The sequence below is a fragment of the Carcharodon carcharias genome, chromosome 1, assembly GCF_017639515.1.
Source record: "Carcharodon carcharias isolate sCarCar2 chromosome 1, sCarCar2.pri, whole genome shotgun sequence".
NCBI classification, from domain to species: domain Eukaryota; kingdom Metazoa; phylum Chordata; class Chondrichthyes; order Lamniformes; family Lamnidae; genus Carcharodon; species Carcharodon carcharias.
The window spans coordinates 43,637,612-43,781,790 of record NC_054467.1 but is presented as its reverse complement, the minus strand read 5'-3'; the positions used below and the strand labels follow the sequence as shown (position 1 = coordinate 43,781,790).

At 46.6% G+C, this 144,179-nt stretch overlaps 3 protein-coding genes across 4 annotated transcripts; 2 read left to right on the top strand and 1 right to left on the bottom strand.

The window, feature by feature from the left end:
• Positions 1-15,154: 15,154 nt before the first annotated feature.
• Positions 15,155-19,537, top strand: LOC121270688 (vegetative cell wall protein gp1-like). The gene is made up of 2 exons (XM_041176067.1): positions 15,155-15,173; positions 18,348-19,537. Exons 1-2 carry the CDS (start codon positions 15,155-15,157, stop codon positions 19,535-19,537), a joined length of 1,209 nt encoding a protein of 402 aa, XP_041032001.1.
• A 9,753-nt stretch (positions 19,538-29,290) lies between these two features.
• exosc9 (exosome component 9) lies at positions 29,291-107,529 on the top strand. 2 transcript variants are annotated; one of them, XM_041199089.1, is made up of 12 exons: positions 29,291-29,423; positions 39,590-39,684; positions 55,384-55,503; positions 67,972-68,074; positions 68,798-68,935; positions 84,468-84,550; positions 87,164-87,296; positions 95,487-95,575; positions 99,051-99,197; positions 104,339-104,517; positions 104,602-104,680; positions 105,912-107,529. In XM_041199089.1, the coding sequence occupies exons 1-12, from the start codon at positions 29,358-29,360 to the stop codon at positions 106,009-106,011; spliced, it is 1,332 nt and encodes a 443-aa protein (XP_041055023.1). In that variant the 5' UTR covers positions 29,291-29,357; the 3' UTR covers positions 106,012-107,529. The 2 variants fall into 2 exon arrangements, with proteins under 2 accessions (XP_041055023.1, XP_041055032.1); XM_041199098.1 differs by lacking the exon at positions 29,291-29,423 and adding an exon at positions 32,976-33,041.
• A 7,270-nt stretch (positions 107,530-114,799) lies between these two features.
• On the bottom strand, positions 114,800-141,012 carry ccna2 (cyclin A2). The gene is made up of 8 exons (XM_041185763.1): positions 140,620-141,012; positions 138,890-139,124; positions 132,397-132,509; positions 129,089-129,312; positions 127,959-128,163; positions 127,390-127,503; positions 117,190-117,323; positions 114,800-116,089 (listed from the first exon to the last, which is right to left on the bottom strand). Exons 1-8 carry the CDS (start codon positions 140,815-140,817, stop codon positions 116,026-116,028), a joined length of 1,287 nt encoding a protein of 428 aa, XP_041041697.1. The 5' UTR covers positions 140,818-141,012; the 3' UTR covers positions 114,800-116,025.
• Positions 141,013-144,179: the final 3,167 nt, after the last annotated feature.

The following is a 144,179-nucleotide window of genomic DNA, read 5'->3' as shown; positions in this document are numbered from 1 at the left end:
AGCCACAGGCCCATCTCCTCCAGCCTCTGCCCATTATCTCAGAGAGCCCCATTTCCAGCTCCTGCATATTATCTCAGACAGCCCCAGTCCCAGCTTCTACCCACTACCTCAGACAGTCCCAGCCCTACATCCTCCCGCCTCAGCCCACTAAGTCAGAGAGCCCCAGCCGCAGCTCCTCCAGCCCCAGCTCCTCCAGCACATGCACACTACCTCAGACAGCCCACGCCCCAGCTCTTCCAGCCCCTGCTCACTAATTCAGGCAGGCCCAGCCCCAGATCCTCCTGCTCCTTGCGTACTAACACAAGCAGCCCCAGTCCCAGCTCCAGCCCACTTCCACAGGCAGACCCAGTCCCATCTCCTGCCCACTACCTCAGGGAGCCCCAGCTCCTCCAGCCCCAGCCCACAACTTCAAACAGCCCCAGTTCCTGCCCACTATCTCAGACTGCCCCAGCTCCTACCCACTACCTCAGACAGCTCCAAACACAGCTCATGCCCACTATCTCAAACAGACCCAGTCCCAGCTCCTGCCCACTACCACAGGCGGCCCCAGCCTCAGTACCAGCTCCAGCCCACTACTACAGGCAGCCCCAGTCCCAGCTCCTGCTCACTAGCACAGGCATCCCCAGCCCCTGGTCAATATCTCTGGCAGCCCCAGTTCCTGCCCACTATCTCAGGTAGCCCCAGCTCCTGCCCACTATATCATCAGGCACCCCAAACTCCTGCCCACTATCTCAGGCAGCCCCCGCTCCTGCCCACTGTCTCAGGCAGCCCCAGCTCCAGCCCATTATCTCAGGCAGCCCCAGATCCAGCCCACTATCTCAGAAAGCCCAAACTCCTGCCCACTATCTCAGGCAGCCCCAGCGCCTGCCCACTATCTCAGGCACCCCCAGCTCCTGCTCACTATCTCAGAAAGCCCAAACTCCTGCCCACTAACTCAGACAGCCCCAGCTCTTGCGCAATATCTCAGACAGCCCCAGCTCCTGCCCACTACCTCAGGCAGCCACAGCTCCTGCCCACTATCTCAGACAGGCCCAGCTCCTGCCCACTATCTCAGACAGCCCCAGCTCCTGCGCAATATCTCAGACAGCCCCAGCTCCGGCCCAATATCTCACACAGCCCCAGCTCCTGCCCACTACCTCAGACAGCGCCAGCCACAGCTCTTCCTGCCCCTGCTCAATAACTCAGGCAGCCCCCGCCCCAGATCCTCCTGCTCCTGCCTACTACCACAGGCAGCCCCAGTCCCAGCTCATGTCCACTATCTCAGACAGACCCAGTCCCAGCACTTGCCCACTACCACAGGCAGCCCCAGTCCAAGCTCCTGCCTACTATCTCAGACAGTCCCAACCCCTGCCTACGATTTCAGACAGCCCCATATTCCATACTACCACAGGTAGCCCCAATCCCAGCTCCTGCCCACTACCACAGGCAGCCCCAGCCCCAGTACCAGCTCCTGCCCACTATATCAGGTAGCCCCAGCACCTGCCCACTATATCAGGTAGCCCCAGCACCTGCCCATTATCTCAGGCAGCCCCAGCTCCTGCCCACTTTCTCAGGCAGTCCAATCTCCTGCCCACTATCTCAGGCAGCCCCAGCTCCTGCCCACTATCTCAGGTAGCCCCAGCTCCTGCCCATTATCTCAGACTGCCCCAGCTACTACCCACTAACTAAGACAGCTCCAGCCACAGCTCATGCCCACTATCTCAAACAGCCCCAGTCCCAGATCCTGCCAACTACCACAGGCAGCCCCAGCCTGAATCCCAGCTCCTGCCCACTACCACAGGCAGCCCCAGTGCCAGCTTCTGCCCCCTACTACAAGCAGCCCCAGGCCCAGCTCCTGCTCACTACCACACGCAGCCCCAGCTCCTGCCCACTATCTCAGGCAGCCCCAGCTACTGCCCACTATCTCAGACAGCCCCAGCTCCTGCCCACTATATCAGGTAGCCCCAGCACCTGCCCACTATATCAGGTAGCCCCAGCACCTGCCCATTATCTCAGGCAGCCCCAGCTCCTGCCCACTATCTCAGGCAGCCCCAGCTCCTGCCCACTATCTCAGGCAGCCCCAGCTACTGCCCACTATCTCAGACAGCCCCAGCTCCTGCCCACTATATCAGGTAGCCCCAGCACCTGCCCACTATATCAGGTAGCCCCAGCACCTGCCCATTATCTCAGGCAGCCCCAGCTCCTGCCCACTATCTCAGGCAGCCCCAGCTCCTGCCCACTATCTCAGGCACACCCAGCTCCTGCCCACTATCTGAGACAGCCCCAGCGCCTGCCCGCTATCTCAGGCACCCCCAGCTCCAGCCCACTATCTCAGGCAGCCCCAGCTCCTGCCCACCATCTCAGGCAGCCCCAGCTCATGCCCACTATCTCAGACATCCCCAACTCCTGCCCACTATCTCAGACGGCCACAGCTCCTGACCAATTTCTCAGACAGCCCCAGCTCCTGCCCACTATCTCAGACAGCCACAGCTCCTGCCCACTAACTCAGACAGCCCCAGCTCATGCCCACTATCTCAGACATCCCCAACTCCTGCCCACTATCTCAGACGGCCACAGCTCCTGACCAATTTCTCAGACAGCCCCAGCTCCTGCCCACTATCTCAGACAGCCCCAGCTCCTGCCCACTATCTCAGACAGCCACAGCTCCTGCCCACTAACTCAGACAGCCCCAGCCCCAGCCCCTCCAGATCCTGCTCACTATCTCAGACAGCCCCATCACCTGCCTACTATCTTATACAGGCCCAGTCCCTGCCCACTACCTCAGACAGCCCCAGCTCCTGCCCACTATATCAGGCAGCCCCAGCACCTGCCCAGTATCTCAGGCAGCCCCAGCTCCTGCCCACTATCTCAGGCACACCCAGCTCCTGCCCACTATCTCAGACAGCTCCAGCTCCTGCCCACTATCTCAGGCAGCCCCAGCGCCTGCCCGCTATCTCAGGCACCCCCAGCTCCAGCCCACTATCTCAGGCACCCCAGCTCCTGCCCACTATCTCAGGCAGCCCCAGCTCATGCCCACTATCTCAGACATCCCCAACTCCTGCCCACTATCTCAGACAGCCACAGCTCCTGACCAATTTCTCAGACAGCCCCAGCTCCTGCCCACTATCTCAGACAGCCACAGCTCCTGCCCACTATCTCAGACAGCCACAGCTCCTGCCCACTAACTCAGACAGCCCCAGCCCCAGCCCCTCCAGATCCTGCCCACTCTCAGACAGCCCCATCACCTGCCTACTATCTTATAGAGGCCCAGTCCCTGCCCACTACCTCAGGCAGCCCCAGCTCATGCCCACTACCTCAGACAGCCCCAGCACCTGCCCACTATATCAGACAGCCCCAGCATCTGCCCACTATCTGAGACAGCCCCAGTTCCTACCCTCTACCTCAGTCAGCCACAGACCCAGCTCCTGCCCACTACCACAGGGAGCCCCAGTCCCGGCTCCTGCCCACTACCACAGACAGCCCCAGCCTCAGTCCCATCTCCTGCCCACTATCTCAGGCAGCCCCAGCTCCTGCCCACTATCTCAGGCAGCTCCAGCTCCTGCCCACTATCTCAGGCAGCCCCAGCTCCTGCCCACTATATCAGGGTGCCCCAGATCCTGCCCACTATCTCAGGCAGCCCCAGCTCCTACCCACTATCTCACGCAGCCCAAGCTCCTGCCCACTATCTCATGCAGCCCCAGCTCCTGTCCACTATCTCAGGTAGCCCCAGCTACTGCCCACTGTCTCAGAGAGCCCCAGCCCCAGATCCTCCAGGCCCTGCCTGCTACCTCAGACAGTCCCTGCCCCAGCTCCCACAGCCACTGCCAACTGCTCCAGAGGGCCCCAGCCCCAGCTACTCCAGCCCCTGCCCACTACTTCAGTCAGCCACAACCCCAGCTCCTCCAGCCCCTGCCCACTACCTCAGAGCCACAGCTCCAGCTCCTCCAGTTCCTGCCCACTATCTCAGAGAGCCCCATTTCCGGCTCCTGCATATTATCTCAGACAGCTCCAGTCCCAGCTCCTCCACACTATCTCAGACAGCCCCAGCTTCTACCCACTACATCAGACATCCCCAGCCCCAGATCATCCGACCCTGCCCATTAAATCAGACAGCCCCCAGACCCAGCTCCTCCAACCCCAACCCACTAGATCAGAGAGCCCCACCCGCAGCCCCTCCAGACCCTGCCTACTACCTCAGAGAGCCCCAGCCGCAGCTCCTCCAGCCCCTGCTCCTCCAGCCCCTGCCACTACCTCAGACAGCCCACGCCCCAGCTCCTCCAGTCCCTGCCCACTATCTCAAAGAGCCCCATTTCCACCTCCTGCATTTTCTTTCAGACAGCCCCAGTCCCAGCTTCTGCCCATTACCTCAGACTGCCAAGCCCCAGATCATCCGGTCCCTGCCGACTACCTCAGACAGCCCCAGCCGCAGGTCCTCCAGCCCCAGCTCCTCCAGCCCCTGCCCATTAACTCAGACAGTCCCAGCCCCAGCTCATTCAACCCCAACTCACTACCTCAGAGAGCCCCAGCCGCAACTCCTCCAGCCCCAGCTCCTCCAGCCGCTGCCACTACCTTTGACAGCCCACGCCCCAGCTCCTCCAGTCCCTGACCACTACTTCAGACAGCCCCAGCCACAGCTCTTCCAGCACCTACCCATTAACTCAGGCAGCCCCAGCCCCAGAACCTCCAGCTCCTGCCCACTACCACAGGCAGCCCCAGTCCTAGCTCCTGCCCACTTCCACAGGCAGCCCCAGTGCCAGCACCTGCCCACTTCCACAGGCAGCCCCACTCCCATCTCCTTCCCACTACCTCAGGGACCCCCAGCTCCTCCAGCACCTGCCCTCTACCTCAGAGATCCCCAGCGCCAGCTCCTCCACCCTTGCTCACTACATCAGAGAGCCCAAGCCCCAGCTCCTCCAATCCCTGTCCACTACCTCAGCCAATGCCAGCCCCAGCTCCTGCCCACCACCTCAGTCAGCCAGAGACCCAGCTCCTGCCCACTACCACAGGCAGCCCCAGTCCCAGCTGCTGCCCACTACCACAGGCAGCCCTAGCCTCAGTCCCAGCTCCTGCCCACTATCTCAGACAGACCCAGTTCCTGCCGACTGCCTCAGACAGCCCCAGCTCCTGCCCACAGCCTCAGACAGCCCCAGCTCCTGCCCACTATCTCAGAGAGCCCAAGCTCCTGCCCACTATCTCAGACAGCCCCAGCTCCTGCCCACTATCTCAGACAGCCCAAGCTCCTGCCCACTATCTCAGACGGCCCCAGCTCCGGCCCACTATCTCAGGCAGCCCCAGCTCCTGCCCACTATCTGAGGCAGCCTCAGCTCCTGCCTACTATCTGATACAGGCCCAGTTCCTGCCCACTGCCTCAGTCAGCTCCAGTTGCAGCTCATCCAGCCCCTGCCCACTGCCTCAGAGAGCCCCAGCCCCAGATCCTCCAGCCCCTGCCCACTACCTCAGAGAGCCCCAGCCCCAGATCCTCCAGGCCCTGCCCACTACCTCAGAGAGCCCCAACCCCAGCTCCTCCTTCCCCTGCCCACTAGCTCAGACAGCCCCAGCCCCTGCCCACCACCTCAGAGAGCCCCAAACCCCAGCTCCTCCTTCCCCTGCCCACTAGCTCAGACAGCCCCAGCCCCTGCCCACCACCTCAGAGAGCCCCAAACCCCAGCTCCTCCAGCCCCTGCCCACTACCTCAGAGAGACCCAGTCCAAGCACCTCCAGCCCCTGCCCACTAGCTCAGACAGCCCCAGCCCCAGCTCCTCCACCCTTGCTCACTACATCAGAGAGCCCAAGCCCCAGCTCCACCAGCCCCTGCACACTACCTCAGACAGCCCCAGTCCCAACTCCTGCCCAGTCCCAGCTCCTGCCCTCTTCCCAAGGCAGTCCCAGTCCCAGCTCCTGCCCACTACCTTAGGGAGCCCCAGCTCCTCCAGACCTTGCCCACTACCTCAGAGAGCCCCAGCCCCAGCTCCTGCCCACTATTTCAGACAGCCACAGCCCCAGCGCCCCCGTCCCTGCCTACTATTTCAGAGAGCCCCAGTCCCAGCTGCTGCCCACTACCTCAGACAGCCACAGTCCCAGCGCATGCCCACTACCTCAGAGAGCCCCAGACCCAGCGCCTCCAGCCCCTACCCACTATCTCAGAGAGCCCTATCCGCAACTCCACAAGCCCCTGCCAACTACGTCAGAGAGCCCCAGCCGCAGCTTCTCCAGCCCCAGCTCCTCCAGCCACTGCCCACTACCTCAGCGAGCCCTAGCCGCAGCTCCTCCAGCCCCTGCCCACTACCTCAGATAGCCGCAGCCCCAGCACCTTCAGTCCCTGTCCACTAGCTCAGACAGACCCAGACCCTGCACACAACCTCAGATAGCCTCAAACCCCAGCTCCTCCAGCCCCTGCACACTACCTCAGAGAGACCCAGTCCCAGCTCCTTCCCACTATCTCAAACATCCCCAGTCCTAGCTAATGCCCACTACCTCAGACAGCCCCAGCCCCAGCTCCTCCAGGCCCTGCCCACTTCCTCAGTGAGCCCAAGACCCAAAACCTCCAGCTCGTGCCCACTATCTCAGACAGCCCCAGCTCTGGCCCACTATCTCAGATAACCCGAGCTCCTGCCCACTACCTCAGACAGCCCCAGTTCCTGCCCACTACCTCAGACAATGCCAGCCCCAGTTCCTGCCCACTACCTCAGTCGGCCAGAGACCCAGCTCTGGCCCACTACCACAGGCAGCCCCATTCCCAGCTGCTGCCCACTACCACAGGCAGCCCTAGCCTCAGTCCCAGCTCCTGCCCACTATCTCAGACAGACCCAGTTCCTGCCGACTGCCTCAGACAGCCCCAGCTCCTGCCCACAGCCTCAGACAGCCCCAGCTCCTGCCCACAGCCTCAGACAGCCCCAGCTCCTGCCCACTATCTCAGAGAGCCCAAGCTCCTGCCCACTATCTCAGACAGCCCCAGCTCCGGCCCACTATCTCAGACAGCCCCAGCTCCTGCCCACAGCCTCAGACAGCCCCAGCTCCTGCCCACTATCTCAGACAGCCCAAGCTCCTGCCCACTATCTCAGACAGCCCCAGCTCCGGCCCACTATCTCACACTGCCCCAGCTCCAGCCCACTGTCTCAGACTGCCCCAGCTCCTGCCCACTACCTGAGACAGCCCCAGCTCCTGCCCACTTTCTCAGACTGCGCCAGCTCCTTCCCACTGTCTTGGACAGCCCCAGCTCCTGCCCACTGTCTCAGAAAGTCCCAGCTCCTGCCCATTATCTCAGACAGGCTCAGCACCTGCCCACTATCTCAGACAGCTCCAGCTCCTGCCCACTATCTCAGGCAGCCCCAGCTCCTGCCCACTAGCTCAGGGTGCCCCAGCTCCTGCCCACTATCTCAGGCAGCTCCAGCTCCTGCCCACTATCCCAAGCAGCGCCCGCTTCTGCCCACTATCTGAGGCAGCCCCAGCTCCTGCCCACTATCTCAGACAGCCCCATCTCCTGCCTACTATCTGATACAGGCCCAGTTCCTGCCCACTACCTCAGACAGCTCCAGTCACATCTCATCCAGCCCCTGCCCACTGCCTCAGAGAGCCCCAGCCCCGGATCCTCCAGGCCCTGCCCACTACCTCAGAGAGCCCCAAACCCCAGCTCCTCCAGCCCCTGCCCACTACCTCAGACAGCCCCAGCCCCAGCTCCTCCACCATTGCTCACTACATCAGAGAGCCCCAGCCCCAGCTCCACCAGAACCTGCACACTACCTCAGACAGCCCCAGTCCCAACTCCTGCCCAGTCCCAGCTCCTGCCCTCTTCCCAAGGCAGTCCCAGTCCCAGCTCCTGCCCTCTTCCCAAGGCAGTCCCAGTCTCAGCTCCTGCCCACTACCTTAGGGAGCCCCAGCTCCTCCAGACTCTGCCCACTATTTCAGAGAGCCCCAGCCCCAGCTCCTGCCCACTATTTCAGACAGCCACAGTCCCAGCCCCTACCCACTATCTCAGAGAGCGCTATCTGCAACTCCACCAGCCCCTGCCAACTACATCAGAGAGCCCCAGCCGCAGCTTCTCCAGCCCCAGCTCCTCCAGCCACTGCCCACTACCTCAGCGAGCCCTAGCCGCAGCTCCTCCAGCCCCTGCCCACTACCTCAGATAGCCCCAGCCCCAGCCCCAGCACCTTCAGCCCCTGTCCACTAGCTCAGACAGACCCAAACCCTGCACACCACCTCAGATAGCCTCAAACCCCAGCTCCTCCAGCCCCTGCACACTACCTCAGAGTGACACAGTCCCAGCTCCTTCCCACTATCTCAAACATCCCCAGTCCTAGCTCCTGCCCACTACCTCAGACAGCCCCAGCCTCAGCTCCTCCAGGCCCTGCCCACTTCCTCAATGAGCCCAAGCCCCAAAACCTCCAGCTCGTGCCCACTATCTCAGACAGCCCCAGCTCCGGCCCACTATCTCAGATAACCCGAGCTCCTGCCCACTACCTCAGACAGCCCCAGTTCCTGCCCACTACCTCAGACAATGCCAGCCCCAGCTCCTGCCCACTACCTCAGTCAGCCACAGCCCCAGCTCCTGCCCACTGTCTCGGAAAGTCCCAGCTCCTGCCCATTATCTCAGAGAGCCTCAGCACCTGCCCACTACCTCAGACAGCTCCAGCTCCTGCCCACTATCTCAGACAGCCCCAGCATCTGCCCACTATCTGAGACAGCCCCAGTTCCTGCCCACTACCTCAGTCAGCCACAGACCCAGTTCCTGCCCACTACCACAGTGAGCCCCAGTTCTGGCTCCTGCCCACTAGCTCAGGCAGCCCCAGCTCCTGCCCACTATATCAGGGTGCCCCAGATCCTGCCCACTATCTCAAGCAGCCCCAGCTCCTGCCCACTATCTCAAGCAGCGCCTGCTTCTGCCCACTATCTCAGGCAGCCCCAGCTCCTGCCCACTATTTCAGGCAGCCTCAGCTCCTGCCTACTCTCTCAGACAGCCCCATCTCCTGCCTACTATCTGATACAGGCCCAGTTCCTGCCCACTGCCTCAGTCAGCTCCAGTCGCAGCTCATCCAGCCCCTGCCCACTGCCTCAGAGAGACCCAGTCCCAGCACCTCCAGCCCCTGCCCACTAGCTCAGACAGTCCCAGCTCCTTCCCGCTATCTCAAACATCCCCAGTCCTAGCCCCTGCACACTACCTCAGACAGCCCCAGCCCCAGTTCCTCCAGGCCCTGCCCACTACCTCAGACAACGCCAGACCCAGCTCCTGCCCACTACCTCAGTCAGCCAGAGACCTAGCTCTGGCCCACTACCACAGGCAGCCCCAGTACCAGCTGCTGCCCACTACCACAGTCAGCCCTAGCCTCAGTCCCAGCTCCTGCCCACAGCCTCAGACAGCCCCAGCTCCTGCCCACTATCTCTGAGAGCCCAAGCTCCTGCCCACTATCTCAGACAGACCCAGTTCCTGCCCACTATCTCACACTGCCCCAGCTCCTGCCCACTATCCAAGACAGCCCCAGCTCCTGCCCACTATTTCACACTGCCCCAGCTCCTGCCCACTGTCTCACACTGCCCCAGCTCCTGCCCACTATCTCACACTGCCCCAGCTCCTGCCCACTATCTCAGACAGCCCCAGCTCCTGCCCACTGTCTCGGAAAGCCCCAGCACCTGCCCATTATCTCAGACAGCCTCAGCACCTGCCCACTATCTCAGACAGCCTCAGCACCTGCCCACTATCTCAGACAGCCTCAGCACCTGCCCACTATCTCAGACTGCGCCAGCTCCTGCCCACTATCTGAGACAGCCCCAGTTCCTGCCCACTACCTCAGTAAGCCACAGACCCAGTTCCTGCCCACTACCACAGACAGCCCCAGCCTCAGTCCCAGCTCTTGCCCACTACCACAGGCAGCCCCAGTACCAGCTCCTACCCACTAGCTCAGGCAGCCCCAGCTCCTGCCCACTATCTCAGGCAGCCCAAGCTCCTGCCCACTATCTCAGACAGCCCCAGTTCCTGCCCACTACCCCAGTAAGCCACAGACCCAGTTCCTGCCCACTACCACAGGGAGCCCCAGTCCCAGCTCCTGCCCACTACCACAGACAGCCCCAGCCTCAGTCCCAGCTCCTGCCCACTACCACAAGCAGCCCCAGTCCAAACTTCTGCCCACTATTTCAGGCAGCCTCAGCTCCTGCCTACTCTCTCAGACAGCCCCATCTCCTGCCTACTATCTGATACAGGCCCAGTTCCTGCCCACTGCCTCAGTCAGCTCCAGTCGCAGCTCATCCAGCCCCTGCCCACTGCCTCGGAGAGACCCAGTCCCAGCACCTCCAGCCCCTGCCCACTAGCTCAGACAGTCCCAGCTCCTTCCCACTATCTCAAACATCCCCAGTCCTAGCCCCTGCACACTACCACAGACAGCCCCAGCCCCAGTTCCTCCAGGCCCTGCCCACTACCTCAGACAACGCCAGCCCCAGCTCCTGCCCACTACCTCAGTCAGCCAGAGACCTAGCTCTGGCCCACTACCACAGGCAGCCCCAGTCCCAGCTGCTGCCCACTACCACAGTCAGCCCTAGCCTCAGTCCCAGCTCCTGCCCACTATCTCAGACAGGCCCAGTTCCTGCCCACTGCCTCAGACAGCCTCAGCTCCTGCCCACAGCCTCAGACAGCTCCAGCTCCTGCCCACTATCTCTGAGAGCCCAAGCTCCTGCCCACTATCTCAGACAGACCCAGTTCCTGCCCACTATCTCACACTGCTCCAGCTCCTGCCCACTATCCAAGACAGCCCCAGCTCCTGCCCACTATCTCTCACTGCCCCAGCTCCTGCCCACTGTCTCACACTGCCCCAGCTCCTGCCCACTATCTCACACTGCCCCAGCTCCTGCCCACTATCTCAGACAGCCCCAGCTCCTGCCCACTGTCTTGGAAAGCCCCAGCACCTGCCCATTATCTCAGACAGCCTCAGCACCTGCCCACTATCTCAGACAGCCTCAGCACCTGCCCACTATCTCAGACTGCGCCAGCTCCTGCCCACTATCTGAGACAGCCCCAGTTCCTGCCCACTACCTCAGTAAGCCACAGACCCAGTTCCTGCCCACTACCACAGGGAGCCCCAGTCCCGGCTCCTGCCCACTACCAGAAGCAGCCCCAGTCCAAACTTCTGCCCACTATCTCAGGCAGCCCCATCTCCTGCCTTCTATCTTATACAGACCCAGCCCCAGCTCCCCCAGCCACTGCCCACTAGCTCAGAGAGACCCAGTCCCAGCTCCTTCCCACTATCTCAGACATCCCCAGTCCCAGCTCCTGCCCACTACCACAGGCAGCCACAGTCCCAACTCTTGCCCACTATCTCAAACAGCCCCAGCCCCAGGTCCTCCAACCCCGGCCCACTACCTCAGAAAGCCCCAGCCCCAGCTCCTCCAGCTCCTGCCCACTATCTTAGACAGACCCTGTCCCAGCCCCTGCCCACTACCACAGCTAGTCTCAGTCCCAGCCCCTGCCCACTGCCTCAGGGAGCCGCAGCTCCTCCAGCCACTGTTCACTGCCTTAAAGAACCCGAGCCCCTGCTATTCCATCCCCTGCCCACTATTTCAGACAGCCTCAGCTCCTGCCTACTACTTATACAGGCCCAGTTCCTGCCCACTACCTGAGACAGCTCCAGTCGCGGGTCATCCAGCCCCTGCCCACTGCCTCAAAGAGCCCCAGCCCCAGATCCTCCAGACCCTGCCCACTACCTCAGACAGTACGAGCCCCAGCTCCTCCAGCCACTGCCCACTACTTCAGTCAGCCACAGCCCCAGCTCCTCCAGCCACTGCCCACTACTTCAGAAGGCCCCAGCCCCAGATCATCCAGCCCCCGCCCACTACTTCAGTCAGCCACAGCCCCAGCTCCTCCAGTGCCTGCCCATTATCTCAGAGAGCCCCATTTCCAGCTCCTGCATATTATCTCAGACAACCCCAGTCCCAGCCCCTGCCCACTACCTCAGACAGCCCCAGCCCCAGATCATCCGGCCCCGGCCCACTACCTCAGACAGTCCCAGCCGCAGGTCCTCTAGCCTCAGCTCCTCCAGCCCCTGCCCGCTAACTCAGACAGTCCCAGCCGCCGCTCCCCAAACCCCAACCCACTACCTCAGAGAGCCCCAGCCACAGCTCCTCCAGCCCCAGCTCCTCCAGCCCCTGCCATTACCGCAGACGGCGCCAGCGCCAGCGCCAGCTCCTCCGCCCCTGGCCACTACCTCAGACAGCCCCAGACCCAGCTCTTCCAGCCCCTGCTCAGACAGCCCCCGCCCCAGCTCCTCCAGCTCCTGCCCACTATCACAGTCAGACACAGTCCCAGCCCCTGCCCACTTCCACAGGCAGGTCCATTCTCAGCCCCTGCCCTCTACCACAGACAGCCGCAGCTCCAGCTCATCCAGCCCCTGCCCACTACCGCAGACAGCCCCAAACCCCAGCTCACCCAGCCCCTGCACACTAGCTCAGACAGCCCCAACCCCAGATCCTCCAGCTCCTGCCCACTATTTCAGACAGCCCCAGCCCCAGCTCCTCCAGCCCCTGCCCACTACCTCAGGGAAACCCAGGCCCAACTCCTGCCCACTATCTCAGACAGCTCCACCTCCTGCCCACTACCTCAGGTAGCTCCAGACCCAGATCCTGCCCACCATCTCAGACAGCCCCAATCCCAGCTCCTGGACACTACCTCAGACAGCCGCAACCCCAGCTCCTCCAGCCGATGTCCACTACCACAGAGAGCCCCAGCCCCAACTCTTCCAGCCCCAGCCCACTACTTCAGATAGACCCAGCCCCGCTCCTCCAGCCCCTGCCCTCTACCACAGGCAGCCCCAACAGCCCCTGCCCACTACCTCAGACAGCCCCAGCCCCTCCAGCCCCTGCCCACTACCGCAGACAGACTCAGCCCCAGCTCCTTCAGCCCCTGCCCACGACTTCAGACAGCCCTAGCCACAGCTCCTCCAGCCCCAGCCCATTACCTCAGAAAGCCCCAGCCCCAGATCCTCCAGGCCCTGCCCACTACCTCAGGGAGCCCCAGCCCCAGCACATCCAACCCCTGCCAACTACCTCAGAGACCCCAGCCCCAGCTCCTCGAACCCCTGCCCACTACCTCAGACAGCCCCAGCTCCTCCAGCCCCTGCCCACTACCTCAGACAGCCCCAGCTCCTCCAGTCCCTGCCCACTACCTCAGACAGCCCCAGCTCCTACAGCCCCTGCCCATTACCTCACAGCTCCAGGCCCACCTCCTCCAGCCCCTGCCTACTACCTCCGACAGCCCCAGCCCCAGCTCTTCCATCCCCTGCCCACTACCTCAGACAGCACCAGTCCCAGATCCTCCTGCTCCTGCCCACTACCACAGGTAGCCCCAGTCCCAGCTCCTGCTCACTAACACAGACAGACACAGTCCCAGCTCCTGTCCACTACCACAGGCAGTCGCAGTCCCACCTCCTGCCCACTACCTCAGGGAGCCCCAGCGCCTCCAACCCCTGCCCACTATCTCAGGGAGCCCCAGCTCCTCCAGCCCCTGCCCACTACCTTAAAGAGTCCCAGCCCCAGCTCCTCCAGCCCCTGCCCACTACCTCAGACAGCCCCAGCTCCTACAGCCCCTGCCCATTACCTCACAGCTCCAGGCCCACCTCCTCCAGCCCCTGCCTACTACCTCCGACAGCCCCAGCCCCAGCTCTTCCATCCCCTGCCCACTACCTCAGACAGCACCAGTCCCAGATCCTCCTGCTCCTGCCCACTACCACAGGTAGCCCCAGTCCCAGCTCCTGCTCACTACCACAGACAGACACAGTCCCAGCTCCTGTCCACTACCACAGGCAGTCGCAGTCCCACCTCCTGCCCACTACCTGAGACAGCCCCAGCTCCTCCAACCCTTGCCCACTATCTCAGACAGCCCCAGCTCCTCCAGCCCCTGCCCACTACCTTAAAGAGTCCCAGCCCCAGCCCCTCTAGCCCATGCCCACTACCTGAGACAGCCCCAGCTCCTCCAGTCATTGCCCACTACCTCAGACAGCCCCAGCTCCTCCAGACCCTGCCCAATACCTCAGAAAACCCCAGCCACAGCTCCTCCAGCCCCAGCTCCTCCAGTCCCAGCTCCTCCAACTCCTCCAGCCCCAGCTACTCCAGACCCAGCTCCTCCAGACCCAGCTCCTCCAGCTCCAGGTTCAGCCCCAGCTCCTCCAGCCCCATTCCCAGTATTGAGTTCCTGAATCAAAGCCATTGAGGTAACTCAGATATAGTAGGTGGTTCCAATATGAAGCCACTCATTGGAGCAACCCACTCTGCTTCCCCATGCCAAAATAACTCTTCCAATACAGAGATACCTGATGTTGTTTTCTACTTTTCAACTATTTCTTATCATTTTCCAAGAATTACCCTGAATCCACACATCGTTTAGCTTAACCAGAAGTCCTTAACATGGAACTTTTCTGGATGATTTTAGCAACTGGAACTACACCATGGGTGGAATTTAATTCCTGTGACAGGAGACCCCTCTCATTGGTTGGAGAACCAGTGGGCACCCAGCATCGCTCTGTGCGACAGGCCTAATGCAATATAAGTGCAACCAGGCACCTAACGGGCCATTATTGGGCCTCCCACGTGATCATTCGAAGACCTTTCTGGTAGGCTGCTGGCAAACTCAATAAGGTTTGAGCCACCGTTAAATTCTGCTGGGATCGTGTAATTGGCTTTAAGTGGTTTACTATTGAGCCTAATTGACATCCCACCACAAACGAGTGGGATTCTCATTTTCCCATCCTGCTTCAAACTAATTTGAGGACAGTTTTCCCAACACCAGCAATTGGAAGCTGGTAACCCCCACCCCGGCCTGATTCTCCAAGGCATCCCTGCCATCATGTCCATTCTGGTGGTTCCATTAAATCCCAGATCATATCATGGAGTTTTCCACAGTTCATGTGACTTATCCCTGAAGAAGCCTGGGAGATTTCAGAGGCAGTCTCCTCATTCTGAAGCTCCGTTAATTCTTGTTCCAAGAAACAAAGCACCTGCACTTGTATGACATCCTCTGGATGCCCCAGAGTAGTTCACAATCCATTAATTAATTTTGCAGTGTAGTCACTGTCGCTTTTATAGTTAAATATGGCAGCTGAGATAAATGACTGGTTAACTTCTGAAATCGTACATAAGCGTGCTTTTGAAATGTGACTAGTTGTCATATTTGAAAACCAGTTAAAATGGGATGAGGATGAGGATGGGATTGGGATTGCTAGGTTTGGGAATATTTCTATTGCTCATTCTAATGCCTTAAAAATAAAATTGCAAATCACAAAGGAGGCTAATTTGGCCCATTGAGTTTATGCCAGCTTTTTCAAAGAGCAAGCCAGTGAGTCCCACTCGCCCTCTCTTTGCCCTATTTTTTTTTCCCAAACAAGTGCTTTATGTAGGGTTAGCATAACTTCCTGGCTTTTATACATCTACTTGTAAATTCCAAGATCCCATTTGCTTTATTAACTCTGTTAAGCTGTCTCGCCACCTACAAAGACTTGTGCACAAATGTCCCAGGTCTGTCTCTCTTCTTCCATCCCCTTTAAAAATGTATCAATTAGTTTGCATTATCCATCCTCTTTCTACCAAAAATCATGTCCATTCTGGTGGTTCCATTATGGTCTCAGATCATATCATGGAGTTTTCCACAGTTCATGTGACTTATCCCTGAAGAAGCCTGGGAGATTTCAGAGGCAGTCTCCTCATTCTGAAGCTCTGTTAATTCTTGTTTCAAGAAATAAAGAACCTGCACTTGTATAACATCCTCTGGATGCCCCAGAGTGGTTTACAATCCATTAATTAATTTTGCAGTGTAGTCACCTCGTGCTTTTGTGTGTTCAATTTCATCTGCCAATGTCCACCCATTCCATCTGCCTGAATATACCTCCTTGAGGTAGACTGCTATCTTCCTCACTATTTATTACACTTGGAAGTTTTGTGCCATCTGCAATTTTTGAAATTGTGCCTCGATCCAAAGTCCTATTCATTAATGTATATCAAAAAGAACAGTGGTCCTCTGAACCTGGGGAGCTCTTCTGTAAAACCCACCTCTGAAAAGTAGGCATTCTCCACAACTGTCTGTTTTCTATCCCTTAATTTATTTTGTATCCATACAATAATTGTCCCTCATAACCCATTGGATTCAATTTTGCTAACAAGCCTACTATGTGATACTTCATGAAACAGCCCCTGCCCATGATCTCAGACAGCCCCAGCTCCAGCTCCTCCAGCCCCTGCCCAGGATCTCAGACAGCCCCAGCCCCAGCTCCTGCCCACTACCTCAGACAGCCCCAGCCCCAGCTCCTCCAACCTCTGCCCACTATCTCAGACAGCCCAAACCCCAGCTCCTCCAGCCCTTGCCTATTACCTGAGACAGCCCCAGCTCCTCCAGCCCCTGGTCACTACCTCAGAAAGCCCCAGCCCCAGCTCCTCCAGCCCCTGGCCACTACCTCAGACAGCCCCAGCCCATCCAGCCCCTGCCCTAGCTCCTCCAACCTCTGCCCACTACCTCAGACAGCCCCAGCCGCTGCCCCAGCTCCTCCAGCCCTTGCCCATTACCTGAGAAAGCCCCAAAACACAACTCCTCCAGCCCCTGCCCACTACCTCAGACAGCCACAGCCCCAGCTCCTCCAGCCCCTGCCCAATACCTCAGACAGCCACTGCCCATCCAGCCCCTGCCCACGACCTCAGACAGCCCCAGCCCCTCCTGCCCAAAACCCAGCTCCTCCAGCCCAAGCCCCTTCAACCCCCTCCAGCCCCAGCACCTCCAGACCGAGCACCCCCAGCCCCAGCTCCCCAGAACCAGCCCCTCCAGCCCCAGCTACTCCATCCCGTCCGGCCCCAAATCCTCCAGCCCCAAACCAAGCTCCTCCAGCTCCAGCCCCAGCTCCTCCAGCCCCTGCCCACTACCTCAGAGAGCCCCAGCTCCAGCCCCTCCAGCAACTGACCACTACCTCAGATAGCCCCAGCCCCTCCAACCTCTGCCCACTACCTCAGACAGCCCCAGCCGCTGCCCCAGCTCCTCCAGCCCTTGCCCATTAAATGAGAAAGCCCCAGCCCCAGCTCCTCCAACCTCTGCCCACTACCTCAGACAGCCCCAGCCAGTCCAGCCCTTGCCCATTCCCTCAGACAGCCCCTGCCCACTACCTCAGAGAGCCCCAACCCCAGCTCCTCTAGCCCAAGCCCCTCCAGCCCCAGCACCTCCAGACCGAGCACCCCCAACCCCAGCTCCCCCAGAACCAGCTCCTCCAGCCCCAGCTACTCCATCCCGTCCAGCCACAAATCCTCCAGCCCCAGACCCTGCAGCCCCAGCCCCAGCCCACTACCTCAGACAGCCCCAGCCCCAGCTCCTCCAGGCCCTGCTCACTAACTCAGACAGCCCCAGCTTGTCCAACCCCTGCCCACTACAGACAGTCCCAGCCCCAACTCTTCCAGCCTCTGCCCACTACCTCAGACAGCCCCAGCAGCCTCTGCCCACTACTTCAGACAGCCCCAGGCCCAGCTCCTCTAGCCCCTGCCCATTACCTCAGACAACCCCAGCCACAGCTGCTCCAGCCCCTGAACACTACCTGAGACAGCCCCAGTCCCAGCTCCTCTAGCCCATGTCCACTACCTCAGACAGCCCCTGCCCACTACTTCAGACAGCCCCAGCTTCTCCAGCCCTTGCCCACCAACTCAGACAGCCCTTGCCCACTATCTCAGACAGCCCCAGTCCCAGCTCCTCCAGCCCCTGCCCATAAGCTCAGACAGCACCACCCCAGCAGCTCCTGCCCAATAACTCAGACAGCCCCTGCAGCAGCCTCTGCCCACTACCTCAGACAGCCCCAGCCATAGCTCCTCCAACCTCTGCCCACTATTGCAGACAGCTGCAGCCCCAGCTCCTCCAGCCCTTGCCCATTACCTCACAGACCCAGCCCCAGCCCCTGCCCACTACATCAGACAGCCCCTGCCCACAACCTCAGACAGCCCCTGCCCCAGCTCCTGCCCACGACCTCAGACAGCAACACCCCAGCCCCTCCAGCCCGTAACCCAGCTCCTCCAGTCTCAGCCCCAGCTCATCCAGCCCCACCTCCTACAGCGCCAAATCCTGCAGCCCCAGCACCAGCTCCCACAGCCCGTCCAGCCCCTAACCCAGCTCCTCCAGTCTCAGCCCCACCTCCTCCAGCGCCAAATCCTGCAGCCCCACCTCCAGCGCCCACAGCCCGTCCAGCCCCAGATCCTGCAGCCCCAGCCCCAGATCCTGCAGCTCCTGCCCACTACCTCAGACAGCCCCAGCCTCAGCTCCTCCAGGCCCTGCCCACTACCTGAGACAGCCCCAGCCCCTCGAGCCCCAAACCCAGTTCCTGCAGCCCCAGCTCCTCCAGCCCCAGCCCCAGATCCTGCAGCCCCATCTCCTCCAGCCCCAGAATCCCCAATCCCAGTAGTCCCAACCCCAGCTCCCCCAGCCCCAAACACAGCTCCTCCAACCCCAAACCCTCCTGCCCCAGCCAGTGCAGCCCCAGCTCCTCCAGCCCCAGCCCCAGATCCTGCAGCCCCATCTCCTCCAGCCCCAGAATCCCCAATCCCAGTAGTCCCAACCCCAGCTCCTCCAACCCCAAACCCTCCTGCCCCAGCCAGTGCAGGCACAGCTCCTCCAGCCCCAGCTCCTGCAGCGCCAACCCCATCTCCTCCTACCCCAAACCCAGCTCCTCCAGCCCCAACCCCAGCTCACCCTGCTCCAGCTCCTCCAGCCCCAAACCCAGCTCCTCCAAACCCAGCTCCTCCAAACCCAGCTCCTCCAAACCCAGCTCCTCCAAACCCAGCTCCTCCAAACCCAGCTCCTCCAAACCCAGCTCCTCCAAACCCAGCTCCTCCAAACCCAGCTCCTCCAAACCCAGCTCCTCCAAACCCAGCTCCTCCAAACCCAGCTCCTCCAAACCCAGCTCCTCCAAACCCAGCTCCTCCAGCCCCAGTTCCCCCAGCCCCAGTTCCCCCAGCCCCAGTCCCTCCAGCCCTAGTCCCTCCAGCCCCAGCCCCAGCCCCAGCTCCTCCTGCCCCAGCCCCAGTTCCTCCAGCCCCAGCTCCTGAAGCCACAGCTCCTCCAGCACCAGACCCAACCCCAACTCACCCTGCTCCAGCTCCTCCAGCCACAAACCCAGCTCCTCCAGCCCCAACCCCAGCTCACCCTGCTCCAGCTCCTCCAGCCACAAACCCAGCTCCAGCCCCTCCTGCCCCAGCCCCTCCTGCTCCAGCCCCTCCAGCCCCAGCTCCTCCAGCACCAGCCCCAACCCCAGCTCACCCTGCTCCAGCTCCTCCAGCCACAAACCCAGCTCCTCCAGCCCCAAACCCAGCTCCTCCAAACCCAGCTCCTCCAGCCCCAGCCCCAGTTCCTCCAGCACCAGCCCCAGCCCCAAACCCAGCCCCAGCCCCTCCTGCCCCACGACCTCCAGCCCCAGCTCCTCCAGCCCCAAACAAAGCTCCTCCAGCCCCAGCCCCTCCTGCCCCAGGCCCTCCAGCCCCACCCCAAGCTCCTCCAGCCCCGTTCCCAGTAGCTGCAGAACAAAAACAGAACAGAAATAGCTGGAAAAACTCAGCAGTTATGGCACTTTAGCTCTTGCTCGCTCTGGGACTAGAAGCTATCACGTGTTTCCAGCTTCCGGTCGCTGCGTGATGATGTCATAGACGCGCCCCTCTGGTATTTTCTAGTAAATCTCGAGGTTGCTGCCGTTTGGAAATGAGGGAAACTCCGCTCTCTAACTGTGAGAAGCAGTTCATCCTCCAGGCTATCGTCGAGAAACAGGTGCGGATCGAGCTCTGAATCAACTTTTAATTCTCTGCGGAATCTGCCGTGACCAGTTTTTATTGATGAAACATGAGCCGGCTCTGTGCTTGTGCCCGGGGATCCCTGAGCCAATGCCAGTGAGGGGAGGGATACACTGTGCCTGTGCATTGGGGGAGGGCTCCCCTCAGTGTGAGCTGAGGCTCTGAACCAGGGTATAAAGTAAGCAGGAACTGGGGTGGTGCAGTGCCTGTGCCACTGCCATCTGTGTGGCAGGACTTTGTGCCCAATTTGAGCAGAAGCTGTGTGTCAATGCCCTGTGCCAGTGCCCAGTGTAAGGGAGGGTGTTGTACCAGTGCCCAATGTGAGGGAGCGGACTATGTACCAATGCCCAATGTGACGTGGGGGTGTTGTAATGTGGTTCTTAACCAGTGCCTAGTGTGATTGGAGGGCTTGGAGTCAGTGCCTGGTGTTAGTGGAGGGCTTTGTAAGCAGTGACTCATTTCAGCAGGGGGCTCAGTTGTAGTGCCCTCTGAGGGGACGGCTCTGAAACTGGGTTAGTATCATCTGTGAATTTGGCCATTTTGTATTGAGTTCCTGAATCTGCAAGTTTTGAAATTGTGCCTCTATCCACAGTCCAATTCATTAATGTATATCAAAAAGAACAGTGGTCCTCTGAACCTTGGGAGCTCTTCTGTAAAACCCACCTCTAGTCTGAAAAGTAGGCATCCTCCACAACTGCCTGTTTTCTATCCCTTAATCTATTTTGTATCCATACAATAATTGTCCCTCATAACCCATTGGATTCAATTTTGCTAACAAGCCTACTATGTGGTACTTCATGAAACAGCCCCTGCCCATAATCTAAGAAAGCTCCAGCCCCTGCCCACTACCTCAGACAGCACCATCTGCAGCCCCTCCAGCCCCTGCCCAATACCTCAGAAGGACCCAGCTCCTCCAGCCCCTGTCCACTATCTCAGAGAGAGCCCCAGCCCCTGCCCAGTAACTCTGACAGCCCCAGCCACAACTCCTCCAGCCTCTGCCCACTACCTCAGACAGCACTACCCCCGGCAGCCCCTGCCCAATACCTGAGACAGCCCTTGCCCCTGCCCAATACCTGAGACAGCCCCAGCTCGTCCAACCCCTGCCCACTAGACAGCCCCAGATTCTCCAGCCCCTGCCCACTACTTCAGACATCCCCAGCCCATGACCACAGACACCCCCAGCTCCAACTCCTCCAACCTCTGCCCGCTACCTCAGACAGCACCAGCCACTGCCCACTACTTCACACAGCCCCAGCACTGCCTGCCCCTGCCCACTACCTCAGACAACCCCAGCCCCAGCTCCTCCAGCCCGTGCCCATTACCTCAGACAGCCCCAGTTGCTCCAGCCCCTGACCACTACCACAGACAGCCCCAGCCCAAGATCCTCCAGCCCCTGCCAACTACCTGAGACAGCCCCAGCAGCCCCTGCCCACTAACTCAGACAGCCCCAGCTTCTCCACCCCTTGTCCACTAACTCAGACAGCCCCTGCCAATATCTCAGACAGCCCCAGTCCCAGCTCCTCCAGCCACTGCGCACAACCTCAGACAGCACCACCCCAGCAGCCCCTGTCCAATAACACAGACGGCCCCAGCAGCAGCTCCTGCCCACTACCTCAGACAACCCCATCCCCAGCTCCTCCAGCCCCAGCACCTCCAGCCCCTGCCCACTACCTCAGACAGCCCCAGCCCCAGCACATCCAGCCCCAGCACCTCCAGCCCCTGCCCACTAGCTCAGACAGCCCCAGCCCCAGCACATCCAGCCCCTGCCCACTACCTCAGACAGCCCCAGCTCCTCCAGCCCGTGCCCACTACTTCAGACAGCCACAGCCCACGACCACAGACAGCCCCAGCCCCAACTCCTCCAGCCTCTGCCCACTACCTCAGACAGCCCCGGGCCCAGCTCCTCCAGCCCCTACCCACTACCTGAGACAGCACCAGCCCCAGCTCCTCTAGCCCATGTCCACTACCTCAGACAGCCCCAGCAGCCCCTGCCTACTACTTCAGACAGACCCAGCCCCAGCTTCTCCAGCCCTTGCCCACTATCTCAGACAGCCGCAGTCCCAGCTCCTCCAACCTCTGCCCACTATCTCAGACAGCCCAAGCCCCAGCTCCTCCAGCCCCTGCCCATTACCTGAGACAGCCCCAGCCCCAGCTCCTCCAGCCCCTGGCCACTACCTCAGACAGCCCCAGCCCCTGCCCACTACCTCAGACAGCCCCAGCCGCAGCTCCTCCAGCCCCTGCCCACTACCTCAGACAGCCCCAGCTCCTCCAACCTCTCCCACTACCTCAGACAGCCCCAGCCGCAACTCCAGCTCCTCCAGCCCTTGCCCATTAACTGAGACAGCCCCAGCCCCAGTTCCTCCAACCTCTGCCCTCTACCTCAGACAGCCCCAGCCACAGCCCCAGCTCCTCCAGCCTTTGCCCATTACCTGAGACAGCCCCAGGCCCAGCTCCTCCAACCTCTGCCCACTACCTCAGACAGCCCCAGCCAGTCCAGCCCTTGCCCATTCCCTCAGACAGCCCCTGCCCACTACCACAGAGAGCTCCAGCCCCAGCTCCTCCAGCCGCTGCCCATTACCTCAGACAGCCCCAGCCACAACTCCTCCAGCCTCTGCCCACAACCTCAGGCAGCACCAGCCCCAGCAGCCCCTGCCCAATACCTGAGACAGCCCTTGCCCCTGCCCAATACCTGAGACAGCCCCAACTCGTCCAACCCCTGCCCACTAGACAGCCCCAGCCCCAGATTCTCCAGCCCCTGCCCACTACTTCAGACATCCCCAGCCCATGACCACAGACACCCCTAGCTCCAACTCCTCCAGCCTCTGCCCGCTACCTCAGACAGCACCAGCCACTGCCCACTACTTCACACAGCCACAGCACCGCCTGCCCCTGCCCACTACCTCAGACAACCCCAGCCCCAGCTCCTCCAGCCCGTGCCCATTACCTCAGACAGCCCCAGTTGCTCCAGCCCCTGACCACTACCACAGACAGCCCCAGCCCAAGATCCTCCAGCCCCTGCCAACTACCTGAGACAGCCCCAGCAGCCCCTGCCCACTAACTCAGACAGCCCCAGCTTCTCCACCCCTTGCCCACTAACTCAGACAGCCCCTGCCAATATCTCAGACAGCCCCAGTCCCAGCTCCTCCAGCCACTGCGCACAACCTCAGACAGCACCACCCCAGCAGCCCCTGCCCAATAACACAGACAGCCCCAGCAGCAGCTCCTGCCCACTACCTCAGACAACCCTATCCCCAGCTCCTCCAGCCCCAGCACCTCCAGCCCCTGCCCACTACCTCAGACAGCCCCAGCCCCAGCCCCAGCACATCCAGCCCCAGCTCCTCCAGCACCAGCCCAGAAGCTCAGACAGCCCCAGCTCCTCTAGCCAGTGCCGACTACCTGAGACAGCCCCAGCTCCTCCAGTGATCGCCCACTACCTCAGACAACCCAAGCCCCAGCTTCTCCAGCCCCTGACCACTACCTCAGACAGCACAAGCCCCAGCCCCTCCAGCCCATGCCCACTATCTCAGACAGCCCCAGCTCCTGCCCACTACCTCAGACAGCCCCAGCCCCAGCTTCTTCAGCCCCTGCCCACTACCTGTCAGCCCCAGCCCATCCAGCCCCTGCCCACTACCTCAGACAGCCCCTGCCCACTACCTCAGACAGCCCCAGCCCACTACCTCAGACAGCCCCAGCCCACTACCTCAGACAGCCCCAGCCCACTACCTCAGACTGCCCCAGCTCCTCCAGCTCCTGCCCACGACCTCAGGCAGCCCCAGCCCCTCCAGCCCCAAACCCAGCTCCTCCAGACTCAGCCCCACCTCCTCCCGTCCCAGATCCTGCAGCCCCAGCTCCTCCAGCCCTTGCGCACTACCTCAGACAACACCACCCCAGCAACCCCTGCCCAATAACTCAGACAGCTCCTGCCCACTACCTCAGACAACCCCTTCCCCACCTTCTCCAGCCCCTGCCCACTACCTCAGACAGCCCCAGCTCCTCCAGCCCCAGCCCCAACTCCTCCAGCCTCTGCCCACTACCTCAGACAGCCCCGGGCCCAGCTCCTCCAGACCCTGCCCACTACCTGAGACAGCACCAGCCCCAGCTCCTCTAGCCCATGTCCACTACCTCAGACAGCCCCAGCAGCCCCTGCCTACTACTTCAGACAGACCCAGCCCCAGCTTCTGCAGCCCTTGCCCACTATCTCAGACAGCCGCAGCCCCAGCTCCTCCAACCTCTGCCCACTATCTCAGACAGCCGCAGCCCCAGCTCCTCCAACCTCTGCCCACTATCTCAGACAGCCCAAGCCCCAGCTCCTCCAGCCCCTGCCCATTACCTGAGACAGCCCCAGCCCCTCCAGCCCCTGGCCACTACCTCAGACAGCCCCAGCCCGTCCAGCCCCTGCCCACTACCTCAGACAGCCCCAGCTCCTCCAGCCCCTGCCCACTACCTCAGACAGCCCCAGCCGCAACTCCAGCTCCTCCAGCCCTTGCCCATTACCTGAGACAGCCCCAGCCCCAGCTCCTCCAACTCTGCCCTCTACCTCAGACAGCCCCAGCCACAGCCCCAACTCCTCCAGCCCTTGCCCATTACCTGAGACAGCCCCTGCCCCAGCTCGTCCAACCCCTGCCCACTACAGACAGCCCCAGCCCCAGCTCCTACAGCCCCAGATCCTCCAGCCCCTGCCCACTACTTCAGACAGCCACAGCCCAAGACCACAGACAGCCCCAGCCCCAACTCCTCCAGCCTCTGCCCACTACCTCAGACAGCCCCGGGCCCAGCTCCTCCAGCCCCTGCCCACTACCTGAGACAGCACCAGCCCCAGCTCCTCTAGCCCATGTCCACTACCTCAGACAGCCCCAGCAGCCCCTGCCTACTACTTCAGACAGCCCCAGCCCCAGCTTCTCCAGCCCTTGCCCACTATCTCAGACAGCCCCAGTCCCAGCTCCTCCAGCCGCAGCGCACAGCCTCAGACAGCACCACCCCAGCAGCCCCTGCCCAATAACTCAGACAGCCCCTGCCCACTACCTCAGACAGCCCCAGCTCCTCCAACCTCTGCCCACTATTGCAGACGGCCACAGCCCCAGCTCTTCCAGCCCTTGCCCATTGCCTCAGACAGCCCCAGCCCATCCAGCCCCTGCCCACTACCTCAGACAGCCCATGCCCACAACCTCAGACAACCCCGGCCCCAGCTCCTGCCCACGACCTCAGACAGCAGCAGCCCCTGCCCAATAATTCAGACAGCCCCAGCCCCTCCAGCCCCTAACCCAGCTCCTCCAGTGAGCCCCAGCTCATCCAGCCCCACCTCCTCCAGCGCCAAATCCTGCAGCCCCAGCTCCAGCTCCAACAGCCCGTCCAGCCCCAGCTCCTGCAGCCCCTGCCCACTACCTCAGACAGCCCCAGCCTCAGCTCCTCCAGCCCCTGCCCACTACCTCAGACAGCCCCTGCTCCTCCAGCCCCAGCGCCAGAAGCCCCAACCCCAGCTCCCCCGGCCCAGCTCCTCCAACCCCAAACACAGTTCCTCCATCCCCAAACCCTCCTGCCCCAGCCCCTGCAGGCACAGCTCCTGCAGCCCCTGTTCCTCCAGCCCCAGCTCCTCCAGCCCCAAACCCAGTTCCTCCAGCTCCAGCCCCAAACCCAGCTCCAGCTGTTCCAGCCCCAACCCAAGCTCCTCCAGCCCCGTTCCCAATAGCTGCAGAACAGAAATAGCTGAAAAAACTCAGCAGGTATGGCACTTTAGCTCTTGCCTACTCTGGGACTAGAAGCTATCACGTGTTTCCAGCTTCCGGTCGCTGCGTGATGATGTCATAGACGCGCCCCTCTGATATTTTCTAGTAAATCTCGAGGTTGCTGCCGTTTGGAAATGAGGGAAACTCCGCTCTCTAACTGTGAGAAGCAGTTCATCCTCCAGGCTATCGTCGAGAAACAGGTGCGGATCGAGCTCTGAATCAACTTTTAATTCTCTGCGGAATCTGCCGTGACCAGTTTTTATTGATGAAACATGAGCCGGCTCTGTGCTTGTGCCCGGGGATCCCTGAGCCAATGCCAGTGAGGGGAGGGCTCCCCTCAGTGTGAGCTGAGGCTCTGAACCAGGGTATAAAGTAAGCAGGAACTGGGGTGGTGCAGTGCCTGTGCCACTGCCATCTGTGTGGCAGGACTTTGTGCCCAATTTGAGCAGAAGCTGTGTGTCAATGCCCTGTGCCAGTGCCCAGTGTAAGAGAGGGTGTTGTACCAGTGCCCAATGTGAGGAAGCGGACTATGTACCAATGCCCAATGTGATGTGGGGGTGTTGTAATGTGGTTCTTAACCAGTGCCTAGTGTGATTGGAGGGCTTGGAGTCAGTGCCTGGTGTTAGTGGAGGGCTTTGTAAGCAGTGACTCATTTCAGCAGGGGGCTCAGTTGTAGTGCCCTCTGAGGGGAGGGCTCTGAAACTGGGTTAGTATCATCTGTGAATTTGGCCATTTTGTATTGAGTTCCTGAATCAAAGCCATTGATGTAAATCAAATATAGTAGGTGGTTCCAATATGAAGCCACTGACTGGAGCAACCCACTCTGATTCCCCATGCCAAAATAACTCTTCCAATACAAAGACTTGTGCAGAAATGTCCCAGGTCTGTCTTTCTTCTTCCGCCCCCTTTAAAAATGCATCAATTAGCTTGCATTATCCGTCCTCTTTCTACCAAAAGGTATCACCTCGTGCTTTTGTGTGTTAAATTTCATCTACCATGGTCCACCCAATCCATCTGCCTGTCTATGCCTCCTTGAGGTCGACTGCTATCTTCCTCACTACTTATTACACTTGGAAGTTTTGTGCCATCTGCAAGTTTTGAAATTGTGCCTCTATCCACAGTCCAATTCAGAAATGTATATCAAAAAGAACAGTGGTCCTCTGATCCTTGGGAGCGCTTCTGTAAAACCCACCTCTAGTCTGAAAAGTAGGCATCCTCCACAACTGCCTGTTTTCTATCCCTTAATCTATTTTGTATCCATACAATAATTGTCCCTCGTAACCCATTAGATTCAATATTGCTAATAAGCCTATGTGGTACTTCATGAAACAGCCCCAGCCCCTGCCCTCTACCTCAGACAGCACCATCCCCAGCCCCTGCCCAATACCTCAGACAGCCCCAGCTCCTCCAGCCCCTGCCCACTAACTCTTACAGCCCCAGCCCCTCCAGCCCCTGCCCACTACCTCAGACAGCCCCAGCAGCCCCTGCCCACCAACTCAGACAGCCCCAGCCCCTCCAGCCCTTGCCTAATACTGCAGAGAGCCCCACCCCCAGCCCACTATCTCAGAGAGCCCCAGCTCCAGCTCCTGCCCACTACCTCAGGTAGCCCCAGCCCCAGATCCTCCAGCTCCTGCCCACTACCACAGGCAGCCCCAGTCCCAGCTCCTTTGTGGCACTTCATGAAACAGCCCCTGCCCACTACCTCAGGCAGCCCCGGCGCCTGCCCACTACCTCAGGCAGCCCCGGCGCCTGCCCACTACCTCAGGCAGCCCCGGCGCCTGCCCACTACCTCAGGCAGCCCCGGCGCCTGCCCACTACCTCAGGCAGCCCCGGCGCCTGCCCACTACCTCAGGCAGCCCCGGCGCCTGCCCACTACCTCAGGCAGCCCCGGCCACAGTTCCTCCAGCCCCTGCCCACTAACTCAGGTAGCCCCAGCCCCAGATCCTCCAGCTCCTGCCCACTATCACAGGCAGCCCCATTCCCAGCTCCTGCCCACTATCTCAGACAGACCCAGTCCCATCTCCTGCCCATTACCTCAGGGAGCCCGAGCTCCTCCAGCCCCAGCCCACTACCTTAAACAGCCCCAGCCCCTCCAGCCCCTGCCCACTACCTCAGACAGACCCAGCGCCTGCCCACTACCTCAGAGAGTCCCAGCCCCAGCTCATCTAGCCCCTGCCCACTACCTCAGAGAGCCCCAGCCCCTGCCCACTACCTCAGACAGCCCCAGCATCTCCAGCCCTTGCCCACTATCTCAGATAGCCCCAGCCTCTGCCCACTATCTCAGAGATCCCCAACCCCTGCCCATTATCGCAGAGATCCCCAACCCCTGCCCACTACCTCAGATAGCTCCAGCCCCAGCTCGTGCCCACTATCTCAAACAGCTAGTCACAGCTCCTGCCATTACCACAGACTGCTCCAGTCCTGAGCCCCATCCAAGCTCCTCCCCACTATCTCAGGCAGTGCCAGTCCCAGCTCCTGCCCACTACCTCAGACAGCCCCAGACCCAACTCCTGCCAACTACCACAGGCAGCCCCAGTCCCAGATCCTGCCCACTTCCACAGGCAGCTGCAGCCCCAGTCGCAGGTCCTGCCCACTTCCACAGGCAGCTGCAGCCCCAGTCGCAGGTCCTGCCCACTACCACAGGCAGCCGCAGTCCTATCTCCTGCCCACTAACACAACCAGCCCCAGACACAGTCCCAGTCCCAGCTGCTGTCCACTACCACAGGCAGTCCCAGTTCCAATTCCTGCCCACTACCACAGAGCGCCCCAGCCGCAGTCCCAGCCTTTGCCCACTACCTCAGAGAGCCCCAGCCCCAGCAGCCCTTGGCCACTACCTCAGACAGCCCCAGCAGGCCCTGGCCACTTCCTCAGACAGCCCTAGTCACAGCTCCTCCAGCCCCTGCCCACTACCTCGATCAGCCCCAGCCCCAGCTCCTCAAGCCCCTACCCACTACCTCAGACAGCTCCAGCCACAGCTCTTCCAGCCCCTGCCCACTAACTCAGGTAGCCCCAGCCCCAGATCCTCCAGCTCCTGCCCACTACCACAGGCAGCCCCAGTCCCAGCTCCTGCCCACTATCTCAGGCAGCCCAAGCCCCAGCTCCTCCAGCCTATGCCCACTATCTCAGACAGCCCCAGCTCCTCCAGCCCCTGCCCACTACCTCAGACAGCCCCAGCCCATCCAGCCCCTGCCCACTACCTCAGACAGCCCCAGCCCAACCAGCCCCTGCCCACTACCTCAGACAGCCCCTGCCGCAGCCCCAGTCCCTCCAGCCCCAAATCCAGCTCCTCCAGTCTCAGCCCCAGCTCATCCAGCCCCACCTCCTCCCGCCCCAGCTCCTGCAGTCCCAGCCCCAGCTCCTCCAGCCCCAGCTCCTCCAGCCCCAAACCCAGCTCCACCTGGCCCAGCCCCTCCTGCCCCAAACCCAGCCCCTCCTGCCCCAAACCCAGCCCCTCCTGCCCCAAACCCAGCCCCTCCTGCCCCAAACCCAGCCCCTCCTGCCCCAAACCCAGCCCCTCCTGCCCCAAACCCAGCCCCTCCTGCCCCAAACCCAGCCCCATCTGCCCCAAACCCAGCCCCTCTAGCCCCAGCTCCTCCAGCCCCAGCTCCTCCTGCCCCAACCCCTCCAACTCCAGCTCCTGCAGCCCCAACCCCTCCTGCCCCAGCCCCTCCAGCCCCAAACCAAGCTCCTCATGCCGCAGCCCCTCCTGCCCCATTCCCAGTAGCTGCAGAACAGAAATAGCTGGAAAAACTGAGCAGGTATGGCACTTCAGCTCTTGCACTAGAAGCTATCACGTGTTTCCAGCTTCCGGTCGCAGCGTGATGATGTCATAGACGCGCCGCTCCGGTATTTTCTAGTAAATCTCGAGGTTGCTGCCGTTTGGAAATGAGGGAAACTCCGCTCTCTAACTGTGAGAAGCAGTTCATCCTCCAGGCTATCGTCGAGAAACAGGTGCGGATCGAGCTCTGAATCAACTTTTAATTCTCTGCGGAATCTGCCGTGACCAGTTTTTATTGATGAAACATGAGCCGGCTCTGTGCTTGTGCCCGGGGATCCCTGAGTCAATGCCAGTGAGGGGAGGGATACACTGTGCCTGTGCATTGGGGGAGGGCTCCCCTCAGTGTGAGCTGAGGCTCTGAACCAGGGTACAAAGTAAGCAGGAACTGGGGTGGTGCAGTGCCTGTGCCAGTACCATCTGTGTGGCAGGACTTTGTGCCCAATGTGAGCAGAAGCTGTGTGTCAATGCCCTGTGCCAGTGCCCAGTGTAAGAGAGGGTGTTGCACCAGTCCCCAAGTGAGGGAGCGGACTATGTACCAATGCCCAATGTGACGTGGGGGGTGTTGTAATGTGGTTCTTAACCAGTGCCTAGTGTGGTTGGAGGGCTTGGAGTCAGTGCCTGGTGTTAGTGGAGGGCTTTGTAAGCAGTGACTCATTTCAGCAGGGGGCTCAGTTGTAGTGCCCTCTGAGGGGAGGGCTCTGAAACTGGGTTAGTACCATCTGTGAATTTGGCCATTTTGTATTGAGTTCCTGAATCAAAGCCATTGGTGTAAATCAGGTATAGTAGGTGGTTCCAATATGAAGCCACTGACTGGAGCAACCCACTCTGATTCCCCATGCCAAAATAACACTTCCAATACAAAGACTTGTGCAGAAATGTCCCAGGTCTGTCTTTCTTCTTCCGCCCCCTTTAAAAATGTATCAATTAGCTTGCATTTTCCGTCCTCTTTCTATCAAAAGGTATCACCTCGTGCTTTTGTGTATTAAATTTCATCTGCCAGCGTCCATCCATTCCATCTGCCTGTCTATGCCTCCTTGAGGTCAACTGCTATCTTCCTCACTATTTATTACACTTGGAAGTTTTGTGCCATCTGCAAGTTTTGAAATTGTGCCTCTATCCACAGTCCAATTCATTAATGTATATCAAAAAGAACAGTGGTCCTTGGGAGCGCTTCTGTAAAACCCACCTCTAGTCTGAAAAGTAGGCGTTTTCCACAACTGCCTGTTTTCTATCCCTTAATCTATTTTGTATCCATACAATAATTGTCCCTCATTACCCAGTGGATTCAATTTTGCTAACTAGCCTACTATGTGGGACATTTGTGCACAAGTCTTTGTATTGGAAGAGTTATTTTGGGCTGTGGAATCAGAGTGGGTTGCTCCAGTGAGTGGCTTCATATTGGAAGCACCTACTATTTTTGATTTACATCAATGGCTTTGATTCAGGAACTCAATACATGAAACAGCCCCAGCCCCTGCCCAGGATCTCAGACAGCCCCAGCCCCTGCCCACTACCTCAGACAGCACCATCCCCAGCCCCTGCCCAGTACCTCAGACAGCCCCAGCTCCTCCAGCCCCTGCCCATTATCTGAGAGCCCCAGCTCCAGCCCCTCCAGTCCCTGCCCACTAGCTCAGACAGCCCCAGCAGCCTCTGCCCACTACCTCAGACAGCCCTAGCTCCTCCAGCCCCAGCTAGTCCCACCCCTGCCCACTACCTCAGACAGCCCCAGCTCCGCCAGCCCCTGCCCACTACCTCAGACAGCCCCAGCCACAAGTCCTCCAGCCTCTGCCCACTACCTCAGACAGCCCCGGCCCACTACCTCAGACAGCCCTTACCCCTGCCCAATATCTGAGACAGCCCCAGCTCGTCCAACACCTGCCCATTACAGACAGCCCCAGCCCACGATCACAGACACCCCCAGCTCCAACTCCTCCAGCCTGCCCACTACCTCAGACAGCACCAGCCACTGCCCACTACCTCAGACAGCCCCAGCACCGCCTGCCCCTGCCCACTATCTCAGACAACCCCAGCCACAACTCCTCCAGCCTCTGCCCACTACCTCAGACAGCCCCTGCCCCAGCCCACTACCTCAGACTGCCCCAGCACCTCCAGCTCCTGCCCACGACCTCAGGAAGCCCCAGCCCCTCCAGCCCCAAACCCAGCTCCTCCAGTCTCAGCCCCAGCTCATCCAGCCCCACCTCCTCCCACCCCAGATCCTGCAGTCCCAGCCCCAGATCCTGCAGCCCCAGCTCCTCCAGCCTCAGCCCCAGAAGCCCCAACCCCAGCTCCTCTAGCCCCAAGCCCAGCTCCTCTAGCCCCAAGCCCAGCTCCTCTAGCCCCAAGCCCAGCTCCTCTAGCCCCAAGCCCAGCTCCTCCAGCCCCAGCTCCTCCAGCCCCAGCTCCTCCAGCCCCAGCTCCTCCAGCCCCAACCCTGTTCCCCCTGGCCCAGCTCCCCCAGCCCCTCCTGCCCCAGCCCCTGGCTGTTTTCTATCCCTTAATCTATTTTGTATCCATACAATAATTGTCCCTCGTAACCCATTAGATTCAATATTGCTAACAAGCCTACTATGTGGTACTTCATGAAACAGCCCCTGCCCATGATCTCAGACAGCCCCAGCCCCTGCCCTCTACCTCAGGCAGCACCATCCCCAGCCCCTGCCCAATACCTCATACAGCCCCAGCACCTCCAGCCCCTGCCCCCTAACTCTGACAGCCCCAGACCCTGCCCACTATCTCAGAGAGCCCCAGCTCCAGCTCCTCCAGCCTCAGACCCAGCTCCTGCTCCTCCAGCGCCAGCTCCGCCAGCTCCAGCAGCCCATCCAGCCCTGCCCCTGCAACCCCGGAACCTGCAGCCTCAGCGCCTGCGGCCCCAGCTCCACCAGCCCCAGCCCCAACTCCACCAGCCCCAGCTCCTCCAGCCCCTGCCCCAGCTCCTGAAGCCCAAACCCCAGCTCCCCCTCGCCCAGCTCCTTCAACCCCAAACCCAGCTCCTGCAGCCGCTGACCACTACCTCAGACAGCCCCAGTCCCTCCAGCCGCTGCCCACCACCTCAGACAGCCCCAGATCCTGCAGCCCCAGCTCCTCCAGCCCCTGGCCCAGCTCCTCCAAACCCAAAACCAGCCCCTCCTGCCCCGGCCCCTCCTGCCCCGGCCCCTCCTGCCCCAGCCCCTCCTGCCCCAGCCCCTCCTGCCCCAGCCCCTCCTGCCCCAGCCCCTCCTGCCCCAGCCCCTCCTGCCCCAGCCCCTCCTGCCCCAGCCCCTCCTGCCCCAGCCCCTCCTGCCCCAGCCCCTCCTGCCCCAGCCCCTCCTGCCCCAGCCCTAGCTCCTCTAGCCCCAGCTCCTCTCGCAGCAGCCCCTACCCCTGCCCCAGCCCCTCCTGCCCCTGCCCCTCCAGCAGCCCCAACCCCTGACCCAGCTCCTCCAGCCCCAAACCCAGCTCCTCCAGCCCCAGCTCCTTCAGCAGCAGCTCCAACCCCTGCCCCAGTTCCTCCAGCTCCAGCTCCTCCAGCCCCACCCCAAGCTCCTCCAGCCCCAATCCCAGTAGCTGCAGAACAAAAAGAGAACAGAAATAGCTGGAAAAACTCAGCAGGTATGGCACTTCAGCTGCTGCTCACTCTGGCACTGGAAGCTGTCACGTGTTTCCAGCTTCCGGTCTCAGGGTGAGGATGTCATAGACGTGCCGCTCTGATATTTTCTAGTAAATCTCGAGGTTGCTGCCATTTGTAAATGAGGGAAACTTCGCTCTCCAACTGTGAGAGGCAGTTCATCCTCCAGGCTATCATCGAGAAACAGGTGCGGATCGAGCTCTGATTCCGCTTTTAATTCTCTGCGGAATCTGCCGTGACCAGTTTTTATTGATGAAACATGAGCCGGCTCTGTGCTTGTGCCCGGGAATCCCTGAGCCAATGCCAGTGAGGGGAGGGATACACTGTGCCTGTGCATTGGGGGAGGGCTCCCCTCAGTGTGAGCTGAAGCTCTGAACCAGGGTACAAAGTAAGCAGGAACTGTGGTGGTGCAGTGCCTGTGCCGCTGCCGTCTCTGTGGCAGGATTTTGTGCCCAATGTGAGCAGAAGCTGTGTGCCAATGCCCTGTGCAAGAAAGGGTGTTGCACCAGTGCCCAATGTGAGGGAGTGGACTATGTACCAGTGCCCAATGTGTCGTGGGGGTGTTGTAATGTGGCTCTTAACCAGTGCCCAGTGTGATTGGAGGGCTTGGAGTCAGTGCCTGGTGTTAGTGGAGGGCTTTGTAACCAGTGACTCATGTCAGCAGGGGGCTCAGTTGTAGTGCCCTCTTAGGGGAGGGCTCTGAAACTGGGTTAGTATCATCTGTGAATTTGACCATTTTGTATTGAGTTCCTGAAAGAAAGCCATTGGTGTAAATCAGATATAGTAGGTGGTTCCAATATGAAGCCACTGACTGGAGCAACCCACTCTGCTTCCCCATGCCAAAATAACTCTTCCAATACAGAGATAGATACCTGTTGTTCTTTTCTACCTTTCAACTATATCTTATAATTTTCCAAAAATTACCCTGAATCCACACATCACTTAGCTAAACCAGAAGTCCTTAACATGGAACTTTTCTGGATGATTTTAGCAATTGGAACTGCACCATGGGTGGAATTTAATTCCTGTGACAGGAGACCCCTCTCATTGGTTGGAGAACCAGTGGGCACCCAGCATCGCTCTGTGCGACAGGCCTAATGCAATATAAGTGCAACCAGGCACCTAACTGGCCGGTATTGGGCCTCCCACATGATCAATGAAAGACCTTTCTGGTAGGCTGCTGGCAAACTCAATAAGGTTTGAGTCACCGTTAATTTCTGCTGGGATCGTGTAATTGGCTTTAAGTGGTTTACTATTGAGCCTAATTGACATCCCACCACAAACGAGTGGGATTCTCATTTTCCCATCCCGCTTCAAACTAATTTGGGGACAGTTTTCCCAACACCAGCAATTGGAAGCGGGTAACCCCCACCCCGGCCTGATTCTCCAAGGCATCCCTGCCATCATGTCCATTCTGGTGGTTCCATTAAATCCCAGATCATATCATGGAGTTTTCCACAGTTCATGTGACTTATCCCTGAAGAAGCCTGGGAGATTTCAGAGGCAGTCTCCTCATTCTGAAGCTCTGTTAATTGTTGTTTCAAGAAACAAAGAACCTGCACTTGTATAACATCCTCTGGATGCCCCAGAGTGGTTCACAATCCATTAATTAATTTTGCAGTGTAGTCACTGTCGCTTTTATAGTTAAATATGGCAGCTGAGATAAATGACTGGTTAACTTTTGAAATTGTACATAAGTGGGATTTTGAAGTGTGACTAGTTGTCATATTTGAAAACCAGTTAAAGTGGGGTGAGGATGAAGATGGGATTGGGATTGCTAGGTTTGGGAATATTTCTATTGCCTTAAAAATAAAATTGCAAATCACAAACGAGGCTATTTGGCCCAATGAGATTATGCCAGCTTTTTCAAAGAGCAAGCCAGTGAGTCCTACTCGTCCTCTCTTTGCCCCACTTTTTTTTCCAAACTAGTGCTTTATGTAGGGTTAGCATAACTTCCTGGCTTTTATACCTCTATTTGTAAATTCCAAGATCGCATTTGCTTTATTAACTCTGTTAACCTGTCTCGCCACCTACAAAGACTTGTGCACAAATGTCCCAGGTCTGTCTCTCTTCTTCCGCCCCCTTTAAAAATGTATCAATTAGCTTGCATTATCCGTCCTCTTTCTACCAAAAGGTATCACCTCGTGCTTTTGTGTGTTAAATTTCATCTGCCAGCGTCCACCCATTCCATCTGCCCGTCTATGCCTCCTTGAGGTCGACTGCTATCTTCCTCACTATTTATTACACTTGGAAGTTTTGTGCCATCTGCAAGTTTTGAAATTGTGCCTCTAACCCCAGTCCAATTCATTAATGTATATCAAAAAGAACAGTGGTCCTCTGAACCTTGGGAGCTCTTCTGTAAAACCCACCTCTAGTCCAAAAAGTAGCCATCCTCCGTAACTGTCTGTTTTCTGTCCCTTAATCTATTTTGTATCCATACTACAATTGTCCCCCTTAACCCTTGGATTCAATTTTGCTAACTAGTCTACTATGTGGTACTTCATGAAACATTTTTTGAAAGTCCTCATATGCAACGTCAGCTTTGCTACCCTCATTGAACCTGACTGTTACATCATCAAAAAACTCAAAATTATGTTGGTCAAATATGATTTGCCCTGTGCTGGTTCTCTTTCATTAGTCCATGCCTGTCCAAGTGACTGCCAGGTTTATCCTTTTTCCCTTTTTTTTTGAACAAGGGTGTTAACATGTGCCCCCACATACAAATGTGTCCAGAAGTGCACTTTTACAGTTTCCGAGAACTTTGGAATGAATTGGTCTGATCTAATTAATGTGTAATGCATTGAAAGAAAGTAATTTACACAGCATGATAAAGCACTTCATCACCAACAAACTACTTTTGATGTATTGTCACTGATGTGATATAGAAAAATACGGCAACCATTCACTCACAGCAAGTTGCCACAGACAGCAATGAGATAAATGTCTGGATAATTTGTTCTAATGATATTGGTTTAGGGATAAATATTACCAGGACATCAGAGAGTATTCTCTGTGCACTTTATACATTCATGGTATGTGGGTATTGCTGGTAAGGCCAGCATTGGTTGCCCACTTAATTGCTCTTGAGGAAATGGTAGTTCTCGAGTGGCTTGCTAGGTCGTTTCAAAGGGTACTTAGGATTCAGCCACATTGCTGTGGATCTGGAGTCACATGTAGGCCAGATTGGGTAAGGATGGAAGATTTCCTTCCCTCAGGGACACAGTGAACCAGTAGGGTTTTTGTGACAATCTGATAGTTTCATGGTCACCATTACTGATGTTAGCTTTTTAATTCTAGATTTCATTTAATTAATGGAATTGAAATTCCTCTGCTCTCATGCTAGGATTTGAACTCGTGTTTCTGAATCACAATCCTTATGCTATCTTTACCTCTTCCAAATAAGTTGTACAGCTTCTGTACAATGCCATGGGATCTTGCATGGACATCTATGAGGGCAGGCAGCACCTTGCTTTAACATCTCATCTGAAAGATGGCATATCTGACAATACAACATTTTCTGAGTACTACGCTAAAGTGTCAGCCTACGTTTTGTACTTGAGTCTCTTGAAGTTATGAATTTCTGGCTCTGAGGTAAAAATGCTGATACTCAGCAAAAGTTGCATACCGCCAGCTGTGCTGCTGAGATATTTGGATTAGGACAATTAGGAGAAAGTAGTAGTATACACAAGCAGATCATTACGATATTTTTTATATTAAAAGTAATGGGTGAGAAATTGCCTCTTGTGGCACTACTTTGGAAGCTTCACATTGTTCTCTCACTGGCTGTTTCCTGCAAGGGGTTTTGCTAGGATAAGAGCACACAGGAATGTGTCATCTGGGGGCCAGAGGAGTAGGTGATCTGTCCATACAAAGGCTACAACATGTAGGGTGGTAGCGGTGCCAGTACCTCTGGATTTGCAACACAACTGGGAGATGAAGCAGCGACTGTGGAAAAGGCAATCTTTGCATGTTACCTTCTGCCATGTTGGAACCGGACTCCTCCATGCTCCTTGGCAGTATCAGGAGGCTGTTGGTAGGCCAGCCGATGTGCCTAGCATCTTGGTGTTCATTCCCACCTGCACTATCTTGTAAGAGTGCCCTCCAGTGAGTTGGCAACTAAACCATCCTTTACCTGTACCCTGGGTGCAAGCCACTCTTTTCCAGATGGTTCACCACTTGCTGATCTCAGTATCACTTTCCAGTATTTGAGCTGATGGCTTCAAGTGTCAGATCACGTGATGAGACTTATTCATTAGTGCTGTGCTGCTGTTCCCTTTCCTCCTCCTGAGGCTGGGCAGGTGGCAGATCTTGGGTGTCTGAAAATAGAAAATCAGGTCAGCATGTGGGAAGGGGTGTGGGGCGGGTAGCAAAAGGTCCATGGTCCCACCACCAGCAGCTTGGTTATCATGTCACATAGCAGGATGAGGATGTGCTGGGAGTTGAGATGGGGTATATGGTAGAAACATACTGTCATCCTCAAAATTTTCATTGATGTCGGATGCCATAGCTCTACCACAGCCAGCACATGTTGCTGAGAACCATTTCCTTTGTCAGGCTCAGGTGATGCGGGCATCCTTGTCCCCCCACCAGCTCTGCTCTACTCTGCTCTCTTCTATTGTGTGTCACTTTGTGCTGCAAGAGAGAGGATGCCAGTGGTTGCACTATTTTAGGTGATGTCATAGCTGAATAGATGGAGAGGCAGCAAGAGGTCTGTGTGAGGCTGACAGCATTGAAAGGTATGTAAGGGTGAGGAGTATCTGGATATTAGGCATGACTGCTGAGTGCGAGTGAAAACTACTGGGTGACTGATTGTGCTGTGTTGCATTGAACAGCATGAGAGATTGGTGTTGTGGTGGGTGGAAGATGTCATATGAAGGTGCATTCATTGACGTTGACCACCCACGTGAAGTTATTAGATTTCTTGTGGTACAACAGCCAGACCTTGGGTCGAGACTCCAGTGATTGACCTTCCTGGTCACCTGTACCCATTCCCATTCTTGGTTTCCCTTGAGGATCTCCTGGCCCATGGCATTTTTCCTCCTGCCCATCTCCACCGTGAACACCTCAGCGCTGCACCCATCACTCTGGATCCTTCAGTCTTCCCTGGTCCTCACTTTACAATAATGTAGAAAATTGGAACGGGGTAGATCATTTGGCCCTTCAGGCCTGCTCCGCCATTCAGTATGATCATGGCTGATCCTCTATCTCAACTCCATACTGCTGCACTCTCACCATACCCCTTGACGCCTTTAGAGTCTAGAAATCTATCTATTTCCTTCTTAAATATATTCTTCTCTGTTAGAGATTTCCACATGTTCACCACCCTCTGAGTGAAGAAATTTCTCATCATTTCAGTCCTAAATGGCCTACCCTGAGACTGTGACCCCTTATTCTAAACACCTGCAGCCAGAGGAAACACCACCCCTGCATCCAGTCTGTTCAGCCTTGTCAGAATTTTATACATTTCAATGAAATCCCTCATTCTTCTAAATTCCAGTGAATACAGGCCTAGTCGAATCAATATCTCCTCATTCAACAATCCTGCCATCCCAGGAATCAGTCTGGTGAATCTTCGCTGCGCTCCCTCTATGGCAAGTATATCCTTTCTTAGGGCAGGAGACAAAAACACAGTACTGCAGGTGTGTCCCCCCAAGGACCTGTACAGCTTCAGTAAGACATCCTTCCTCCTGTATTCAAGTACTCTTGCAATGAAGGCCAACATACCATTTGCCCTCCTAACTGCTTGCTGCATCTGCATGCTTGCTTTTAGTGATTGGTGGACAAGGACACTCAGGCCCCTTCATACATCAACATTTCCCAATCTATTACCATTTAAATAATACTCTGTCATTCTGTTTCTCCTATCGAAGTGAATAACTTTACACTTACTTGGCAGATGCAGCATAACGGGGGTATTTGCCCACTGACTCAACTTGTCTAAATCGTCTTGAAGCCTCTTAACACCCTCTTCAGCACTTGCATTCCCATCTAGTTTTGGATCATCAGCAAACTTGGAAATATTACATTTGGTTCCCTCATCCAAATCATTTATATATATATTGTGAATAGCTGGGGCCAAAGCACTGATCCCTGCGGCACCCCACTAGTCACTGCCTGCTACTCTGAAAAAGACCCATTTATTCCTACTCCGTTTCCTGTCTGTTAAACAATTCTCAATCCATGCCAATATATTACCTTGCAGCTTTATGAAGCTTCCCTTTATGATGCAGCCTGCCTTTAAGAAGAACAGGCGGCTATGCAAACACTGCTGCATGGCCCTCCTGCTGTACACAGTGGCTGCAGGCAGCATTCAGGAGTAGACAGCAGTGTGGGAGCCATTTTGGCTGACGCTGAGAACATTCAGATGAGGTGGTACGTGACATTTACATGTTGTCCACCTCGATCTGAACAAGTTCAGACAGATCATGAATCGCGAACCTGTGCTACAAAAATGGGGCTAACCCAACTCTTAGTAACATTGAGAGATACCATTCCTTCTATTTTAATCAGCAACTATGGTAAAATTGAGGACTTTCTTTTTTGCTTTAACAGTTTTCTGATATTTTGGTAGGGGGATGAATTCTGTTTTTCTGTTCAAAGAAGTATAAATATGCTGTCAAATTTAAGCCATAACCCATCATGAACATGGATGGAACTTTGTTGTAGAACTGCCACAAACTAAAGCAGTTTTGTCTTAAATGTGACTTAAATGTACCTTGTATTTTTAATCAACAGCGTCTTGATGGAAGACAGACATATGACTATAGAAATATCAAGATAACATTTGGAACTGAATATGGATCTTGCATTGTGGAACTGGGTAAAACAAGGTAAATTAAATCTGTTCGAACTTAGCTGTAGTTCATCACTTCACACGGTCTGAAAATTTTTTTGTGACATTTGTTATTTTTTGATGCATCAAACCTGAGCTTTTAGTTGAGTGTTGGAGTGCTGTGGTATTGGGCAACCAAGTTTTGAGTTTTTCTTTCCCAACCTTTTTCACCAGCTAGCTGTATTAGACTGGGGAGGAACTGAGTAGAGGGAGGGAAGGAGATAGGGTACTGTTCCCATCAGCTGAGTGTTGCCAGCAGAAGCCTTGGGCAAGTCAGCCATCTGTCTTATTGTCAAAAGAGAGCCATAGTCTGGGGAGATTAGAGAATGGGAGTGCGGGTGGTATTTAGAAGAAAGAACAAAAACGGCTTGCAGCCTAGAAATGTGGAGTTTGGAGTGGGGGCTGAAAGCAATGGTGTCAGCCTTCCCAATATTTAATTGGAGGAAATTTCTGCTCATCCACTACTGGAGGCAAGCAATTAAAGAATTACAGCATAATTTGAAGCAAATATACATTGCTATAAGGCACAAAAACCCCCACAGAAAACACGATCCAACCTTGGCTAACACAAGTTAAAGATAATATTAGATCAAAGGAAAAAGCTTATAGTATTGTTTAAAAAAAATAGTAAACCTGAAGACTGGTAGAGCTTTAGAATTCAGCAGAGGAGGCTGAGGAAATTAAATGGAAAGAGAAACGAGAATATGAGATTGACTAGCAAGAGACATAAAAACAGGTTGTAACCATTTCCAAAGGTTTAAAAATAGAAAGAGATTAGTGAAAGTAGACATGGGCCTATTAGAGGCAGAGACAGATGAAATAACTGAAGAGCACAGCCATGCTGTGCTAACTCAACATTATTACAGTTACGCAACTTTTCCTTGAGGCTTTTCCCTGTCAGGTTGATGCTCTATAACTATTCCATCTCACTGAAGAGGCTTCAGACTAATCCATATCCAACAACCTGTTCTGAAAACTCTGCTCACATGCTGACAACTGTGACAAATTCCACCATAGCAGCTGAGAATATCCACAACATTCTAAAGCAATCAACAGGATTCTAAATAAAACAACCAACAACACTCTTTGAAAAAAGTCTATTTGTCCTTACTCCTAATGGTAACGGATCTTTTAAAAATTCCAGGATCCGGGGAGGCAATAACTAGTGGTAATGTCACTGGACTAGTAATCCAGAGGCCCAGGCTGAAGCTTTGGGGACGTGGGTTCAGATCCCACAATGGCAGCTGGGGAAATTTTCAATTCCATTAACAAAATCTGGAATGTAAAAAAAAAAGCTTGTCTAATGGTAACCATTGTCAATTATCGTAAGTGAACCAGATGGGTTTTTTATGTCCTTTAGGGAAAGAAATCTGCTGTCTTTACCTGGTCTGGCCTACATTTGACTCCAGATCCACAGTATTGTGGTTGACTATTAAATACCCACTGAAATGGCTGAGCAAGCCACTCAGTTGTATCAAACTGCTACAGATTCTGCAAAAAGGAATGAAACTGGATAGATCACCTGGCATTGACCTAGGCACCTGAAACGACAGTGGCAAAACTAGCTATGTCGACCCTGCAAAGTCTCCTTACTAACATCTGGGGGCTTGTGCAAAAATTGAGAAAGTTGTCCCACAGGCTAGTCAAGCAACAGCTTGACATAATCATACTCACGGAAACATATCTTACTGACAATGTCCCATCACCATCCCTGGGTATGTCCTGTCCCACCAACAGGACAGACCCAGCAGAGGTTGCGGCACAGTGTTATACAGTTGGGAGGGAGTGTCACTGGGAATCCTCAATATTGACTCTGGACCCCATGAAGCCTCATGGTATCAGGTCAAACATGGGCAAGAAAACCTCCTGCTGTTTACTACCTACCTTCCTCCCTCGGTTAATGAATCAGTACTACTCCATGTTGAATGCCACTTGGAGGAAGCACTGAGGGTGCCAGGGGCACAGAATGTACTCAGCGATGGACATTGAAGTCCCCCATCCAAAGAGTGGCTCGGTAGCACCAATACTGACCAAGCTGGCCAAGTCCTAGAGGACATAGCTGCTAGAGTGTGTCTTTTGGCAGATGGTGAGGGAAACAACAAGAGGAAAAACCTACTTGACCTTGTCCTCCCCAGTCTACCTGTTGCAGATGTATCTATCCATTACAGCATTGGTAGGAGTGACTGCCACACAGCTCTCGGGAAGATGAATTCCCGTCATCATATTAAGGATACCTTCCCTTATGTTGCGTTTCACTGTGCTAACTGGGATTGACTTTGAACAGATCTAGCAACTCAAAACTGCATCCATGAGGCCCTGTGGGCTATCGGCATTAGCAAAATTATATACAACCCACAACCTGTAACCTCATGGCCCAGCATATCGCCTACTCTACCATTACCATCAAATCAGGGGATCAACCTTGGCTCAATGAAGAGTGCAGGAGGGCATGCCAGGAGCAGAAATACAGCAATAGGCACACCTAAAAATGAGCTGTCAACCTGGTGACAACATAGGACGAATTGCATGCCAAACAGCAGAAGCAGCATGCGATAGACAGAGCTAAGCAATCCCACAATCAATGGATCAGATCTAAACTCTGCAGTCCTGTCACAGCCAGTTGTGAATGTGGACAACTAAACAACAGAAGGAGGAGGTTCCACAAATATCTTCATTCTCAAGGCTTTGGGAACCTAGCATATCAATGCAAAGGAGAAGTCTGAAGCATTTGCAGCCATCGGCAGCCTGAAGTGTCGAGTGGATGATCCATCTTGGTCTCCACCTGAGGTCCCCAGCATCACAGATGCCAGCCTGATGGGCCCTGACAACATTCCGGCAATAGTACTGAAGACTTGTTCTCCAGAACTTGTGCCCCTAGTGTTATGACCAATGCATTTGGTAAAGCAGAGTTATTTTAAAATCCCAGAGGGAAACTAAACAACTGTCATAACCAATAATTTTAAGTGTTATGTTTGAGATGCGACCACTAGTTCTCGAGGTTTTACATTAAACTAAGTGAAACATTTTATTAATTTACACAAGTTAAAATATGTGTACACATGGCTACAAATTACAACTATCATAACTTTTAACGAATTCCCAAATTAATCTCCATTAAGGCAAAAGCAACCCAGAGACTTAACCAAACACCAGGCAAAGCATTTTCACCTTACAAATTCAAAATAAGGTTCTTTTCACTGTGGAGCCAGTTGGAGGCCTGCAGCTGCCTTTTGATCTCACATTGCCTCTGCCTGCACACCTAAAAACTACTAAAGCTATACCTACCATCACTGATTGAATTCAAATTCTCATTGTCTCACCAGTCTCTTTGAACTTTATCTTTTAACAATGAAACCCTTTTCATAGTCCAATTTAATATAATAATAATATAAACATATTGCTTTGTAGTTGCTAGAAAGGCTTCAATTTTCACCCCACTTCTTGAATGCTTTATTCAAAAAATGCAAATGCACGCTATCTCTTACATATCAAAACTATTACATATCAAAGCACCCAGACTAGCTGGTTTTAATCCAATTAAGACATACCCGCAGACCAAACCTCTATTTTAAGAGAAAAATATTTTTAAAATATTATATACATTAATAGCTCCGTGACACTAGCCAAACTGTTCCAGTGCAGCTACAAGACTGGCATATAACCGGTAATGTACAAAATTGCCCAGATATGTTCTGTCAACAAAAAGGAAAAATCCAAGCTGGCCGTTTACTGCCTCATCAGTCTACTCTCAATCATCAGCAAAGTGATGGAATGTGTCATCAACAGTGCTATCAGATGGCACTTACACAGCAATAAACTGCTCACTGACACTCAGTGTTTTGATCCCCAGTTGAGGTTACCCCTGGACAAGCCTGATGTCAGAGTGGAACCCGGCTTGATAGATCCTAAGTTTTGTTTGTTTGTTTAGATATGTGGAGAGTAGCTACTGAACAGAGCCACAGGAGTCAGTTGATGAACTTTTAACAAAAGAATAAAACATTCATTAAACAAGAAAAGATGAACTATATTATAATACTCCTTCACCCACAACTATACCTTCACAGATATATACAAATTTGTAAGGATAACACAAGTTATAAATGCTATCTTATAGTTTAATGTTCATGGTAAGTACACAGTCTGTGTACACCTATGGCTACTTGTGGTCAGACACACACCACTCCGAAAGCAAGTGACAGTTGTCACCTCAGCCAGATGCTGTGGATCTCTCCTCAACTCCCCCCAGGTGCTTGTCACACTGAGAGCCAATCAGTCTTGCTCCCCTCCATCTTTCACACTAGGGTTTCCAATCTCCACTCTCTAAGACCTCACCTTGGAATCTTCTCCCAAACCAATGCTTTCTCTCAGACACCTTCAACAAGGGTTCACCTCCAGGGTTTTGAACTCTCCTTCTGATGTTCCTCTCCCCTGGGTCACCACATGTGTTCAAGCTGTCTTCCATGCACTCTCTCTCACCGACTCAGTTGTCAACAGTACTGTTGCTTCTCGTGCCCATAGCAAAGAGTTACAGACCTTCAGTTGTCTCTTTGGACCTTCTTGCCTCTTGCAAGCTGTTCTCACTTTAAATCTGCTTTCTGCAGCTTTTGCCTCTTTCAATCTGAAGCTTGGAGCCTTTCTCTCTGCCTCTCACTATTAACTTCATTAACAGGACATCTCCCAGGCTCCTGTCGTTCCTTTGACTAGAAGACTGCTTTGGCCTTTCCCCTCTTCCACTCCCCTGGGTTTTTGGGGTTTTTCTTTAGCTTGGGACTGGCTATCTGTCCCCTTCTAGGGTGCTCCGCTAGCAGCTATCTTCAAAACCAGCTGAACTCCAACAGCTTCCTAAACAAACTGCTATTTCTAGCTTTTTTGTGTGTGTCTGTGGGAGGGACCTGCCTCTCTAGGCCCATGTTGCTAGGCAACAGCCCAATTCTTCTACCCTTGTGTTTGCTTAACATCTCAAGTCATAAGCTCTCATTAGAAATGCAAGCACCTTTTTAAAGTGAAATTAAAATTCAATTTGACCTTTCTTAACACACATACAGAAATACAAATCAAACTTAAACTTTAAAGCTGAAACTTATTCCTAACATCTACAACTACCGATATAACTTACTTAAATTATCTCTATTTCGTGACATTCAGTTTGGGTTCTGCCAGGGTCACTGAGCTCCTGATCTCATTACAACCTTGGTCCAAACATTGTCAAAAGTGCTGAATTCCAGAGGTGAAATGTGAGTCACTGCCCTTGACATCAAGGAATCATTTGACCAAGTGTGGCATCAAGGAGCCCTAGCAAAACTGGAGTCAGTGGGTATCTGGGGAAAACTCTCCACTAGTTGGAGTCATACCCAGCACAAAGGAAAATGATTGTGGTTGTTGGAGGTCAATCACTTCAGTCCTGGGACATGGCTGCAGAATTTCCTCAGGGTGGTGTCCTAGGTCCAACCACCTTCAGCTGTTTCATCAATGGCCTTCCCTCCATCATAAGATCAGAAGTGGGGATGTTCACGGATGATTGCACAATGTTCAGCACCATTTGCTACTCCTCAGACACTAGAGCAGTCTGTGTCCATATGCAGCAAGACCTGGAGGTATTCAGGATTGGGCTAAGTGGCAAGTAACACACTAGAGCCAGGCAATGACCATCTCCATCAAGAGAAAATCTTATCATCAGCCCTTGACTTTCAATGGCATTCCCATTGCTGAACTCTCCACTATCAATATCCTGGGGGTTATCATTGACCAGAAACTAAACTGGACCAGCCATATAAGTACTGTGGCTACAAGAGCAGGTCAGTGGCTGGGAATTCTGCAGAGAGTAACTTGCCTCCTGACTCCTCAAAGCTTGTCCACCACCTACAAGGCGCAAGTCAGGAGTGTGATGGAATACTCTCCACTTGCCTTGATGAGTGTAGCTCCCATGACACTCAAGAACTCGCCACGATCCAGGACAAAACAGCCTGCTTGATTGGCACCCCATCCACCAGCTTCAGCATTCGCTCCCTTCACCAACACACAGTGGCAGCATTGCATACCATCTACAAGATGCACTGCAGGTGACAACACCTTCAAAACTCGCAACCTCTACCTCCTAGAAAGACAAGGGCAGCAGATGCATGGGAACATCACCACCTGCAAGTTACCCTCCCATTCACACATCATGCTGACTCGGGACCATATCGCCATTCCCTCACTGTCGCTGGGTCAAAATCCTGAAATGGCACCGTGAGTGTTCCTACAACTAATGGTGCAGCGGTTCAAGAAGGCAGTACACCACCACCTTCTCAATTATAGATGGGCAATAAATGCTGGCCTAGCCAGTGACGCCCGCATCCCATGAATAAATAATTTTAAAAATCCAGATCTTCGGCAAAACTGATTAGCTCTTCCTTGGGCGTGCATCATATTTCATTGAAATCTATCCATTAGTTTTTGAGATATTTTGTTTACAGACAAGTAGACACTCAAAATGGGCAAAAACATTATATCTGCTCACATTTAGTGGCAGAGATATTAATTATATTGAGGAATCAGTAATAGCAGAGATATTAAACATTTTTTGACTTCTACCATGAAGATACTTAAATTCCTGAATTATTGGGGAACCAAAAGAAATCAGTATAAGTAAAGAAATGGTACTGGAGAAATTAATAGGCCTAACTGGGGACAAATCTGCTGGACCTGACCACTTGCATCCTAATGTTTTAAAAGGAGTAGCTGCAGAGATAGTGAGTGCATTGAGTTTGATCCTCCAGAATTCCTAAGATTCTAAAATGGTTTCTAAGGATTGAAAGGTAATAAACGTAACCCTGCTATTTAAGAAATGAGGAAGAGAGAAAACGGGAGCTGTTGGCCAGTTAGCCAAACTTAGCCTAACATTAGTAGGCAAAATGCTAGAACCTATTGTTAGGGATAAGGTAACAAAGTACTAGAGAGTGTGAGAGAAGGACCCTGGAACAGACAGTTAGCAACACCTAGAGGAGAGTGCGAGAGGAGGTCCCTGGGACAGGCAATCATCAGCACCTAGAGGAGAGTGCGAGAGGAAGACCCTGGGACAAGCAGTCAGCAGCACCTAAAGGAGAGTGCGAGAGGAGGACCCTGGGACAGGCAGTCAGCAGCACCTAGAGCAGAGTGCGAGAGGAAGACCCTGGGACAAGCAGTCAGCAGCACCTAAAGGAGAGTGCGAGAGGAGGACCCTGGGACAGGCAGTCAGCAGCATCTAGAGGATCCAGCATCTACTCAAGAAGGAGTAAAGGTAAAATAAAAGCAAGGGTCCATATTCTATTTAGTTAAGATATGTCTGGAGATTACACTATGAATGGTAGGACCCTGGAAAGTACTGAAGATCAGGGGGAACTTAGTGTGCATATCCACAGATCCCTGAAGGTAGCAGGGCAGGCAGATAGGGTGATTAAGAAGGCATTTGGGATAATTGCCTTTATTAGCCGAGGTGTAGAATACAAGAGCAGGGGAGTTATGCTGGAACTGTATAAAACGCTGGTTAGGCCACAACTGGAAAACTGCATGAATTTCTGGTCACCACATTATAGGAAGGATATGTTTGCACTGGAGAAGGTGCAGAGGAGATTAAGCAGGATGCTGCCTGGACTGGGAGGTCTGATCTATGAGGAAAGATTGGATAGGCTGGAGTTGTTTTCCTTGAACTAGCGAAGGTTGAGAGGGGACCTGATGGAGTGTATAAGATTATGAGGGACATAGATAGGATGGATAAGAAGGCACTTTTTCCATTATGGGTAGAAGAGTCAATAACAAGGGGGTATAAATTTAAGGTAAGGGGTAGAAGGCTAAGAGGGGAGTTGAGGAGAAATTTTTTCAGAGGCTGGTGGGATTCTGGAACTCACTGCCTGAAAGGGTGGTTGAGTCAGAAACTCTCGTAACATTTAAGAAGTATTTAGATATTCACTTGCATTGCCATAGCCTCCAGGAAAATGGGATTAGTGTAGTTGGATTTTTGTTGACTGGCGCGGACATGCGCCCATGAGTCTACTTTTGAAGATCATATGAGTAAACAGAGTCAACATAAAAAGAAAATCACATTTGAAAAATCTGTTAGATTTTTGAGGGTGGATAACATCCAGTGGATGTGGTTGTTTTGGATTTTCGAAAAGCATTCAGTAAGGTGCAACACAAGGTTATTACAAAAAATTAGGACTCATGGGACTGGGTAATATATCAGCATGGACTGAAGATTGGTTAGAGGATAGAAAACACTGTAGGAATAAATGTGACTTTTTTGAATTGGCAGGCTATAATTAGTGGGGTACCACAAGGATCAGTACTTGAGACTCAGCTATTTACAATCTCTATTGATGATTTAAATGAGAATGATATGTATGTAATGAGTGCAATGTATTCAAGTTTGCTGACAAAATAAAGTTAAGTTGGAAAGTAAGTGGTAAGGAGAATGCAAAGCAGCTGCAGTGGGATGTAGACAGATAGGGTGAGTGAGCAAGAATATGGCAGATGGAGTGCAATGTGGTGAAGAGTGAAATTATCTTTGGTAGGAAATGTAAAAAAGCAGAATATTCTTTGAATGGTGAGAGATTGGAAGATGTTTACATTTGGAGGGATCTGGGTTTCTATATACATGAATCACAGAATGTTAACATGCAAGTACAGCAAACAATTAGGCAGGAAAATAGTATATTAGCCTTTGTTACAAAGGGATTGGAGTATAATTGTGCAGGGCGTTGATGAGAACACACCTGGAGTATTGCGTGCAGTTTTGACGACCTCACCTAAGGAAAGACATACTTGCCCTCAAGGAAGGTTTACTGCACTAGTTCCTGGGGTGAGGGGATTGTCCTACGACAAGAGATTGAGTGGACTAGGCCTATATTCCCTGGAGTTTAGAAGAATGAGGGGTGATTTAATTGAAATGTGTAAAATTCTTAAGGGTTTTGACAGTGTTATAGACAGGGGAGAGATGGTAGGATGGTTCCCCCATTATCCCCCTCTTGACTGACTGAAGACAGATGATTTAAAAAAGAAAATGTGGTTTAATCCCCTGAGTGCTGCAACTGTTAAGAATTGACAAATAACAGATTTTCTCATAAACATTTATCCTTTTATAAATCAACACCCAGATGTATTTTCAACAACACCTGCTCACTCTCCCATTCAGACACACACACACACTAGAAAAGATTGTAATTACAAAATGAGGTAGCATGCACTTAGGTCTTAAAAGTCCAAAAATTCACTGTCCCATTTGCTTCTCTAGTATGAAGTCTTGAAATGTTGCAGGCCACTTATTCCATTTTGGTTCACTGAAAAATTAGTATCTGGGATTTGCGGATGGATTTGCAATGGTTTACTGCTTGTAGTGACAGATTTCTTTTGCTTCACTCCAGTCGAGATAGAGTCGAACTCTGTAATGAAAACCTGGTTTGATTCTTCAAATAAATAGACAAAGACCGTCCCAAATTCTCTACCTGCTGATGGATCTTAGGTGTTCCCTTGCTGGTCTGATCTTTCTGCCACTGCTTGAAAAATGTGTATATTAAATGTCCCTTGTCAGAAATCTGGTTCCTGTTATCTGTTTTTCATTGTATTCACAAATAATCTCTGATGATATGGCCATTGACACACGATAGGGTCCAGTGTTCACCCGTTCATATATCACTGTGATAGAATGGTGTTTTTTTCCCCACACCCATTCTTTGGAATTCTACCCCAAAGCCAGAAATTCTACAAGTCTATTGTGAACTAATTTCTTTAATTATTTGGATCAGGGCAGATATTAATTCACAGGAAAGGTTTGTTGCTTCGTAATGACTTCTCAATGATATGTCCCAAATGTCCATTTGCATTTTAATGTCTTGTCCAAACATGAAGTCTAGCCCCTTGTGTGGTTTCATGTATATTGGAGGTGTTGTCGTAGCTTTGACAAATGAACCACAGGAGGCTCAGGTACAGGTTACGATTGTTTATTTGAGCAATTGCAAGGAGAGAACCACCTCAATGCAGCTTGAGGTAGCACTCTACCAAACCACAAGTATACAGCTTATTTATACATCACTGATCACGTACAAGAACATTGTTAAAATTCCAATCTTGTCAGCATATAGGTTTACATTAAACAGATATCTCTGGTTCTAGGTACATACATCTCCCTTCACCCAGACAGAGCCTTCTCCCCCTATCTGAGCTGGGACCATCTGTCCTTCCTTTATCTATTGAAGAGCACACTTAATCTATTTGTTTTCATCCTCTGTCTCCATTCTAGTTCCCAGGGCTTTTCTGCTGATTGCAGGCCTTAAAGGTGTGCAAGGTTCATCTGGTAACCCTTAACTATTAATGTACTTGATGGCACTCTCTGCCTGGAGATTCTAAGTAATTTCCTTTCAATAATTTCTTACTGTATTCCCCCCAACAGAGGGGAAAAAAGGGCCAGATAATCTCTCAACTCCATTTTGTTTTAAAAATAAAGTGTCCATTTTCCATTTTTATACTCCATAAATCCATCAGTCTATCTTGTGTGAGCATGACAACAGTGTAGGTGCTAAGAAAATGTTTCCCCAGTTATGGAATCTAGAAAATGGTTTCACAGTCTCCAAATAAAGGATATATAATTTAGGACTGAAATGAGGAGAAATTTCTTCACTAAATGGTTGTGAATGTTTGGAATTCTCTACCCCAGATGGTGGTGATGCAAAGGCATTGAATATATTCAAGATAGGGGTTGACAGACTTTTGAGAACTAAGGAAATTAAGAGATGTAGGGATAGTGGGAAAGGTGGAGCTTAGGTAGGAACTCGGTCATGATCTTAGTGAATAGTGGACCTGGCGCAAAGGGCCACATGGTTTACCCCAGCTCCTGGGTTGAATTTTACCCCCATCAGGGGGGATGTTTAGGAGTGGGACCAATTAAGGCCCGCCCAGTGTGATGTCTGCAAGGGGTGGGGGGGGTGGGTGGGGGCGGATTCCCTGAGCTGAGAGTGCGCTCTTTCGCCCGCTAAGTGCTGCCTCAGGGAGATCGGCTCTGTGTGAAAAATTTTAAAAACAGAAGATATAAATTTCCCTGACATGCCCCCTCATGTGACACTGTCACATGAGTTGGGACATGTCCATTACTTTAATTGACACGTTTATTAAAAATTTTAAAACCTACATGAAACCTCATGCTTTTTCTTAAGCCCGCCATGGTTCCCAGCCTGCCCACCAACCTTAAGGCAGGTCCATTAATTACTTTAACTACTTTGTCAATGGCCTCAATTGGCCATTGACAGATCGGCAGGCGCACAGCTGATTTTGCTGAGACCCCGCCTACCTGAAAATTGAAATGAGTTCTGCCCAATGTCATCACGCATCATTTTACCCGTTGGCGAGCGGGCCCCGCCCCCGCTTGCCCACCTGGAAATCCTGGCTAAAAACAAAAAAACTGCGGATGCTGGAAATCCAAAACAAAAACAGAATTACCTGGAAAAACTCAGCAGGTCTGGCAGCATCAGCGGAGAAGAAAAGAGTTGATGTTTCGAGTCCTCATGACCCTTCGACAGAACTTGAGTTCGAGTCCAAGAAAGAGTTGAAATATAAGCTGGTTTAAGGTGTGTGTGTGTGTGTGGGTGTGTGGGTGTGTGGGTGTGTGTGTGGGGCGTTGTAGGGACAAACAAGCAGTGATAGAAGCAGATCATCAAAAGATGTCAACAACAAAAGAACACATAGGTGTTAAAGTTGGTGATATTATCTAAACGAATGTGCTAATTAAGAATGGATGGTAGGGCACTCAAGGTATAGCTCTATTGGGGGTGGGGAGAGCATAAAAGATTTTAAAATATTTAAAAATAATGGAAATAGGTGGGAAAAGAAAAATCTATATAATTTATTGGAAAAAAAAAGGAAGGGGGAAACAGAAAGGGGGTGGGGATGGGGGAGGGAGCTCAAGACCTAAAGTTGTTGAATTCAATGTTCAGTCCGGAAGGCTGTAAAGTGCCTAGTCGGAAGATGAGGTGTTGTTCCTCCAGTTTGCATTGGGCTTCACTGGAACAATGCAGCAGGCCAAGGACAGACATGTGGGCAAGAGAGCAGGGTGGAGTGTTAAAATGGCAAGTGACAGGGAGGTTTGGGTCATTCTTGCGGACAGACCGCAGGTGTTCTGCAAAGCGATCGCCCAGTTTACGTTTGGTCTCTCCAATGTAGAGGAGACCACGTTGGGAGCAACGAATGCAGTAGACTAAGTTAGGGGAAATGCAAGTGAAATGCTGCTTCACTTGAAAGGAGTGTTTGGGCCCTTGGACGGTGAGGAGAGAGGAAGTGAAGGGGCAGGTGTTGCTTCTTTTGCATGGGCATGGGGTGGTGCCATAGGAGGGGGTTGAGGAGTAGGGGGTGATGGAGGAGTGGACCAGGGTGTCTCGGAGGGAGCGATCCCTACGGAATGCCGATAGGGGGGGTGAACGGAAGATGTGTTTGGTGGTGGCATCATGCTGGAGTTGGCGGAAATGGCGGAGGATGATCCTTTGAATACGGAGGCTGGTGGGGTGATAAGTGAGGACAAGGGGGACCCTATCATGTTTCTGGGAGGGAGGAGAAGGCGTGAGGGCGGATGCGCGGGAGATGGGCCGGACACGGTTGAGGGCCCTGTCAACGACCGTGGGTGGAAAACCTCGGTTAAGGAAGAAGGAGGACATGTCAGAGGAACTGTTTTTGAAGGTAGCATCATCGGAACAGATGCGACGGAGGCGAAGGAACTGAGAGAATGGGATGGAGTCCTTACAGGAAGCGGGGTGTGAGGAGCTGTAGTCGAGGTAGCTGTGGGAGTCGGTGGGTTTGTAATGGATATTGGTGGACAGTCTATCACCAGAGATTGAGACAGAGAGGTCAAGGAAGGGAAGGGAAGTGTCAGAGATGGACCACGTGAAAATGGTGGAGGGGTGGAGATTGGAAGCAAAATTAATAAATTTTTCTAAGTCCCGACGAGAGCATGAAGCAGCACCGAAGTAATCATCGATGTACCGGAGAAAGAGTTGTGGAAGGGGGCTGGAGTAGGACTGGAACAAGGAATGTTCCACATACCCCATAAAGAGACAGGCATAGCTGGGGCCCATGCGGGTACCCATAGCCACACCTTTTATTTGGAGGAAGTGAGAGGAGTTGAAGGAGAAATTGTTCAGCGTGAGAACAAGTTCAGCCAGATGGAGGAGAGTAGTGGTGGATGGGGATTGTTCGGGCCTCTGTTCGAGGAAGAAGCTAAGGGCCCTCAGACCATCCTGGTGGGGGATGGAGGTGTAGAGGGATTGGACGTCCATGGTGAAGAGGAAGAGGTTGGGGCCAGGGAACTAGAAATTGTTGATGTGACGTAAAGTGTCAGAGGAATCACGGATGTAGGTGGGAAGGGACTGGACAAGGGGAGAGAGAAGGGAGTCAAGATAACGAGAAATTAGTTCTGTGGGGCAGGAGCAAGCTGAGACGATCGGTCTACCGGGGCAGTTCTGTTTGTGGATTTTGGGTTGGAGATAGAAGCAGGCCGTCCGAGGTTGGGCGACTAGCAGGTTGGAAGCTGTGGGAGGAAGATCCCCAGAGGAGATGAGGTCAGTGACAGTCCTGGAAACAATGGCTTGATGTTCAGTGGTGGGGTCATGGTCCAGGGAGAGGTAGGAGACACAATAAGTGTCTGCGAGTTGACACTCAGCCTCCGCGAGGTAGAGGTTAGTGCGCCAGACAACAACAGCACCACCCTTGTCAGCGGGTTTGATGACAATGTCAGGATTGGACCTGAGAGAATGGAGTGCAGTAAGTTCAGAGAGAGACAGGTTAGAATGGGTGAGAGGAGCAGAGAAATTGAGACGACTAATGTCGCGCCGACAGTTCTCAATGAAAAGATCAAGAGAAGATAAGAATCCAGAGGGAGGGGTCCAGGTGGAGGGAAAATATTGGAGATGGATAAAAGGATCCGTTGAACTGGGAGAGGACTCTGCCCAAAGAAGTGAGCCCGGAGACGAAGACGGCGGAAGAAGAGTTCAGCATCATGCCGAGCCCGAAATTCATTGAGGTAAGGGCGTAAGGGTATGAAACTAAGTCCTTTGCTGAGCACTGAACGTTCAGCATCGGAGAGGGGAAGGTCAGGGGGTATAGTGAATACACGGCTGGGGCTGGGATTGGAAGATGGGTTGGGGACGGAGGGACGGGCAGGGGTGGAGGGTTCTAGATGGGTGTTGGTATCGATGAGTTGTTGGAGCTTGCGTTCCTTAGCACTTGAGAGAAAGAGAAAAAGTTTCTTGTTGAGGCGTCGGATGAGCCGAAGAATAAAATGAAACTGGGGGCACGCGCAACTTTGAAAAAGGGTACGGCGGTGCTGCTGGAGGGAGAGGTGCTGTTGGAAATCCTGGCCCCTGTTTCTTATGTTAGAGGCTGTCATTTACGTGTTCAATATTTGACAAGATCCTCCATGTTGGTTCTTCTAACTCTATAATCTCCAGTCTGAAGCTCTTATGCAATCAATCCCATGATGCTCTTGCATTATGCTATTGAAGGCAAGCGCTACCATAAGGCTAACCAGATGGCAAGGTGACTGCTGCAACGACATGCTGAGGAGCAAACTCTGAAAATAATTTTTATTATCGGTAGAACTCTGATTAAAACTAATTGCATGTTATTATAAAAATATAGGGAGGGAGAGCAGTCTGAGTGAGCCCTGGAATCTTAAAATATAAAATTGCAGTATGTAAAAATGACCTTTGTGTGGACCAGGAGAAAAAGTGGCAGCCGAGTATGGGCCACAGTAGCATGGAACATCCAGCAGGCGGCAGAAGGAGCACGTGCAACATCCAGGAACAGGCTGCAGCATAATAGAGGTCAACCATCACTCAGGGATTGTTGGGAACAGAGAATAAAATAATCAAGGAAGGAAAAGTTAAACAAAAATAGTGTATTCCTGGAGGATGCATCAGCTTGGCAAAATCATTAAGTGCTGTCACTGCAAAATCACTCACTGTGGCACAACCACCAAATCCCTTTCCTTCTCAAAGGATGTCAACAGCAATGGCTCAAAGTATCAGCTGTTCCCGAGTGCTTGCTTGCAGTTCTCCACTGGGTTGCCAAGTGCCATCAGGCCAACGACAGCCGTGCCATTTCCACACAGAAAGCCATTATCTTGTAGCGTTCAATGAAAATTAAATTCTGGCGTAGATGTCAAGTGAAACTGTCCCCCAAGAATGAAATTGTATTGCTAATCCAAAGAGGTTGAGAGGCCACATTGGATTGAAGGAGGACTTGTGAAACGGCAGACAATGGTTGCCAGTGGAGCAACTAACTAAAATTATATTGTTGCTGCCATCAACATGTGGATTTTTGAAGCGGGGTGGGCAGTGAAAAAAAGCCATGCTAGCAAGGAAGTCAAAGCCAGGAACCAACTAAATAAAACCTATCATTGGAGAAAGAAAGGTGAACCAGGAGATCTGCATAGAACAATTATTTCTTGTTAAAAACCATTATTTTTACCAGAACACCAGGAAGGCTCCCTGCTTCTCATTGAATCATGTCAAGATTTTTTTTATCTCCACCTGAACATGTAGAAGGCCGTTGGTTTAAATTTAATCTAGAAGAGGACACTTTTGCGGAACTCTCTCTGTATTGCACTTAGTATGATTAATATTAGCCATTATTATGCTGACATGCTTTTCTTTTTTGGAGTTGAAATAAAAGATGCCTAATTTGTCTTCAATTGTCATTTCAGGGTTCTTGCACAAGTGTCATGTGAACTTGTTCCTCCTAAACCTAGTCGGCCTACAGAAGGCATCATTTTTTTCAATTTGGAGCTCTCTCCAATGGCTTCTCCTGCGTTTGAACCTGGCAGGTTAGTCTGGCACATAGTAAACAATAGAAGATTGCAATTATAAATAATGTTCCAGCAGCCAACCAGTTTTTCCTCTTTGGCACCAAAAGTGTTTGTTTTCTCTTTTATGGTGATGGAAAATACTTATGACACCCGGTGGATTAATATTATTTCCTGTGTTCATATGTTATACATTGAAAACAAAGGTATTACTAAAAATAAATTGTAAGCCAAAAATGAAAATTCATTTTTCTTTTGGCCACACTGTTTTGTCCCAGTTAAGGTTGGTGACACTTGTCTTAGAGTTTGAGATATTCACGTGTGCAGACACATTGCAGTTTCAAAACTGGTTATTTCAAGAACTGAATGTTCTAATATTTTGTACGATCTTGCCTATGTTAATGTTATGGTATGTTAATTTAAATAGCGTGGCTTTCATTTACATGTTCCAGTTAAGGGTTTATAAAAAATGTATACTTTAAAAAATTTAATTCTGAAGATGTTGACATCTTGCAGGGGCATGGTTTCATGGCTACTTGCGTCTGCTACCTAACTTAGGTTGCTATATTCATGTGTGAGCCTTGACTCTGTATGACAGTGAGCTAAGGGCTACTCCTGTTAATTCAGATTACTGTATCTGATAATTCACTTTATAGCACTAATTCCTACTTTGCTATGTTATTTATATTCTCTACTCTTCACTTATTCTAACGTAGCTGCCTCTGAACTTCCAGCACTCCATTCTCTCGGCTCTAACCCTTCACATTGTCAAGGGTGATGCTGTTCTTGTTTGGGGAACCAACTTCTATCTTGCACCATTAATCCACCACCAATCATCAAGCCATCACTTAACAGACTCTTACCCTGTTGGCGATTTTCCCTCCATGGCCTCAAAACTCATAATCCTACAAACCCATACAGCACACATCTACCCGCTTCTTACAATCCACAAACAGGACTACCCTGTAGATCCAACCTCTCCTTGTGCAATCACTTTTCACCTACATCTCTCGGCATTCTCTGCCAATTTACTGGCCCTAACCGCCTCTTTTTCACCATGCACCTCCAATCCCTGTATACCTCCATCCCCCACAAGGATAATCTGAGGTTCTCCGCTTCTTCCTTAATTGGAGACCCAACCAGTCACCACCCACTCCTGTGCCTCATTGAACATGTTCTTACATTGAACACCTTCTTCTTTGACCGCACTGCACTTCCTCCAAACAAATGGTATTGCTATTGAAACTCAAATGGGTCCTAGCTACGTGAGCCTTTAATTGGCTATGTGAAATATTCTACATTTCAGTCACTCGGGTCCCCCTCCCTCACTTCGTTCTCTGGTACATTGATGACTGGATTGGTGCCGATCCCTGCTCTTGCCCTGAACTGGAAAATCTCATCAACTTTGTCACTAGTTTCCACTCTGCCCTCGCTTTGACATGGTCGATCTCTGACTCTTCCCTTTCCTTTCTCAACTTCTTTATCTCCATTTCTAGGGATAGGCTATCAGTAAATATCTACTTCCACAGTTACCTTGATTATACCTTTTCCCACTCTGATTCCATTACGTTCTCTTAGTTTCTCTGGCTCCTTTGCTTCTATTCTGATTATACAGCCTTTCATAATCAGTTCTTCTGATATGTCTTCCTTTTTCCTCAACCATGGATTCATCATGGTTACCAGGACCCTTGGTCGTCTCCATCCTATTTCCTGCACTTCTGCTCTCACCCCTTCTACACCCTAGAAAAATGATGGGGGTTTCCCTTGTTCTCACCTTTCATCCCCACATTCAATGGATCATCCTTCACCATGTACGCCACCTACAGCCACCACCAAACATCTTCTATTCCCCTTTCTGTATTCCATTCTTCTGCAGTATTCCAGCTCACCGTTCAATTTCCCCCCAATAGCTCCTCCCCTTCCCACAGCATTTTCCCATGCCAGCTCAGGAGATGCAACATATGCCTTTTTGTCTGTCCCCCTTCCACTGACCAGGGCCCCAACCACTTGTTCCAGATGAACCAGTGATTTACTTGTCCTCCTTTCAATTTAGTATACTGCATTCAAGGCTCATGATGCTGTCTCCTCTACATTTTGGAGTTCAAAGGCAGATTGGGTGAACACCTTACGAAGGACCACCATTCAGTCAGCTTCCGGTTGCTTGTCATTTTCTGTTTTTATCTTCATGTCGCTAGTGCAAGGTTTTCTCTTCTGTAATTATACGAGGATGGCACCCACATAATTTTAGGTTCATTAGCTTTGGGCATTTAGGAAGTGGGTTGGTAATTGTAGTAAACACAGAAAATGCTAGAAATACTCTGCAGCTCAGGCGGCATCTGTGAAGAGTGAAACAAAATTAACATTTCGGGTCTATGACCTTTTCTCAGGACTGGATAAAGTTAGCCATATAATAGATTTTAAGCAAGTTTGGATGCAGAGAAAGGAATGGGGGGGCAGGTGGGGGAGGAGGACAAAAAGGAAGGCCTGTGAAAGGATTGAAAGCTGGAAAGATTGAATGACAAAAGGGATGATGATGCAAGGCAAAAGGGGATGGTAACGGTACACGTAAAGAGACAAAAGATGGATATGGAGGAACTGAAAATGTCAATAGCAGAATCATCAACAGCTGCTGTCCAGCAAAATGGAAGCAGTGCTTAAAATCCAAGATTTGTGTACCCAGTGTTGAGTCTGGAAGGCTGTAAAATGCCTAATTAAAAGATGATGTGCTATTCCTAGAGCTTTCATTGACCTTCACTGGAACTGTGTAGGGAGGTCAAAATGAGAGCAGTTACAATGATGGATGTAGCTTCCAACTGGGATAATTGATTGTGACCAACTTTTTTTTTGAAAGAAACTTTAAACTTGAGGCCATCTTTGAAATGATCTCCAACCTAACCGGAGATACAGTGAAAGATCCAGAAGTATTTGAAATAATTTCATTAAATGAGAGCTTTGTTTTGTTTTTCGTAATCATGTTATTAATCCAGTACATTGACCTTTGACCTTTTTTGAGACTTAACAAATGCATACCTCTTTATATTAAGAGGAAAACTGCTAACTCATTAAAGACATAGGTGAGCAAGAGTATAACGCAAAATTAGGAAATTTAAGTCTTGATAAATGGGTATTCTTATATCCACTTTAATAATGGAGGACAAAGGGCAGAATGTCAGCAATACAAGGGAATATAAAAATTAAGTTGGGTAGAGGTGGAACTTAGTGGATTTAATATAGCTTCATAAAAATGGTAATGGAGAAAATAATGAAACTTGAGATAAACAGACCTCCAGAACCTGATGGTTTCCACCCCAGAGCATTAAAAGAGTGAGGTCATGAAATTGTAGATACATTATCATAATTTTCCAAACCTCTCTAGGTTCAGGATTTGTACCTTTTGGATTAGAAAATTGCAATGTCACCCATTACTTAAGAAGGGAGGGAGAAACTAGATAATGAGAGATCAATCCATTTAATACCAATTGTGGGAATGTTACAGCGACTAAGCACTCACACAAGGACCATCATGAATTTGTGAAGATCATATCTCACTAACTTAGTTGGCTTTTTGAGGAACTTAGCATGGTGGGTATTTGGACTCTCAGAAGACGTTTGACAGTGCTACTCACAAGAGTTGGTAGCAAGAAGGAAATTACACAGATTTGAAAGTGATCTTGTAATGATTTGGACATGCTTGGGAGATAGGAGACCAAGAGTGGGGTGATTGGATGGATGTAGTAAGTGGTGTTCCCCAGGGATCTGTTCTTTTCACAATATAAATTAATGCCTTAGATGAAATGGAGTTATGCACCCAAGTTTAAGACCATGTGCAGAATGTTATGACTGACATGCAGGTGGCGGAGCCCACACGTTAGTGCTTAAAATGTTGTGTGCTGACATCACGTGAGCATCCCAACATCAGCGCGCAGCATCGCGATATTTAGGTGGGCGAGCACTATGAAGCGCGATGCGGTCCTGCCATTAATTAAAGGCCCTTAACTTGGCAATTGAAGCTGATTTTGAGGTACCCATGTGATCTTTTTTGCCTGGGCGCCCGGGCCCAACGGGCAGGCGGGTAACTGATTTTTTAACAAACCTTATCCACGGGCAGGATATGTGGGCTCAAAGGGGTTGTTCATGTTTTTTCTGAAGTATTTAATGCAGAAAGTGTTTTAAACTTGCCTGTGTGATTGTTAGCAGTTCAGATCGATTTCCAGTAGCTTTCTCTGTACTTTGAAGCTTCAGCTCACCGGTCTGCAGACAATAATCTTTATTGGGCCTGCAGCTTTCCGGAGGTCTCCATTTAGCCTGGGTATGGGTTCTGACATCTCCACTGGAGGCAGCTCCTCTGAGGAGGAAGGGAGAGATAGAATGAGGAGGAGGCCAGGAGTGGACAATCAGCATCCAGGGGAGCCACCTTTGGGAGGCCAGGCACAAGGGACGCAGGGCCAAGAGGTTGTCCAAGGTGGAAGGGGCAGCAGAAGACACCACTATCCTGCTGCCAGGGTATAAAGACGGCGAAGCAGCTACCTCAATATGACTGAGGTGCAGTGCCGATGGAGGCTCCGTTTGTCAAGGGAGACAGTCAACTTTATCTGTCAGATGATTGGCCCTGAGGTCTCCCCTTACTGTGTGGGTGGACACCCCGTGCCAGTGGCTCTGAAAGTCACAGTTGCCCTCCACTTCTATGCCTCTGGCTCCTTCCAGGGCTCATTGGGTAATCTTTGCACTGTCTCCCAATCAGCTTTCCACACTTGTGTCAAGCAGGTTACAGATGCTCTGTTCAGACGGGCATTGAACCTTCATCCACTTCCGCTGCGACCGGGCAAGTCAGATACAGCGAACCAGAGGTTTTGCAGCCATTGCTGGCTTCCCCCGCGACCAGGATGCAATAGACTGCACACATGTGGCCATCAAGGCGCCAGCAGGTGAGTCCGGTGCCTTCGTCAACAAGAAGGGCTTCCACTCCATGAACGTGCAGATAGTGTGTGATCACAGCATGCCGATTCTGCAAGCTTGTGCGAGGTACCCAGGCAGCTCCCACAATGCCTACATCCTCAGACACTCCCAGGTGCTGACACTCTTCAGTGCTCCGGCTCGGCTGGATGGTTGGCTGGTGGGTGATAAGAGCTATCCCCTCAGAAGGTGGCTCATGACGCCATCCAAGAACAGAAGCTGAGGAGCACTACAATAGGAGCTGCGGCACGACAAGGGCTGTGGTGAGGAGAGCCATCGGTCTTCTCAAGATGCGCTTCCGTTGCCTGGACCGCTCAGGGAGTGTACTCCAGTACACTCCCAGATTGTGTCTCTGTGATAGTGGTAGCATGCTGCGCTCTGCACAATCTTGCACTGGAAAGGGGGGATGCAGTTGATGATGAAGACCTTGACGCAGTGGATGAGGCTGCACATGATGAATCCATCAGTGGCTCAGAGGATGAGGAAGCACAGGGCAATGATGAGGGGTAGCACGCCGACCTGCTACTACACCAAGGAGGCAGGGATACCCGAGACACTTTAATCCAATGAACCTTCAGCTAGATCCACACACTTGGATCAGCAGGACCAGCATTGCCTGATGCTCCCACATGTGGCACTTAGGTGCTACAACTTGCACCTCATCAGCTGCAACAAAGGGCTTAGTACAGAAACATCAATGTCCACTCAAACACTCATGAGGTGTCTGTGAAACATACAAATGCAGCACAAAGGAAACACCTTCAGCCATGGTCAGAAAAGTGGACTTTATTCCCACCAAAATAAAACACAAACATCGCTCAGACGTGCATAATTATATTTTCCCTAACCTAGGGCCAACACAAAATCACCAGTGATAGACCCATGGAGTGCCTAACGTGCCTTATGCTTACGTTTGTGGGTGCTATGTTAGGTGCCACCCCATCGCTCGGAGTGGCTTGTGAGACAACCTGCTGACTCTGCTGTCCTCGATGACCTTGGTGGCCATCCTCTGGCCCGTGGAGCCTGTGATGGCCCCGCCTGGGAGGGAGTGCCCAGTTCCAGAACTGGCATCTCCCCAGTTGTTGCAGCCTCAACAGATGCAACGGTCACTGGCAGAGGGGCAGAAGAGCTGCTGCCCTCATCTGGAGCTCCCTGAGAGGAGCTTTAAAGTTGTAAGTTTCCTTTAAATTTTGTCTTTAGTTTTACAGCTGACCTGAATTAGGGGCTGTGCCTAATTTATCCCAATTTTGTTAATTTAGTTTAATTGTTTTAACTTGAAAGAGTTACAGCGACGACAGGCAGCTGCTGCGCCAACGTGAGGTCATATTGGACCTCCCAGCTCACTGCAGATGGATGGGCAACGAGCAGCGACACTTGGTGCCCAGAACATCTCCCACGTTGCAAATGACCACCTGTTGCCATTAGCGCTGTGAGGGCTTGCAGGTCAGAGCGTAACCCAATCAGAAGAGTCTCAATCCAATTGAAGCCCCTCTCCATGAGAGTCGCCAATCTCTCAATGGAGGAAGCCTGAAGCTCTGTCCTGAGGTTCATGCCTTTACTGACACTCTGCCTGGACTCCTCCACCACAGAAACCAAGCACACCCTCATGCAACCCTGCCAAATGCTCCCGCACACCCTGCCGCTTGTCCTGCAGCTGCTGCATTGGTGATATCTCCAGAGTCACATCATCACTGCCGGACTCTGCATGTGCCTGGTCCCCTGCAGTCCTCCAGCTGCTGGCGCCATTGGCACTCTCTGGCCGTGCCATCTCCTCTAGCGATTGTGAAGTGCCCTCTCCACTGTGACCCGGGACTCTAGCCAACGTTACATTCCCCAACAAAGTGTTTGTCGCTGCGCTGGTGCCTGGCCTGCTGAAAGGATGTGATGCAAGATGCAAGTCTTGTCCCTCAGGTGTGGAGGGGGGGTTCTGGACGTGTTGGTTGCAGCCCTGCGGTGGTGATGCTGAAATTGACAACAAGGACAGTGCATCAGTTAGTGTTCAGTCAGTAACACCTTTCATCCTTTTCCCCCCAGCCTCATAAGTCACTACCCTTCAAGAACCTAAGAAGACGAACATTGGTGGGGTGGTAAATAGTCAAGAGGAGGCCCAAGCATTACACGTGCATACAGACAGGCTGGTCAGATGGCCTAAGGAATGCCACATGGAATGTTATGTGGATAAGTGTTCAGTTAAGCACTTGGGCAAGACAAGCAAGGTATGGGAATAAATGAGTAATGATAGGACCGTGGGAAGTCATGACAATTGCCAGGACCTTGCTGGCAGAGCCGTTAAGGTAGCAGAACAGGAACATAAGGCGGTTAACAGGATCGGAGCCAGACTTGCCTTTATTAGCCGAGGAATAGAATGTAGGAAAAGGGAGGTAATGTTGCAAGTGCAGAAAACGCTGTCGAGGCCACAGCTACACTTCTGCATTCAGTTGTGACGTGCGCTTCATGGGAGGGATGGCATTGGAGTGGGGAGAGTGCAGAGGTTCCTGACCTGGATGCATGCTGGCCTGGAGAGTTGGAGTGATGAGGAAACATTGCATACACTTGCGACATTTGCCGTGGAGCACAGGAGATTGACAGATCACATTATTGACCTTCATACCATTATGAGGGGCATAGAACAGGTGGACAGAAGGCAACATTTCCCCTTGGCGCAGGGATGACTAACGTGGTATTTATTTGAGTGCCATGAAGTTGACAGGTGAGGTGCTGAGGTCCTTTTGGATAGAGTAATGTGGGACGCACTGGTTGAAAGGGCGGTGGAGGTACAAACCCTCCTAAGATGCAATAAGTATTTATTTGGATGTGCAGCAGCGATGCCATGGCATGTTAGGCCATGGGGATAGTGGTCACAAATGGGATAAGGCGATTTTGGAAGGTGCTAGAGACGCACATCCTCAAGGGGCCGAGGGACCTTTGTGTACGACCCACACGTCTGACTGTATCAGTCTGTGAATGAGCAGTGTTGCTGCATTAACGATTGCAGCAACCATCAGTGCTTTGGATGGTGGGAAGACAGAGTGGATGGGACTGTGTCCCTCAAATACCTGGCCGCTGGACCCCAGCCTTGCCGACACCTGCTGACCTGGCTGCCTGCATCATCCCCGGCTCCAAAGCCTGTTCCTCACACATGGTGAGGTGCTGCAGCACGGTGTGCCCACCACCAGTCCGCTGCCGCTCCTGGATATTACTCTCAGTTTTTGCCTGCAGAACAGAGAAGAGCATTTATTGGGGCTGATCGCTCAAGTATTCTGCACATGCACGGCGCATCCCAATTACAGTGGCCCATCTGAGGCCTCCAACGGCTCCAATCCACACTACTGGTGATCAGTCCCCAGAAGATAGTTCGGCTGGTCCCAACCCCCTCCCCTAATGGATACCTTGGACACATTCGGCGTCCATCGCTTCAATAACACAGGGGTCTTAGCACCCATGGCAAGGAGTCGCAACTAGGTGTCACACCGAGGCCAGCAGATGGCTCTTGGTCACGACACCTTGAGGCTCCCCTTCCACCTTCTCATCACCATCAATAAGACATGTGTTGGAGTTCTGAGTATGTGTCTAGCTGCCTCCCCTGCAGGTTGCCCCCAGACTACTCAAATGCGACAAACACCATCATATGCTGCAGTGAGAACCCATTTTCTCCTCAGCCACTAAAGCTGATATAAGCATGGTCACTATCTGTTTGCCCATCCGGCTTGCGCCAAATGCCCAATGCAGTAACGACACTAAGGCTTGAGGTGGGGGGGGTGCTCAAAGCTAAGGCTACCTGCTGAGTCAAATAGCCAAGGCCGACATGGTACTCACCCTTCCAGAGCGCAGCAAATCATTGAAATGCTTGCGGCACTGTGTTCTGGTGTGCCGCACAGCATCATGAGAGCTAACAGCCTCCGCCACCTCCTGCCACATGACGTGGGGGGGACCTTCTCCTCCCATCCTCTGGAAACAAGACATCCCGATGGTTGGACACCTCTTCGAGAAGGACAGCAAGGCAGGCATCTGAGAGCTGAGGGGCACAGTGGCCCTCCGCTGGCCTACCCTGCAGCCTGCCCCCCCTCCTCCTCCTCTGCCCTCACATCTTGTGCTGCCCGATGACTGGCCATGGTGAACAGCCTAAAGGAGGCTGCCTGGCCGCTCTTTATACAGACTGCCGGTTCCCCATTGGAACCAGTGTACTGAACATGCCCGCCGCCGATTTAATTTTCCCGATGAACACGGGAGTTGGAACCCCACTGGGCGGGCCTTAATCGGCCCACCCGCGCAAAATGCCGGCGCGACCTGTTTTGGCAACAGCGATCCCAGAAGAGGATAGTGATGAAAAGCAAGTATGATTTAAGGAAGTATTGGCTGATAAATATTTGAAATTGTTTTACTCTTTGCTAGTGTTTTATTCAGATAAATTGGCACAATTGGGCCTCCGTTTTAAAATCAAAAGTTAGACTGAGCTTTCATCTGGTAAACTGTTAAGAGAATTTGAGACTTTTTTTATTCATTCATGGGATATGGGCTTCACTGGCTGAGCCAGTATTTATTGTCCATCCCTAATTGCCCTTGAGAAGGTGGTGGTGAGCTGCCTTCTTGAACCGCCACAGTCCATGTGGTGTAGGTACATCCACAATGCTGTTAGGAAGGGAGTTCCAGGATTTTGACCGCAGGACAGTGAAGGAACGGCAATATATTTCCAAGTCAGGATGGTGAATGGCTTTGAGGGGAACTTCCAGGTGGTGGTGTTCCCATTTGTCTGCTGCCCTTGTGCTTCTGGATGTTAGTGGTTGTAGGTTTGGAAGGTGCTGTCTAAAGAGCTTCAGTGAGACCTTACAGTGCATCTTGTAGATGGTACACACTGCTGCCACTGTGCGCTGGTGTTGGAGGGAGTGAATGTTTGTGGATGGGGTGCCAATCAAGTGGACTGCTTTGTCCTGGATTGTTTCAGGCTTCTTGAGTGTTGGTGGAGCTGCATTCATCCAGGCAAGTGGAGAGTATTCCATCACACTCCTGACATGTGCCTTGTAGATGGTGGACAGACTTTGAGGAGTCAGGGGGTGATTTACTCCCACAGGATGCCTAGCCTCTGACCAGCTCTTTTGCCACAGTGCTTACATGGCTAGTCCAGTTCAATGGTAACCCCTCGGGATGTTGATAGTGGGGGAATCAGCGATGGTAATGCCATTGAATATCATGGGGCAGTGGTTAGCTTCTCTCTTGTTAGAGATTGTCATTGCCTGTCACTTGTGTGGGGCGAACGTTACTTGCCACTTGTCAGCACAAGGTTGGATTTTGTCCAGGTCTTGCTGCATTTGGAATAGATTGCTTCAATATCTGAGGAGCTGTGAATAGTGCTGAACATTGTGCAATCGTCAGCAAATATCCCCACTTCTGACCTTATGATGGAAGGAAGGTCATTGATGAAGCAGCTGAAGATGTTTGGACCTGGGTCACTACCTTGAGGAACTCCTGCAGTGATGCCCTGGAACTGAGATGATTGACCTCCAACAACCACAACCATCTTCCTTTGTGCTAGGTATGATTTTCGATCAGTGGAGAGTTTTTTCCCCTGATTCCCACTGACTCAGTCAAATGATGCCTTGATGTCAAGGGCAGTCAAGTCATATTGTCAAAATGTTCATAAAACATTTTTATATTTAATAGTTTACTCTGCATAGAAAAGCATTATGTATAGACCATGTTTATAAATTTTTTTTTTATAGATGTGTATATCTAGAATCAATTGCTTGAAGCATTATAGATCGATCAGAGTTAAAAATATGGAGTTCTGAAGGTGGTCAACAGTTGAGGAGAAGATTAATGCGGCACATTCTTCAATTTGTGAATATATTTGATTATTTTTGGAAAAATCCAAAATTAAATGTAAAATCATTGAAAAGTTGTTTTGCAAGTAAAACAATTTGACAGGTTTTTAAAGGGTGAAATTGGTTCCCAGCAGCAGTGCAAAATGCGTGACGTTATGATTCCCAGCTGAGGCTACCATTGGACAAGCCTGATAGATCCTAACTTTTATATGTTTGTTTAGATACGTGGAGAGGGCTGCTGAACAGTCACTGGAGTCAGCTAATGAACTTTTAACAAAGCATAAAACATTTATTAAACAAGAAAAGATGAACTATATTACAATACTCCTTCGCTCACAACTGTACCTTTACAGATATATACAGATTTGTAAGGATAACACAAGTTACAAAAGCTATCTTATACTCTAATGTTCATCTTATACTCTAATGTTAACAGTAAGTACAATCCATGTAAACCAATTGGCAACCTGTGGTCAGGCATACCACACTCTGAAACCAAATGACAAATGCTATGATCTCTCTCAATTTCCCCCACAGACACTTGTCACACCGTGAGAGAGAAAAAGACTGGAGGTCTCACTGACCTCCATTTTCACAAAGAGGGTTTCCAATCTCCACTTTCCAAGAACTTACTTTGGAATCTTCTCCAATCTGTGCTTTCTCTCAGATGCCTTCTGCAAGGGTTCACCTCCAGGGTTTCGAACTCCTCCCGATGTTCCTCTCCCCTGGGTCACCACGCACATTCAAGTTTTCTTCCACGCAGTACTCTCATTGTCTTAGCCGCCAACAGTACACCACTGCTTCACATTCCCATAGCAAAGAGTTACAGACCTACACCCGTCTCTTTCGACCTTCTGACTTTTCACAAGTCTTTATCTCTTTAAGCTTGAACCTTGGAGCCTCTCTCTCTCCTCTTTACTTTCAATTCCACAAAATAGGACCCTTTCCAGGTTCCTGTCCTTCCTTTGACCAGAAAGTTGTCTTGTGACTTTCTCCTGTTCCATCCCCTTGAATTTTTGGGGACTTTCTTCTTTAGCTTGGGACTGGCCATCTGCCCCTTCAAGGTTACTTCTGCCTGGCAGCTGTCTGCAAAACTGAACTTAAAAACTGCTGTTTCTAGTTTCTTGTGTGTGTGTTTGTGGGAGGGACCTGCCTCTCTGGACCCTCTGCTGCTAGGCAATAGCCCAGCTTTTCTACTCTTGTGTTTGTTTAACTTCTCTTACCGTCGTAAACTCTCATGAGAAATGCAGGCACCTTTTAAGGTGAAACTAAAACTCAACTTGACCTTTTTTTCTAACACACAGATACAGAAATACCAATCAAACTTAAACATTAAAGCTAAAATCCATTCCTAACACACAAATACAAATATAATTTAAACTACCTCTATTTCCAAACAGTGATAGTGAGTCAGCAGTTCTTTTTACACCTTTCAAATTTATTTTCCATTTGATGTTGATGAAAAAGAAAATTTGGTGGTGTTTAAAACCACCATCCAACTCTTTATACCCATTTTGTGTTACTATCAAAGATCAGTTTCATCTCCACTAATCTTTGCTTCTCCAATTCTATTCTTTCTCCGTTGTTAGAATTTGTATCATATTTTTGTAAGTTATCTCCTTACTCCTGTTTCAATGCAGAATAACTATTTATAGTTTTCTATTTTTGGAAAACTTCTTATTTTTCAATAATACTTTCTAAATTTTCTGATTTCCAGGCAATCCGAGTTATTAGTTAAACTGAATCGACTGTTGGAGAGATGCCTGAGGAATTCCAAGTGCATCGACACAGAATCCCTGTGTGTTGTAGCGAATGCAAAGGTGAGAAGATATTGTCATGACGGATAGGGACGGCATCTGAAAACTTGAATCTCTGGTATCTCCCTTCTGACTGCTATCACTGGGAAACCAGACTGTAGTTCACTGGACATGAAGAAGGGATATGTGTCTTAAACTCAAGTATAGTTAACCACACCAATAATTAGATAAATTAAAATAATTTACTTAGCATCAGATTTCTCCACATACAGAAATCTCACTTCAGGTGGCATAGATCAGCAAAAAGACAACTATAAAACAGCATTTTACATTTACAACAGCAGTATAGCCTACTTAACCGATTGGATTTTTTGAAAGGTGATTGAAATAGTAGATTCCTGATGGCAGGGGTTCTAAAGCAAGTCATGTTCTATACTTTTTTAGCTGTCCCAATGAGGTCTATAGTGATCCTGTAGGAAAACCTAGGTGTTGGAAACTGCCTTTTCCACATTATTAGTATTGGTGCAATGGCCTGGGAAAACCCAGAAATCCCAGGACAATGTAAGAGACCCAGGTCTTTGCCCCTAGGATTGGGAAAATCTGCCTTCAAGTGTTATCAGAAATTACCATGAGGCTCTAGCATTGCGAACATTCATATTATGAAGTTGTCCAAATCTTGCACTATATGAAGTTATTCCTTCAGTCTCCCTAAACACTCCTCCTTTTAATCCTCATTTTCTATGTAAACTAGGTAGATTAATTTTCATCTTTGATTATATTATCTAGGTGTGGCAGATTCGTGTGGACTTGCACTTGTTAAACCATGATGGGAATATTATTGATGCTGCAAGCATAGCAGCCATTGTGGCATTGTCTCATTTCAAAAGACCTGATGCCTCCATCCAAGGAGAAGAAGTCACAGTGGTAAGTATTCAGAAAATTGTCTTTATCTTTTAAAATTGGAACTAAAGGGCATGGTTGGATATATTGTAGGCTGCAAACTACTTAGTAATCAAATAGTTAAAGATAATTAATCTAATACAATGTTAAGTATTATAATTACGTAGAATATACTGCACAGAAACGGGCTATTTGGCCACAAATCAACTGCACTGGTGTTTGTACTCCACATGAGTCTCGTCCCATTTCAGCTGTCTCATCTTGCCTTTTAGCAAATCTTTCTATACCTTTCTCTCAAGCATTCTCGCCTAGATATTGAAGAAAGGTACAAGTGGGAAACCACAGATTTATAGAACATTAGCCTAACATCTGTTATTAGGAAATTACCAGAGTCTGTAATTAAGAATGTAGAATGCCATGAAAATTTTCAGCTGATGAGAGATGGCCACCATTGCGTTGTAACAGGTAGGTCCTGCCTGACATACTTGATTGGATTCTTTGAAGAGGTGACTGAAATAGTGAACAGGGGATGTCTATGGCTGTTTTTTTTAATGTGGACTTCAAGAAGGCATTTGTTAAAGCCCTTCGTAAGGACTGAATGCCTGCCTTCAAGAGTATACAGGAGCCCTGGGCCAGCATGAAAACTCCTCTACTAATTAGCAACATAGGGCAGAATTTTTAGGTCAGCAGGCGGATGCCATCGGCGGGTGTGGGATTGACCGGGGAAGGGACCACAGACCGTGATCGGCCCCCAACCGCTATTTCACACCGGGTGGTGAATTAATGGCCAGCCAGCGTGAAGCATACGCTGAGAAGCTCAGTGCTGACCGGGTGGGGGCAGGAGCAGGGCGGGCATGCGCTGATGGAAAACTCCCTGAAGGCAAAGAGCTGCCTCAGTGAGCTTAAGACCTGAAAAGCATTAAATAAAGTTTTTAAAATCAGGGAAAATATTTCCAAGCATCACAATCAGTCACCTGAACATATACATGATAAAAATGCTGTTCATAGATTTTTCTTTTTCTTTCATTTAATAAAGGAAACCTCATCCCACCCTTACATGAGGTTTCATGAAAAATGCAAAGTCCGCCTGGCTGATTTGCCTGTCTGCCAACTGTAAGGTTGGGCAAGCAACATAAAATTAAAGACAATTGCGCTGTTAATGACCTTAATTGACCTCTTAATTGTCGGCAGGCGAGCTTCCGACTTTTGTGCATGCCCACTGACCGAAATATTGCACGAGCATGGGATGATGTCGGGACGCTTGCCCGACATCGACTCGTGCAATTTCACATCGGATCGGGTCAGATGCATGCCCACCCACCGATCTAACAATTGTACCCATGACCTCAAAATGCTCAAAACTATTCAGCCTTCATTCAATTTTCATACTTGCAGTACAACATTCAACAGTATGAATCCAATTGTTTTGCGTTATTTAAACACCAGGACTCTAATCCCATGGCCGGGATTTTCTGGTCCAGCCAGTGGCAGACATTGTTGCAGGCAGGACAGGAAAATTTGGAGAGCGGCTAAAAGTCAGTTGCCTGGAAAATCCTGCCCTATGGCTGGATCATATGTTTTCAATTTCCAGGTACTTTTAGCTTAAGTTGAAGCCCGTGAAATTGAAGACAAATTATTAATCTGGCTACGAGATTGGCTGAACTGTAAGGGAAGAGAGTGGAGATAATGGGCAGGTATTCTAATTGGCAGGATGTGGCTAGTGGGGGCTGAAGTTTCATAGGAAGGTGGGCGGGCAGGCCTGGAAAATCACACCACCAAGAGGAGTGACTGTTTTCTGACGCACTGCAATTTCTGAAAAGGAAATCAGGAAGCTGCAAATCACTTAAATATGGAGAGTCTATAATTTAGCATGCAAATAAGCTAACTGTCAGTTCGTTGAGGGGCAGTTTGCAGTTTTTGAGTGGAGGTATGGGAAACATGAAGGGTCAACATGAGGAGGAGGTGGCTTGCAGCAGGAAGCCAGTCATGATTGCAGGTGTTAGTTGGAACGGTGCATAAGAGGGGGAAGGCTCAGGTATCATCTCATTCATTGCCATGCATTGGCCGTTGCATTATCAATGGTCCCTGGAGTCGCTTGGTGAGTGCTAGGATAGTTGTGGGGAGGTAGTGAGATTACAGGGGCATTGTTTGGGGGGAGAGTGGAGATGATACAGGAGGATAGTCCAGCTGGAGGCAGGCAGGGCTATTCCTGCAAATGGGGATTAGCTACTCCGAATGGAAGATGAGCTGCCTAGAGGAGCAGCTTCAGCAGCAGGTGTAGATCCTTGGCCATGAGGGACACAAGTGAGGAACAAGGAGCTTGGAGTCAATGAAAGAAACATCCTCACAACAGGATGTATCGATGAAGGATGAACTTCCTAGAAATGTCAGGGCATCAGTACCGCTGGAGGCTGCGCCTATTCAGGTAGTTGGTTTCTGTTCTGCATGCCCTCATTGAGAATCAACTCAGGCCCAACAAGTCACATGGGCACACCCAGCCAGTAGCTGTAAAAGTCACAGTGGTTTTGAACTTCTTCACATTTGGTCGTTCAAAGGATCGATTACTGACCTAGGTGGCATTTCTCAAGTGTTTGCTCATCATTGCTCTCAAGTGTCCCACAAGAATATGTGTTAGGGATTCAAATATTCACTGTGTTTATTAACAACTTAGTTGACGGGTTAGAGAGCCACATATCCAAGTTTGCCAATGAGACAAAGATAGCATTGTAAGCAGTGTAGATGGAAGCATAAAATTACAGTGATTTTAGTAGGTAAAGTGAATGGGCAAAACTGCGCCAAATTGATTTCTGTGAAGGCAAATGTGAGGTCACCTGCTTTGGATCTAAAAAATGAGATTGTCGAGTACTTTCTAAATGGTGAAAAACTAAAAGCAGTGGAGATCCAAAGATACTTAGTAGTCCATGTGCGTAGATCATTAAAATGTCATGGACAGATATACAAAAAATATTGAAAAAGGCTAATGGAATTTGGTCTTTATATCTAGAAGATTAGAATGCAAGGGGTTAAAAAATCATGCTTCAGCTGTACAAAGCCCCACATAGACCACACCTGAATGCTGAAAGGATATATTGGCCTTGAAGGAAGTGCAAGATTTGTTAGAATGATACCTGGACTCTAAGATTTAAATTACAAAGAGATTACAAAAACTAGGATAGTATTCCTTGCAATTTGGAAGATTTGTAGTGATTTGAAGGGTGATTTGATTGCCGTTTTCATAAAATCAAGGGGAGCTGCTAGGGTAGGCGAAGAGAAACTCCTATCAACTGCTAGGACTAGGAGACATCCCCTGAAAATTAGAACTAGCCCTTTCAGGACTGAAGCTAGGAAATACATCTACACACAAAGGGTGGTAGAAGTTTGGAGCTGTCTTTTGTAAACAACAGTAGTTGCTGGGTTAATTATAATTATAAATCTGTGATTGATAGATTTCTGTTAACCAAGGGTATGAAGGTAAAAAGGGCAAAGGTGGGTATCTGGGGTTAGGTCACAAATCAGCCAGTGGTCTTGCTGCATTTGGACATGGACTTCTTCAATATCTGAAGAGTTGCGAATGGTACTGAACATTGTGCAATCATCAGCGAGCATCCCCACTTCTGACCATATGATGGAAGGAAGGTCATTGATGAAGCAGCTGAAGAGGGTTGGGCCAAGGACACTACCCTGAGGAACTCCGGTGATGTCCTGGAGCTGAGATGACTGACATGTAGGCCAGGCCAGACCAGGTAAGGACAGCAAACTTCCTAAGGGCATCAGAGAACCAAATGGGTTTTTACAATAATCGACAATGATTTCATGGTAATCATTAGATTTCTATTTGCAGATTTTTTTATTGAATTCAAATTCAATAAAAAATCCTTGGTGTCTGGATTACTAGTCCAGTGACAATATCACGATGCCACCGCCTCCCCTATGATAACATGCTAACAAAATGGTTTCCTGAAGCCTTTTATATCCTCAGCTCACATTTTCTTATCTCAAATTAACCTAACTGTCTAACAATAATTGGTTAATTTAACCATCTGCTGATTTATAATTGGTTCCTGATACCTGTGAGCATCTTCCCATATAATAATACAATGGGACTACTCAAAATGTTTCACGCTTGAATAATGCCTCATTCTTTACCCATCTTAATATAACTTCCCAAGATCATGACAGCTTCAGCTTAGCACCTTATCTTTCTAGGCTGCTTTGAAAACCTTCATTTTACAACTTTCATAACATTCAATTAGTATATTTAATTATGAAAGATAAAACATTACATACTTTCTATTACAAGTTATATTACCAGCCTTTATCAATACATCTATTGATTAATTACTTATTCTTCAACTGTCTCACAATTGAGGCTCACTACATGTCCTGGCTGGTTTCCAGTAATGCAGTCACTGGTTAGTTTTTAAAATGTCCACTGAATTAATTCAAAATGGCTTCTTGACCATGTTAGTTTACTATATTAAATAACATAGTCAGACTACAAAATGGTCAAATCACACTAAAATGATTGATTTTAAAACTTACCGCAGAAATGGCCAGAAAATTCCGCCCATGGTTACCGGTGGCTGCCTAGTCTTCAATCTCTGCTGCTTTAAGACTCTCCTTATAACCCGCCTCTTTGATCAAGCTTCTAGCCACTTTTCCTGATATCCCCTGAAAATGCTGAAAGTACTCAGCAGGTTATGCAGGCAGCACATGTGGAGACAGAAACAAAAACATAGGGCTAGGTTTTATGGGCACTTGTGGGTGGGGAAGCTGAGGATGGGTGCCGTGCCATCAGCAGCCTGCCTGCCACCAGCCCGCCCATCCCGCTGTGATTTTGAGGTATTAGTTGGGCCACCCACCTGTGGCCCAATTAGGCCCTTAAGTGGGCGATTAATGCTTAGTTGAGGGCCCCATTTCACCGCTGCTCAGACTTAACAAGCAATGGAAGAGGCCTGCGCCCTGTGTACAGCCTGGCAGGTTTGTCCCTGTGGAATGCTGGCCATAGAAAGACTGGATGCCTCCTTTCTGGGTCCACAGTGCCATTTGGAGGCCTCAACCCCCACTGTTTTCCCTCTGTGTCCACCCTGCACCCCTGCCCTCTCCAATGCGTTCCCCCCCCCCCCCACCCCTCTCACCCACCTCATCAGGGCCTGCTAGCCTGGATCCCAGACTTAGCTGATGGTCCAGGTCCATCACTGAATGCCTTCATGATGATCTCGGTGCAGTGGCCACCTCTCCTAGTAATGCTGCCGGTCTCCAGTTGGCAGGAACATCCTCTTGGTGAGCAACGAAAGCCTCATCTCGATAATTAAAGGGCCCCTCAGTCAAAAGTTAAAGCGGGGGCGAGATGGTCACCCAGAGCTGGGTTCGTTGCCGACTTCACATATAATCCAGCCTATTAACTCTGCTTTTCTCTCCACTGATGGTCTCTGGCTTGCTGAATGTTTTCCAGTGTTTTCTGTTTATACTTTATGTTTTAGATTTCCAGTGTCTGCAGTATTTTTCCTTTTCTTAATATCTCCTTTGACATGGCACCTCTTGTTTTCATTGTGCCTCTGTGAAGCACCTTATGCTGGTTTTCAATGTCAAAGGCGCTGCATAAATACAAGCTGTCCATATTTCTGCTAGAATGAGGCTATTTTGCACAATGGAATTTTTTGCCATATTAAACCTGAATTATCCACCATCACAACAAAGGAATGTATCAGACTGGAAAATGTCATTTTATTCCATCTTGCCATTTTTCCATTAATCGAGGGGAATTCTCCTGGTAGGTTATGAAAATTTGTTATTTGGAAAAGTCCTCAAATTTTGGTCTTGTGCTTATGGGTAAGGCAGTTCACTGGATAAATGAATTAAGATAGTCATTACAATTCAAACAAATTGAATGTAATCTTTCTTGGATTGTGAGGCTGCTTTGTGTCAAACAGAAAGTGATTGGTATTAATGAACTGTGCAATAAGGTAACGTTTCGTATAAATCAATGACCCTTCGAAGTTCTGGTGGACAACTGAAGCGTAAATAATGGAAGTTTCACTGTTCGATTTAAAAATAAATCATCCTTTTTTTTAATTCATTCATGGGATGTGGGCTTCACTGGCTGAGCCAGCATTTATTGCCCATCCCTAATTGCCCTTGAGAAGGTGGTGGTGAGCTGCCTTCTTGAACCACTGCAGTTCATGAGGTGTAGGTACACCCACAGTGCTGTTAGGAAGGGAGTTCCAGGATTTTGACCCAGCGACAGTGAAGGAACGGCGATATATTTCCAAGTCAGGATGGTAAGTGACTTGGAGGGGAATTTCCAGGTGGTGGTGTTCCCATCTATCTGCTGCCCTTGTCCTTCTAGATGATAGTGGTCGTAGGTTTGGAAGGTGCTGTCGAAGGAGCCTTGGTGAATTCTTGCAGTGCATCTTGTAGCTGGTACACACTGCTGCTACCGTGCACCAGTGGTGGAGGGAGTGAATGTTTGTGGACGTGGTGCCAGTCAAGCGGGCTGCTTTGTCCTGGACAGTGTCAAACTTCTTGAGTGTTGTGGGAGCTGCACTCTTCCTGGCCAGTGGGGATATTCCATTGCACTCCTGACTTGTGCCTCGTAGATGGTGGACAGATTTTGGGGTGTCAGGAGGTGGGCTACTCATTGCACGATTCCTAGCCACTGACCTGTTCTTGTAGCCACAGTATTTATATGGCTAGTCCAGTTCAGTTTCTGATCAGTGGTAGCCCCCAGGATGTTGATAGTGGGGGATTCAGTGATGATAGTGCCATTGAACATCAAGAGGCGATGGTTGGATTCTCTCTTGTTGGAGATGGTCATTGCCTGACACTTGTGTGGCGCGAATGTTACTTGCCACTTGTCGGCCCAAGCCTGGATTTTGTCCAGGTCTTGTTGCACTTGGACATCGACTGCTTCAGTATCTGAGGAGTCGCGAATGGTGCTGAAAATTGTGCAACTATCAGCAAACATCCCCACATCTGACCTTATGATGGAAAGAAGGTCATTGATAAAGCAGCTGAAGATGGTTGGGCCGAGGACACTACCCTGAGGAATTCCTGCGGTGATGTCCTGGAGCTGAGATGACTGACCTCCAACAACCGCTGTCTCCAATGTGTTCACATCCTTCCTATAGTTTGGTGCCCAGAACTGTACACAATACTCCAGCAGAGGCCTAAATAGGGTCTTATATGAACTCAGCTCTTGTACTCCATGCCCCTATTAATAAAGCCCAGGATACTATATACTTTAACTGTTCTCGCTACCTACAATGATCTATGCACATATACACCAAGGCCTTTTGCTCCTGCACCCCCTTATGAATTTCACCCCTTATTTTATATTGTCTGACGGTGTTCCTACCAAAATGCTTCACCTCACACTTCTCCACATTGAACTTCATCTGCCACCTATACCCACCCCACCAACTTATTTATGTTATCTTGAAGTTCCACATCATCCTCCTCACAGTTCGCAACACTCCCAAGCTTCATATCATCCGCAAACTTTGAAATTGTCCCCTGCAACCAAGATCTAGATTATTAATATACATCAGGAAAATCAAGAGTCCCAATACTGACCCCTGCGGAGCTCCACTACAAATCTTCCTCCAGCCTGAAAAATATCCATTGACCATTACTCTCTGCTTCCTATTTTTCAGCCAATTTTGTATCCACATTGTTACTGTCTCTTTAATTCCATGAGCAATAGCCTTTCTCACAAGTCTGTTGTGTGGCACTGTATCAACTTCCTTTTGAAGGTCCATGTACACAACATCAAGTGCATCACCCTCATCAACCTTTTCTGTTAACTCTTCAAAAAAACTCCAAGTTAGTTAAACAGGATTTCCCCTTTAGAGATCCATGCTGGCTCTTCCTTATCAATGCATATTTTTCCATGTGACTACTAATTCTATTCTGAATAATTGTTTTTAGAATCTTGCCCGCCAATGAAGTTAAACTGACTGGTCTGTAATTGCTGGGCTTATCCTTACAACCTTTTTTGAACACAAGTGTAATGTTTGCAATTCTCCAGTCCTCTGGCACCTCCCCCGAGTCTAGGGAAGATTGAAAGATTATGGCGTGCCCCTGCAATTTTACTCACTTCCTTCAATATTCTTGGATGCATTTCAACTGATCCCGATCCCTTGTCAACTTTAAGTACTGACAGTCTATTCAACACTTCCTCCTTATCAATTTTGAACCCTTCTGGTGACAGTTTCCTTGTCTGTCACCATGGCCTGGGTACCTCCTTGGTAAAGACAGATGCAAAGTATTCATTTAATACCTCAGCCATGGCCCCTTCGTCCATGTGCAAATTTCCTTTTAGTGGTCCTACTCCTCCTTTCACCACCACTTTACTATTTATATGCCTATAGAAAACTTTGGGATTCCCCTTTATGTTGGCTGCCAGTCTTTTCTCATATTCCCTCTTCACTTCTCTAATATGCTTTTTCAACCTCCCCCAGCCCCAAACCTTCTGGATTCCTCTTGGTTCTCACCCCTGAACCCTTCAGGAAGACAGATTATAGGCATAAAAAGTTCCCAATATACCTTCCTAATTCAATAAACGTGATACCATCTATTATTTATGATAGTTCTTGTCTATGCTATATTAGGCAATACTGCTTGGTATCACTAGTTTATAGCTTTTAATTATATATAGCTGTTGTTATTTTGTAGGTTTGTTAAATGTATGACATAGCATTTTCTGTTAGAGAATTTGAATTTGTGCTTTATGAATTATCTTGCTATCTAAGTGACTGTAAGAGCTTGCTTTGTCTACATTCATTTAGATTCTTATAAGCATGAACATAAGAGACAAAGAGAAATCAAAAGTAACTGCACAGTGAAAATGTGAGTGAGGCAAAGGTGACCGTGAATACCGACACTAGAAATATATCTGTGTTGTGATAAATATAATTTATTATAACCATCATATCTAGAACAATGTCTCCTGAAGCAAATGACCAAGTTGCTTGGTATTGGGCTCTGCCACCAGTCCTGGGGAAAGAGGAAGCAGTTCCCTTGGGACATGCTCCACTTAAACCAGACTGGAACCAATGTTCTGGCAAATTGAATCATTAGGGCAGTAGATTAGGGACTTAAACTAATGAAATGGTTGGGAGGATTCAGGAAAGGATAACTTGAAAACAGTAAGAGATATATGAAGGCTGAAGAGCAGAGTAGCGATTTGGGTAATAATGAGCAGAGTGGATGAGAAAGGGACAAACAGCTTAACAAAGGCAGTGGGGCATTAGTGACTAAGGTGACATCTGGGAAAAATAGAAAAATGTTGATGGTAAAGGCACTTTATCTGGATGCGCAAAACATTTACAGCAAAATAGATGGATAAATAACACATGCATAAATAAATGGGTTTAATCTTATAGCCATTTCAGAGACGTGGTTACAGACAACCAAGATTGGGAACTAAATATTCCAATAATCTTAACTTTTAGAAAAAATAGGTAAAATGGAAAAGGAGCGAATGGGGAGGAAGCCCAGAGCACTGATGGGAGCAGTTTACAGGCCCCCCCTGACAGTAGTTGCAATGTTAGGCAGGACATACATCAGGAAATTAATGATGTATTAATTTCTGGGGGTTACCATTGACCAGAAACTGAACTTGACTAACCATATAAATACTGTGGCCACAAGAGCAGGTTAGAGGCTAGGAATCCTGCGGTGAGTAACTCACCCCCTGACTCACCAAAGTCTGTCTACCATCTACAAGACACAAGTTAGGGGTGTGATGGAATACTCTCCGCTTGCCTGCATGAGTGTAGGTTCAACAACACTCAAGAAGCTCAACACCATCCAGGACAAAGCAGCCTACTTGATTGGCACCCCACCCACAAACATTCACTACGAGCAGTGTGTACCATCTACAAGATGCACTGCACAATTCACCAAGGCTTCTTAAACAGCACCTTACAAACCCACGACCGCTACCATTTAGAAGGACAAGGGCAGTAGATGCATGGGAACACAACCACCTAGAAGTTCTCCTCTAAGCCCCTCACCATCCTGACTTGGAAATATATCTCCGTACCTTCACTGTTACTGGGTCAAAATCCTGGAGCTCCGTCCCTAACAGCACTGTGGGTGTACCTACATCACACGGACTGCAGTGGTTCAAGAAGGCAGCTCACCACCACCTCAAGGGCAATTAGGGATGGGCAATAAATGCTGGCCTAGCTAGCGATACCCACATCCCATGAATGAATTTTAAAAATGTAACAAGGGTAATACAGTAACCATGGAAAACCTTAATCTTCATATAGACTAGACAAGCCAAATTTGCAGTAATATTGTGAGGGACAAATTCATGGAAAGAATTACTGATATTTTTCTAGATCAGTATGCCTAGGAACAGGCTATTTTAGATCTAGTACACTGCAATGTGATGGTATTAGTAACCTAAAGTAAAGGACCCCTGAAGAAGCGTGATCATGATATAATAGTATTATATTCAGTTTGAGAGTGATTTAGTTAAGTCTAAAACAAAGGTCTTAAATCTGACCAAAGTAAACTACATAAATATAAAGGGCTAGTTGGCTAATGTAGATTGGGAAACTGGATTAAACATAAATTGTAGATAAACAGTGGCAAACATTCAAGGAATTAATTCATAATTCTCAACAAATGTTATCTTAAGGCCAATGAGAGCAATTTAAAATGGTACAGTATTAGAGAAAGAGGTTTATACTGTTGCCAAATAAGAGTTGAAAACATGAGTTGTAGGTATTTAGAATTCAGCAAAGGATGATCAAGAAATTGATAAAGAAAGAACAGAAGTACAAAAGTAAACTGGCAAGAAGCATACAAATAGATTATGAATATTTATATAGGTAAGTAAACATGGAGGGATTAGAGAAAGTAAATGCAAACACAGAAATTACAATGGGGAATAAGGAAATAGCACAGGCATTAAACAAATACTTTCTATGTTTCTTCATAGTAGAAGACATAAAAAACTTTCCAGAAGTAGTGGGGAACCTAGTGTCTGGTGAGACTGAGGAACATAAATAAATTAGTATTAGTAAAGAAAACAGTACTAGAGAAATTAATGGGACTAAAAGATGGCAAATCCCCTGGACTTGAAGGCCTACATCCTAGAGTGTTAATAAAGTGGCTACAGACATAATGGATGCATTGGTTTTGATCTTCTAACATCCCTTACACTCCAGAATGTTCCCCTTGGATTGGAAGAAAGCAAATATAACCCTGCTATTCATAAAAGGAGGGAGAGAGAAAATGGGCAATGGATGGCCTGTTAATCTGACAACAGTACTTGGGGAAAATTCTAGAATCTATTAGGGATATGGTAACAGGGTACTTAGAAAATTATAATATGATTGGACAGAGTCAACGCGGATTTATGAAAGGGGAATCGCGTTTGACAAATCTGTTAAGAGATCCTTAAGGTTGTAACTAGCGGGGTTGTTAAGTGGAAGCAATGGTTATAGTGTATTTGGATTTTCAAAAAGCATTTGATAAAGTTTAAGAGGTTATGACACAAAATTTGGGCTCAAGGGATTGGTGGTATGTTAGGAAATAGAGATAGTTTAAGAAAGTTATATTTATATTTGGGTGTGTTAGGAATAAGGCATATCTTTAAGTTAAGCTTTTTTAGCTTTAAGTTAAGTTTAATGTGTATTTCTGTATTTGTGTGTCAAGAAAAGGAGAAATTGAGTTTTAATTTCACTTTAAAAGATGTCTGTGCTTTAATGAAGATTTTATGACCCTTGAAGTGGAGAACTGTGTTATCAAGGTAGGGATAGTGATTTAGTGAAGTTAGAATAAAGTGAAAAAAATCTGTGCCTTTGCTTAGCAACAGGGGTCCAGAGAGAGGGACCCACAGAGACAGAGAAAACTAGAAAAGCAGTTTCAGTTCAGTTTGAGTTTAGTTGGAAGCAGCATAGCAGAGGGACAAATAGCAAGTCCCAAACAAAAGTTGAAGCCAGCTGCCAACAGAAGGTGGGCACAGGAGAAGGAACTGCAGGAGCAAGTTCCAGAAACTAAAGAAGAAAGTCCGAAACCCAGGGGAGTGAAACAGGAAAGGTCCCAAGAGGACATTCAAGTCAAAGGATAAGGACAGGAATCTGGAAAAGCTCCTGTTCTGTGGAAGTGAAAGTAAGGAGCAGAGAGAAAGGCTTCAAGCTTACAAAGAAGAAAGCTTCAGGATGCAGATTTAAAGCAATATTGGCATGCGAGAAGCCGGAAGATCCAAGGGGACAACTGAATGTCTGTAACTCTTTACTATGGGCGTGTGGAAAAGTGGTGTTCTGCTGGCACAGCTGAGTCAGTGAGAAAGAGTGCATGGAAGCAAGCTTTATGGTGATCTGGGGAGAGGAATATTGGAAGAAGAATTTGAAACCCTAGAGGTAGACCCTTGCAGAAGCTGAGAGAAAGCTTCTGTTTGGGAGAAGATTCCAAAGCAAGATCTTCAAGAATGGAGATTGGAAACTCTCGTGTGAAAGACGGAGTGCAGTGAGACTGGTTGGCTCACAGTGTGACAAGCATCTGGGGAGAGTTGATGAGGGATCCATAGCATCTGTGTGGGGTGGCCTCTGTCACTTGGTTTCAAAGTGTGGTGTGTCTGACCACAGGCCGCCTATTTGTTTACATGGATTGTGTACTATTACAGTTTAAGATAGCTTTTGTAACTTGTGTTATCCTTATAAATCTGTATATATCTGTGAAAGCATTGTTGTGGGTGAAGGAGTATTGTAATATAGTTCATCTTGTTTAATAAATATGTGATGCTTTTGTTAAAAGTTCAGCTGATTTCTGTGAATCTGTTCAGTAGCCACTCTCCACATATCTAAACAAAAAATAAAAGTTAGGATCTATCAAGCCGGGTCCCACCCTGAGATCTGGCTTGTCCAGAAGTAACATCAGCTGGCATCATGACAGGTGATATATGATCATGGTTTGAGGATTGGTTAACAGTCAGAAAACAGGACAGGAATAAGCAGGTAATTTTTGGTTGGCAAGATGTAACAGTGAGGTACCACAAGGTTCAGTGCTTGGGCCTGAGCTATTTACATCTGTAACAATGATTAGATGAGAGGACCGAGTGCAATGTGTTTGTGGACGAAACAAAGTTAGGTGGGAAAGTAAGCTGTGAGGAAGATGCAAAGAGACTGTAAAGGGATATAGGCAGGTTAAGTGAGTGGGCAAGAACGTCGTGGATGGAGTGTGGAGAAAAGTGAAGTCATTAACTTTGCAGGAAAATGGAAAAGCAATTGGTGAGGCTTGTAAATATTAGTATTCAGAGGGACCTGGATGTCGTTGTACACAAATACAGGAAGTTAACATGCAGATACAGCAAGCAATTGAGAAAGTAAATGATTTGTTAGCCTTTGTTACAAAGGGTTTGGAGTAAGACGAAATAAATCTTTACATAATTATATAAGTCTTCGGTGAGAACACACCTGGAATACTGTTTGCAGTTTTGGTCTTCTTACCTAAGGAAGAATATACTTCTCTTAGAGAGTGTAGAACAGGCTCACTGGACTAATTACTGGGGTGAGGGAACTTTCCTATGAGGAGATATTGAGCAGACTATGCCTATATTCCCTGAAGTTTGGAAGAATGAAAGATGATTTCATTGAAACCGTATAACATTCTTAGACGACTTGACAGGATAGACGCTGGAAGACATTTCCCCTGGCTGGGGAGTCTAGAACTGGGGTGAGGAAGGGGGCACAATCTCAGATCTCAGAATAAGGGTTAGCTATTTATTACTGAAATGTGGAGAAACTTCTTCAGTCAAAAGTTTGTGGATCTTTGGAATTCTGTACCCCAGAGAGCTGTAGGTGAATATATTCATGACAGAATGGATAGATTTTGGATAGTGAGGGAAAGTGGAGTTGGAGTAAAAGATCAGTCATAATCTTATTGAATGGCAGAGAGGGCTCAAAGGACTGAATGCCTACTCCTGCTCCTATATCTTGGGTTGTTAGAGAGTTTTCCATAGTTTTCAATATCAGTAACTTACATAAATCATTCACTGTAATTCCTGTTGCCGACTGGAAAGGTGTCAGTTGTGCATGTGCATTTAGCCCCTACAGCGGCCACCGGCGCATGCACAGATTCTGTCACTAAGACGGTGGGTGTATATTGCTTTGCTCTCAGGCCTAACACTACAACTTTAACCATTAAGCAATATTTTTCTTTCGATTTACTGGAACAAGTTGGAAAGGCTTTGTGCAGGGAGTATTCTTACAGCCAGGTTAGCTCAGTTGGTAGATAATGGGAATCTAAATCCCAGGTTCATGGATTTGAACCCCACATTGGGTGATGATTTTTTTTCTTAAATATTTTATTCAAAATGTTTTTTTATTGATTTTTACCAATAGTGAAACTCCACAGTTAGGATATAGTTTTAGTTTCCAATACTGGCTCTCACTCAAACTAATTGATTGCTGGGAGGAAAAAAGATTATCTATTTTTGTCATCACAAGAATCTGACTGTTAAAATAGTTGCTTTCTGAGTAGTTGAAATTATTTTTTCTTATTAACTTATTTGTTCAAAGAGAGCAGCTTGCAAAATTTTTTTTTATTATTTATTCACGAGATGTGGGCTTTGCTGGCTGGGCCAGCATTTAAAGCCCATCCCTAGTTGCCCATGAGAAGGTGGTGATGAGCTGCCTTCTTGAACCGCTGCAGTCCATGTGGTGTAGGTACACCCACAGTGCTATTAGGAAGGGAGTTCCAGGATTTTGACCCAACGACAGTGAAGGAACGGTGATTTTTTCCAAGTCAGGATGGTGGGTGACTTGGAGGGGAACTTCCAGGTGGTGGTGTTCCCATCTATCTGCCGCTCTTGTCCTTCTAGATGGTAGTGGTCGTGGGTTTGGAGGTGCTGTCTAAGAAGCCTTGGTGAATTCCTGCAGTGCATCTTATAAATGGTACACACTGCTGCTACTGTGTGTCGGTGGTGGAGGGAGTGAATGTTTGTGGGTGTGGTGCCAATCAAGCGGGCTGCTTTGTCCTGGACGGTGTCAAGCTTTTTGAGTGTTGTGGAAGCTGCACTCACCCAGGCAAGTGGGGAGTATTCCATCACACTCCTGAATTGTGCCTTGTAGATGGTGGACAGACTTTGGGGAGTCAGGAGGTGAGTTACTCGTCACTGGATTCCTAGCCTTTGACCTGCTCTTGTAGCCACAATATTTATATGGCTAGTCCAGTTCGGTTTCTGGTAAATGGTAACACCCCCCACCCCCCACCCCCGCCCCCCCCAACCCCAGGATGTTGATACATCATTATTTTTTTGATGTATGTCCTGCACAATTAAGTGACAGAAAGCAGAGTTGCACTTAAATGCGTCTCTCACTCTAAACAGCCTGACACTGACACTGCATTTGTGCATGTGCTGGAAGTGCTTCCTTAGTGTTGCAACACAATAAACACAGCATAAACCATTATGTTGGGGATCTGAGTATATGTTGGTGTTATAGTGAGAACCTGCTGCAATGACTTCATTATTTTGTATTCTAATAATTGTTAGCATCAAAGAATATGCCTCTAACATTGTTTTCTCTCTCAATAGTACAGCCCAGAGGAGCGTGATCCAATTCCATTGAGCATCCATCACATGCCCATTACTGTCAGCTTTGCCTTCTTTCAGCAGGGGTGGGTATAAAAATGTTTCTTTCTTGTGCTTCTTCATTCCATATAGTTACAAACTGTAATAGTTTTCTCTACCTAGATCAAAGAAAATTATTTAACTTTGGAATGTAGATAAATACCGTAAAATCTGGTGACAAGCACAACTTTATTGTACCCTCAATAGGCGGCGAACTATAACCTAATGCACTGTAGTTTTAGTGAAATGCTAACTCTGAATAGGGTATCTGCTGACTTAGCAGGATGTGAGTTAAGTACCATTTTGTTCTTTCAGCCATTTTAGAAAGGGCTGGGAGGAAAAAAACATTATCTATTTTTATCATCACAAGAATCTGCCTGTTAAAATGGTTGCTTTCTGAATAGTTGGAATTTTTCCCCCCATTAACTGATTTGTTTTAAGAAAGCAGCTTGCAAAATTTTTTTTTATTATACATTCACAGGATGTGGGCTTCGCTGGCTGGGCCAGCATTTAATGTCTATCCCTAGTTACCCATGAGAAGCTGGTGGTGAGCTGCCGCCTTGAACTGCTGCAGTCCATGTGGTGTAGGTACACCTGCAGTGTTGTTAGGAAGGGAGTTCCAGGATTTTGACCAGCGACAGAGAGGATTCCACTCTCAATAGTGTTAGCTTTTACACATCTTTTAGCTTTCTGTAGGATCAAGAGTAGGCCATTTAGCCCCTTGTGTCTGTTGCACCCTTCAATGGGTTCATGCCTGATCTGCGACCTAACTTCATAAAACAGCCTTTGCCTCATATCTCTTAATACCTTTGGTTAACAAAAGCGGAAAATCTCTGACTTAAAATTAACAATTGACCTAGCATCAATTACGTTTAGTGGAAGAGAACTCCAAACTTTTGACTCCCTTTCCATAAGAAATGTTTTCTAATTTCACTTCTGATAGGTCTAGCTGTAATTTTTAGGCTATGTTCCCTAGTCCTAGACTTCCCATTGATGGGAAATTGTTTCTCTCTTTCTAACCTATCTGTTCTCCTTAGTATCTTGAAAACTTCGATCCCCTAATTTGTGTAACCTCTTCTTGTAATTTAGCTCTTGAAATCCATCTATTTCTGGTAAATCTACACTGCACTCTTTCCAAGGCCACTTTATCTTTCCTAAGGTATAGTGCACAGAACTGAACACACTATTCCAGGTGTCTTCTAACCAGGGCTGAAACATGACTTCTACACCCTTGTATTCTAGTTCTCTAGATATAAAGGCCAGCATTTCATCAGCCTTTTTGATCATTTTCTGCACCTGTTCAAGACATTTTAATGATCTATGTACCTGTGCTCCTAAGTTTCTTTTGACTGCCGCTGTTTCTACCTTTTCACCTTTTATAAAGCATCCTGTTTATCCTTTTTAGGTCCAAAGTGGGTGATCTCATATTTGTCTACATTGAGATCCATTTGCCACATTTCAGTCCATTTGCTTCGTCTATTAATATCTCTTTGTAATTTTATGCTTCCACCTCCATTGCTTATGATGTCACCTATCTTTGTGGCATTGGCAAATTTTGATAGATGGATTTCTATCCCATCATCTAAGTCATTAAAAGATAAAGTAAATAGTTGAGGTCCCAATACAGATCCTTGTGGGACACCCAATAGTCACATCCTGTCAATCAAAGTACCTGCCCAATGTCCCTACTCTCTAATTCCTGCTGCTCAACCAATTTCCCAACCAGATCAATAATTTGCTTTCAATTCCATGAGTTTCAACTTTAGCTAATGGTCTTTTATGAGGGACTTCATGAAATGCTTTAACATAAATAGACATTCCCTTATCCACTTTTTTAGTCATCTGTTCAAAAAATGAGGTCAGTTGTAAGTCTAAATCTTAATCAAGCTGAAATCTTTGGCTTTACTACTTTACCACAATCAGAAAAGTATAAATATGTAAAGAACCATATAGCATTGTGTAGTGATCCTTGATTTACCACAACAAGCTTGTGCATATCCAATTTTATTCATTGTTAAAGGAGGTAATTGTGACCTGAGATACAGTGCAGAGAATGAAAATAGATAATTTAGTGCAGATTTTTCTCTTTCATGCTTGAACATAAAGTGTCACCTCAGAGGGATGATAGAGGAAGCTCAGGGAGGGAGGATTGGGTTCTCATAACACAGCTGCCCAGTTTTCCTCCTATTGATTTAAATGGATAGAAAATCATATGGGTTTTGGTTAAAGGCATGATCCTTCTTGCCCAGTTTTCTTTCATATCCCTGTGTCCAGGCTATACCTTAAAGAGTCAGATTTTCCTCTTTAGTATTTGGATTTATGTCCTAAAAAATCTTCCACTCAGCCATTTGACATTTATTAAATATTATATTACAAGATCGGAGACATGTTGTGGACTTGAAAGTGAAGCACCCAAAACAGCCACAAGTAGCACATTTGGCCTGTATGTGTCACTAAAAATTGATGTAAAATTGTGGACAGCATAGAAGGTTTCAAGGCTGTGGAATATAATTTTGAAATTATTGATTGAATCAGACAGTGTCAGCATTTAAAAATTAAGTAGTTGAAGAAAAGCTAACAAAAGGAATATGGGAACAAAGTGGGCATGTGGGATTAGGCCTGTTTCCCTTCTGTATTTTGTAAGTAATTTTTTTTTATAGAACCTACCTGTTGGTGGATCCAATTGAACATGAGGAACGGGTCATGGATGGACTTTTGGTAATTGCCATGAACAAACATCGTGAACTATGCACCATTCAGTCCAGTGGTGGAATTATGCTCCTAAAAGATCAGGTCAGTAGTCAGCGCACTTATGCACTTTTGTTTTCTTAAACCAAAAATGCTGGCAGTGTACAGCAGGTCAGTCGTCACCCAAAATATATTTTTTTATTTATTCATGAGATGTGGATGACACTGGCTAAACCAGCATTATCACCCATCCCTAATTATCCTTGAGAAGGTAGATGGTGGTGAGGTACCGTCTTGAACCACTGCATGGATTGCAGTGGTTCAAGAAGGCAGCTCAAAATTTTTCCTCACAGCACACTTATTCCTTTTGCCAATTATTTTGAATCTGTGCTCTCTAGTCCTTGATACTCTCTTGAGTGGGAACAGTTTCTCACTATTTACCCTGTCCTTACCCCTCAGGATCTTAAATACCTCTATCAAGTCTCCTCTCAGTCTTCTTTTCTCCAAGGAAAAGGGTCCCAACCTCTCCAATCTATCCTCATGGTTACGGTTCTTCATCCCTGGAAACATTCTTGTGGATCGCCTCTGTACTCCAATGCTTTCACATCCTTCCTCAAGTATGGCACCCAGAACTGGACGCAGTACCCTAGATGAAGCCTAACTAGGGTCTTACAGAAGTTCAACATGACCTTCTTACTCTTGTACTCAATGCCCCTATTAATAAAGCCTAAGATACTATATGCTTTATTAACTGCTGTCTCAGCATGCCCTGCCATCTTCAATGACCTATGTACATATACACCGAGGTCCCTTTGTTCCTGCACCTCCTTTAGATTCTCTCCATTTATTTTATACTCTCACCATATTCTTCCTGCCTAAATGGATCACCTCACACTTCTCTGCATTGAACTTCATCTGCCACTTGTCTGTCCAATCCACCAACATGTCCATGTCCTTTTGAAGTTCAAGATGATCCTCATCACAGTTGACAACATTTCCAATCTTCATATCATCTGCAAATTTTGAAATCATGCCCTGCACACCACAGTCTAGCTCATTAATATATATCAGTGAGAGCAAGGGTCCCAACACTGATCCCTGGGGAACTCCACTACAAATCTTCCTCCAGTCGGAAAAACAACCACTTATCACTACTATTTCCTGTCACTCAGCCAATTTCTTATCCAAGTGCCTACTTTCCCTTTTATTCCATGACCTAGAATTTTGCTCGCAAGTCTGTTGTGTGGCACTGTATCAAATGCTTTTTGAAAATCCACATACACCACATCAACAACGTTTCCCTTATCAACCTTCTCTGTTACCTCCTCAAAAAAACTCCAAGTTAGTCAAATATGATTTTCCCTTAATGAATTCATGCTGGCTTTCCTCAATTATCCTGCACTTGTCTAAGTTACTATTGATTTTATCCCGAACTATAGTTTCCAGGAGTTTCCCTGCTAGGTCAAACTGACTGACTGGTCTGAAGTTGCAGTTTTATCCTTGCACCACTTTTTGAACAAGGGCGTAACATTCGCAATTTTCCGGTCTTCTGGCACTTTCCCTGTGTCTGAGGCAGACTGGAAGATTATCACTACCACCTCTACAATTTCCACTCTCACTTCGCTCGGGTACCCTTGGATGCATCTCATCTGCTCCTGGTACCTTATCTATTTTAAGTGAAAATAGCCTTTCTAACACCTCCTCCTTTTCAATTGTAAATTCTTCTAATATACCGGTTACCTTGGCCTGGGTAGCATCTTCTTCCTTTGTAAAGACAGAAACATAGTACTCATTCAATACTTCCACTATTTCTCCGCCTCCACATGCAAGCCTCCCGTTTTGCCCCCAGTCAGCCCTAACCTTTCTTTTACCACCCTTCTATTATCAACATGCTTATAGAAGACCTTGGGATTCCCTTTTATGTTAGCTGCCAGCCTCTTTTCACGCTCTCTTCTTGCTTTTCTTATTAGTTTCTTCACTTCCCCTCTGGTCCTTCTGTATTCATCCTTACTGTACATTGTACTTACTACCTGACATCTGACATATGCGCACTTCTTCATTTTCATCTTCACCTCTATCTCTCTCGTCATCCAGGGCATTCTGGATTTATTTGTCCTATCTTTCCCCTTCATGAGAATATACCTTGACATTGCCTGCAATACTTATTCTTTGAAGGTAGCCCATTGTTCAGCCACTGTCCTTTCTGCTAACACATGATTCCAACTCACTTGACTCAGATGCATTGTCATCCCTTTGAAGTTGGCTTCTGCCACTTAATTATTCCTGCTCTGGATGGTGCCCTATCCTTTTCCAAGACCAACCTAAACCTTATATACAATGAACACTCTCTCCTAGAGGTTCTCCCACTGATATTTGATCCACTTGGGCCAACACATTCCCCAGAACCAGGTCCAAAAGTGCATGTCCTCTTGTTGGACCAGAAACATACTGCTGCAGAGAATTATCTTGAACACATTCCAGGAACTCTCGCCCCTCTTGTCCCTTTGTACTATTCCTATCCCAGTCTATATTTGGATAATTGAAATCCCCCCATTATGATTACTCTTAATTCTTGCACCTTTCTGTAATTTCTTTGCAAGTTTGTTTCCCCACATCCCTTCCACTAGTTGGTGGCCTGTGCACTACACCGATCAACATTATTGCATCTTTTTCATTCCTTGCCTCTAGCCAGAGAGATTGTGTCCTTGACCCCTCTGGAACATCCTCTCTCTCCAGTACTGTAATGCCATCTTTAATCAATATTACCACTCCCCCCAACTTTTGTTTCTTTCCTGTCTCTCCTAAACACCTTGTACCCAGGGATATTTAACGCTCAGTCCTGTCCTCCTTTGAGCCAGGTCTCTGTTATAGCAATAATATCATGATTCCATTTGTCAAGCTCTGCCAGCAGTTCACCAATCTTATTAACCACACCCTGTGCATTCACACACATGCGCATTAGTCCTGATTTAAGCTTTTTTACTTTCCCCTTATCCTGACCCCATCTAATGACTTATTAATGACTATTCTAATTCTGTCAAACTCTCCAAATATTATAGCTACCTTGATACTACTCTCTGATATATCCTCATTATCAGTTGATACTTCACTATTTCCCACTGCCAGTTTTTCTCCTCTCCGTTCTGAATTTCCTCCCGGGTTCCCATTCCCCTGCCAATCTAGTTTAAACCCTGTCCAACAGCACTAGCAAACCTCCTTGCGAGAACATTAGTCCCAGTCCTGCTAAGGTGTAACCCGTCCTTCTTCTACAGGTCCCACCTGCCCAAGAACCAGCCCCAAAGCCTCAGAAATCTAAAGCCCTCCCTCCTACTCCATTTCTCCAGCCAAGTGTTGAACTGTACAATCTTCCTATTCTTATGCTCACTAGCATGCGGCACTGGGAGTAATCCTGAGATTGCTGCTCTTGAGGTCCTGCTATTTAATTCCCTTCCTAACTCCCTAAAATCTGCTTTCAGGACTTCATCCCTTTTCCTATCTATGACATTGGGCCCATTGTGGACCCCACCCTTTGGCTGCTCACCCTCCCCAAAAGAATGTCCTGCAGGCGCTTTGTGACGTCCTTGACCCTGGCACCAGGGAGGCAACGTACCACCCTGGAGTCACATCTACAGCCACAGAAATGCCTGTCTGCTCCCCTAATTATGGAATCCCCTATTACTACACACTTACAATCTTCATCCTCCCCTCCTGTGCAGCTAAGCCACCCTTGGTGCCATGAACTTGGGTCTTGCTATAGCCCTCTGAGGAATCATCTCGCTCACCAGTATCCAAAATGGAAAAATGACTAGAGAGTGAAATAGATTGAGGGGATTCCTGCACACCTGCATGTTTCTCTTAGATGCTCTGGCGATCACCCATTCCCTCTCTGCCTATGTACTTCTTAGCTGCAATGTGACCACTTCTCTAAATGTACTATCTACATAACCCTCAGCCTTGTGGATGCACCACAGTGACTCCAGCTGCCGCTCGAACTCTGCGACTCGCAGCTCAAGTTTTTGCAGTTGATGACACGTCCTACAGGTGTACTCGTCGAGGGCATTTTGTGCTTGCAAAACTTCCCATATCCCGTAGAATGTACATCCACATGGCTGAGCTGCACTGCATACCTTAAACTTCATATAAAACATTTACTACAGTTCTTATTTTCTAATTTATTTTAAAAGCATTTCACATAAGCTGCTAATAAGAAGCTAGGAAACTGGTGATTCTTGTAGAAGTGCAATATACTCCTCATTAAATCATATGAAAACATGTCTCTGATTGTTTTCTGTTGCTGAAAGCTTGGCGTGCAATTGCCAATGCTGTTGGTTGTACTTTATGTTGCATTGTGTATGCTGACACATTATTGCTTTTGGATTATCTTACTTTTTTTTCCAAAAGATCTATAAAGCGACATCTTGCCATTCTTTTGCCTATGATTATTTGGTCTAAATTCTGTTGATTTTTCTAGAGTACTCTCCTGTCATCTAACGTATCTGCCATTTAGTTTTTTTTTGAGTAATGGGCATCATAATACTGATGAATCTCATTGATTTGCCAGCATTAGACAAGAAAACATTTCCATTTGGAGGTTATAGTACATTAGACAAAAAGGAATGTTTTCCACGCAATTCTTAAAAGGCCATAAAATGCTAATAAGAAGCTAGGAAACTGTAGAAATGCAATATACTCCTCATCAAATCATATGAAAATATGTCTCTGATTGTTTTCTGTTGCTGAAAGCTTGGAGTGCAATTGCCAGTGCTATTGGTTGTACTTTATGTTGCATTGTGTATGCTGACACATTATTGCTTTTGGATTATCCAAAAGATCTATAAATTTTTTTTCCAAAAGATCTATAAAGCGACATCTTGCCAACGTTAGTGGTCTTCCAGTCCTCTGGCATTTTTCCATCCTGACTTCTCCAACAGATTGATTAATGTCTGTATGCCCTATTGTTTTGTGTAAAATGTTAATTATACATGATGCAATCATTTGATTTTCTATCAATTTTAGTTAAAGATGATCCATCTTCCTTGATGCATTGATGTCAATAGGATCCCACCATTTTCACTCACAGAAGCACAAGTAGCATGTAGGCCTAAAACTGCTCAATTCGACAGGACAATATGACCATGAACTGGCACTCAAAAGCAGTATTTAAAGGAGCACACTCCTTCAAGCACACAAATTGGTACCTGTTGTAGACTTTTATCATTCATTTTTCCATTGGAATGCAATGATTTTTCAGTTTTTTTGGCATCCAAACCTTCAAGCAGATTAGGGCTGAAAGTAGGATTCATCCTGGAGTGGAGGAGGTGATTGTGTAGTGAGACCCACTATACATAGGCTGCAACATGTGACATCAGTTACATTAGTCAATCTATAATATATTACCTCTATCAAGAAGTACACTGATGTTGTCTTTGCCAAGGCCAGTGGTTTTAAAACATTCCGCATAAATGTCAGCAGGAAAGGCCTGTAGGCTATGCAGCTAAAGAAGGCCTTTTATAAGTTCAGGCTGTCATTAACTACATCCATGTAGCGGTATGGCTATTTCCCAATAAGTCAGCAGCCCTCATGAACTGGAAAGGTATGATTGTACAGCTGGTGAACGATCATCTACATATGGTGTCAGTCACCATCTTCACACTCTTTGACTCAGCTCCGGAAGTCAGGAGCAGTCTGCTTGGGACTAAGGCATTTACACTGGCTCATGACATCTACATGACCAGCCCTTGCAAGCTAAACAAGTACCATAATTTTCTAATCCTGTTAGAATATAGCAGTGGTGCCAGAGAACTGGAAGACCACTAATGTTGTACTGTTGTTTTAAAAAGGGAAAAGGGATAAACCAAGTAATTACAGGCCAGTCAGCCTAACCTTGTTGGTGGGCAAATTATTGGGAAATTTCTAAGGGACTATACTAATCATCATTTAGAAAAGCATGGATTGATAAAGAACAGTCAGCATAGATTTGCTAAGGGAAGGTTGTGTCTGACTAACTCTTCAATGGCTGCTTATTGTTCAATTACAATGTTGCCTGCTAATCTGAATCCAATTTACCTAGGCCAGATCTGTTCTCAACCTGCTGATTTTGGCCCTCTTGCAATTTTTACTCTGGATTGCTCCTTGTCCTTTTGCATAGATAATCTAAAACTTGTAATACTATTATCGTTATTCCCTAAATGTTCCCCTAATGACACTTGCTCCACTTGACCCACCTCATTCCCAAGGACCAGATTCAGCAATTCCATCTTCCACATTGGACCAGAAATGTACTGATCAAAAAAAGTTCCCCTGAATGCACTTAAGAAATTCTTCTCCCAATCTGCTCTTTACGCTAAGACTATCCGGTATTACTGCCCTAATAATCCTGATTATAACTACTCTATAGTTCTTGCACTCTGTAATTTCTGTGCAAATTTGCTCCTCTCTATTTTTCTGACTAGGGGCTATAGAATGCACCCTGTAGGTGTAATGTTATTTCTATTGTTTCGTAACTCTAAGCAAATAGATTCTGCCCTTGACAACCCCCACCCTCCCAGAACATCCACTTTCTCCAGCACTGCAATATTCTCCTTAATCAACATTGCCACTCCTCCTTTCCTTCCCAATCGAAAGAGAAAACATAGAAGAAAGAGTCAGACATTCTTCATCCTGTTGCTTAATCTATCTGCTCCAATTATGTCCATAGTTTCCGCCCAGGTCTGGGTGGTGACTTGGATCAAGGCCAGCTGGCCCCCTGTTCAGCTTCTCTCTAGTTATTGTGAGCCAGTTTCTTCTGCAGACCGAGTAGTGTGTGGTGATAAAGTATTGTGCAGGTGTGTGAGAGCTTCTTGTGTTGTGCATGATCGGAGAGAGAAGCAGTAAGTTGTGAGCAAGGTGTTGAGATTTGTGCAAGAAAGTGACTTACCGTATAAACAACCAACACTCGTGGCTCGCACAACCAACTCCAAACAGGTACCTCTTGGGCTGGTGCACACTGACTCAGTTTTTTCCAATCTTAACTTGTCACTTCAACAAGAAATTAAACTTTTACTAAAATTCCCCAATATCTCAGTGGGCAAATTGCACTCTGTGATCTAGCACTGATGCAGAAAGATCAGAAAACTCCTGCTACAAATCTTGGTCTCTGAGGTGTTACTCTGAACACAGAGTGGGGCAGTGAGCTGAGTCAGAGTGGAGTGTCCTTGGAAAGTTGGGTGTCAGCTTTTACAGGAGATACATGAAAAATTAAGGACTTTTTGGCCAGAAGTTAGGGGTCAACTTTTACATGAGATCGATTATTACTCAAGTGTATTCAGTAATTAAAAAGCAGCAGAAGAGTGAAATGCTAAACAATTGCTGCCAGGTAAAAAAGTAGACTGCTGGCGCCTCATGTGAGGCCACCAACAATAGTTGAGTGCGAAAGAAGAGTTGGTACAGTACCCACTGTGATTCATGTGATGCGCCTGGTAGAGGGAGGGAAGTGTTTATAATGCCGAGGGAGAGAGATGGGCAGTATGGGGAGAAATACTGTGGTCAGGTCTAATACAGAGAAGTAGAGCTATTAAGACATCACTTTGTCTTTGGTCAAATAGTTGAAGCATTGTAGCACTGAACCCGTGTCCTGTGGGTGATGCTGCAGGCATTGGCATTGTCTGCCACCTGCCTCAAGCTAATACCTCAATTTTAAAATTCTTGATTTCAAATCCCTCCAAGGCTTTACCTGCTCCACATCTCTAGATCCACCTCAAACCCTACAACCTTCAAAAATCTCAACCCTCCTTCAATTCTGGTCTCTTGCAAATTCCGCATTTTAACTGCTCCATCACTGGTTGCTGTGCTTTCAGTTGCCTAGGCCCTAAACCCTGGAATCCCTTGCCCAAATCTCTCCGCTTCTCCACCTCTCCTCTTTAAGATCTTCCTTAGGACAGATGGGTGACTAAAAGCTTGGTCTTAACGTTTTCTTCTGATAACACTTCTGTAAAGCACCTTGAAACGTTTTACTATTTTAAAGGCACTATAGAAATACAGGCTGTTGTTGTAGCGTCTGCTCGGGCACCTTCTGCCTCTATTTATATAAATGGACGATCTATAACGACATGAGGACAAAATCAACCTCAGTTTTGATGCCCTTATGTTGAATAGACTAGTGATGTTCACGGTCGAGGATATCACACAAAAATGACCTAATGGTGAGGTAATGGAGGGCTGCTGGTACCTGCGGACTCTTACATAAATCAACATCTCCAGGTAAGAAGGAAGAAAATGGGAAAATGGAAGAACAATGACCTTATTGTTTCGTTTTAGGTTCTCCGTTGTACTAAAATAGCTGGCGTGAAGGTGGCAGAGATCACAGAACTAATGCAAAAAGCTCTTGAAAATGATAAAAAAGCCAGGCAAGTTTATTTTAAATTCTTAATGTAATATTTTTTGTAAAGAGTGCTGTGTTTTGAAAATTATTTTTTAGATGATATTAAACAGACAGATTCAGTGTCTGGTCTGGTCTGTACTGAGTTTTCACTCAATCAGGAGACAAAGGTATTAGATTTAGCCTCAGTGATCCTAGACTGGGGAGAGGCAAATTTGGCTGTGGTTCCTGATTATTATCCAGTGTCTTCTGCTGACCAGTGCATCAGTGTGGTTTTTGGTGAGGAGAGGTTAAGTCCTGAAATGTTTGAGTCCTTGACATTTGCTAACTAGTCTTCCACCTAAAAAAAACAGCCACTTAGATGATATTCTTTTGGGAGTGGGGAGGAGCAGAAATTGCAGCATGCACCCTTGGTAACATATCCCAACATGTCACCCTTTGGGAGTGGGATAAAAAAGCCATAAATATCCAAATATGTTTTGATCTGCTTACTTAGATCAATCAATCTTAAACAAAAGGTTAGTAGTGGGCAGCTCTTCAAAACACTCAAATGGTACTCTCAAATGCCAACTTTATATTTTCAGGCAACAATGTGAGTGGTATTTTTAAAATTGTAAGTGCATGATTTTTCAGGTATATATATTTTTTTAAATTGTCTCTGCTGAAATATACAGTCAAAGTGCTTAATTCATCCATCAAGATTGGTAAGTATAATTTAAGTATTTTAATGGATAATACATACTTTATATTTGTCAGATGTCTGAGCTAATTTCTAATTTTTAAATAAAAATTACAGACTCAAATATATGGAAGCAAATGTTTTTTGTGTTGGACATTTTTAAGACTTTAATATTTCAAATTCAATTCAGAAGGGTGAACTTAAAAGCTGGTGATAGGGGTTACATAGGATCATAGAATCGTTATTTGCAGGAGGCCATTCAGCCCATTGTGTCTGCATTGGCTCTCCAAATGAGCATTATGACTCAATGACATTCTCCTGCCTTTTCCCCGTAACCCTGCACATTGTTTCTACTTAAATAATCATCTAATGCCCTCTTGGATGCATTGATTAAACCAGCCTCTACCACACTTCCAGACAGTGCATTTCAGACCCGAACCACTTGCTGTGTGAAAAAGCTTTTTCCTTACATCACATTTGCTTCTTTTGCATATCACGTTTATTCTGTGTCCTCTCGTTCTCGATCTATTTATGAGTAGGAATAGTTTTTCCCAATCGACTCTGTCCGGCCCCCTCTTGATTTTCAACACCTCTATCAAATCTCCTCTTAGCCTTCTCCTCTTCTCCAAGGAGAACAGTCCCAACTTCTCCAATCTATCTTCATAACTGAAGTTTCTCATCCCTGGAACCATTTTTGTAAACCTCTTCTACACTCTCTCCAATGCATTCACATCCTTCCTAAAGTGTGGCGCCCAGAACTGTACACATTTGGTCATCTGCCCATTTGTTCCTCCTCCATGTACAATTATGATATTGCCACCAAACCAAAATTTTGTGGGGAGGGAGAAACCCTTTTTTTTAAAGCAACATTGGGCCGTAACTTCCAACTAGCATCGGAAAGTGCTAGCCCCCAGAAATTAGAAGAAATAAATGCACATTTACCTGGTCTTGAAAATTGCGTTGCACTTGCGTTCATTGGAGCTGCTTGGGGCCTGCATTGTAAGAATCCTCACAGGCCCCAGCAAAGTCTAGATCCAATGTATTCAAGGAGGCCACGCCCACTTTTTTACAGCACATGCTGCTGTAAAGCAGGCAAGTTTAAAGGGCCAGGGAAATTGACAGGACAGGGAGAAGGTCAGTGTCTAAGGTAAGTAGCTAGGATTTGGGGATTAGGGATGTCCAGAGGTCAGGAGTGTCCGGAGGTCAGGGATGTCTGGGAGGTCAGGGGCACCTAGAGGTCGGTATGGGGCTCTCAGGGCAGCGGGGTGGGGGGGGGGGGGGGGGGGGGGGTGGTTCTGAGGTCAGGGGGTGGAGTTTGGGGGGGTGTTCAGAGGTCTGGGGGGACCAAGGTCGGGGTCTGAGGTCAGGGGCAGGGGGGTTCAAGGTCAGAGTGGGGTTGGGGGGTGTCAGAATGTGGGGGGATCCAAAGACCAGGGTGGAGGGGGGGGGTTGTGCTGTGAGGGGTCCGGAGGTCAGCCTTTGGGGGGTTTCCAGAGGTCCAAGGTGGGGAGGGGTCATGGTCTGAAGTCTTGAGGGGGGGATCCGATGTTGGGGGGTGGGGGGGATGCTGAGGTCAGTGGGGGAAGGAGCTGGGGCTGTCAGAGGTCAGGTGGGGGATGGGGGTGTCCCATGGAGGGATAGCGGGGAGTCCCGGGGGCTGGAGGGGGAGGGGAGTGGTGGCGGGGGTGTGGGGTTGGTCTGGGTCTTTACAATAGTTACCTAGAAGCTAGAAGAGGTTTTAATTCTTCTAACTTTTTCTGGGTAACCATTGTTACAATCCCGGCGGAACCATCAAAGTTTGCGATTTAAATCATATTTTCGGATGGTTCCCAGCGCAGCGCAATTGTCCAGAGGAAGTTAGCACTTCCGGGCAATTGCTGTGCAAACCCTTACCTGGGAACTTGCCAGAGGGATTTCCCAGCGCATATTTGGGGTACCCCCCAAATCCGACACTGGGGAGCACGGAAGTTATGGGCCATAATCTTTGAGATTGGTGCACTGCAGATTGTGGTGGTTTGATTGTCTACCTGAGTGTCACCACCACCTTTTCGAGGGCAATTAAGCATTACAGAAAGAACAAAATAAATCCTTTCAGTCACTACACACGTGATGTCCATATTTTTGTAAAAGAGGAGAATTTTGCACTTCACGCACGGGACACAAATCATCTTTCCTAGGGCAATTTTTGGCGTTGCTTGATGGTTTTGGGTCAAACTCACTGTCGATGTGGGCAGGTGCCCAGCATTCTGCCAGGATTCCATGCTGTTCAGCAGAGGCCAGAAAAATTAGGGAAGGTTTCCCGAATGAATCTTCAAGGGGACAGAGCTCTTTTCCCCTGATTTCCTCAAGAATGTATTTTGGTATTCGGTTATTGGCAACTAAATCAGACAGCTTCAGCACTTTTTAAGGGGACAAGCTTATGATGGAAGCAGGTCCAGGATAAAGATACAACTCTATTTGTGTATCCTGAGATGCATCATTAGTTTACATGCTCTATACATGTGGCCTCAACAGTTGCAAATTCTTGCTCTTTGGTCCTTGCAATTTCTTTTTTTTAATCTTGGCATGTGTACCAGCCCTTAGTAATATACCGTGTTCTAGTGGCCTGAGGAGTGGAAGCTTCTTGCATAGGAAGTTCCCATCCCAGGGTGGATTGAAGTCCCATTTAGTTTCCTTTCTTCCTTCCAGTAGACAGTGATGTCAAATTGTAAAGAAGACCATAGTTCAAGTAAATAATTTGATAAATTAATAATAATTGTAAACCCAACGGCTAAGATTTTATGCAAAAGCTTAATAAATTATCTGTAAATTTTACATTGGGCAGGAAAGAAGGTGGGAAATTTGGTTTTGCAGAATCCATACCAAACAAGCGGATCACTACCTTTAAGCTTGATGAAACTCCAGTGAATACAGATGGTGTTGAAGAACAAGCTGAAGAAATTGTATCAAAAGCCGAACAATCCACACCATTGTATCTTTTTCTCATTGGTCTAGTTGCTAATGGTAACTTAAAGCTGATTGTTAATCTGCTCAGTAAAGCATTTTATGCTTGCTTTGAAACTAGCTTTATAATATTTTAAAATTTATTGGTTTAAGTTAATCATTTCTTGCTGTCCTGTTAGAACTCTTAATCAGTTTGTTGTTCATACTTTTAATGTGATTATTAATATATGATTGCATGCACTAAATATAATAGGATGTTACATACAATGTACTGGAGCAACAGAAAGTTGCAAGTCCACAATATTTATTTGAGTGATAGAAAAAAGTGAAGAAAGACAGACTTGCAATTATATGGCACATTTTTACAAGCTCAGTGCATCCCAAAGTGCTATATGAAAGTGTACTAACTGTAGAATGTAGGAAATGGGACAGCAAAGCCCCACAAACAGCAATGTAATAATGACGAGATAATCTGTTTCTTTAAGTCATGTTGATTGAAGGATAACTATTTGCCAGGACACCTGGATAAATCTTCATGCATTATTAATTGATGTTACCTTTACTGTTGGTATCTTGTGATCTCTCTTGATGAGTGCAAGACAAAAAGCTTAGACAGCTTGACTCTTTTTTCAGCAATACTCTGTTGCTCTTCTTCGAAATAGTGCAACGGATTCTTTTACATCCTTTGCTTTAACATCTCATCTGAACGCCAGCATCTTAGACAGTTTAGCACACCATCAGTTCTGTACTTGAGTACCAGCCTAGATTTTTATGCTCATGCCTCTGACTTAGCCTTCTGACTTAGAGGTGAACTGAACCACCGCTAACAATTTTTATTACTTCTGACAATATTCAATGGCTGACAAGTAATTTGTTATTGAAAGAATGAAGGGTGAGGTGAAATAATGTGAAATGAGGCTGATGTGCTGCATGTACATTGGCATAGACTTGTTTGGTCGAATGATCTGTTTCTATGTTATAAAATTCAATATCGCTTTGATTTAGATTGCTCCCTTCATGATGTAATGACATCCCAATTGCATCACTGCCAAATAATTATGTCAGGCCATCAGGCGAACTTCTCTGCTTTTCAAGTAGTGCCTTGGGACCTTGGTCTTCTAAGAAGGCAGATCATCTCATGTTTACCATCTCCTCTGGTAGATGGTGCTTCTAAAGTGTAGAACTCTCTCAGTTCTGCACTGATGTGGCAGACCTAGATCGTCATTAATTTGCTATTTGTTTTATTACTTATGAAAATGACATTTAAAACTCAAAAATTATCAACTACTGGCAGAAGTGAAATAAATATTCTACTTGGTGCCATAATCGATAGCAATGTTGCTGCTGATTTGTTCTGACATAGCTTACACTAATAGTTCATGTCCTGTGCCTAAAATCATAAAATGTTACAGCAAACAAAGGGCATTTGACCCGACGAATTTGTGCCATTGTTTTCTCCACATGAATCACCTTGTCCAATTGTACTCTTAGGCCAGAATTTTATGTTTGCGCCCGCACGTATTATGATGCGATGTCAGATGTGCGTCCCAATGTCATCATGCACTCGTGCGATATTTCATTTGGCGGGCGTGCCCCGCAGTCAGCTGTGCGCCTGCCAATAATTGAAAGGCCTATTAAGGCTATTAACAAGCTAATTAAAATCAAATTAATGCTGCCTGTCCAACCTTACAGTTAGCAGGCAGGCGAAAAGGCCAAGTGGCCATTACATTTTGTAGGAAACCTCATCCGTGAGCAGGATGAGGTTTCCTAAAGCAAATAAACATTAACTGAAAACTTTATTTTTGAATTAAAAACATGTCCCAGCTCATGTGACAGAGTCACATGAGGGGACTTTTTAAAAACTGTCTTTAATAATTTTATTTAAAGCGCTTCAGTGTCCCTGAGGCAGCTCCGTGTCTCGGAGGTTGAAGCGGTCTTTTGCTTGCATGTGTGAACCGCACGTCAGGCCCACTCTCCCTCCTCCCCCTGCCTGCACAGGTAGTGCTGAGCGCTGCCACTCGCTGAGAGAGTTCTACACTTTAGAAGCACCATCTACCGGATGAGATTGGCCCGCCCATGTTGAAATTGCGTAGCAGAGCCGATTGCAGGCAGCAGTTGGCTTCCTGACCACCCCCAACCGCTCCCGCCAAACCCGCCTGACGAGGGAAATATTCTGGCCTTAAATTCCATGGTTGCCTTTAATATTCCTCTTTCAAGTAAGTAATTCAATCTTAAGACTTTTTGATCTCGAAGAATTTTTTTTGCAAACTTCAGCCGGATAAGGTGTTAAACTAATTTTACTAGGGGAGCAGGAAATAAACAGAAGAGACCTAGAAAGAAAATAGAACGGTGAAGATAGAAAAAATACAGTAGCTAGATGTACTAGTACAGGATCAGGGTTCTCAAACAAGGGTCCATGAGAACCTTTCAAGGGGTCTGCCCAAAATAACTGGAGAATATGTAGAATTGCTGTTTTTGTCCCTATGACAATCTGTCGTACGTTCTACTTACAAGCCCCCTACTCTCACAAATTTTTAAACCTGTACTTACATATCATAACAATTTGTCTCAGTCAACAGTCAGTAACTAAGTATTGCTGCTCATGCAGGCTAGTGAAGGCTTGCAGCTGTAATGCATCACTACACCCTTCACATGAGTATTTATGCCTCTCACCCAAGCTTCAATCTGGTGCCCAGCACCCAGCAACATGTTTCACATTATGTAAGTAACACAAATAATAATAAATATATATTCAGTTGTATAACTAATTTTTATACAGGAAAATGTACTTGTGTTATTCTGGAAGGTTTATGGATTTTTTATAACATGAGAGGGTGGTCTCAAACTCAAAGATTGAGTACCTCTGCAGTAGCTCACTGTTCAAAGGCAGTTGCTGATACAGCTGGAAACTGCACTGACCCGTAAGAATGTGGTTACATGGGCAACAAATTACAAGGTAATTAAACACTTTAGTACAGGAAATGGGAATGGATGCCTTGAATTTTGACATATTCATTCCAGGGATTTGATGAATAAAATAGGAAACCTGGAGATACTTATTGGGGAGGGAAGCTGTGATCTAGTGGGTAGTGTGGAGACCTAGTTCATCAATGGCATGGAATCGATAAACATACAGGGATACAGATCACTTTACTGAGAAATCAGGATGCAATTTATCTGCCTTCCTCCCCTGCCATGCTGTTGCTAGACAGGATCACCAGCAGATCTTGGCCCTAGCCATTTATAGTACTTGAACACACTCGGAGAGCAGGGCTTGGGTGCCAGCAGAAATAGCAAGAAAATGAGGCACAGTTGCAAATCTCTGAGGCTGTTTGTGATTGGAAGCCAGAATCCTAGGCAGTGGGGGACGTGCTGACACTATTACTTCTATGAAAAAAAATAAATGAAAGGGCCCTGGCTGAATGTTTTTGGACCGCCCCAGAACCCCACTAATCAGGGCATGACGCCAGGTTTAAGTGCCCAGCAAGTGGATCATCAGGGAGATTAGATCAGAGGTCAGAAAAGATTCTCCCATCTTATTGCATGCCTCAGACTGGTCCATGGCTACTATAAGCACAGGACTAGCTCCAGTTCTTCAAGAAATGCCAAAATAGCTTGAATGGGGCAAAGACCTAAATTGCACCTTTTTCCTGACCATTGCCCCTGGATGTGCATTCTTTGGAAAGCAATGGTTGGCAAAATCCACCTTAACTTCAAATTCTTTTATGGCTTCATCCACCCTATTTTTGTAAACTATGTAGCCTTCATTCCTCTTGCACCCTTTGGTCCAGTGATTGTGCTTTAGTCCATTCCACTCCGTCTCTTTGTCCTGTCTTTTGTAGCAGAGCCTTCAGGTGCCTCAATCCTTCATTTTGGAACATTCTGCTTAAATTGCTTTGTATCTCTACTTCATTCTCCATCTTTTCATTTATAATTTCAATCACCTCTAATTCTTGCACATGGCTGTACATCCATTCCTTCCATCTATTACTTTCTTCTCACCTGTGAATATAAATGGTTGTTGGTTTGTGTAATAACAGTAATAAAAGTAAAAATAAAAAGACAAATAGTAAAGATGTGTAGCCTTTTATGCAAAAGGAAAGTTGATTTTAATAGAAACGGATCTATCTGCTCCAAGTGCAGATAAAATGGAAACCCTGTGAACAGGGATAAAAGACAAGAAGGGAAAGGAAACTGGCTGTCCTGTCTCCAATAAACCATTAGATCAGAAAGAGGGATTGGATCAAGAACTCGGTAGGCACAACAACAGAAATTGGGTGGCTTCAATTTACCATGGATAGATTGGGAATTTCATAAAAGGCTATGAGTAAAATTATGACCCTGGGCTGTTATATGGACAGTTGGTAAAAGGACTTGTGTGAACTGGGGAACTATTGTTCATGATATTAACCAATAACCAAGAGATTGTAAACAAAAATAAAAATACCTGGAAAAACTAGCAGGTCTGACAGCTTCTGCGGAGAGGAACACAGTTAACATTTCGAGTTCGTATGACTCTTCAACAGAACTAAGGAAAAATAGAAAAGAGGTGAAATATAAGCTGGTTTAAGGGGGGGTGGGACAAGTAGAGCTGGATAGAGGGCCAGTGATAGGTGGAGATAGCCTGTAAAGTAGGTGAGAATCAAAACACCTTTTTGACAGTCACTACAATATGGTAGAATTTAAGGTTCAGTTTATGATGGAAAGATTAACTACAATGGAAACACTCAACTTCAGAAAAAGCAATTTTAAGATAGGAAGCTGGGCTGGACAGTGCAATTAGACAGGATGGCATGATTTATAAGTATATCATGTTTAGAAATACTAAATATGTATTTAGTATATTTATATAATTTGTCTAAAGACCCAGTATATAATAGATACATACCGCTAGTGAAGAAGGGTTGCATGGGAGAAGGCTTGATGTGGACAGCAATGGAAGAAGTGTAGAAATGAGGGCAAAAAAGTGATTGTTTCCGAAGTACAAAGCATTGAACGTGGCAAACCAAGAGTAATTAAAGTGGCAAACTGTACAATATTATATAATAACTTTAGTGTACCCAAACCTTATTGGGTAGCAATTAATATATTTTTGAGAAAGTGCGGCACATTTTTCTTTCTACATAGGCTTTATGGCGCTTGAGTAACATTTTTCTTAACTGGAAAAAGCATTCCAAAACCAATTGTACGTGCTCCTGGAACAGGTCAAATTGGGGAAGGGATTCAAAATGAATGGATGATTGATGATCTTGAGGAAGAGGAGGAAGAAGATGAAGAGGATATCGTTCCTGAACCAGGCGGCCAGAGTTTGGGCAATGATAATGAAAGAGCAAGCACACATACAGATGGTAAATATGCTGCATTTGTGTTGTCTTGTGTTCAGCTTAGCATTTGAGACTTGCTGACTTTTCATTCTGTTTCTTTTTGTATAGTTGAGGTTATCCAACTGTCAGAAAGTGAAGAGGAGGAAATTATAATACTGGAGCCAGAAGGAATGCAAATAAAAGGAAGGTGGGTTGGAAACCTGTTAAGAAGTGAATTACTTGATACTTTTATTTAAAATTTAAACCCGGCTGGCAGCTAATTTGGGCTAATTATTGGTAACTACAAAGGCCCCACTCCCTCACCAACTGGGATTTTTAGATGGCAATGCAGATGGCCCACACCCAGGCTGATATGGTAGGCTCAGGGTGGAAGTTGCGGGGAGGAAAGGGAGATGGATCACATGAGGGACCCTCCTCAGCCGTAAAGTCTACAGCTGCGGTTGTTGGCCGTCCCCTAGAGGGATTGTCCCTCCATGATCACAGCCAGGCGTTTGTGGCTCTGTATTTTTTTAAATTGACCTCTTCTTCAGAGGGTACCTCCATCTCTTTCTCCATCACAAATTGGCAGCTCCCACCTCATCTGGTGGGGCTGCTGATGTATCAGTTCTGGACAGCCTCCCATTGGCCTGGGCCTTGAAAACTCCAGATGGGCCTGTCTGGAATACAACATACAGACTCGGGACATGGATCTGAACCAGCGGCCAGATTCCTGATCCAGAGTTGAAAACCCTGGCTATTATGTGTACTGATGTCTGCCTGTTAAGGCCATTAAATTATCAATTAAGCTGAATTTTTCACAGCTCGTCCAACCTTACGGTTGGCAGGCAGGCAAGAAAGCCAAGAGGCCTTTGCACTTTTTAGAAAACCTCATCCACGGGAGCGATGAGGTTTGCTAAAGCAAATAAAAATAAAATAATTTTAAAACTTAATTAATAACTTGTCCCTGCTCATGTGACAGAGCCACATGATGGGACATGTTTCATTATGTTTTTATTTTCTTTATAACTCTTCGTCTTATAAAGCGCGCACTTGCACAAATGCGCGAAATTCATGCTTGCCCCACTCGCACTCCTCACCCCCCCTCGCAGGCAGCGCTGTGTGCTGCAGCTCACATTTCATGCTGGGCGGGCCTTAATTGGCCTGCCATCGTGAAATCGCCTTCCAGCCCCGATCTTGGGTGGTGGTCAGCTTCCCGACTGCCCCTGCCAAGCTCGGCCGACACGGATGAAATTCTCTCCAAGGTGTTGAAATGGAATGAAGTAAGATGGTAGAAAGCTCATAATGAGCATTAACGCCTGTTGGACCAAAAGGCCTGTTTCTGTGCTTTAAATTTCAAAGTTTGAACTTTTTGTAAAACACATTTGAGTCAGCTACTGATTCTGAAATTGATGATCCAATATTTTTATTTCATCCTTTAGAAAGATAAATTCAGAAAAAGCTCAGCAGACATCAACAAACGAAATAGTACCAAAAAATAAAAACAAGAAAAAACAGAAGAAAAAGGGGACTCTGTTGTGATATTAACCATCAAATAATTTAATATGGATTCTGTTGAAGCTATGTAAGAGTACATAACTTTTATTGTGTTGCATGTTAAGTATGCTCCTCTAAGAGGAGGCATATAAAATAAATTGCACCATTGCAGGTGTCAAGGAGAGGTTTGGATAAATATTCTTGACATTTATCTATAAATTTATAAAAAGCTACTGTATTTTGAAAATTAAAAAGTTTGGATAAGTTTGTTTAAAATCCCTTTAGGATTTTTGCTAACTATTTATTGATACCTGGTTGACTAATTGGCAACTTCTCAGGGATTTTGTTAATTTTTACTTCATTATAATTTTTAGTTGTTTCGTTGCTAATTGTTCAGCTTAGATTTTCTGCCACTTCTGCAGATGTTGTCTGTAAGAGCTGTAAAACAAATTTTATCTTTTTATTCTTCACCTTTTTAAAATTGTATTTTTATTCCTCCTTTCAAACAGTTGTGATAATTTGCTTGAATTTGTTTAATTAAACCTGTTTAATTTTCTTGAATAAAATCCTGTAGAGAATTTTGAAAATGACAATAGATGATACCTCAGAATCTGACCATCACAGCTTTTAGTCCATCAGTGGCAAAAGACATTGTATTTTCATTGTTACTTTCTGTCTTAAGTTTCTGTCTTCTGATGTTTTAAATGCAGAATAACAAACAATAATTTCCATTTTTATAATAATACACCAAGAGGCACTTTTGAGGCATCAGGAAAAAGTGGACACTGAGCCATGGATGGACATAGTGGGTGGAATCTTATGAGACCACCCAGACAGGACTGGGAGGGAAATCTGAAAGGTTGCCATCGGTTCAGTGGGCTGACTTGCTCATCTCTGGATGATCTTGCCAGATGTGGGTGAGCAATGGAAATGGTGGATGGCAAATTAGTGACAATTAACTGACCACTTGGGGCCAGTTTGGGGATGTAAAGATGGCTGTGCAGCTGAGGCCACAAAAAATTTAATAATTTCACACATCTTCCAAAGTTGCTCCGTCTTCAGGAGCCCTCAGGTTTTCCTGCATAACTTAGCACCACCCACCTCTCCCAGTAGGCTGCCGGCAGAACATCGCTGCCAGGTGTCTGTTCCACCTGCCATCTTTAATTAGATGGCACTCCCAGAGGCAGCCTCTTAATTGGCCTCCGGTATGATTGAGCAGGTGGGCAACCAGGCATCACAGGGAGATTCGGGACCCACCTTTGGTCCTGATATCCGAAAATCTTCACAGGTAATAAGATTCCGTCCACGCTAAGAGGAATACTGTGTAGATAAATGGAGGAAGTAATATTTTCTTTCACTGAAGCTGAGAAAATTATCTACTCCCAATATCCTCATTTTGCAGACCTTTATATACTAAATTTGGTGGGGGGGTGGTTTTGTTATTTGATGCTGAAACCATTTAAATAGTTTGCACACCTTTCCTTCATCATATCCTTTCACTTATGACAAAATTGTAACTCCATGGTCAATTAAATTTATGAATAAATTGATGTAAAATGTTAATATTGGTTGTTCATCAGTATTACAGATAGGCTATCTGGGCACTTATGTATTGAGGCCAATGTTGGGTCGCCTTTTTTGTTCGAATGCCCCAAAATTTTTATATAGCATCTTTAATATAGTAAAATATCCCAAAGCACTTCACAGGAGCCTTATAAAGCAAAATTAGGTAGCGAGCCAGATAAATCGATATGGCAGATGGCTGAAAGGTAAATCAAAGAGCTAGGTTTAAACAAGAACTTAAAGGAAGAGAGTTTGAAGGAATTCCAGAGCTTACGGCCTAGGCAGTTGAAGGCATAGCCTGCAGTAGTGGAGCAATTAAAATTGAATGTTCCAGGGGCTAGAATTAGATGCGCACATATATCTGAGGGTTGTGGGGCTGAAGGAGCTGACAAAGATGAAGAGGGATGAGGCCATGCAAGGAGGACAAAAGGATGAAATTTTAAAGCCAAGATGTTGCTTGACCAGGAGCCAATATAGCTCAGTGAGGTCATGTACACAATGTGCGTGCACGTTCTTTCTGTCTGCAAAGAACAGGGCCCTGTATATGTAGGTTTCAGCTTCAAGAACATGTACACACATTGCGCCTGTTTCAGCTAAACAAAATAAGTGACAGTCATTTGCTGGTTCATTCCCCAGGGCAATGTCTTGACCAGTCAGAGTTGAGCTGCCTGGGTTTAAATTTCAAACAATGCTTGGCAGTTAATTGTCAGTCACTGTCAACTGGTGCATTGTTCATGGCAACGCCAATACCAATAAGAGTCCACTTGTCAACTCATACATTATAAATATGTTGTTTCCCCTGATTTTTTTTAAAAATTCTTTCATGGGATGTGTGCCTGCTGTCCATTATTTGTTGCCCATCGTTAATTGCCCTTGAACTCACCTTGCAAGGTCATTTTGAGGAGGGCAGTTAAGGAGGGCATTGCTGTGGGTCTGTAGTCACATGTAGGCCAGATCAGGTAAGGATGGCAGATTTCCTCCCCTAAAGGAGGATAGTAAACCAGATGGGTTTTTACAACAATTGATGGTTTTGCGCTCACCGTTACTGAGACCTGCTTTATATTCCAGATTAATTGAATTTATATTCCAGCAGCTTCCATGGTGGGATTTGAACCCATGTCCTCAGAACATTGGCCTGGTCCTCTGGATTACTAGTCCAGCAACATTACTGCTACACCACCATCTCTTCCTGATGAGTGCAAGATGAAAACATCTCTTTTTTCAATATATCTAATTGGAGGAAATTTTTACTAATCTTGTACTGGATGTCAGATAAGTGGTCTTCTAATTTGCCAGCAGTGGAGGAGTTGAGAGAGAGAGGTGGTTGTGAACTAGGGCTGTGTTATCAGCATACATGTGAAAACAAATGCTGTGCTTTCAGATCATGTCACCGACAGGCAGAACATAGATGAGAAATAGGAGGGGACCAAAAATAGATCCTTGGGGGTAACAATATGGAAGATGGGGAAGAGAAGCAAGTGACACTCTGTCTACAATTAGATAAGAATGGAATCAGGTGGACATCAGTGAAGAGGCACAGGAGGAGGATGGTGTGATCAACCATGTCAAAGGCTATAACCACATCAAGAAATATTGGAGGGTTGGTTAACCTTTGCCACAATCACTTAAGATATCATATGAGGCTTTAATAAGAGCTGTTTCAAGACTGTGGCAAGGATGAAAACCTTATTTGAGGGATTCAAACATGGAGTTCTGTGAAAGATGGTCATGGATTTAGGACGAAGAAGATGGGGTGGTAGTGTCAAGAGTTTTTTTTTTGAGGAGAGGTGTAATGATGGCAGATTTAGAGTGGGGGGGGAGGAGGAGGAGGAAGTGAAAAAGCACCTGAAGACAGGGAACGGATAACAATATCAGCTAATATGGGAGCCAGGAGGGGAAATTGAATGGTCAGCAGTTTAGTGGGAATGAGAGCTGAGGCAGTAGGAGTTGTATCTTGTGGGCGATGAGCTCATGGGAGTGAAACAATAAAAAGATTCAGGGCCAGGGCAGAGGGAAACTTTAGAGGAAGTTTGGTCTGGTTGGCTAGTAGACATGAGGGAAATGGCAGAGACAGCTGATCAGATAGTCTCTACCTTTATGGCAAAGTAAATCCATGGGTTCCTTGCACTGATTGTTGGAGGCAAGGGTGGAGGAAATTTGGGTGGGTGGGGGGGTGTGAAAAAGAGGCGTTTAAAATTGGTCTGCAATAAAAAAAGCTGGGGGTTATCCTAGCATTCCAGATAATCCTGGAATAGTGAGCAATTTTAGTAGACAACAGGACTCAATGGTGCTTTTCTGATCCACCAGGTTGACTAAACCAGTTGAACACCATATTTCTACAAGTCTATGTTGCTTGGACTTCAATGTAGATGAGGGTGTTACAAATATGATTTTTATAATTCATATGTTTTAGAAGTATAACTTTTAGTTTAGGAATTGATATTTTTAAATGCAATTAGAAACACTGGGTTTGAGAAACTAGTCAATTCCCCTAAGATAATTACAATTCAAAGAATGATCCATGTTTAAAGGGGTTAGAAGTGTGAAAACAATAAACAGGTAATCCTTTCTTAGCTTAGTAATAGAGCCCGTGAATCTGGCAAGATCACAGTTGTCCCCATTAGAAATAATAATTATTCCTATGGTTTCCTGGAATAAAGGAAAGATTTGGAGATTAAGTTTAAATTTCTGTTTGGAACATCCCAGGTTTGCCACGTTGCTATGGAAGTAAGTTATGAAGCAAGGTACTTTTTTGTTTTGGGTTTTATTCTCTGTGATTTCTCATAAAAGTTTTAGTTGAATTGGTGTTTGGAGAAGGCAGAGAGTCTTCCAGGACCTGTAAACCAGGAGCAGAGGGCTATCAGAAATCAAGGGCATTTTCAAATGTGAAGCCACTAAACCAGAATGCCTTAAACCTATGCTTGAGCCAAGGAGTCAACAATTGAGCAGTGGAAAGTTAGAGAGTCACCATACCTCAAGAGAGTAGCTGAAACACTAAAGGAGAATCAAAGTGAATTCCTGAGAACTGTGGCAGACATTGGTTTGGTTCCAGAAGTGAATAAATCTTCAAGATCGTGTAACATACAGGGGAACTCTTGGTGGAAATAAACATAGAAATGGGTTTAACACCCAAGCATTTACAGATTTTTGGACTTAAAGCATAATTAATCACAAAATAGTGTAAGGCTGGTAAAGATTTTTGTTTAAAAATGAGATCTCTTGTGGCATAGTTCTTTCAGTTAATAACTGGAAGTTCTAATTTATTTTTAAGTTACTGGTTTCTTCTGAGATTGTAACAAGGGCCGGGCCAGATGGACTAGCCAGGATGAGAAAATAATGATTTTGTTTACTGGGCATCAAAAGGTGGTGAGGATACAAATCAGTTGAACAAATGTTGTAGCAAATGGAGGGCTAAAGGCTAGGTAGGTGGGAAAGTCCCAAGTGAATTTAAGCATAGTTTCCCCTGTTTGGATACAGAAAGAAGTAATGGTGTGGGATATAGAAAGGGGACGTGGGCAGAGAGTAATACAAGGAAGTAATCAGAGATGGCCTTAAGTGATTTGATACAGTGGGAATAGCGAGGTCACGAGATCAAAAGTCAGTGGAGTGGCTATGAATATGGATATTGGAAGCATATAGAAGGGATGATGGAACACGAAGCAAAGAGATTTGGGGCAAGGAGAAATGACAACTTTTCAATTCTTGTAATTCCAATACTTCAGTATGGTTTGGTTGTAACTAAGTATTTTGATACTCAGGTTTTCTCTGAGCTGTCTAAATGAATAAGATTGCATCACAAGCAGTTTGCACTTTGAATTGAAACCAACCTTAAAGTCCACTCAATCCTTCAGCCAAGGTCCAGTAGAATCCTTAAGGGTCTATTAGTAACCTTCGTACTGAGCGAATGAGACAGCCGAATAAATTTTTTTAAACATTGACTGTGGTGATGATGAATGACGTTGCTGTGAAGTGGTCTATTGAAGATCTAAGCTCCTAGTTATAAGAACTTGCATGGAAAAAAACTGCTAATGCAACTTTTTTTCCCCAATTACCTTAGCATCTAGTCAAAAATGAATACAATGAGAACACAGGTGGGGTTAACAACTTTAATAGTAAAACATTGTAAGGTTCAGAGGAGTATAATCAGAAATAAGCTTGGTCAAAGTGGTAGGTTTTAAAGGAGCAGCATAAGAGGCAAGGTGTGGAAAGTTTCGGGGAATGAATTCCAGATCTTGGGGTCCTGCCAGGTGTAGGTACAGCTTCCAATGGCAAAGCAAAAATCAGTGTTGTACAAAATTGGAGCGATTGTTGAGTTAGGTGGTTTATAGATTGGGATGGTTATAGAGTTAGCAAGGAGTATGCCCACAAAAGGATGAGCATTTTAAATTCAAGGTGTTGCCAGACCAGGAACTAATGGAGGTCATAGAACCCAGTGATCGATGACCATAACTTAATAAAAGTTGGGATCCATGCAGTAGCATTTGGATGAGCCCAGGTTTGTGGAACATAGAAGATGGGGGGCCAGCCAGAAAATTAGAATAGTTGATTCTGAAAGTAACAAATAAATGTGGGTTTCAGTAGTAAAAATAAGCCAAACCAGGAACATAGGCAATATTAGAGATATGATTGATTAGGCCAGGAAAGCAAGGTGGGTGGTCAACAGTTTAATGGGAATTGAGATAGAGGAAAACAACTAGAAAGAGAATTTGGGGATAAATCAGGGCAAACTTTAGGGGAAGTTTGGGCTGAAGGGCTAGGGGAAGAAGAGTGTTCATTTGCCTCTGCAGTATCAAATAGTTTCAATCTTAATGACAAAAATCCATCAGCCGCTCACACTTGTTGGAGGTGAGGGTTTCAGAGAATAGTTTGTCATGAAGTCAGAGATTATCTTTCCATTGCAAGGTGATCTTGGAATAGTGAACAGTTTTGGCAGAGGACAGCAAACTGTGCTTTATCTAGTCCAGCCACATGTGGTGATGAATGGCTAAATAAAAGACAATGAGGGTTTAGCAGTTGATGAGCCACAACATGGACAGAGGTGAGGAATCTTACTGACATGGTAGCAAGCAGGCTTGGAGGAGAGGTTATGAGCTGGAACTTCATGATCAAATACAATGCTCAGACAGCATCTTGGGAATAGCTTTTGGCAGGGCTTGAAGACAATGGCAATTATTTTAAATCTTATGATCTGTGGTAACATTAAAAAATTTATTTTCAATACCTTTTAAAGTCCACCTTTAACCCCCTCCGCTCCAAAGAGCAACCCCAGCCTCTCCATTTGCTCCACATAACCGAAGTCCCTCATCCCCGGTATTGTCCTTGTAAACCAGCACCACGATCTCTTCAAGGCCTTACCATCCTTCCCAAAGTGTATTGTCCAAACTTATACATTATGCATCAGCTGAGCCCTAACCAGTGATTTGAAAAGGTTTATCATGACTTGTTTTTGTATCAAATGCCACTATTTACAAAGCGAAGTATTCCATATACTACCTGCCTTATCAAGATGCACTGTCACTTTCATGGATTTGTGATTTATGCATCTCCAGGGTCTTCTGGTCTTGCATTACATCTACCCTCACCACCACCATCCCCACCCCAATCAAAATAGTACCATTATTACACTGCCTCTCCCCATTTCTCCCAAAGTGCATCACTTCTCACCTATCAAATTAAGTATTGCTTAAGAAAAGATATGTCTAAGCTTTTTGGCTTACAATCAGGACACTTAATACTAAATAAGGCAGAAAAACAGTTTGTACTGTATGTGAAGAGAGAGTGTTGATTGGTTGGCAAGTGCCGTTGCCATGGAGAATGCACCAGTGATGGTGAGTGAGTTAACTGTCAAGCATTATTCAAAATTTAAACCAGGCAGTTTAACCCTGATTATTAACGGCATTGCCCTGAGGAATGAGTCAGCAAATGGCTGTCACTTATTTTGTTTAGCTGAAACAGCCACAATGTGTGTACATGTTCTGTCTGCAAAGAACAGGGTCCTGTGTATTAATATACGCAGCTTCCCATATACACAAATGCGCCGCACTGTGAACCAGACTGACAATCTTAAATTGGTTCTCGGCATAATTCTTAGCATGCTGGATTATTTAGTAAATGTTGTCCAATTGCAGAATCACATCTAACGTTGGACGCTCTGTTTTGAGTTTTGCTGACATGGGCTGGTTGGGCACAACCTTAACCCTGCCTATTGCAAACAGTGGCTGGGACATGTTGTTTGATACGATCCGCCAGTCTTTGGAATGTACAGCCTACAAACCTAGCATCACACTGACAGATGTTCTGCCCATCACACAAATGAGTAATGTAGTATATGAATTTCAGTGCCAGTGTAATGCTAGGTACAGGCCATTCGTCCCATAAACTGGCAGATTATATCAAGCAACATGTCCCAGGTGCTGTACACAACTGGCATGGTACAGACCATACCCAACCAGCCCTTGCCTGCAAAACTCAAAACAATGTCCAACATTGGATGTGATTCAGCGATTAGAACCACACAACATTTGCTAGATAATCCTCGGTGTGCTAAGAATTATGCTGATAACCAATTTAAGATAGTCAGGCTTGCAGTGCGGTGCATGTGTGTGTACTGGAAGCTATATATATTCATACACAGGACCCTGTTCTTTGCAGGAAGAATATGTACACAAATTGCACCCATTTCAGCTAAACAAAATAAGTGACAGCCATTTGCTGATTCATCCCTCAGAGCAATGCCATGACCAGTCTGGGTCAAGCTGCCTGGTTTAAATTTTAAACAATGTTTGGCAGTTAACTGTCAGTCACCATCACCGGTGCATTCTCCATGGCAATGCCACTTGCCAACCAATCTGCACTTTCTTCACATGCAGTATAAATTATTTTCCTCATATTTTCTTGTATCCTGATGAGTGCAAGACATAAAGCTTAGACATCTTTTTTCAGCAATACTCACTGTATTACCAAACAACTATTTACCAAATTTAATTGCATCTGTCCCTTTCACCAATATGTCCTTAAGTTTGCTACAATCCTGCTCACTAGTTACTATATTTCCAAGTTTTGCATTATCCACAAACTTTGCAACTGTACACTTTCACCAAGGTTCAGGTCATTTACATTCACAAGAGAAGCAATTTGCATGGCCTTAAAAAAACCCACCAAATTGTAACAATTGAAAATGACAAAGTGTTGAAGCACTTAAGATAAATTCTCATCAGGTTAAGTAATATTTCAAAAATACTAGATCTGTTATTCATACTCAAGCACAACATTTGATCTAATGCATGTTTATTTGTAAATTTGTTACATGTTCCATAATTTACATTGGAAGCCATTCAAATAGACATGGTAACGGGCTTGATTTTTCCCTGCCTAGTTCTGCTGTGGTTTTCAGGCACAAAATGAGATGGTTTACAAGTTTAGTGCAACCAAAAGGAGAGTTGAGGATTCACTTAAAAAAACGCACAAGTCAGTGTTCATGTATTGATTGTCCAATTATAAATGAAAAATTCCTTTTCCTGCCATGTGCCCCATCCAAAAAGGCCAATAGGTTAAGCTTTAAAAGAGATGAGTGAAGAAAATGCAAGAAAAAGATGAAAAGTTGATGCAATGTTGAGCATATTCACTTTCCTTATTCAAAAAAGAGCCAAATTTCTGATAAAGGCGGTTTTCTAACCAAGAACAGGGTCCTTACGAACCACAAAACATTTACCTATTCACGACTGATAGTACTTCTTGAACTTTAGTCCCAATTGACAAGCAACAGGGAAATGGCATCAATGGAATTGGAATCAATGGAATTGGACATCATAAGCTAAAGTAGCTAATCCTCAACTAGAGTATGCCAAATGCTTGGTTTAACTATATTGTGTTCAATGTTTTTTGACATAATATTGAGCATATCCCAACAGGCCTAGATTGCAGTCATTATAATCCACATTTGCAAGCTTTTCCCACTCAAATAGTAGAGGCACTGGTATTTACCATACCAAATTAGTGCACTGGGTCAGACTGGCCATATTTAACCCACTTGGCATTTTTAATTAACATCTTTGTTCAACTAACATCGCTTGAAAGAAGCCAGTCAGGATTATTTGAAAATCATACATTGGCATTCTTCCAAGATACCTAATATTCTACTTGCGATAAAAAAATTGTCCGCACATAGTTTCCCAAGTGAATTAACAAAACTTATCCTATTGGTTAATTTGGGCTTGGTTATTTTAGCTCTAAATATAAAAGTTGTATACAATGGGATTGCACATAAGTTCATAATTCATAAAAATGTACAAGTAAACATACTTCAACTGTTGCTTGTAATATCCCACAAAAGTCAGCAAATTACTATTGGTGTAGATTGCAGTTATCCAGTGCTAGAAGTTGTAGTGGCAAGTTGGTCAAAGTCCACATTTCGCTTCAAAAATACTGAGCTGTACAAAAATAGTTTTCAGGTTCTACAAATGTTTGCAATATATACACTAAACAAGGTGGATAGCATCACTGTTTTAAAAGCAGCAGCTCCAACGAGAGTGGTGGGTCAATGGTCGACACACAATGATACCTGCAAGAGAAAACTCATTATAAAAATGGGACAAATGACTATTTTTCCCCCTACAATTAGTGGAAACACATGAAGCTCAACCCAGCTAGCAAAGGTAGAGTGCAATGAGAAGTTTTATCTTGTTCAATGGTCCTGCCATTTATTCACATATAAAGTATATTTCATGTTAGCAATAAATGTGTGCATGTGTGGTATTGTAGGAACAGTCAGTAACTAAAAAGAAATAACTTAAAAGTCATGGCAGATTCAAGTTCTTGATAAAGGATCCCAGTTGAGGCCGTATCTTTCATCTAAACTGCCTCTCAAAACAGACATAGTAAAATGTCAGAGTTAGATTTGACCCAAGTGGGAGAAGGTGAACAGATTCAACAAGGACACCTCAACTAAAGCATCACTTTTTTTATATGCAGTATACTGTATTTCTCTGAAGCATCAACACAAGTCATACCAAGCCCATTAGCAGCAAAATTCTGCTACATAATTCTTAAACCTTCAAGTGCAAGAAAGTGTACACAGTAACGTTATTTCCACCACATACTCATTTATAAACAGCTTCATCCTTCTTTCACGGCAGCCTGAAGAATCCAAAAGGAGACAGATGTTTGGGAGCTTTTACTTAAGAACTGGTATACATGATGAAACATGCAATCTGACTCAGTTTGAGCATGGCAAAATACAGCTTCTACAAGTTTGTATAGCAGGAAGTGGTGCTCAAGTGTCCAGATTCTTGCAAGGCTCTGTTTCTGTTTTGACATAAGTAGGACACTGTCAACTTTCTAGTCTATCCTGGTTATGTTATACCCCAAAATAGTCCCCTTTATGAAACAATTATACTGCATTTTTTTTTTTTTACACCCATCTCAAATCTCACTGCTTTAAGAATTGGCCTTATGCAAAGAAAGCTAAAAGACATTTAGTGAAGTTCAGTGTGTAACAAGCAAGGTGACAGTTAAGCTGAGTCATGAAAGTATTTCTTCTGAAGATAAGTTACACTTGCACATCCTATACATGCAGCAAGTGAGAGGCTAAACAAAATTTAAATTCCCAATCATCTTATTTCCTTCCTCGTTGATCAAATTGCCAGTTAATACCATACTTACTTCGAGCTCTTGTATTTCTCCCGCACTGCTTGCTGTGCATGTTCAGATGCTTTGAGGTAGTTTTGGTAAAGATCTGTCACACAAGGCATTAAGCTTTCTAAGACATATCCTGTCAATTGAGCTAATGATCTAGGCTGTAAAGAAAATGCAATTGAAATTACTGCAAGCACCAAAACAATAGCCACTGGCAAGCAGAGTCTAAAATCATAGGTCAAAAACAAGAAACCAGCAATTTAGCTCTAAATTTAAAGTTTTGGTTTTCCCAATAAAGACGGTGAAGTAAATAACATAACACAGGTGGATCCCAAGAATCTATAGAGACTCCTATTTCCAGGAGTTTCCTTAGTGCTTTAAGAGGAAATACTTCTGCCTGCGTCTCAGAGGCAAGTGATGGATTGGACCACAACAGGGCTCCCTAAGCTGTTGTTCGTATTGTAAGTTGATTAAAATAATACTCTACAAAAGGTATTTGTGGGGATGTAGGTCAAAAGTACAACCACCAGAAGAGGGAACAAGCCTGGATCCTTGAATACTCACATTTTTTCAAGAAAAGTCCTCTTGCTCAAGTCACTCGTATCATTGGCAAGTTTAGGATGAGTGTGAATTTGGGCAATCCTCCCCTCCAACAGCAGACAATTGAATATGGATATCAGGCAGCCAGACCAGAGATGCACCTGCACCCACATGCCCCATGGAAATGAGATATGTGCCACACAAACTCCAGCAATGCCAATGCTTTATTTTGAGAGAGGGGGGCACCAACCACAATCATGACCCAAGAAACTTCAGGGCCCTAGATTTTGCAGTGGAGGATTTGTCCAATTAATTGGAATTCTGCAAATGCACTGCAAACTTCATGCTTCAAGAAGTAGTACAAAACAGAAAACCCTGCAAGTTTAATGGTTATACTGGTGGGTGTACTTAATACCAGCTTTCAATAACTGAAAGATTGTCAAAGAGTCATACGTCTCAGGAGGCCATTCAGCCCACGAGTTCATGCCGGCTCTCCTAGGAGCAATCTGGTCAGTCCAACCCCTCCGCTCACTCCCCATAGCCCTGCAAGTTTATTTCTTTTAAGTGCCCATTTAATTTCAAGTAATTACAGGCCAGTTAGTTCACCATCTGTCATGGGAAAATCTACAAGTGAAAATAATTAGAAGCAGTCAATATGAAAAGATATTGTCGAATAAACATAAGGCAGCAGGAAATACACTGGATACAAGAATGTAGATCATCAAAAAGTATTTGATAAAGCAACCAGAGAAAATCAAGGCTCAAGAAATTAGAGTGAAGGTGCCAAATTGGATTTTAAAAATTATTAGAATGAATGAAATAGATTAAGAGTTATGGACAGTTTCTCAGTTGTTAACACCAGGGGTATCTGCCTGGAATCACTCCTCTTTATTGTCTACAATGCTGACATGAGGTGAGAGAGTTGTATCCCAATTTACAGATATTAAAATAGGATATACAATAAATAGTCCCAATGACAAAACGATGCAAGGGGATCTTGATAAAACAATGGAAAAGACAAAAAAAGTGATAGATTGAATTCAATTTCAATAAATGTAAGGCAGTACATTTTTGTTTAAAAAAAGCTGGGTTATTTAAGAGTGTAAAAAGATTGAGGATTTATAGCTCATAAGACCTTAAATGCTGCATCTCAAGAAGATATGGCTATTAAAAAAGCTTGTAGAATAATGGGTTTTATGGCAAGTGGTATAGAATATTAAAATCAAGATGTAATGGTGAATCTCTAAAGCTTTAGTAAGACCACTGTTAGAGTAAAGCTTGAAATTTTGGCCTCCATACTATGGAAAAAATGCAGATCAATTGTCTGGTATGAGGAAATAACAAGGCAAAGAAAGACTTCAAAAATTTGGACAGCTTTCACTAAAGATAAGTTCATGAGATTTGATAGAGATGATTTAAATCATGAAGCAATGAGGCAGAGTAGAAACATATGAATAAAGATTAGCGCTAGGTGTTTAAAAAAGTATTTTTTGAAGAAGTAGGGCTGCAACGGTGTGGTTTGCAGATGCCTCATTGGCAAAGACTAAATTAAATATGTAGCTGAAGGAGGATAAAAAGATATGGATACTCGGTATATCCATGGATCAGGACTACTGCTGCTGTGGAAGATAAAACTTGGCAAAGTCAGGGAGAAGGTAAATGTGTAAGCTAAGTGGGAAGGAGGGGGGCGTGGGGGTGCCAGATGGGTATGTGGTGGTCAATGGAGGATGGTGTAGCCAGTGGGGAGATGTTACATCAGGTTATGTCAACAGGTTTGCTTGTATTGTCATTTCTACATAAGCATGAGAAGTTTGGAGAACACTTTTCATGGAACCCAATCCAAAAATTGTTAGACCAGTCACTTGAGCAGGCACTGCTCAGTGGCACTATGGGCATGCAGGTTCAAGTCCCACTCTAAAGACTTGAGCACAAAAGCTAGACTGGTATTTCACTGCAATACTGAAAAAAGGTTCAATGTCAGAGGCGCTGTCTTTCAAATGAGAAGTTAAATTGATGCTCTCACAACATTTTAACATCATGAGCGCTTTCCTGATGTCATGGCCAACATTTATCCCTTAACCAATACCAGTAAAACACTTGGTCATTTACATCTTGCTGATTGTCAGGGTCTTGTGTATAAACTGGGTACCACATTTCTGTACTCCTTGTATAATTGCTTCACAACTCATTCTGAAGTTAGCTCCTCCAGGAAGATCCTTCTATCTCTCAAATCAGCAAGGTGAATAAAGCCCTTCTAAATAAAAACAAACCAAGCACTGGGATTCAATTTTAGGAAAAGAGAATTGAAAGCCAAAGACATTATGTTAAACTTGTGTCAAACCTTGGATTAGGTTACACTCAAAAGACTGTGCACATTATTAAGAGAGAGGCACTGATGGAGGAGCAAAGAGAATTTACAAGGAGATGATTCTCTCTCAAAATGTTGATAGGTTGGAGTTCTCTTCTCTACAAAAGGGTGACCCCAAAAATTAGAAGGCATAAAAACAAAATAAATAGTGACCAATACAGAATTCAGGAGAAATATATTTATGCAAAAGGAGTGGCAAGAATGTGAAAATTGCTACCACAAGTAGTGGTTAGACAAATAGCATAGGTGCATTAGGGGGAAGGGAGATAAACACGAAGGAGAAAGGAATAGAGGATATGCTTAAAAAGGTTGGTGGGGGGGGGGGGGGCAGTTGTTTTTTGTAGAACATAAATATCAGCTTAGACCAATTAGGCCGAATGGCCGGTTTCTGTGCTGTGGACTATGACTTCATGTGAGTGCAGTTCATTTCAAGGGGTAAGGGTATCAGATTATTGTAGTCTGCAATGCATTACTGTTGATACCCTAAAGCACCTGATTCATGTGAAGTTATGGGTGCTGGATATGCTTAGTCTATCCCACTTAGCAAAGTGAACGATGTTGGCATGGTGGAAATGATACTTTCGTTAATGGCCACCCTTATCATTGCCATGCAGGGCAGGAATATTCTCAGCAACCTATCTGCTGCAGATCAAGTAGGTTGTCTCCTTCACAAGACATAGGCACAGACTGGCAGTTTAGTCAATGGTGATGTGCCAAACTACTTTGAAGATTATATAAATCCTCAAAAAGTACTTTATGCACACACTTCCCTTAAGGCTTCCTATGAGGTGGTGCTGAATATAGAGGGGCACTGATTTTGTTCTTTTAGGGATGCGCTGTAGATTGTGATCAGTGGTTTCCTTGAAAAAATTGACCCAAAGCTATAGAAGTTCACTAGATTATCGGAGGTAACAATCATGGGGAGATAGTGGTGTAGTGGTAATGTCACTGAACTAGTAATCCAGAGGCCCAGGCAAATGTCCTAGGGATGTGAGTTAAATCTGGTGGCATTTAAATTCCATTAATATGCCTGCAATTGAAGGCTGGTCTCAGAAATGGTGACCAGGAAACTATCTATTGTTGTAAAAACCCGTCCTGTTCACTAAAGTCCTTAAGTGATGGAAATCTGCTGTCCTTACTTGATCTGGTCTACATTTGACTCCAGATCTACATCAGTGTAGCTGACTCTCAACTATCCTCTGAAATGGCCACTCAACCAAACCACTCAGTACAAGGGCAGTTAGGAATAGGCAACAGATGCGCAATGACACCCACAAAAGAACAAAAAAAAAGCAGACATGAGCACAACAAAAGAGATACTGCAGCAAGTAGCATCGTGGTTGTGTTACTGGACTATAAATCCAATGATCTGGAGGCACGAGTTCAAATCCCACCAAAGCAACTCGAATTTAAATCAAATAAATTTGAAATAAAAATCAGCATCAATAATGGGGTAATGGATTATTGTAAGAACCCATCTTGTCCTAAAGGGAAGGAAATCTGCCATCATTATCTGATCTGGTCAGTATGTGATTCCTGATCCAGTGATATTATTGGCTCTCAAGTGCCCTCCGACATGCCTAGTAAACCACTCAGTTGTATCAAACTGGCACAAAAAAAAACGACTAATTCAGAAAAAAAAAAGGACAAATCATCCAGCATCAACCGTGATGAAGGCACACTTAGTCCTGCAAAGTCCTCCTCACAAAACACCCAGGGACTTGTGCCACAATTGGGAGAGCTACCCACAGGTTTGTCACACAGTGCCTGACAGTCACACACTCTGGAACATACCTTCCAGCCAACACCCCAAACTCCTCTCATCATTCCTTATCTCCATCCAATATACCAATTTCTTTTTTGGCAAGTATGAACAATTGTTCAATGATGTGTCCATTTAGAAAATTGTGCGGGCATGGTCACATATCTGTGGTAACGTCGAGCCAGCTTGTGCATGGGAACTTGTTGTCGTTGTGCAGTTTAGAGGACTTATTGGTCCTATCCTACTGCCGAGCTGTAGCACAATGGTAAACTATAGGGAGCAGCCATGGGGGTCCTCAACATTAGCGCCAGACCTCGAAGTTCTGTGACATCAAGTTAACCATGGGCAAAAACACCTATGATTACCACCTCCCTCATCAGCTGAGTCTGTATTTCATGTTAAACACCACTTAGAAGAACCACCAGGGATAGCAAGGAACAGAATGCACTCTGGGTTAAGGATTTAAACCTTCATCTCAAGGCTCAGAACACCACTGAATATTTTTTAAAGCGGGGTTAGATCAACTCCCTTGTTAATCAAGAACCTAAGGTTATAAGGGCTGGACAGGAAAGTAGTTCAGACCACAATCAGATCAATGATATAATCAAATGGCAAAGCAGGCTTGAGGAGCCTGCTCTTACAAATAAAAATATGAATTAGGAGCATGTTCCTATGCCACCAATTGAGCTGACAAAGTCTTGAAGGACATGGTTGCCAGACCGTGTTGATGGTGAGAATCAACAGGAAGAAAGAAGCTACTTGATAAAAACAAAAAACTGCAGATGCTGGAATACCAAAACAAAAACAGAATTACCTGGAAAAACTCAGCAGGTCTGGCAGCATCGGCAGAGAAGAAAAGAGTTGACATTTCAAGTCCTCATGACCCTTCAACAGAACTGAGTGAATATTAGGAATGGGGTGAAATATAAGCTGGTTTAAGGTTGGGGGTGGTGGGGGGGTGCAGGAGGTGGTGTGGTTGTAGGGACAAGCAAGCAGTGATAGGAGCAGATAATCAAAATATGTCACAGACAGAAGAACAAAGAGGAGTTAAGGGTGGTGATATTATCTAAACGAATGTGCTAATTAAGAATGGATGGCAGGACACTCAAGGTACAGCTCTAGTGGGGGTGGGGTGGAAAGACTAGCAGGGCATAAAAGATATAGATTTAAAAATAATGGAAATAGGTGGGAAAAGAATCTATATAAATTATTGGAAAAAACAAAAGGAAGGGGGAAGAAACAAAGGGGGTGGGGATGGAGGAGGGAGTTCAAGATCTAAAGTTGTTGAATTCAATATTCAGTCCGGAAGGCTGTAAAGTGCCTAGTGGGAAGATGAGGTGCTGTTCCTCCAGTTTGCGTTGGGTTTCACTGGAACAATGCAGCAAGCCAAGGACAGACATGTGGGCAAGAGAGCAGGGTGGAGTGTTAAAATGGCAAGCGACAGGGAGGTTTGGGTCTTTCTTGCGGACAGACCGCAGGTGTTCTGCAAAGCAGTCGCCCAGTTTACGTTTGGTCTCTCCAATGTAGAGGAGACCGCATTGGGAGCAACGAATGCAGTAGACTAAGTTAGGGGAAATGCAAGTGAAATGCTGCTTCACTTGAAAGGAGTGTTTGGGCCCTTGGACGGTGAGGAGAGAGGAAGTGAAAGGGCAGGTGTTGCATCTTTTGCGTGGGCATGGAGGCTGAGCGGAAACTCACAGACACTTCCCCCTACCTCTCCCTGGACCATGACCCCACCACTGAACATCAAGCCATTGTTTCCAGGACTGTCAATGACCTTATCTCCTCTGGAGATCTTCCTCCCACAGCTTCCAACCTGATAGCCGCCCAACCTCGGACGGCCCGCTTCTATCTCCTACCCAAAATCCACAAACAGAACTGTCCCGGCAGACCGATCGTGTCAGCCTGTTCCTGTCCCACGGAACTCATTTCTCGTTATCTTGACTCCCTTCTCTCTCCCCTTGTCCAGTCCCTTCCCACCTACATCGTGATTCCTCTGACACTTTACGTCACATCAACAATTTCCAGTTCCCTGGCCCCAACCGCTTCCTCTTCACCATGGACATCCAATCCCTCTACACCTCCATCCCCCACCAGGATGGTCTGAGGGCCCTTAGATTCTTCTTCGAACAGAGGCCGAACAATCCCCATCCACCACTACTCTCCGCCGTCTGGCTGAACTTGTTCTCACACTGAACAATTTCTCCTTCAACTCCTCTCACTTCCTCCAAATAAAAGGTGTGGCTATGGGTATCCGCATGGGCCCCAGCTATGCCTGTCTCTTTATGGGGTATGTGGAACATTCCTTGTTCCAGTCCTACTCCGGCCCCCTCCCACAACTCTTTCTCCAGTACATCGATGATTACTTCAGTGCTGCTTCATGCTCTCGTTGGGACCTGGAAAAATTTATTAATTTTGCTTCCAATCTCCACCCCTCCATCATTTTCACATGGTCCATCTCTGACACTTCCTTTCCCTTTATGACCTCTCTGTCTCAGTTTCTGGTGATAGACTGTCCACCACTATCCATTACAAGCCTAACGACTCCCACAGCTACCTCGACTACAGCTCCCCATACCCCGCTTCCTGTAAGGACTCCACCCCATTCTCTCAGTTCCTTCGCCTCCGTCGCATCTGTTCTGATGATGCTACCTTCAAAAACAGTTCCTCTGACATGTCCTCCTTCTTCCTTAACCGAGGTCGTTGACAGGGTCCTCAACCGTGTCCGGCCCATCTCCCGCGCATCCGCCCTCACGTCTTCTCCTCCCTCCCAGAAACATGATAGGGTTCCTCTTGTCCTCACTTATCACCCCACCAGCCTCCACAATCAAAGGATCATCCTCCGCCATTTCTGCCAACTCCAGCATGATGCCACCACCAAACACATCTTCCCTTCACCCCCCCCTTGGCAGCATTCTGTTGGGATCGTTCCCTCCGGGACACCCTGGTCCACTCCTCCATCACCCCCTACCTTTGGCACCTCCCCATGCCACGCAAAAGATGCAACACCTGCCCCTTCACTTCCTCTCTCACCGTCCAAGGGCCCAAACACTCCTTTCAAGTGAAGCAGCATTTCACTTGCATTTCCCCTAACTTGGTCTACTGCATTCGTTGCTCCCAATGTGGTCTCCTCTACATTGGAGAGACCAAACGTAAACTGGGCGACCGCTTTGCAGAACTCCTGCGGTCTGTCCACAAGAAAGACCCAAACCTCCCTGTCGCTTGCCATTTTGACACTCCACCCTGCTCTCTTGCCCACATGTCTGTCCTTGGCTTGCTGCATTGTTCCAGTGAAACCCAACGCAAACTGGAGGAACAGCATCTCATCTTCCCACTAGGCACTTTACAGCCTTCTGGACTGAATATTGAATTCAACAACTTTAGATCTTGAACTCCCTCCTCCATCCCCACCCCTTTCCGTTTCGTCCCCCTCCCTTTTGTTTTTTCCAATAATTTATATAGATTCTTTTCCCATCTATTTCCATTATTTTTAAATCTATATCTTTTATGCCCTGCTAGTCTTTCCACCCCACCCCCACTAGAGCTGTACCTTGAGTGTCCTGCCATCCATTCTTAATTAGCACATTCGTTTAGATAGCACCACCTTCAACACCTCTTTGTTCTTCTGTCTGTGACATCTTTTAATTATCTGCTCCTATCACTGTTTGCTTATCTCTACAACCAGACCCCACCACCCACCCCCCCCAACTTCTCTCCCCCCCCACCTTAAACCAGCTTATATTTCACCCCTCTCCTAATATTCACTGAGTTCTGTTGAAGGGTCATGAGGACTCGAAACGTCAACTCTTTTCTTCTCCGCCAATGCTGCCAGGCCTGAGTTTTTCCAGGTAATTCTGTTTTTGTTAAGAAGCTACTTGACCTCATCCTCAAATCTACTTGTCATAGGCACATCCATTTGAGACAATGCATTGGTAGGGGTAACCAATTTTCCCTCTATGCAGGCTGTGCACATATCAACCATTTCCAAGTTTCCACACGTGCAGCCGCTCCAGGACCCACAGATTCCCCCCCCAAAATAAAAAAGGGGGTACAATGATGACCACAACATCCTTGTAAAGATGGAGTCCTGCCCCCAGAACACAATGCATCATAATGTGTGGCACTAACACCCTTGTAAATGGAATGGATTCAGAAAAAAATCTGGCTGCTCAAAACTGGCAACCACAAGGTGTTTTGGGTTAACAGCAACACAATTGTATTTCACCATAATCTAAACCATATGCTGCAACATATCCCTCAGTATTACCATCAACCTAGGGTACCATGCCCAGTTCAACAAGGAGAAACAGAGGAGGGGCACTAGTTGTACTTAAAAATGAGACGCCAATCTGGTAAAGCCACAAACAGGATTACAAGCATGCCAAACCAGCAATAGCTGCACGCTATAGCCAAAGCTAAGCAATCCCACAACACCAACTGATAGGGTTAACCGTATGTAATCATGCCACACTGTTTTAATTAGTTCATGGGCTGTGGGTGTCACTAACAAAACCAGCATTTATTGGTCATCCTTAATTGCCTTCGAGGTAGTCATGAACTGCCTCTTCAAATGCGCCGATCGTTGTGATGTAGGTACACCCATAGTACTGTTGGGTAAAAAGTTCAGGATTTTGACCCAGCAACAGTAAGATAATGGCAACATATTTTCTTTGTTCTTCAAGACGATAGCTCCCAGATTTGGAAGGTGCTGTTAATGGAGCCTTGTTCAGCTGCTGCAGTGCATCCTATAGGAGTGCTGGTGGAATGCCAATCAAGAAGGTTGCCTGGTCTTGGGTGGGGTTGAGCTTCTTGTGTTGTTGGAGCTGCACTCATCCAAGAAAGTGTGGTTTATTCCATCACACGTCTGACTTGTGCCATGTAAATGGTGGACACCACTTTGGGGAGTCAAGGGGCGCTTTACTCACTGGAATTCCCTGCATCTGACCCATTCTTGTAGCCACAGTATTTAAATGATTGGTTCAGTTAAACAGCTCATCAATGATGACCCCAAGGATGTTGATGGAGGGGTTTCTGTGATGGCAATGCCAACAAATGGTCACGGGGAGAGCCTTAGACTCTCTTCTTGGAGAGTGGCCTCTTCTGCCACACAAGTATCAGGCAATGTTACTTGTCACTGGACTTAGAGAGATTTAGAGATAGGGAGAGGTGTGACCTGGAAGGAATTTGAAATGATGGGTGTGAATTTTTTTTTTAAAAACGCTTGTTTAACTAGGAGCCAATGTAGGTCAGTGAACGTGGGATTTGATGCAGTCAGAACACAGGCAGCAGAGTTTTGGATGACCTCCTGTTTATGGAAGGTAGAACCTAGGGTACCAGCCATGAGTGCATTGGAAAAGTCTGGCAGTAACAAAGCCCAATCTTCACCAGGTAAGTGGATTGGAAATCAAGAGAAAATTTGAGAAACATAACAATTGCCAAAAAAATCAAGGGTTAAAGGCCTAAATAGCAAATCCCAAGAGTTCTCCTATAGTTAACCACAAATGGTATAGTTCTGTACAAAGGCATTGAGAATTTGCAATAGCCACTCATAACTCACCCAGCTAGTTCGTGATATTGTATAGTTGGCCAAACAAAAGGCAGATGCAGCAAGGACAGAAGGTAGATATTTCAGGAATGTTTCAGAATCAATCAAACTGAGTTCTGCCAGGTACTGTCAAGGGAAGAGAGATATATTCTGGTTAAAAAAGCAATAAATAGGAGCAAAAGCAGGCCATATACAGCACCTTGAGCCTGTTTCAACATCCTTTAAGACTACAGTTGAACCTCAACAGCAATTCCTTTTTCCCACCCTATTCCGTATCTCTCCCCCACCTCAGATTTCCTTAATGCCTAAAAATTTATTCGCATCAGTCTCGAATATATTGAATGACTGAGCATTCACAGCAGACCAGGGTACAGAATTTCACAACTCGAGTGAAGAAATTTCTCCTCCACAGCAGCTTATTCACAACCACTATTAGTGAAATTCAAGATTCAACAGGAGGACAAATGTGCCCTTCAAAACTTGGAGGTAACTGAAAGTTACAAATTTTATTAGAAAAACTAAACCTGGTTTGGTGGAACCTGGAGACAGGTCACATACAAGGGAACCCACAGAATACTCACCATGGATAAGCTCTCAACTTTACTGCTGGCTTTCTCACGCCCAACATATTGATTAAGGAATTGGTTTATTGTTGGTGCTGCCAAGTCAAACGACAAAACTTTAAGAATGAGATGTTCCATCCGTAGAACCTGCTTCTTTGTGTAGGTGTCATCAGTTATGTATACAAATTCAACAACCTCAGGGGGATATATCTCTTCAAATTTTCTGCAGGAAACAAGGTCCATAAGCATGCTTCAAGTAATAACATTGGCAGTTTATCTCAAGTTTGATGAACAAGAATATCTTATCAAAATAAGATTGCAATTAGTCAACTTTAGTATATCATTAATTTTATTCTCCACCCACATCCAAAATGACTTTGGATGGTTAGGGGCAGATACGCATTAATATGTTATTGAACAGATAGAAAGAATACAGCATAGAAGATCATTAAGTTCATCATATCTATGCCAACTCTTTGAAAGAGCTGTCCAATTTAGTCCTATCATTTTTCTCACAAGCCTGATTTTTTTTCTTCAAGTAATGTCCAATTACCTTTTGAAGTTTCCATGAAATCTAATTCCATTACCCTTTCAGGTAGCGCCCTCTGGATCTTAAGAACCCGTCCTGTTTTTTAATCCTTTACCTTGCTCCTGAAATTCTGCCTATGTCACTGGTTCCCAAAATGGACCATAACTTAGTTGTTCCCCTTCCTTTTGTAGAATCTCCTGCACAGTGATATCTGGTTAGGAAAAGTCACACTTTCAACTCCAAATCAATGCTGATTTGCTGAGTTCAGTCAGAGTAGTAGTTTAGTACTAACATTAACTTCGATGTTCACATTAGGTTGCAAACATTAGGTCAATTTATGATTAGTGCTGTTGACTAAATCCCTTTTTCCAAATCTTTGGCCTTAAATTCAGACTGGATAAAATAGCGAACAGGAAATGAAAGCAAAAACGGTACAAAATTGTCTAGGCTTTGAGGACCAGGGAGCCATGGTTAGGGAACTGCAAATGGCTCACAATTAGGTACCCCATGACAGATGAGGAGCTAAAGCCCAAAGCGACATCACTAAATTGAAAGCAAAAACAGAAAGCTAGAAATTTTAAGTAATTAAACTAAGCTAATCAGTGAGGCTCATACTTACGATGCCAACAGCATGGCAGCAGTTCCTACAAGCTGGAGTTTCCCTCGGAGGACTGACATGGATGACAAGAATCTGTCAATGTAGTTTACAGCAAGATACAATGTTTCATTCTGCAATTTGTATTCTTCACCAACTTCCACCAGCCAATCAACAAGGATAGCCCTCATACTGTTGGTTATATCAGGCTGTTTCTTCATGTACCCTGCTTTGGGTCTGCATTTCAGCTAATTGGTAAGAAAAAAAAATGCAAAATATCAGTTTCCCAGAAATCTGATCTGTCCAAGACCACCACTGGTCCAAGCTTATTTTTCTCCATTGAACAGTAAATTAAGCAAAGCAAGAAGCAAATCATAAATGCTAGTAGACCAATATATAATAAACCAATTGTCAGCATAGCAACCCTTTTACATAGTTATGAACAGTTAGTGCAATCCATGCTGCCATACTGCTTAATATTAATTCTGCAAGATCTGTTGTTACCTTTGGCTGGGATCTCATTTTTGGGTATGGTAGTATAGGTGGTTATGTTACTGGACTAGTTGTCCAGAGGACTAGACAAATGATCCCAGGACAAGTTCAAATCTGACCATGCCAACTAGGGAATTGAAATTTATCAGAATGTTTGCAGCATAGGAGGCATCCATTTGGCCCACTGTGTCTATGCAGACTCTGCAAGAGTAACTGCTCATCTCACTCCCTCACCCTTTCCCCATAGCCCTCCATGTTTCTCTTCAAGTGCTTATCCAATTCCTATTTGAAAGCTATGGTTGAATCTACCTTCATCACAGAGTGCATTCCAGATCCTAAGCGCTTACTGAATAAAAATATTTCTTATCTTGCCGTTGGTTAACTTGCCACTCACCTTATATAGGTGTCTTCTGGTTCTCAATTGTTCCATAGAAACTGTTCCGCTCTATCTACTATAGACCCTTTAAGATTTTGAGTACGTCTATCAAATCTTCTTTCAACCTTCTCCTCTCCAGGAGAGCAATACAAGTTTCTCATCTCTCCACATAATTGAAGTTCCTCATCCCTGGAACCATGTTCCTGAATCTTACCTGCACCCTCAATAAATCCTTCACATCCTTAAAAGTGTAGTGCCCAAAATTAATATTTCAGCTGAGGTCAAATCAATGTTCTATAAAGGTTTATTGTAACCTCCTTGCTTTTGTACTCTGTGCACCCATTCATAAAACCCAGGATCCTGTTTGCCTTTTTAACCACTTTCTCAACCTACCCTGCCACCTTCAATGATTTCTGCACATGTACCCCAGGTGTCTGCTCCAGAACATCCTTTATTTATACTGCCTCTCCTCATTCTTCTTCCCAAAACATATCACTTTGCACTTCTCTACATCAACTTTCAATTGCCGTGTGTTTTGCCCATTCAACCAGCCTGAATATTTCCTCGACACCTATTACTATCCTGCTCACACTTCTAAATCCTGTGTTTTGTGTCATCTGCAAATTTTGAAATTATGCCCTGTACGCCCTAGGCCATTACTACATAAAGAAAAGCAGTTGTCCTGGGACAACCCCTGAGAAATTCCACTGTATATCTTCCTCCAATCAAAAAAAACTATTCACCACTACTGTTTCTTATCACTCAGCCAACTTTGTATCCATGCTGCCATTGCTCCGTTTATTCCATGGGGTTAAATTTTGTTGGCAAGCCTATTATGGCACATTATTAAATGCCTCTGGGAAGTTCATGTACACCACATCAACTACATTACCCATATCAGCTCTCAAGACACAATTACATCAATTAAACATGATTTGCCTTTAACAAATTGGTACTGAATTTCCTCAATTAATCTGCACTGGCAAAATGACTGTTAATTTTATACCAAATAATTGTTTTTTTAAAGCTTTTCAGCCTTCAAATTTAAGCGGGTTAGCCTGTGGCTGCTGGATTTATCCTTACACCCTTTTTTGAACAAGGGTGTAATATTTGTAATTCTCCAGTCTTTTGGCACAACTCTTGCATCCAGAGGTCTGAAGATTATAGTCACTGCCTCTGCAATTTCCTCAAACGCATCTGATCCAGTTCTGGTAACTCATCAGCTTTAAGCACAGGCAACCTTTCTAGTGTCACCTCATCAATTTTTAGCTCATCCAGTGTCACACCAACCTCCTCTTTCACCATGATTTTGGCAGCATCTTCTTCCTCACTAAGGAAGTAGTACTCATTTGGTACTTCAATTATGCTCTGCCTTCACGTGCAAATTCCTTTATTGGTCCGAAAATCAGTGCCAGCCCTCCACTTATTACCCTTTTATTGTTTATATGGCTACAGAAGACTTTTGGATTCCTTTGTACGTTGGCTAACAGTCTCTTCTCATAATCTGCCTCTCATTTTCCTTTTTTAAAACTTATCTAAACTTTCTATGTTCAGCCTGGTTCTCACTTGTATTATCAACTAGATATTAAATGGATTAAATTATCTAAAAAACTTAAAAACCAGGAATGAAAAGAAACAAGTAATGGTGACCATGAAACTGTCAGATTGCAAGAAAAAAACCATTTGGTTCACTATTGTCCTATATGGGAAGTAAAATCTGCCATCCTTACCGAGTCTGGCCTATGTGACCACTGACAGCAACACTGTCAATTTTTAATTGCCTTTTGAAGTAGTCTAGCAAGTCATCAGGTGTATTCAAGACCCAATTCATGATTGGCAATAATGACAGGCATTGCCAGTGATGTCACATATTGTGAATGAAATTTTTAAAAAGTGATCTAACCATCAGTAACTTTGTGGGGGAGAAGCAAAACTACTGTACAGTTTAATCCATTAAACAAAACAAAAATGCAGTACATGTTTTACTTGCATCCCTGCCTGCATGGGTTTTCTTGATCGCCAAGTGCTTGGTGGTTGGGGGGGGGGGGGGTGGTGGTCGCAGAGTGAGGGCGCGAAATCTGTACAGTTAAGGTCCTGGATTCGATCACTGTTTTATGAATTAGCAAATCTCAACTAAGACAGTTGTCAGAGCCTCACGATATTAGCTCAATGTACCTGGGCTAAAAGGATACAATCCAGGGCTTCATATGTTAGAGAAACACTGAAAACTTGGCTGGAAAGTTTCACATTGTTGAGCAACCTACCAATACAGTCGAAGCTCACATGATAAATGGTCATTTCGGTAAGGTATTAAGAGTTGGCAACACAAGTCCAGTACCAAAAAGGAATAGCAAAATAAACTTCATGCTTGAATAATGTGAGTCAATATATTTGCAGACATATTGTGGGTTCAAAACATTCAAAAACTGAAGCACTAAGGATAGATATGCCCAGGGATCTTTACCTCCATTTCTCTAAGGTATTTGTGAATATCATCTGCATATTCAGGTAAAGCATTAGCATTTACTCGTTTTTCTTCATCTGAAGATATTGACATGTCCAGCACCATCGGGGAATCTTTTAAAAAAGAGAGAAAGCTGATTAGGCTCCTATTCTAACCAAAGTTATTTCCATGACTATATAGTGAATTAACATGATGTCCGTCCTACTTATAAATATCAACTGCTTTTACACAAAAATACTTTGTGCAAACTGTAAGAAATTACGAACTTTTTCAGCTAGGCATTTCACTCCATATAGAGTTAACAGTTTTATAGTCTTTGGCACTAAAGTCAAAGGAATAGGAAGTTAAGTGAAACTTGGGAGCAGCATCTCAGGGTGTGAACATTCACTTTGCATCAGCAGTGTTAATGCCACGAATGAATTAAGGCCAGTATTGTACACCATTCCTTTGACTAACTTTACTGTTCAGTAAGTGGTTTGGTTGAAATGAGCCAAAACAGACTAAGATTTCTTTTTTGTATCTTTACTGATATGCAGAATTTGCTCCACACGGATGAGTGTGTTGCAATGTTGGTTGCTGTTTGAACTGCTGCTAGCACTTGCATTGCACTACCCTGTACAATCAGAAGCCAGGATCACTGGAACACAAAACAAGCTGCGCCCCTCCACCCCCAATTCTGCTCCTGTAATGACTTTGCTCCTTCACCCAACAACCGCAAATTAGAAAAAGGCAGAGGGGAAATAATTAAAGTTTGATTCCCAAACTAGTAACAGAAGTAGATGAAATCTGTTGCAGGACAGGGGAGGGGATGGTGCAAAGGAATTAAATGTCTACCTTCGGTCAGCATGCACTATCACTACATTTTCCCCTAGATTCAACAGTGTCAAAAAGATAGCAAGCTGCAGTCACAATGTCATTAGCACTTTTGAGTAAGGCAGTCACAATACTGTGGCAGGGTGGAAACCAAGTTAGTCAAATGCAAACAGAGGAAGTGGCAAGCTTGAAACAAAAGGGTGGCTCTACCTCACCACCACCTCTCCGCTCTTTCACTGTTACCATGTCAGACTGCTTGTCTGACATTCCAGTAAGCAGAAATTCCCTCTATTTAAATATTGAAAAAAGGTCAAAGCCATTGTCTTTGGTTCCTGCTATAAACTTTGTTTCATAGCTACCAGCTCCATTGCTCACCCTGGCAACCATCCAAGGCTAAATTGGACTGTTCTGAACCTTGGATCACACATCTGTGCCATCATCAGCATTGCCCATTTCCACCTCTATAACCCTAACCCTTCCCTCAGTTCATCAGCTGCTAACCTTATATTCCTGCTTTTGTTGCCTCGAGACTGACTATTCCAACAAACTCCTGGCCAGCCTCCCATATTCTATTTTCCGTAAACTTGAGGTCATCCAAACTTCAGCTCTCCATGTCCAAGTCCCATTCACCCATCAGCCCTATACTCATTGATCTACACTGACTCCTGTTTAAACACGCCGATTTTAAAATTCTCACACTTGTTTTCAAATAAAATATTCAAAGACTCTGCTTCCATCACCTTTTCAGGAAGTGTTCCAAAGGCTCACGACCCTCAGAAAATGCCTTATCTCCATTTTAAATGGGAAACCCCTTATTTTTAAATATTGACCCCTAGTTTTAGATTCTCCCATAAGGAAACATCATCTCCACATCCACGCTGTTGAGACCCCTCAGGATCTTTTATGTTTCAATCAAGTCACCTCTTACTCTCTTAAACTCCAGCGGATATAAGCCTAGCCTGTCCAACCTTTCCTCATAAGACAACCTGCCCATTCCAGGTATTAATCTGGTAAACCTTTTCTGAATTGTTTCCAATGCATTTACATCTTTCCCTAAATAAGGTGACCAATACTGTACACAGTACTCCAAATATGGTCTCAACAGTGCTCTGTATAAGTGAAGCATAACCTCCCTACTTTTGTATTCAATCCCCCTTGCAATAAATGATAACACTATTAGCTTTCCCAATTACTTGCTGTACCTGCATACTCACCTTTTGCGATTCATGCACTAAGACACCCAGATCCCTCTGCATCTCAGAGCTCTGCAGTCTCTCACCATTTAGGTATGCTTCTCTTTTATCCTTCATGCCAAAATGGACAATTTCATTTTTTCCCCACATTATACGCCATTTGCCAGATCTCTGCCCACTCACTTAACCTATATCTTTTTGCAGCCTCCTTTCATCCTCTTCACAACTAACTTTCCTACCTATTTGTGTGGCAACCATCCCATCCACCCCTTCATCCAAGTCATTTACACAAATTGTAAACAGTTGAGCTTCCCAGCACTGATGCTGTGGCACACCACTCGTTACATCCCGCCAACCAGAAAATGACCCATTTATGTCTTCTCTCTGCTTTCCATTAGCCAGCCAATCTTCTATCCAAGCCAATGTGTTACCCCCATACCATGAGCTTTTATTTTACACAATAACCTTTGATATGGCACTTTATCAAATGCCTTCTGGAAATCTAAGTACAGTACATCCACCAGTTCCCCTTTATCCACAGCACATTACCTAGAACCATAGAAAAGTTATGGTGCAGAAAGAGGCCATTCAGCCTGTGTCAGCCAGAAAAAGATAAAAAGAAACTAGACACTCAATTTAATCCCACTTTCCAGAACCTGGTCCATAGCCTTGCAGGTTACAACGCTTCAGATGCGGATCCAAGTACTTTCTAAATGAGTTAAGCGTTTCAGCCTCAACCAATTTAGGCAGTGGATTCCAGGCACCCACTACCCTCTGGGTGAAAAATTTTTCCTCATGTTACTTCCTCAAAGAACTCCAATAAGTTGGTTAAACATGATTTCCCTTTCGCAAAACCATGTTGACTCTGCCTGATTACCTTGAACTTATCCAAGTGTCCTGCTATAGCTTCTTCAATAGTAGCTTCTAACATTTTCCCTATGACTGATGTTAAGCTAACTAGCCTGTAATTTCCTACTTTGGCTCCCTCCCTTTTTGAATAATGGAGTTAGATTTGCTATTTTCCAATCTAATGGGACCTTCCCTGAATCTAGGGAGTTTTGGAGAATTAGAACCAATGCTCAACAGCACTTCTTTTAAGACCCTAGGATGAAGTCCATCAGGACATGGGCACTTATCAACCCACAGCTCCAACAATTTACTCAGTGCCACTTCTCTAGTGACTGTAATTTTCCTGAGTTCCTTCCTTCCATTTCCTGATTCATTGCTGGTTCTGCAGTTACTTGTATCCTCTATAGTGAAAACTGATGCAAAATACCTGCTCAATTCGCCTGCCATTTCCTTGTTTTCCATGATCATTTCTCCAGACTCACTTTCTATAGGACCAACGTTCACTTTAACATTTTTTTAACATGTTTATAGAAAATCTTACTATCTCTTTTTATATTTCTGGCTAACTTTCTCTCGTACTTTAAGTTTTCCCTCCTTATTGATCTTTTAGTCATCCTTATATTCTGCCTAATCTTCTGGCCTTCCATCTATCTTTGTACAAATATATACTTTTTCTTTAAGTTTAATACTATTTTTAACCTTTCTAGTTAACCACAGATAGTGCTTCTGTCCCTTGGACTTTTTGTTACTCATTGGGATGTATCTATCCTGTGTATTCTGAAATATCCCCTTAAATGTTTGCCATTGCATCTCTATTGATCTATCCCTTAACCTAATTTGCCAATTCACTTTAGCCAGCTCTGCTTTCATGTCCTCATAATTGCCCTTATTTAAGTTTAAAAACAAACAAACAGTTTCAGACCCACTTCTCCCTCCCTCAAACTGAATGTAAAATTCAGTTGTATTATCGCCGCTGCTACCAAGAGGTGCCTTCACTATGAGGTTAATTAATCCCATTTCATTGCATAATACCAGGTCGAGTATAGCCTGCTCTCTGGTTGGCCCCAGAATATGCTGTTCCAAGAAACTATCCCAGAAACATTTTATGAACTCCTCTTCTAGGCTATCTTTGCCCATCTGGCTTTTCTAGTCTATATGTAGATTAAAATCTCCCATGATTACTGCCTAGCCTTTCTGACTAGCTCCCATTATTTCTTCCTTTATGCTCCATCCTACCATGTGGTTACTATTAAGGAGCCTGTACACAACTCCCATAAGTGAATTCTTGCCTTTACCATTTCTCATCTCTACCCAAACTGTTTCCACATCCTGGTTTCCTGAACTAAGATCATCCCTCTCTATTGTGCTAATACCATCATTAACAGAGAACACCCCTCCACCTTTTCCTCACTTTCTGTCCTTCCTAAATGTTAAAGTAGAGAGTTTGACATAAAACTAGAAATGAAGTAGAAACCGGCTTAAGGAGTAAACTTGATCGAGTGACATCTAGGAAAGATATGAAGTCGTGCTAAAAGTGCCCCAAAGTGCTATAACTATAGTAGTTTTTAAATTTAGAAAAAACCTGGATTCAAATATCTCAACATACATTGATGATACTGAACTAGGAAAAGCAGTCAATTCTGATGAAACAGTAAAGGGCCTACAAAGATTAAATATAAATATATAATTTCATCTATTATGCCCATTCAGTACACCAAGGTCTTGCATGTGAACAAACCAAAATTGGTCAAAAATTCTGAATATACCCAGTCACTGGGGCAAAATAGAACAGCAAACAGAATGGCAAACTATATTAATAAATCAAGGGGTCATAAGAGCACAGAGTTTGTTTCCAGTTTCGGTCACGCAGACCCAAGCGAACCTTGTATCCTGGAGGTGCTGCAGTTACAAGGCTAATACTCTTCAATTAAAAGAATAAAGACATGAGAAACCACTGCATCGATCTGTGGTCCTCAGACTAAACACATCTTAGGACCAACAGCTGAGGTGGAGAAACACAATTAGGTTTCTCATTCTCTGATTCCTATCCAAAAGGCACAGACTACATAGCAAATCAAGGAGCCAGCTTGGATGTGGTGATGTCAGTGGTCAAACAGTATACTAGCACTAATTTTCTAGCTTTCACACGAAGGGTCAAACTATCAGAGTATTACAAGCATGTTGAACACTATCTTACAAAAGGAAGAGAAAGGCAAAGATTGGAAGAATTTTTTCTCCTAATTGATAAAAAGTGAATACAACATCAAAGAAAACTCAAGATTTCAGAGCTGGTGCTTCATGTTCTAAATAGTACATAGATGCACACCTTGTTACTTTCGCCCCACTGCTTTAAGATGCTGCAAACTCTCACTACAGAGTTTAGCTTAAATTCTTTCATAGGATGCGAGCATCACTGGCAAGGCCAGCATTTGCTGCCCATCAGGTGGCAGTGGTGAGCTGCCTTCTAGAATCACTGCAGTCCATCGGGTGTAGGTACACCCACAGTGATTGTTAGGAAGTTCCAGGATTTTGACTCAGTGATAGCTAAAAAAAAGCATTATAGTTCCAAGTCAGGATGATGCGTGACTTGGAAGGGAACTTGATATTCCCAAGTCGCTGCCAACCTGGTTCTTCTAGGTGGTAGAGGCTGCCTGTTTGGAGGATGCTGTCAAAGGGGGTTTGGCTAGCTGCTGCCGTGCATCTTGTAAATGTTACACACTGTTGCAACTGGGTATTGGTGGTGGAGGAAATGTTTAAGGTGGTGGATGGGTTACCAATCGAGCAGGCTGCCTTGTCCTGGATGATGTCAAGCTTCTTGAGTGTTTAGTGTTGCTGCACTCATCCAGGCAAGTGGGGAACATTCCATCACAATCCTGCATTGCACCCTTGTATGTGATGGACAGGCTTTGGGGAGTCAGGAGTTACACCTATTTTTGTAGCCTCAGTATTTATATGATTGGTCCAGTTCAGTTTCTGATCATGGTAACACCCCCCCCAACCCAGAAATGTTGATGGCAGGGGATTTCACAATGGTAAAGCCATTGAATGTCATGGGGAGATGGTTAGATTCTCTCCTGTTGGAGACGGTCATTGCCTGGTACTTAAGTGGCAAGTAATGTTTGTGCCACACATCAGCCCAAGCCTGAATATTGTTATGTTATTCAGGTTGCACTGCATATGGGCAAGGGCTGATTCAGTATGAGTAGTCATGAATAGTCATGAACATTGTGCCATCATCAGCAAACATTCCCACTTTTGACCTTAATGGAAGGAAGGTCATTGATGAAGCAGCTGAAGATGGTTGGGCCTAGGATATTATCCCGAGGAACTCCTTTGGCAACATCCTGGGGTGGAGATGACTGGCCTCCAGCACCCACAACCATCTTACTTTGTGCTAAATATAACTGCAACAAGTAAGGAGCTTTTCCCCCACCACAATTCCCATGAATTTCAATTTATTACAGCTCTTTGGTACCACAACTGGACAAATGCTGCCTTTATGTCAAGGGCACTCACTCTCAATGTAGAAGACAACATTCGGCAATATAACAGATGGATTGTGATGTCAGATTAAAAATACGAGTTGCAAAAAAAGTCACCGTGTAAATTCTGATATAACCAGACCGTGCAAAACTTACCAAAACTAACATTTGCAGCACACTCAATGGTAGCCAAAGGCTTGCAATTTCCAAGTGACAGTACAGTTGAATTTAGTGTCAGACTTGCAGCATTTCCTGCATTACTGCTTGTACTTCGCCGTGAAGCACCATCAGGCTCATCTACGTGGATAGTGAATGATGGTTTTGTTGGTGCTTTTCCTGCTGGTAATGGACCAGAGTTTTCATTGCTGCAGATAAATCCTGATGTTGAAACCTGTGTGTACAGTGTAGACACATGAAATTATCAGAGTGCAGATTTTTGCCTGAAGAGCATAACTTTTATTTGTGACAGGATTAGAGAAACAAAAGACCTTGTTCAGAAAATGATTGAATTGGATCCAAATGCACAACCTTATTTTTATATTTAAAAAAACATTTAAAAAATGTTTGCATTAGCTCTATGGATTCTGAAATGGACTCAGAGGGAGAAAAAAATAAGAAGTTTTCTGCTGTTAGTGCATAACTGAAAACAAAATGAAGACAAATTAGGATCCATGTGACACCTACCTCACCCAAACACTTCCAACATCTCGACTTGGTTTACTTGGGCGAAATATGGAGGGCTGATATTGCCCTTGGAAATGTTCTGATACAAGTTATCACCTTGCTGAGGTGAAATGCAGAATTAGCAATCACTTACGAATTTAGGATTGCAAAAACACGAAATAGATGTAAATAGGGTGCAGGTGAGGAGGGAAGGCCATGGTACAGACCCCAAATCTTGGTACTATACTCATTCTTCTTTGCTAATGTTGTCCTGTTTGTATTTTGCAGGCCTGGAAGCTTGCAAATGATATATTTACCACAGCTGCTGCATTTGCGAATACATTTTAATGCTTGGCTTCCAAGGATTCCAGTCATAGAAGACAAAAGCTTGCATAGTCCCACAATAGGCTATAGAAAACCTCATCAATGGCAACTAAGATCAATTATTCCTGCAGCCACCATAAATTCAAATTCATGAGGTATCCTCCACATGCATAAAAGGTAATCAAGTTTTAGTAACGCCAGTTGGAAGGAACGCATCAATTTAAAATACTACCCAAGCTATATAGAAGAATACTTGGTTTTCCTATAATTTGTCTATTTTATTGCTAGCGTGCCCATTCCAGTGGGATCGCTGGTTCACAAATTCATTCCTGTCGGAGCCACGGAATCCCAGCCAACCACGTTAGCATTCAGTAACGATTTCCCAACATCTGATGGTCCTGGGAAACAGAGCGATTTGAATTTTCAGCCCTAGACTTTACTATGGAGCACTTTGGATGTTCCAAAAAAGTGAAACTATTAGAGTAGCAAGGTCATTTTGACTAGTGCGTTGATAGAAAATTGAAGAGCACAGTTTCTCTTTTACGGTTTACAGACATAGCAAACTCCCTTCGATACATTTCCGCATTACATGAAAGCAAGGAATGACTGCCACAAGCATATAAAGATTAACGCCTGGCTTTCTTCTTCTACAGCTCGGCAAATCACCAATTTAGAAGCTTGAATCTTCAACGTTAGCAGACGGTCAAATTAACCGCAGAAACGGAAACAGAATGGTGCTGGGGCAATTTGAACTTCACGCTATTCAATAATACCGCCCAGATTCTCCTTGATACATCTGAAATGGCCAGAGCCTTCCCCGCAGCGGAGAAGCCTGTGCTAGAGACCCCAGCTTGTGCCTGCACAGACCACCCAGTGACAGCACCTGCCTCTTTACTTACGGACTTGTGATGGGGCTGTAAAGCCTGGTTGTTCTGCAGCACTCCGAGCGCCTTCCTGCCGCCCATGGGGGTGGCGGTTCTGCCGGCACTCCGCTCCCGACCTCCCGGCTCCTGGTCCTCCCAGTTGGCGGCTTTCATGCCCGAGGGCAACACGTTTTCCCAGTCCTTGGAAGCATCGTTGCGAGAAGCCCGAAACATCTCGAGCTCGGGGGATGTTAAGAAGGGAAAATAAAATCAGATTTTAAAAATAAAAATATATATATTTGTAAAAAGTAAAATACACCCCCGTCAGGTTAAAATCGGGATGGAGCTAAACAGGCTGGCGGCTCGGAGATGTGTATCCTCCCCTCTGGCTGAGCCCAGGCCCCCGCTGGTTGAGGAAGGAAAGGCCCTGGCTCGAGCGCTCCTCCAGCCAGGTCCCGCCCTGTAATTCGTCCCCCACCCCCGCCGGCCGCCTAACGCCAGGCTGCGTGAGTGGGTCGGTGGGCGGGCAGTTGTTCCCCTCCCCCCCCGCCCCACGGGTGGACTGGGGCAGTTTGCTCTGTAACTCTTGACCTCCACCTCGTAATGCCCCGTACGTCACCGGCAGCGAACGGTTAAAACCCATTCAGTTCAAGTGTCCCGCGTCAATTGAATTCAACCAATGGCCGCTCGGCGCGCGCACGTCGGGTTCCGTTTCAGATTTGAATTTTTTTCCTGCGCCTTGTTATTCGCGCGGTCGCGGGTTGTCAATCAAAGCAAGAAAGAAATGGGCGGCACCAGCAAGGAGGAAAAGTGCTTGCGTGGGGGTTCAAAACAGTGAGTTTTTGTCTTCGTCGAGGAAGAGCGAATGATGTCAACATTAGGATTAACATTACCAGCAAAACTGAAGCCGTTTGCAAATCATTTTCATATTCTGCACAGTCTAATTCAATTTTCTCTCTTCCTGTCTTCAAAATGTTGGCTCACATTGTGGTAAAGTTAGAAAGGATACTGTGTGCTTGTCGGTGTACATCCTCATTCATTCTTCACCTGTAAGCCTTCATCATAAGTGTTAGCAGTTTTGCTCCACAAAAGAGGGCATCTCAGGCAGACCTGATGGTTCATACCCAATGTCGGATTACATCCCTTTCCAGGATTAAAAACAAAAAACTGCGGATGCTGGAAATCCAAAACAAAAACAGAATTACCTGGAAAAACTCAGCAGGTCTGGCAGCATCGGCGGAGAAGAAAAGAGTTGAGGTTTCGAGTCCTCATGACCCTTCAACAGAACTAAGTAAAAATAGGAGAGGGGTGAAATAAAAGCTGGTTTAAGGTGGGGGGGATGGGGGGGAGAGACAAGCAAGCAGTGATAGGAGCAGATAACCAAAAGATGTCAGGTCAGACAAAAGAACAAAGAGGTGTTGAAGGTGGTGATATTATCTAAAAGCATATGCTAATAAGAATGAATTAGCACATTCTTTTAGATAATATCACCACCTTCAACACCTCTTTGTTCTTTTGTCTGTGACATCTTTTGGTTATCTGCTCCTATCGCTGCTTGCTTGTCCCTCCCCCCACTTCTCCCCCCACCTTAAACCAGTTTATATTTCACCCCTCTCCTATTTTTACTTATTTCTGAAGAAGGGTCATGAGGACTCAAAAGCTCAACTTTGTTCTTCTCTGCCGATGCTGCCAGACCTGCTGAGTTTTTCTAAGTATTTCTGTTTTTGTTTCCTTTTCCAGGATTATCCTGGAATCACCAGGTATAAAGCATTAATCTGGACGCTGCTGCGAGCAATTTGAGAGAAAATAATCAGGCAAACAAATTGTTTGTTTTCTTTTTAACATCTCGAGAGTCAATAAACAAAGATATTGGAGGTGGGGTTTTAAAAAAGGCTGACTGATAGCAGAGAACTGTTATGTTAATTTGCCGGACGAAAACATAATGAGGGAGTCAGGAGTTGTGGGGGAAAGAGGGGATTGGGGCTGGAGTGGAATGGGTATGGGGGCAGTATTTTCCTGCAGTGTTGGGATAGCAACAGGTACATGGTGAGTGGGAGCAGCCAAGAAAGGTTGAAAACAAAAACAGAATTACCTGGAAAAACTCAGCAGGTCTGGCAGCATCGGCGGAGAAGAAAAGAGTTGACGTTTCGAGTCATCATGACCCTTCGACAGAACTTGAGTTCGAGTCCAAGAAAGAGTTGAAATATAAGCTGGTTTAAGGTGTGTGTGTGGGGGGCGGAGAGAGAAAGAGAGAGAGAGGTGGAGTGGGGGTGTGGTTGTAGGGACAAACAAGCAGTGATAGAAGCAGATCATCAAAAGATGTCAACAACAATAATACAAAAGAACACATAGGTGTTAAAGTTGGTGATATTATCTAAACGAATGTGCTAATTAAGAATGGATGGTAGGGCACTCAAGGTATAGCTCTAGTGGGGGTGGGGAGAGCATAAAAGAAGTAAAAAAAAATAAAATAAATAGATATATTTTTTTTCTTTTTCTCTTTTTATAATGGAAATAGGTGGGAAAAGGAAAATCTATATAATTTATTGGAAAAAAAAGAAAAGGAAGGGGGAAACAGAAAGGGGGTGGGGATGGGGGAGGGAGCTCACGACTTAAAGTTGTTGAATTCAATATTCAGTCCGGATGGCTGTAAAGTGCCTAGTCGGAAGATGAGGTGTTGTTCCTCCAGTTTGCGTTGGGCTTCACTGGAACAATGCAGCAAGCCAAGGACAGACATGTGGGCAAGAGAGCAGGGTGGAGTGTTAAAATGGCAAGCGACAGGGAGGTTTGGGTCATTCTTGCGGACAGACCGCAGGTGTTCTGCAAAGCGGCCGCCCAGTTTACGTTTGGTCTCTCCAATGTAGAGGAGACCACATTGGGAGCAATGAATGCAGTAGACTAAGTTGGGGGAAATGCAAGTGAAATGTTGCTTCACTTGAAAGGAGTGTTTGGGCCCTTGGACGGTGAGGAGAGAGGAAGTGAAAGGGCAGGTATTGCATCTTTTGCGTGGGCATGGGGTGGTGCCATAGGAGGGGGTTGAGGAGTAGGGGGTGATGGAGGAGTGGACCAGGGTGTCCCGGAGGGAGCGATCCCTACGGAATGCCGATCAAGAATTTGATCTGCTCCTATCTCTTTCTGCCAGTTGTCACATGCTCCACAATATCTCTTCCTCCGCTCTTTCCAATTTGTCTTATGCATCTTTGCCACCACCCTTACTTGGAAATATATCGGCCGTCCCTTCACTGTGGCTGTGCCAAAAACAGAGGCCCGAACAATCCCCATCCACCACTACTCTCCTCCGTCTGGCTGAACTTGTTCTCACGCTGAACAATTTCTCCTTCAACTCCTCTCACTTCCTCCAAATAAAAGGTGTGGCTATGGGTACCCGCATGGGCCCCAGCTATGCCTGTCTCTTTATGGGGTATGTGGAACATTCCTTGTTCCAGTCCTACTCCGGTCCCCTTCCACAACTCTTCCTCCGGTACATCGATGATTACTTCGGTGCCGCTTCATGCTCTCGTCGGGACTTGGAAAAATTTATTAATTTTGCTTCCAATCTCCACCCCTCCATCATTTTCACGTGGTCCATCTCTGAC

Excerpts from the sequence above, each read along its gene's own strand:
- exosc9 (XM_041199089.1), top strand. The coding sequence starts at position 29,358 with ATGAGGGAAACTCCGCTCTCTAACTGTGAGAAGCAGTTCATCCTCCAG. Across the intron at positions 39,685-55,383 it reads GTGGAACTGGGTAAAACAAG|GGTTCTTGCACAAGTGTCAT; the intron begins GTAAATTAAATC and ends TTGTCATTTCAG. Across the intron at positions 104,681-105,911 it reads GGAATGCAAATAAAAGGAAG|AAAGATAAATTCAGAAAAAG; the intron begins GTGGGTTGGAAA and ends TTCATCCTTTAG.
- ccna2 (XM_041185763.1), bottom strand. The coding sequence starts at position 140,817 with ATGTTTCGGGCTTCTCGCAACGATGCTTCCAAGGACTGGGAAAACGTG. Across the intron at positions 139,125-140,619 it reads TACAGCCCCATCACAAGTCC|GTTTCAACATCAGGATTTAT; the intron begins GTAAGTAAAGAG and ends CTGTACACACAG. Across the intron at positions 117,324-127,389 it reads CAATATCACGAACTAGCTGG|CCTAGATCATTAGCTCAATT; the intron begins GTGAGTTATGAG and ends TTTTCTTTACAG.